At 31.8% G+C, this 144179-nt stretch overlaps 3 protein-coding genes across 6 annotated transcripts; 2 read left to right on the plus strand and 1 right to left on the minus strand.

The window, feature by feature from the left end:
* The first annotated feature begins 12769 nt into the window (after positions 1 to 12769).
* LOC143068479 (transcriptional coactivator YAP1-A-like) lies at positions 12770 to 35320 on the plus strand. Of its 2 annotated transcripts, XM_076242570.1 has the most exons (7): positions 12770 to 14006; positions 30084 to 30316; positions 30884 to 31035; positions 32333 to 32477; positions 33239 to 33328; positions 33707 to 33804; positions 34586 to 35320. In XM_076242570.1, exons 1-7 carry the CDS (start codon positions 13567 to 13569, stop codon positions 34664 to 34666), a joined length of 1239 nt encoding a protein of 412 aa, XP_076098685.1. In that variant the 5' UTR covers positions 12770 to 13566; the 3' UTR covers positions 34667 to 35320. The 2 variants fall into 2 exon arrangements, with proteins under 2 accessions (XP_076098685.1, XP_076098686.1); XM_076242571.1 differs by lacking the exon at positions 33239 to 33328.
* A 7296-nt stretch (positions 35321 to 42616) lies between these two features.
* Positions 42617 to 98254, minus strand: LOC143068480 (UDP-glucose:glycoprotein glucosyltransferase 1-like). 3 transcript variants are annotated; one of them, XM_076242572.1, is made up of 42 exons: positions 98151 to 98254; positions 94855 to 94982; positions 91204 to 91289; positions 90663 to 90793; positions 82119 to 82237; positions 81535 to 81715; positions 80752 to 80848; positions 80410 to 80485; positions 80086 to 80186; positions 79515 to 79614; positions 79096 to 79156; positions 77620 to 77775; positions 77099 to 77185; positions 76558 to 76677; positions 75759 to 75980; positions 75337 to 75465; positions 73756 to 73920; positions 73058 to 73181; positions 72239 to 72337; positions 71018 to 71112; positions 70426 to 70632; positions 66399 to 66530; positions 65862 to 65992; positions 65297 to 65392; positions 61669 to 61771; positions 61241 to 61320; positions 60419 to 60608; positions 60010 to 60061; positions 57496 to 57599; positions 56575 to 56660; positions 55961 to 56045; positions 55398 to 55483; positions 53730 to 53747; positions 52797 to 52892; positions 51180 to 51264; positions 50200 to 50309; positions 48472 to 48544; positions 47890 to 47993; positions 47314 to 47370; positions 46796 to 47027; positions 46002 to 46170; positions 42617 to 45580 (listed from the first exon to the last, which is right to left on the minus strand). In XM_076242572.1, exons 1-42 carry the CDS (start codon positions 98166 to 98168, stop codon positions 45549 to 45551), a joined length of 4623 nt encoding a protein of 1540 aa, XP_076098687.1. In that variant the 5' UTR covers positions 98169 to 98254; the 3' UTR covers positions 42617 to 45548. The 3 variants fall into 3 exon arrangements, with proteins under 3 accessions (XP_076098687.1, XP_076098690.1, XP_076098689.1); XM_076242575.1 differs by having other exon boundaries at positions 98037 to 98163; XM_076242574.1 differs by lacking the exon at positions 53730 to 53747.
* An 8567-nt stretch (positions 98255 to 106821) lies between these two features.
* LOC143068481 (uncharacterized) lies at positions 106822 to 131429 on the plus strand. Its single transcript, XM_076242576.1, has 12 exons — positions 106822 to 106905; positions 111452 to 111857; positions 112850 to 112994; positions 117074 to 117173; positions 117393 to 117512; positions 118089 to 118145; positions 119693 to 119860; positions 124658 to 124955; positions 125873 to 127466; positions 127929 to 128682; positions 129308 to 129463; positions 129940 to 131429. The coding sequence occupies exons 2-12, from the start codon at positions 111497 to 111499 to the stop codon at positions 130120 to 130122; spliced, it is 3936 nt and encodes a 1311-aa protein (XP_076098691.1). The 5' UTR covers positions 106822 to 106905; positions 111452 to 111496; the 3' UTR covers positions 130123 to 131429.
* Positions 131430 to 144179: the final 12750 nt, after the last annotated feature.

The following is a 144179-nucleotide window of genomic DNA, read 5'->3' on the forward strand; positions in this document are numbered from 1 at the left end:
TCGTGTTTAGGGAACGGAATTGTAGTTACGACATAAAGAACATCTACAATATCATCTGTGAAACGGATATTCCATAACGGTCAACCAACTCGTGATGGCGTCCGTAAAATTAACAAAGGAATGATTTCAACTTCACCATTAGGAACTCTTGTTTTAATTGCTTCTTTGTGAGAAGCAACTCTCTATCAAGGAAATTATGATAGGAAATACAGGCCCGGGAGTATCGTATCAATTGGGAAATATTTACTCCGTATGTAGGCGCTTGAATGTTGCTACATAGAAATGGAAAGTTCATAATTGGGAAGCTGAAATCATCTATTTCGTCGTAAAGTTTTGTTTTCAAATTTAGATGTAAGTCAAGATATGAGACAGACTAAACTGTATCTTGTATCCCTTATCTCTAGTTCGATGGGATAGATGCGTTCATCATAGACACATTTTGAATTATTTAGTGAGAAAACATCATCTATATAGCGAAAAGTAAAGGTAAAGGATATTGCTAACTTCTTGTCTTTCTTCTTTAGAAGTCCCTGTATGAATTCAGTCTCATAATAATAAAGGACAAGTCGGAAAGAAAAGGGGCATAATTGGTTCCCATTGGAATGCCGACTTTCTGTTTAAAAAAACATGTCCTCCAAACGTAAAAAAAAATATGTTATCAATCAAGAAATCCAATATCTTGTCAATGTCAGTTATTTTTTTAAACTTTGTAGAATGATGTGACATGGGACTTTGCTAGGAATGGAAAGCAACATAATACCTTTCCAGTTGCTACAGATTGATTTGTAGCCTTTTTTGGGTAGTTTAATACGGATTCCTTTACGCCAGTTATCAGGTATATGTTCGTCATTCAATATTTTGTTAAGTAGTTGTTAAGTTTATCAATACACATGTTATTCATTGCCTTGATAGATTTATGGGGTATGCTGTCAATTCCTCCTGCTTTTCCATTTTTCAGTTGTTTTATTGTTTGGCACTTTTTAAAATGTTCTTTTCATCGTTTTACTAAGGATTTTCTTATCCAAGGCATAGATTACCTTAGCCGTATTTAGCACAGCTTATTGGAATTTAGGGTCTTTAATTATCTTCAACTTTGTACCTGTTTGGCTTAATAACTATTTTGATCAGAGCCGTCACCAATGAGTCTTATGTAGACAAAACGCGCGTCAGGCGTATTAAATTATAATTCTGGTACCTTTGAAAACTATTAATTGTTCTTCAATTTTGGTAATTACGGTGCCCTTTTTTGTTTTTTTAACTGGAGCGTTTGAGTTGGATCTTCTGCCACTAAGTTGTCTAGTTATGTTGTAGAGAGATTTGCCTCCTTTGCTACAGGCAATTTCTGTTTCTTGTGCTAGTTGTTCAACAAAGTCTCTTTTGTCATGTTTGTAAATTTTCTTCACTCCTTTGTCTTTCTCTCTATAAAAGTCTTGTGTTTGTCTTTTCTGTTGTCTTGTTGTAGCATCTAAGACTTTTTCTTTGGCTTTTCTCCTTTCTTCAACCTTAATTCATATCTCATCTGATCTCCAGTTTTTGCGTTTATACTGCAGGTAAATTATTTTTTCCTCGCATGTTTCTAGAATTTCATTTTTGTCTTCTCCCATGCGTCGTTAATATCGTTGTTCTCTATATCCAGGGTTGAGTTCAATATCGTAGCAGCTACGTAGCGGATACGTAGCTGCTATCAATATCTATGAGACAAATAGTGAATAGTCTATAGCTTCACGTTCAATAGTCAAAATCTACGTAGCACTACGTAGCCGCTATGATATTGAACGCAATCCTGGTAACTTATAGCTGAGAATGTATTTTGAATAGATGTTGTCAAATCTTCTCTTATGTTTTGTATTTTTAGGTACTTAAAGTTAAACTTTTTTCTGTTGACATCTATTTTTCGGGGCTAAAAGTTTCAACTTTATTAACCCTATAACTAGATGATGGTCTGATGTTGCACCCGCGGCGTTCTGCGTTTACATCGTGTAATGAAGACCTCCATATCTGAGATATGGCTATGTGGGCTACTAGTCTATATCTATCTACTAGTATTGGGTTTTCTGTATTTCCTGCTGGTGAAACCCAGGTTACCTTATGACAATTCTTGTGTTTGAAAAGTCTTCCTCCTATGAAAAGGTTGTTGGCAGCACAAAGGTCTGCAAATTTTCATTCATTTTCCTATCCAGTGGGAACCAACTTGTCTCTCCCATCCCTGTCTTTCTGATCCAACCTTAGCATTTAGGTCACCAATCAGTGCCAACATTTAGGTCACACATCAGTGCCAATAGTCCCTTTTTACTCTTTTTTAAGGTTGTGTGTAATTATCGGTAGAAGTCTTCTGTTTCACTGTCTTCTGGCTGCACTATTGGTTGGGGCTTATACTTGTATTAGGGTAGTTTTTGGAAACGTGAGTTAAAGCGTGCTGTGATGGTTCTTGGTTAGATGGGATTCCACTCCAGCAGAGTTTTTTTCATCTTTTTATGTTATACGAAATCCAACTCACTTTTCATGCGGGTCATTTTGTTTGATGTTTCCAGAATAAATAATTGTCATGCCTGATGTGTTCCATCTAAGTTCGCTTAGTACTATAATATCAATCTTGTATCTATCCATCTCCTTTGCTACTAGTTCATATTTAACACTCTGGTATAGTGTTTTTACATTCCACGTGCCTATTCTGGTGTCGAGTTTGTTTCTCCATCGGCCTTCGCATCAGCTGCTGTCATCAGTGAATACATGTTCTTCATTCAGACATTTGACGAGAAAGAGTAGTTGCTTTTGTGGTCGTTTCTGCAATCAAGCTGTCCAAGGCATAGTGATTAACCCTACGATTATCCCCCTGTGCCCGGAGGACCGGTAGATTAACTGTAGGGGTTTTTATCCCTTACATGTTTGTTGTTGTTAACGAGTCCCATCTACCCAGATTGTATGTCTGTATTTACTTCCATAGCCTCTGATGCAAATTTCCAATCTCAAGGCAGTGATACTATATGACCAATAGCTAGGACAAAGATGATGAGTGCAAGGGCATGTCCACGCGCTGGTTGCCCTTCACACTGCATCTCTTGGGTCTTTGCTGCTCTGAGATCCTCTTCAGATGACGGCTAGGATAATCTAACCTAGCTAAAAGGTAAAATCACAAAAATACTGAACTCCGAGGGAAATTCAAAAAAGGAAAGCCTTAATCAAATGGCAAAATCAAAAGCTCAAACACATCAAACGAATGGATTACAACTGTCATATTCCTGAAATTGTACAGGTATTTCTTATGTAAAAAATGGATTAAATCTGGTTTTAAAGCTAGATAAACCTCTCACTTGTATGACAGTCGCATATAATAATATTGATAACGACGTGTGAACAAAACAAACATACGTAGTAGGTATAAATGTCAAAAATAGGGGTAAAGCATTCAACATTGTGTTATTATCATATCTCTATAAATTATAAAATCAAACACATATATCAAAAACTTTTACCGTGGCATAATAACACAATAACGAAATGTATAAGTATAGAGCCACGTCAAAGGTAACAAAGGAACACAAATAAGGCATATAGACAAAGCAAAAACATGAAAGATAAGAAATTAAGAATACAAAGTTTTTAATAGAACAATGACGGGACGTATAAGTACAGAGCCACGTCATTGTAACAAAAAAGAAACACTAACAGGCATATAGACAAAGCATGTTAGCAAAAATGAAAGACAAGAATAAAAAAATCATCCTAGAACTATTACACGCTGACGAAACTACAGAGAGACATGCTTGTCATAACATAACATTATAATAACATAATGCTTTTTAGGAACACTCAGATACGTCTAACAAAATGTACCATACTTAGTAATTATCATAAATGTATAAATGAAAATCAATGATGGTTGCAATGAAATATGGAACAATTTCTACATAATTATATATCTGAGAATAATTTAATAACAATATTCTAACTTCGAAAATTTTTAACCATTTTGCTAATCTTAAATAAAACAATTTCACCACTTGAAAATGTCATAGCATAGTAATATTCGGGAATTTTCCTACATTTTTATCAAACGATAACAGAAGGAGACTAAAAAAGATGATGAAATTCGTTTTCAATTGACAACAAGCAAAGATAACATCGGTTTTACATATCTGCGAATTCCAACCCCCCCCCCCCCCCTTCTCGTTATCATTGAATGTTAAGGGTTGCAGCACAGGAGTTTAGTATTTAGTTTTACGATCTCAAAACGAGAAGCTGTCCAAGATAGTTCAGCTACTGTATTCTTAATTGTCAAAACTACGGTTGTGACTTCGAACCCCGCACGTGGCAGGTGCGTTTGACTCCAATCTCAATTGACTAGGATTGCCAGTTTTCCTATCGAGGGTTGGTGGTTCTCTCAGGGCATTCTGGCTTCCTCCATCAATGATCATTAATAAAAACTGACCGCTACGAAATAGCCAATAGTGCTTAAAGTGATGTTAAAACATCAGAATCAATACAACTTGACGATGCGAATATCGTGAATTGGTAAGATGCAAGTGGGCCAAAGAGAAAAGAAATTGTTACAAATTTCAAAGGAAAAGCTTTAAAAGGGGAGGGGACACATGCCGGAGGTTGCAAACAAAACGTGTTAGTGAAACTCATCAAGGAAAAGACTCAGAGAAATATACATAGTAATTGGAGATTTATGTCGTTTTAAAGAGGACCAAACAAAACATGAATAACTTTCAGCGACAGGCTAATGAGTGAACATTTAGAAACATCGAGTCTAGAAATCGATTTTGAAGGTCAAAAGCGCAGCGCTAGCAGGCACCTCTTACATACCATCACAAATGACCTGAACAAAACCAAACTATTATCAATGTTAGGAATGAGGATCAGCGAGATTTAGTGATCGGCAGTGTTTTCAGCACTACTCTATGATTTGGTGGATCAGAAATCAATAAAACCAGTCACTCCGTTTAAGATTTGGACAGATGAGTCCAAGTTCGGGGGCTTTGAGTATCCGGTCTCATTTGGAGCAATTGATATGTTCAAAAAGAAGAATGGAGATGTCAACGTGAAGACAGATGAATAGGAAACTCAACTGAAAGAAACAAGAAAAGTTGATATGGAAATGGGAAATGTGTCAAAGAGACAACAACCCGACCAAAGAACAGATAATAGCCGAAGGCCACCAATGGGTCTTCAACAAAAATCCCGCACCCGGAAGCGTGCTTCAGCTGGCCCCGAAATAAAAAAAAGTATACTAGTTCAATGATGATAGACGTCAAACTCAACTCCCAAATATATAAACGAAACTAAAATTAAAAATCATACAAAACTAACAAAGGCCAGAGGCTCCATACTTGGGACAGGCGCAAACATGCGGCGGGGTTAAACATGGTTTTTGAGACCTCAACCCTCCTCCTATACATCTAGCCAAATGTAGAAAATAGAAACACACAACAAGTACATTCTTGAGAAAATCAAGGAACACAGGTACGAAGCATGACGGACCCATGTCTGTAACGATCACTGAATGTCAGCATTCCTGCCTGGTGTAGACAGTTATTAAAGGTACCTGCCTTATAAGACTCATCAGTGACGCTCATATCAAATTAGTCAGAAAGCCAAAACAAGTACAAAGTTGAGTATTGAGGACCCAAAATTCCAAAAATGTTGTGACAAATACGGCTAAGGTAATCTATACCTTGTCGTAAATATTGAATCTCAAGTTATTGTAAAGTTGTAAGAGACTATTAGCTGATTAGGTCTTTTTTTTTTGTCGTCGGTGTCACTAGACAGGAGATGATTATCTTGAGTATTGGGATCAAAAGAAGTCGTTAAAACATTCAAAGTAGGTCCCGTGTACCATCTACGTGCATGTGCTTTGAAAGATTCGTGAATAACATCGACACATGCCAGTCCGCGCCATCAAAGGCATACACGAATTGCAATATCACCTTACCCATCAATCGGTTCCTGGTATAACTTGAGTACGCACAAAGGGTCTTCATTGCACCGATACTCTACTAAGTATTCAATGTGACTAAGGAATCCGTAAAGCTTATGGATCCGATTATGAGGTATCACCAAGATATACCGAAAAAGAAAGAGATAGCGATGACTTAAGAAGACAGGGAATATTTTGAATCTAGCATATCGCATCTGCGGAAAAGCGCTGGGAAAGGAAAATGTTTGCGATCACGACTACCTCACGGGTTAATATTGTGGAGTCCGAGATTCAACCAACAACTGTAACTTGGATTCAAACTCACGCGGTCTTTTCTCATCGTTATCCACATCTTAAGTGAGTACATATCTTCGTGGTGGAGTTGTCGTTGTTTGACGAAGGTAAGCTCAGCTGTATACTTAAACCCAAAGAAGATGTACATTAGCTTTTCCAGAAAAGTTGAGGATATGGGAATGAAGTTCATCGATTCAATTCTCTTTTTGCGGAACTTGCTGGTCACTTTTGCAAAACAGACGAAGGATCAGTTTGAGACATTGAACATGACTTGCAATGTACGCTACGAGTTGTTGACACTTGAAGGAGTGTACCACTACGATCACAAAAATTGTCACGTTCCGCTTGCCTCCTTTGGTCATCTTGGTAAACTCCTCAATTATCTTGTTTGTACACATTTTCACCCGAACTCTCATTTCTTAACCTCCGAATTACCTTCTTTTTCGTACCAGTCGTGACCCCCGATGGATGTTTGGGTGGGTAGTTGGTGGTATCAAACTTGCTCTTGACGTGAAGAGCGAGGTCCTGGTAAAATTCCTTCGTCAAGCACAAATGCAGTGTTCAGAGCAAAAACAGTCAACGACATTGCAAAATCGTCTTGAGTGATCTATCCTGGTTTGTTCATCATGTTGTCCCCTTCGATGAAAACAAGTTGAAATTGTATAAAATAATCCAAATCAGACTTAACTTAACTGTGGTTTCCGTATGATGGAACAGTGTGATTCCATATCCGTTCTTAAAAGTACACAATTGCGACTATCTGTTAAAATCGATTGGAAAAAAAAAACAAGATGGATCATAGTACCTTTCAATACCGGAAACGAATAAACCAACATTGGAACTGTGTTCAATCACTGTCGATTGAGAAACATTGATATCAGTCTCACATACAACGCTTCCCAGTCGTAGACTTCAACGCTGCTTTCACCAAGTGTGAAGTATTTAGGGTTTACATGCAAGGAAGCAGTAAATTTCATCGAAACGTGTATCATCAAATCAGCAAAATAACATATACTCCGACTTTTCAAACCTATATCCCTTGTACGTCATTATGTGTGTCACCAATCTAAGAAGCTGAACGAGTCTTTAGTTATTATTCCACCTATGGCAGAAATCGAGAACAATGTCCTTACAAACACAGAGGTAATCTCTGGTGTAATCATACAGTTTGTTCTACGGTTAAGGAATAGATCACATTATGCTACAAAGCATCAACAACAATACAGCTCCTACAAAAATGGATTCTCTTTCGTCTTGTCAGGACAACAGGATCGAAACTCAGTTCAATTCAACCCTTCACCTAACAGATAGACAGAGTTACAAAATGGTGTTGGTGGACTTGGAGATTTATTACTCTTCTCGACATTTAATAATCAATTCCTAATATTTTGATTTGTCATTACGTTGTACACTGGCTCTTAAAGTATCGGAGACATTCTAGAGTTTCAGAGACAATTCCTACTAAACAAACACGCGACCAAGATCACCATTGATGAAAATCAAAGAACACTGAGGGGGCACTAGTTTTAGCCAGAAACTATCAAGTTGACTTCAACATGGACAGCAGCAAGAACACAGTAAACCGGTTCGAACACAAAATTTACAGGCATTACACAAAGCGCGGGAAAATTCATCAACAGCGATGTTGTTAGTAGAAGCTGTGTGAATGGATCACAAAAATCAACCATCTTCAGTTTCTCTTCCCATGTGCACATCGAACCAGGCAAGATGATCATTCAAAATTCGACAAAGTTGAAACTTGGTATGTTTACCAGACACGCTCAAGTACGATCAATCGCATGAACACTCATATCCACGACCGAGATGGTAGTTCCGTCGTTTGAGAGGTAAGATTTATAATTATTCACTTTCATCTTAATTCGCAAAGTATAAATATATGAGTTATCACGAACACGATTTGAACTTAATATGAGGTCAGTTCAACAAGTGACCAAAAACGTTTGTTCGAACAACACAGGTTTGTCGCATGTAAATTTGTCGGAAACACAAATTGCTACTCTCCAAGCAACAGTTACAAAGATTGGCAAGCTTTTGAAGAGTGGAATATGGTGTATTTTCTAATGGATAAGTATAGAACAGCCGAAACGAAATATTCATAAGGAAGGTTGAATTTAAACTATATTAGCAGGTTTTACTAGGAAAGTGTTTCCAAATTTAACGAAACCAGTACTACTTAATTTGGGAGTAGGTGCATTGAATGGAGTAAGAATTAAGCGCTACCATCAACAAAGCTATCGAGTTTGGTGTGGAGACCATGTTTGTTCAGTGATTGCTAGCGGTAACGGTCTGTATCTAACCCCTCCTGTTTATGGGATCGGTTTGAACTCGAAACATTGCAGGCAATTCTACGACAGTCGGGGTTAATTCTATGTCCCAAAAGTCAAGAACGTTCCTATTTTAGGTACTAGTATGCTAATCTAGGCTTTACATGAATGAATGAATTATAGTCTGAAAAGCTGTCGTACAGAGATGCTAAAATCCAACAAACAAATCTCAGGCACACGTCATAGAAACAAATGCAAGAGTTACAGATGAATAAATACGAGCGGTCTGGGTATACAAATCTTCTGTATCACAAATTTGTCAACACGGAGGTTGTCGGTTCTTTCCCTGCACCGGCTGCATGTGACATGTGTCAATCTGAATTTACTAGGACTGCCAGTTTTCATGCCGAAGGTCGGTGGTTTTCTCCTTAATATCCGGCTGTTTCCCTCCATAAAAGCTGTCCGCTCCGAAATAGCCAATAGTGCCCGGAAAGTGGCATTAAACGCTATGTAATCAATAAACCATTCAATGTAGGATAAAGTTAGTGTGGTTTTTAATGATGATGACATCAGCAAAACAGAATTTGCCGGCTTCGTCAGGTGCTTACCTTTTACTGCAAGGAGAAACAACAACTATGACAACATCGACTACATTTAGCTAGAACTTTATACGAGCACCAGCGATGTTCTCTATTTGTAACGTATACCATCGAGCCATCATTGAATCCACCATTCTGGATTGATAAGCATTTGTTTTATTTGATTTACATATGCACCTGATCCGATCACTACCAACTTTCTAGTTAGTGTCATATGTAGTATAGTTATCATAATTTTCAAATTGTCATCATCCCATTTCAATTTATTTACAAATGGGGCAAATAAAATGAGTGGATGCATATTTTTGGAAGTCTACATAATACAGTTACATCTCTGTGATAGATTGTGCTTGGTTGGTGTCTGTAGGTTCTGCTTCAAAATTCCTGATGGATGCGTTAATGGAAAAATCGGACTATTTCTATTGTCACGATTTTAATTTATTCTATAGGAGGCTTTGTAAACAAGAGCAATACAAAACGGTACGTGCGAGACATAGAATGAATAAAACTATTGTTTGTAAACACTTAAAGTACTTCAAGTAGCACTTTCGGTTAAGTGCCCACTTTTAAAGAGTTTCCGGAATTGGTGGTTGTGAGATTATTCAAGTGAACTATCCGGCAATTCAGTGATTGAATTTGAAAGACCTTGTAAACCTGATCTCCTGTGTTGTTTTATCAAGTCAAAGGTGGCTAATTTTCCCGACGGATTGTTGATAGCTATATAAGTAAGATTTCACAACTCTGTAAAAACGCACCAACTCATCTAAAGTAGCTGTTTCCAACAAATGCACGATTTCAATATTTTAGTATTGCGAAGCAGCATCCACTAAATTTTAGTAACACCGTCTTCAAGTTATTTACTTAATTTCGTTCGAAGTCCATGTTATCTTTTCGTAATAATGAACGGTTTTATATGTGTGACATGCACAACTTACGTAACACAATGCATACTTATGTAACAGTTTTCAAAGACAGTATAAATTTTAGACGGGTGCGGGTATTTTCTTTTTCAAACTGGTATGCAGTATTCAACATGATACCCTAAGGTAGTGCTCTATTATCATGGCAGGCAAATGCGCGAAACTGAATTGAATTGAAAATATTGCTAGTCATTTATATTTGTGAAGTTTCAGAAACACAGCTCAATGCCGCTTGACACTTATGGCACGTGTCTACCGTGACAATTTTTTTCAGAAACATTTATTTATTAAAAAATAAAGTTGTCAAAACTTTTTAATATTAATCAAATGTCAAGTATTACATTAGACTCTGAAGTATAGGATAGAATGTAATGTATATTATATTCCAACTTAAATAGACACTAAAAACTAACTTTAATTCAGATAATTTCACTTTTTTAACAAATACTAATGAACCTCAACTTGATCCATAACATGACAATAATTTTTATTTATTAGATTTTATTGGTTTTCAGCAAACTGTTCACTTGGTCCTCTTTCGATCGGTAGTAAAACCCTTGCTAAAATGGGGTCCGTTTGGCTGTGTAGAATGTATGATATACGCAGCCACGTCCCGGCACTGCACGTGCGGTTAATATGGGGGCATTGAATGCGATGCCTCTTGTAGAAATAGTGGCAATACGCTAGACATGAACGTTAAGAATCCATTAGGCAACTCTTTGTATGGGTAAGATGGCCTGTTGCAAGGCAATATGTTTGTACCTACCCAATTCACTCTCAAATTTTCCGGGTCAGGTGCTCGTCGAATGCCTTTTACCAATGTCCGTCTGTTACGGCCCGTCATCATTTCACGATAACCCAAATTTGCTATTGAACTAATAGAATAGAATAGAATATCTTTATTTCCCAAAGTACAGGGTCCATAAAGGGCATAAAATCAGATACAATTGATCTACATAATTTGTAACAACAATATGAATAGCGGCATATACATATATATTTGGAATATAAGCATTAGTCAGAATCAAGCCAAAAACCCCATATATATTGTGAATAAAAGAATAATAAAATTACATTATATGCATTTGTACTAATACTAGATAGACGGAAGAAAACTCCCTATTAATTTTGAAAATTTTGGCTATGCTCTTCCAGAGTTACGGGACTTTAACGGCCATTTGATTTAAGACAATTGTTCACATATCGCACACTTACTTACTCCAGTGTGCTTCAGTTTATTACGCATACATTATTGCTTAGATTTATAAATGGAAGCTTCCTTTCGATGTATTTTATTTTATTCCAGGATTTGTCTATCCAAAGAGACGGGACTTGTCAAGTAGAACCATCTAAATTGAAGCAATTTTTCAAATGTCGCATACAAACTCTATGCCTGGATTGATTGCCGGAATTTATTTCCTGAAAAATAGTTTGGATCATTAAATAAAGGCTTCTCATAAACTTAACATTATTGTTTGGATTGATAAAATGAAGATCCCTTTCGATTTTTTTGTTGATTTCATGGTCAGTTTTCCGACGTTCTAAAAGTTTAAAACTGGACTTGGTCCATTTGAAATGAGTATTTTTTTTACATACAGCATTCCGTTGAAACTCCAGTGTGCCTGGATTGATTTACTCAAATATAGTTGCCAGTCAGTTTTCCTTTTTTTTATATATTATTTTGTTTGGTTTTCTAGTGTTATGGACAGAAGGATTTTGAAAATGACTGATAATCATATCCTAGCCTAGTATGAACTGCAAGTCTTTGGAATTATCTTTCTCAAAACAGAGTTGAGGCCCCTCATGGGGGGGGGTCCTAGTAATCACATAATCACCATTTTTTTTGCCAATATAATCACATAATCATTAAATATTTGCTTATCTTTAGTAATCAAATAATCATAAACTAAAAATACAGTCCTAGGTAATCAAATAATCATGAAATATTTGGCTTAATAATCAAATAATCATTAAAAAAACGGCCAAGTAATCACATAATCAAAAACCCCATGAGGGCCCTCAGAGTTGAATGAATAATCGGCAACACAAAATGCAGGAAATCTCTAATGTGCACAAAATTGGAAAATTGGACTCAATATATTAAAAGTCCTAACATTTATAAAAATTAACCGTAAAGTTTTATTGCTTGACATCGGCACATCATCTGAATTTTTTGACAAAGGAAAAAGTTATACACCTTTAAACATATTTGTTTCAGTGCAAGTTCCAAAATATTTGCTTTCGCGTCGTTAAATCAGATTGAAGACGCTTAATTCTGGTTAATAGAACAATTTTTAAATATTCTGACTGTAATGTTATTGGCTCGACGAACTTTTGTTTTGTTTACTTATTTCCAATCTTCTACTCGGTGTTAATGTTTAATCTTTTGAAAGAGGGTCGACTTTTTGTTACTTTTTCAGCGTTCTGCGTTTTTCTTTAAAAAAAAATATGACTCAGATATAACAAATTTGGATAAAGATGCTGATAAGGGAGGACATCAAAAGTTCAATGTAGGATAAAAAACTTAATTCACATAGTTTTTTCGCTGACCCCCCTACCCCCCTTCTTAACTTAATTTGGGAAAAATTGATTTACCTATATGGATATATGTAAAATCGATTTTAGATTAACAAAACTTGCAGCAATGTTGACCTCCCCACCCCCAAACTATTCGATTTAAGTTTTTTATCCTACATCGATCTTTTGATGTCGTCCCTAAGAATAAAAAAAAAAAACCCTGAAGAATATTTCAGATTTTCTGTCAGCTATGAATAATATATGTCTAACGCCTTTCTGTGTTAAAGTTATTGTAAAAAAGTAGTAAAAGTAGTAATTTTAAAGAATGATTCACCATTTGAAGTCCCCACCCACGCAGTAAAATTCAACTGAACTACTTATCAAAACTCGGCCATTGATTGATTGACATATTCACAATAAAACAAGCCCCTTATAAGGATTAATGGGCCTATCAAGGGGGATCTAAGCATGGATTATCAGTTGTAAATAGGGTTAATGTCGTAATTATTCACATACAAATAAAAAATTAGGTTCCATCTTTCTATGTAATACTTTTTTATCACTATGTCAAAAATTGTTTACAAAGTATACTATGTAGTTTGTCACCATTGACATAATTTCCTATGACGTCACAAGGTGCTAAAACATACGCAATTCACATCGGTAGTGTTGTCGTACAACTTAAGATTTAAAATGTCAATATAGAAAAAAACTTTAAAAATATCATCTTTTAAGTATTAAAAACAAAACAAGTATTGAAGATTCATCACCAACTTAAGATTGGTTAAAATAACCCATAGTTTATAATGCACTATTTCGTCCCGCGGATGAGGGGAACCTGTTAAACCTGGTTGTAATAAGTCACAGGGTTAATTTTCGTAAAACTTCAATGGTGTCCGACAAGAAGAAAAGTTCTCAGGAAATCTTCAAGGATATGTAACTAGTTTCGCTTACTCTAGAAATGTTTTTGTCTTAGCTGAGTAGGATAATTTTCGGTTTTTAGTGTTGTGATTTTCATAAATTTCGTCAAAATGTCCCAACAGTCGGATTTATCGCAGCGTAAAGGTAATCAGGTGATACACGTCCGGGACAACAGTGGGAACGAACTCGAAGAATTATTTAATGTTGCTATGAACCCGTCCCGCTCGGGCCAAACTGGACAAGTGCCTATGAAAATGCGTAATTTCCCAGCTTCTTTTTTTACACCACCAAACTCTCAACAATCGGGTCATTCAAAACAAGGTAGTAACGATTCAACAGGTTATGGACCTAACATAATTGCACCTCCAGTGCATACCAGGGCGCATTCATCACCTGCAAGTTTACAGCCATTATCCACTATTCCACAAAATCCTCCACAGCATCAACATGCAAGGCAACATTCATGTGACTCAATGTTAGACAACGAACCCCCTCTGCCTCAAGGTTGGGAAAAGGCAAGAACTCCAGATGGACAACTTTACTATATAAAGTGAGTAAAATTATAAAACTACATGTACGTACAGTGTATGTATGCATTATTCATAAAAGTCACTAGTGTACTGTGTATACTATACAGTCAGTGAATATGTTTTTACTAATTTCTGTTTTGTTTGCATATTTAGAAATGGGTAAGTAGATTACTTTTTCAGGTGTAACCAGATTAAAAGAGTTGAGGCTCAAGAAAGGAATAAAACAGAAAGGGCAAAAGAAAATTACAGAGAATATATATTTATATGTTATTGTGTTTCTTATGAACTTAAAAATTCAGGGGCGGATGCAGGAATTATTTGTTGTGGTTTTTTTATATATTAATTTCGCGACTTCAAATGTAAACAAACTAGTTCATCTCTGTAAATGGGTAGCTATATAGTTAATTGCCAATATTGCCTGTAAAATTGCATTATTATTATTATGGCCAGGTCGTGGAGGAGGCAGTAATTGGTGTCACTCCTGTCCCTTGTTAATTGCACATATTCTAAAATTAGTTTTTCATTCACTTACATGTCATGCATGTACTTTATGAAAAAAAGAATATGTGGAATGATTACCAGTGAAGCAACTTATCAGAAGAGATCAAATAACTTTACAACTATAGGTCACTGTATTGCCTTCAACAATGAGCATGCACATACTGCATAGTCAGCTATAAAAGGCCCTCATAAAATGCAACTTAGTTTTCCTCAAAACTAGTACACAATGCTCATAAACACAAAACTCAGATCAAGTGTGAATTTGAGTCAACACTTTTACTGTTCTTGAGTTATGCCCCTTTATAATGTTATATGCAAGCTGGACATCATCTATATCAGACCATGAACTCATTCTGTATTTATTTCCTCTTTGAAATGTCCAGAAAATACTATTTTACATTTGTATAAATTCCGCAAGTGTCCAGAAACAGTATTAATTGCTAGACATGACCCAATCAGAAAGGTCAGTGATCGAAAATTAAATTTAGGTCACAAAATTTTCATTATAACAGAAATAATTTTTATCAGTTAATTGAAACCTGGCTTTTTAAATTTCCATTTTGCCAAAAAAAATAAATTGTCAATACTTTTCCTCTATCTATTTAAATTGTGGCTCCAAAACTGACACACAGACTCGGCCAGTTATACATGTAGTATTGTAATCAGAAGGGCCTTCTTAAATTAATTACCATATAAAGCCCTCCAGATGCAAAATGATTTTATGGCAATTTAAAGGATAATTTTTAAGGATTCAAACCATATTCATTTACTTGTACATTTATATTCAAACACTTTTACAGAAAATAAAATAGAAAATACTAAAATTGCCTCCCATTTGCTAAACATCTATAATGTTATATTACAAATTATGGTCAGATCGTATGTTTTCATGCATGTACATAGGTCATATTATATGATTTTGTACTACAGATGCTTTAAGTTTTTCAATAGAAATTGTGATGTCATAATGCATTCCTACATGTAATGGCACCAAAACGCATATAGGACAAGGATAATCCAGAATCCTTGTAATTTGTGAAAGTAATGCAGAAAATAAAGAGGTCTGGCCTGGATAAGAAATAAAAAGTAATACATGTAAGCTCTGCTAACAACAAACAACAAAATAAAAAAATATTGAAGATTATCTTTCATATACATTTGTTGGTCAAATTTCATACACCAGATCTAGACTGGAAATTTAATTCTCCTGTATCTCATCTACAATGTATATTCTTTAGAACCAGAGACTACATGATATGTACAATGTAACTGCAACTAATAGAGAAGTTGTATCACTGGTACCAGGCCTTAGGATTTGGATTGTGGAATTAAGAGTGCCTTGTCACTAATTTCATGCTTCTGCATGCAGTAAGAAAAACTGCTATTGATCCAGATAGGGACTTCATTGACCAAGTGATCAAGGCTAAGCAGCTTTGACTGTAAGCAGTCCCTACTACTGTGTAACTAGCATGTCGAGTTTGAATCCCGCACATGACAGATGTGCATGACTCCATTTTTGATCAAATTGAATCTTTAAGTTTTTGGTCGAATGTCTGATTCTGTCTAGGCTCTCAGGCTTACTCCACCAATAATGAACCGACCACCACAAAATAGCCGTTAGTGCTGAAAGAGGTGTTTTTCACCATATGCATTATATCAATCAGTATTCATCCAGATCATGATGTACATATATGCATGTTCACCTGAATATGTAAAAAAACAAACTGCAGACAATGATACATTATACAATTGACATGTAGTTCCTTGTATATATATATTTTTTTGTACTTTTAAAAGTCTTATTATTTAGAAGTGGGAGAAAAGTGGGTTTGTTGCACTCTACCAGTAACCTACATGTACATGCATGAACAATACTAGGCATTTGCATCTGACACTTTTGTTGGTTAGATATTACCCAGTGCCACCTTTCTTAAAATATACAGAACCACTATAAAATTTTAAACATTAAAGTAACTTTTTCAATGAAATTTTTTACAGCTTCTATTGTAATACAAATAGCATGGTATGATATGTACAATGTACATTGATTAAACATTTCAATAGAGAAATGAAAGTCATTCTAATCATGTCTTAATTAGTGTTTTAATATCAGTTTTAATTTTTTTTAAAAGAGTTTGTGTCCATCAAATGATGTAATTGATTGTTATTGGATCTGCAGTAATCAATCAACTGATCAAAAACCAAATGGCTGCTGTTTTCATATACATTGACATTTGCAATTTTGCGCATAGATAGTTTACATTGTTCTTTTTTAAACCTTCACTTCTTTAAATGTAAAGGACTGTTAAGTGCATTGAATGACAGAAAATAAACACAGCATAATAAGGCCCAAAAAAAATAATACATGTGTTTCTGCTAACCGATCTTCGCTAGCCAAGCCTTGAAGGGTTATGATCCACTCCCATTCTCTCCACCCTTGGCGGATTGAGATAACATTTCGGAGACATTATAAGGTAAGGATTTTTATTGGTTGCAGTAGAAACTCGATGCATCCAATCAAAAAGCCCCTACATGTATAACATGATCACGTGTAGACGTAAAAAGTGTTTGTAAACAATTGCTACATGTTTATTGTGCAACAAGTCTTTACATCACTAAACATACGACTATATTTAGTGACAACTTGAATGTTTTTAATCAACTAATAGAAGTTCCTGTGTATGTTTCATGCACAAATGCCATAATGTTAACATATATTTTCGTTTCCGGCTTTACCAAGTGTGTAGAATCTAGACTTTACCATGTTTTTACCTCCAAATTGAAGAGTTGAAGTGCTACATATACCATTGGTCATGAAAAATGTATTCGGAATGGGTGTGACTTTAATCTTCAGATAGATGGCGCAACATTGATATCACAAATGGTAGTTCAATCTACCAAGGGTGGAGAGAATGTGAGTGGATCGTAACAAAAACAAAAAAGGAATAATACATTTGAAATAGAAAAGGAATAACTATTAAAACAAGTTACCACCTGGCATCAATTAAATAGTCACAAATGAAGTTTTAACTGGAGAAGCACAGCATATCCATCAGAATCCAAATGATGTGCAGGAGGAAGTAAAAATGTAACCATCTATGTAGGTCACTGTTCTTCCTTCAACAATGAGCACAATACTATATTGAATAATAACAGTGTTGAAATTCAGTTAATTAATGTAATTACATGGTTGGCAAAGTTTAACAGGGTGTACTTGTGGTCTATGTTTAAATCAAACATTGGTTGAAAAAAAATGATGGTGCACAAAGTATAAACAATGTATAAGATAAGAATTTTATTAATCTAATCAAGAACCCATAAAGGGCATCATTTTACATTGTATATGTACAATCTTTTAGAATTAAATTAACTACATATGTACTTGTAGTGCAATGATTATACTATATGATGTGTACATTTCTTCTTAGAACAAACAAGTGGGAAGAAACAAAACAAAGACCTATATAGATGTTAAATGTTTTATCATAATTTTGATATGAGTTGATACACATTTAATGTTTACATTTATTCGTATATTTACTTTAATACAATCCTATAAGTGCAGTGTAAACAAAGGTGGGGTTAGTGTCAAAGAAAACTTTTAAATTGATACAATGTAGTTAACCTCAGACCTAATCATATTAGGGAGGCAATGTTTGTTTATTTTAATTTTGGGCAGTGATGGCATTTATTTTTGTATAGTTGTTTAATTAGGTTACTAGCACATGTAAGGTTATTTTGGGAGGAAATTTGGAAAGTTACTTGACTGAAATATAATACTGCACAAACTGTTTTTATAATCTTCTAATTTCAATCATGGCAAGTTCACCGATTTCCTATTGTAAAAATCTTCCCAATGAAAGCAGATATCAAGAACATGATTGTGGTTAAAATGATGTTTTCGTTTGATGTGAGGTGTTGTCTAGGTGCATATGTTTTGTCTGTCCTGGAGGCCTGGGTGATATTTGTTGTGATCTCCCCTATTGATCTTTAATCCTCATGTGATTTATGGGGGGATTAAGTAGTACAATTTTATCTTTGATCTATGCCATCTACTGACCTTATGTACTGTTGTAAAGAAAAGGAAGTCTTGTCATTCAACTATAAATGTGTCCAACATGGGGGTTATTTTACAATGAGGATCTCTTTTCAGTACAGAGTATAGATATACATTATGTGTATCCATGTCCATAAGCTGTCCAGGGGATCTTTGATTAGAAATAGACAATAAGAAAATGCTCATTTAAAGGTGTATACAATATAAATATATATATATATGTACAATACATGTAATTCAACACTGAAGGCTAGAATTATTCACTCTGTGTTTTAAAATTTCACTTCTTTTTCTAAGTTTAAAAAACTTTAATTGACAAAATTTGAAACTACATGTTTTTTCCCCAAGTCTATTGCAATTTCATGATCAACTACACATTTTCCTTTTGCAGTTTTCAATGTTATGAAATCTTTCACCTGACGTTAGTTCAATTTTATCATAATTTTGACATTTTTTCACAGTATAAATGAAGGTGCACTTTTTTTTTATTACTTAAACGTGCCAAATTGAAAATAACCAAACGAATTTGATGCAGAGGCTTAATTTTCAAGGTAAATTTATAAATCATGTATAGAATTTTCCACAACACAATTTGGTATACCTCATCCCATTAATATGTAATGTATAACATGTAATTTTTGACAGCAGTGACTCAATAGTACATGCAATATCATGTCTTGTAATAATTATAATATTAAATATAAACATATTGTGATCCTCTTAAACCCTAATGAATACACCCTAAAGGGAGTGTAGAGTGGACTTTATTGTCATGAGTATTAAATGACCAATTAATCTGTTAATTATGTACCTATTTTGCTAGTACATGACATTTTGATATTGTTTATATACTGTTGGGTCAAGTTGTGGGTGTATTCTGTTAAGAAATTTACTTAAATTGTGTTTCTTTTTCACCACATAGAATAAAATCTCAGAATTTTACATTTACATTTACAAATGTACATCTGATTTATATGCATTTGTTTTAAAATAAACTCTTATTAAAAAAATAATGTTTGGAGGTTAAATAGGTCACAGTAATTAACATACTGGTAGTTATATTTAGAGGTCATTGTTTACATTAGATGTCTTATGGTTATTTTTGTCTTTGATTCCCTGTGAGGGGTTCAATCATCTTTGTATATAAATTATTATTATTGTTAGTAGTATACATACTATTACAAGTTGGTCACACATATGTTCAATATTGTAACTGTCACTCAAGTTTGCTCGTAATATTATAATTAGGTTCTGATGTTTACCTAAGATTTGCATTGTGTCTGATTTAGATAAAAGCTATGGTGATGTGTAATGTAGTAAATATTTTGTATTTTTTTGCGATCACTTTTTCCTGATATTTTTGGTTTAACATAAAAAAAACTAAGAAAAGTAATATCATGGTTGAATATTCATTGTCTAAGATATTTTATACGACCGCAAAAATTGAAAATTATTTGGTCGTATATTGGTATCACGTTGGCGTCGTCTTCGTCCAAAGACATTTGGTTTTCACACTATAACTTAAGTATAAGTAAATAGAAATCTTTGAAATTTAAACACAAGGTTCATGACCATAAAAGGAAGGTTGGGATTGATTTTGGGAGTTTTGGTCCCAACAGTTTAGTAACTAGGGGCCGAAAAGGGCCCCAATCAGCATTTTCTTGGTTTTCGCACAATAACTTTAGTATAAGTAAACAGAAATCTATGAAATTTTAACATAAGATTTATGACCACAAAAGGAAGGTTAGGATTGATTTTGGGAGTTTTGGTCCCAACAGTTTAGGAATAATAAAATAATAAAAATGATTTCAACAAAAATTGAATTTATGGGGTTCATTAATATGCTGAATCTAACCATGTATTTAGATTTTTAATATTTTGGTCTGGTTATTAAATTGGTCCACATTGAGGTCTGAAGGGTCTAAAATTGAGCATTATTTGATTTCATCAAAAATTGAATTCTTGGGGTTCTATGATATGCTGAATCTAACCATGTATTTAGATTTGGGATATTGGACCATAATAGGTAAATGTAAATGTTCAATTTAAAAATTTTTAAGTTTTTAAGTTTAAGTTCTTAGACCACGTTCATTCTGTGTCAGAAACCTATGTTGTGTCAACTATTTAATCACAATCCAAATTCAGAGCTGTATCAAGCTTAAATGTTGTGCCCATACTTGCCCCAACCGTTCAGGGTTTGACCCCTGTGGAGCATCTGGTTGTATACACTATACATAAAAATGATCAAGATATTTGAATATACTCCTGGTTGTTGTTCTTCTTGTATCTGAAATTCTGAATACATTATACAATATATAAAATTTGAAGGTGCTACAGTTTTGTGGGAACAGTTCTATTCATGTATTTGAAAGTTTTTGGTTACACCATTCCTTTTGCTTTTGGGTTCTGTCTAGTGTGTGTGCGGATTTTACACTATTTTCTCCTAATTGGAAATAAAATATCTGCCTATAGGCTAAATATATTGACCAATTTGTCCAGTAATTTGAATGCACGTTCACTTTCAATTCTTTTTCAACTTTTTGCCTGAAAGCTTTTTCTTTCCCAAAAAAGCAGCATATAAGAAATACAAAAAGATTCATGTATCTTAAAGTTATTATAACAATGCAAAGTTATCTATATACATGTAGTAAATACCTCAGTGTAAATTTGTAAATTACAATATCAGTTGACAGATGTTTGAGTTCTATGAAAGTACATTGTAAGTTAAAAAAAATTATGTTCATATACTTTTTACCATCTTCAGATTTGTTTTACATATATATAGTACTAAGGTCTGATTTAAATGTTTTCTAGATCTGGGTGTGTTAACATTACTGTCTTGCAAGATACATGTACGCATATAGGGTTCCAGTAGTGAACCCCTCTTAGGTTACAAGGTCACATTTAAAATTTGCCTCAGGTCAACAGGCTACTTTTATGCAAACTACTTCGGTATACAGTTCTAAGCAATATGCCATATCATTCTCTGTTATGATCCTTTTTTAAAAGTCACAGGTCCTTTTAATTAGACATCAGGTCACAAGGACATAGGTCTTATTTGACCATGCTAAAGCCACATACAGAAACTAAAATTGAAGCGTTTAAAAAAAAAATGCTCAGTAAGCAGGTTAAAGTGTAAATCACTCTTCTATCACTTCAACTAGGAGCAGTGATTTCCGCAAATTTTGAGAGATAGACAAAAATGATTTGCACCTTAAGTACTTCTAATGACGTAAATGAGAGAAGTGACCAGGGCAATATAGAGAACATACCTTAGGAGAATCAAGGCCTGATTTAATTTGAACAGTTGGTTCTTTTACAATGTTGATGGAATGATCCAAAAAGTATTAAAAAGACTCCAACAACAATTTGTTTCAAAACTAAATGAAAGTATGTTAAGCAAACTCAGTCATTTACTCCCCTATGTTTCCTCTGAGAGAAAATCGTATTGAGCACATGTCAATTAAAGATGATCATTTTATAGTATCTCTGGTTTGAAGTGGAAGATGAGTGGAAAACAATTAAACAGTGTCTATAATTAGTTAGATTGTTATCACAAAGAAAATTAAAAAGATGAAGCATTTGATTTATGACCGAGGATCAGACTGTTTTCTATGATTTTTATTGAGTGAAGTCAATATTATTTTATATCTTTATACCTATTATAAATTAGTTTTCGATGACTTGTCTCATTTATAGGTCTTTTACCTTTAGATTTGATAATGACCTGAATCAAGTGTTTGTGCTTTGAATAATTTAGTGTATATAGAGTGCATGTGAACATTACATGGGCACAGTAACTGTGATATACATATATGGCCATGTTAACAAACATGAAACAATGTATAGAAAAAATATATAGACTAACATTTAAGTCAAATACACTATAAGTACATGTACCTTTCTTGTAATTTGTTATCCATTTTATGTTCTGTCTGTTACAATAATGCCCTGTAAGAAAAATGTGTCTTTCAAGTTTGTCTGTCTGTCTGTTTGTAGACTCTTGACAATATTAAATGGTTAAGTTTTATATTGCTAACATTTTATCAATATGGAAAATTTCACTTTTTAACATTTTTGAATCTCTTTGCTATGTTATTTTAAATGATAGGTAAAACCATTTTGTATTTACATTTTTTGTCGAATTCACACTGCTGACTGCTTTTGAATGACACTTTTGTTGCAAAATCATTGAAAGGATTTTGATTTGTTCTATGAACCACACATGTAGTTTATAATAAATGGTAGTGTTACAAGGTACTCATTAGTCGAGTGCATATTGTTCCTAATTGTTAATTTCTGTCTGCAGTTAAACAATAAACAAAACAGGTTACAAAGCATGTTGGACTGCTTTTTCGCATGTTAGACACCAGTAAATACAGGTCTATAGATTTTGATCCCTACCTTGAAATTGATTGCCAGTTTAAAAAGGTAACTCCTGTATTATCTGATCATTGACCCATTCCTGTAAACTTATAAAATTACCGTGTCAATAATACATGTGAGAAACAAAGCAAATATATTCTCTGTGGGACTTTTAAAAACAAAACAACAAAAGTTCAAAGAAAACTACAAACACTTTTTTACTAAAGAGGAAAATGTAGTTGTTAATATTTAACCGAGTTAATTGAATGTTTATGGTTTGATCTTTTATATAATAAGTGTTTTATTGTTTTTCACTGCAAGTTATTACTTTGTTTATTTGAAAACTAGGAGATTAAGTTTTTTCTTTCATTTGATGGCACTATATAAACTATAGGTTGATCTATATTTTGTCAACTTGTATTGTTTAAAAAATATGCAATGTAGATTTTATGATCATTTCTTATAAGATGTTTATTTCTATGCAATACTAGTACATGTTTTGAAAAGATAAAAGGTAAACAAAAGATGTAGCTATTCACATGTTTGCATGAATGATAGGACACCTAAATCCCCCCTAAAAAAGAATCAAATCAAATAAGATATGTCAGACTTTCAAAGTAAACCAACAGCTTTTTCAGTCTTTTTGGAAATTATCCTGGCGTTGACATAAATATATATATGTCCTTACATTGATAGATAACTGGTTTAATAAATCATTATTTGAGGGAGTGAGACAAAACTTGTTATCATAAATTAATGACTTTTCTATTTTTGTGAATAATTGCAATTTGCATATTGATTCAATTTGGAATTGTATATATCCTTGACAAGGTTGTCAAATATGGCAGATAGCAATACTTTGATAATGAGAATTAAAGGGCAAATAGAAATCTTAAATAAACATATAAATAAAAAATCATATAAAAATAAGGACGACACGATTAAGGACGACATGTAATGGAAAAGATTGCTGTAGATTTCTGAGATATTTAAATTATTGCAAAATATGCAATAGGATACGTTAATTTTGCACAAATCAAGTTCACATTTTAATAACATTTCTGAATTTCCAGTACCTTAAACTAAAACAATACTGTTTGGAAAAAACCTTGTATTACCCAATTTTGGCATTTCCAATTGCCACCACAATATAAATTTCAAAATAGTAGTATATTGTACCAACTTGGTAATAATTATAAATGTGGTTTAAGATGAAAATGTCTTTTGAAACCAATAAAAAAATTAAACGACATTTTATATATTACATGTGTCTGAAGCCCTTTTCTTGATTAACTTTATCAGAGTGCTGAATGAAGGCCAGGAATGTATAAGAACTCCAAAACAGTTGCAGAGATATATTACCAAAAGGGAACCATAAGTATATATAAGTAAATGCCAACATTAATTATTGTTTTAGTCATCAGTAGGTACAGGTTGGGTGATCAATGACATATATGTTATCAAAATGTCACCACATTTATTTCTGGCATTTTATAAATAATAACCTATATTTGGAAAGATCAAAATAGTACAAATTTGTGATGTGAAAATTTTGTTCTTGTGCATACAATATTATAAATATAAAAACTTTATGAGTCATGTTTTTATTTCCATTGAATATTATGGCCAGAATATCTTTATATGCATTAAATATATACAAAAAAAATGAATAAGTATCAATTTTTTTTTTATCAATTATTGACCTAATTTTTTCTTCTGTACATTTTAAAAGTGAAATATTATGGATCATTGTACAAGATGATTAAAGTTTAATAAAGTCGATCACTTTTACTTTGTGAACATTTGAACTAAAGTTGAAAAATCTTGATTAAGAGAATTCTAATGGATACATGTACATGGGGAATATACAAACAGAAAACTGCCACATAGAATTATTAATTTCAGGACAAAAGAGAAATGATACATCCATCTCTTTACAACAAACTATAATGTCTGGTTGGCATAATGCCAAAGCAAACAGCTGTAGAACTATTTCACCTGAGCTTAATAACATGGTGGTGTATTGGGGATCTTAACTTGCACTGATTTTATTGATAAACCATACTTTACAAACAGTTTCTGAAAGAGGTCACATTAAGGGGGAAGATTGATATGTAATGAAAATTTAAAAGCAAAAAAGCAATCATTCACAAAAATCATTGCAATTTTGACAAACATATTTAACTTTTTTTTAGGTTTTGAGTCATTATATATAGGTTGGTTATATCTTGCAATAACCTTAGATTGGAAACTACTCATATAAATGAGTTACTTATTGCTCACAAGGAGAGATAAAAAAGAGATTGTTTCAAATTTGAAAAGGGTGGCAACATTGAAATATTAAGTTACATAAATGTATATAGAAGATGTTTTATTTTCATTAAATGGGCTCACAAGGAGCATAGTACAATATAAGACATTAATCGGACAATAACAAAAAGAAACAACAATAGTCTAGTATACATACAAGATATATAAATGTACATTTATATAAACCTAATAATGCACAATACACTTGAATAACACTGTATTAGACTATGTTATGACTTTTATCTGGAAAGGTGTCCTTTATTTGATATAACTATCATTTGATTTATGAAAAAGTAAATTGAAATTTAAAATTCTAAACACCTTTTCTTCTTATGAGAACTAAAAACACTAATAGTTACTCAGACAGGAGGTTTTGTTATGACACAGTTTACTGTACGTCAATGACCTACAAATTTCAGACCACCATACCAAACTTTAAGGTAAAATAGTAGTTGCTAACAATGAACTATCATTTATGATGGGATCAATTTGTAAAGTCAGTGTCAAGTTTCACAGTCAAGGAGGGCTGATTTTTAAAAGCCTGCTCGGGTCAACAAAAGGGGTTGTAATTACGGTTTTTACCCTTGCATTATAAAGTTTATTGTGCTTGTCTGTCTATATTCATTTGGTTATCTATTCAGATGCTTTTCAGTAATCTTGTTATACTCTGTGACCCTCCAACGAGCAATGAATCAAATCTGATCAAATGTGTTCTTAAATACAGATCCAGTTTAAAACCTAACCTTAAACAGTTATTCGATGCTCAAAGTTTGCATGTGATATACATTTATTGACGTCATTCTATTGTTTTTAGATAAGATATTTAATGGGATAGTGTTGTTGTTTGTTTACTTCTGATTAAAGTGCATGTACATGTAATTAAATTAATTAAATAATATCTTGTTTAGAAAACACCTTTGTTTTGACCAAAATATTTTATAAATTTTGTTATGTTTTTGTTCAAACATATGCTGGTGCATTGTTATTAAATACTGGAAGAAAACAAACTCTTGTCAGTTTAAATTGGATGGATGTGAATAACATCTATAACCAAATAAAAATTATTACTTTAACTGCAATTAGAGGAAAATTCAATTTTGGTTTCAGTGTATACTATAACTTTTTGCTACTAAAAGATATATGCAATGATAAAATGTTTAAGAATGTTTTTTGTTAGGAATTATTCTTCTTTACTTCATATACAGAAAAATTTCCATTTACGGGAAGTCACTTTTTAGATTCTTAGAAATAAAAGTTCAGGGTTTTTTAAAAGACTAAAAATATAATCACATTTTGCAATACATGTACAATATCTCATGTTAATGATATGGTCTATAGCTGATTAATTGTTTTTCATATGAATAAGTGTTTAGTATGCAAAAATGTAAAAGGATTGACCACAAAATAATCTTATTCCTGGACAGTTGACATACTTAGCATTGTTCTGTATAAAAACTTCACATTCCTGATATGCTCTGTGGGTAGGAAGGGAAAACATTGTTCTTTATATATGATCATGCACAACACATTATAAAATGTTTTAATACATAGTAGAAAATGCAAGTCAAGGTTGTCATTTACATATAATTGGTGAATAAATATCTTCACCAATAAAGTATATGTTTTTATCTGTAAAAAAATAATTAATGTGTAAACAGGATCTTCAGTCTGGTTCTCTTGTACATTTTGTAATTTAACAAATGAACAGGATTTGCAGTATGAATCCCTAGATTACTTTCTGGCACATTTACGCTAGCTGTGAACTGAGTTGATGCAAATTGGAAAATGATATTCATATACATACAAGTTCACTAAATCACAATATTGCAATAGAAATTGAGTGTTTGATCTGTCAGCAGCTAAATTTATGTGTCTGTTGTTCTACAAATTTGATGAACAACATCTAAATGAAGTATTAAAGATCCACCCATACTTTAAATACACCTACACTGTCTGTTTATATACACACCCTTTATCAAGTGCATTTCATCAACACAGATGCACTTTAATGGTTATAGGTTATTTATATGTAAACCGCATATGGGTGTCATAAGTGATAAATGTTATTAAATCTTAAATTTCATATTTTTGTTAACATCTTAATGGGTACTTGTGCTTTTTTTACTATCATATTTTGTGAGTTGTCTGTTTTTTTGTGTTGATAAATTAAATTTTGCAGGTGGTACAACAAATTGAATTTTATATCATAATGAGTAGGATGATTTAGCCAAATTAATGTGTAATGGTACCATATTAAATAGGATATTCAATTACTTGCTTTATAATAACTGAATATTTTGCAATGTGTCAAACGAGGCTTTATGTATTTAATGTTTTATCACTTATTTATGTATTTATTCATGTACATGTATAGTTTGAGCTTTAATTTGTTATTTTTGTATGGTGAAAAGATGGTATCAAATATGATTTTTGTGCCTTTAAAAAGATCCCATGAACATATTTGAAGTATCTTAGCACTTCTGTAAACTCGGGTCAGCATGCATTACTCAATAACAACAAAAAATCCAAGCACAAACAATTGTACATTGCATCAAATAATTAATATAGATACATGCATGTAATTATCGATGTTCTTTGAAAACAATCCAATATAAAATCAATTCTGATACCAGCATGGTATCATGGTGCTGTAAGGCCATGGGGAGAACACTGCATAATTAGAAAACGAACTGCATACAAACACATATTTAAGAGAAAGAACGATTCAAAAACTTATTCACAGAAATAAAAAGGTGTCACTTTTACCGTTCTTCAGTTATATCCCTTTATAACTTTATATGATATGAAAGTGGGGGCATCATCTGTGTCCCATGGACACATTCCCCTTTTATTTGTTGTTATTATAAAACAATTTCTGAGAAAATCCACTATTAAGGGTTGTATGGACAGCTAGTAGGGTGTTTTTCATGTACAAATTAATGCAACTAAGTGAACTTTATATGTCTTTCTTCTTGCGTTATAATGTAACTCCTTTTCTTCTTCAGAATTATATAATTTACATTTAACGATGATTAAAGTGTTTGTTTTTGTTTCCTACAGTGGATTTGATCTTTTTAAACTGAAGTTAATCAGAATAAGGTGGCTTTATTTTTGTCTACTGGAAAGTCTCCAAACACCTGATGTAGTTGATTGTGAAACTTAAGAAAAATATTACATCAAAACCTAATCCTGCGATAAAATATACTTGAAATGAGATGTAAAGAAGATTGTTTCGACCTTTTTCTATAAATACATTAAGGCCTGTTCATATTTTCGAATCACCGTGTTTGTGTTGATAAAAGAAGCTTTTTCTGTATCAAACTGGGAAAAATCTGGCAAGAGATGAAAATAAACAGTTTCTAACATGTCAGTTTACAACGGGTTAACCAAATAATAAATAGATAAATTGTGTAAATATTTGGGTCTTTTCCTGTGTTGCTATAATTGAGTTATAAAATATTACAATTGGAGATATGAGGTTGATTATTATGATATTTCAGTTTGAATAGTTAATGACATAAAAAAAGCAGTTTAAGGAAAACAAATTCAACACAATACTGAATAGAATTAACAGTTATGAAACCCAGGGGAATTTTTATTTTATCCAGATTTTAACCCATAGAAATAGACTTTCTTTTCACCATATCCCAAGCAGTGATATTGTTGGCTTTTTTCAAAACTACCTCTACCCTTTTTTATTGGGAAAATATGCGTCATTTTTATCAAATTGGGAAAATTATATCAAAGCATGAATTTGACTGGAACTTCAATTTGCAGACCCCCTTTCAAGAGGTAAACCCTCATTTGAAATAAGACCCCTTATTGTCAGTGATGATACATAAATAGACCCTCAAATCTGCACATATAATCATTTTAGGCATGATATATGTTAAAAAGAGTGTTTTTCAGTTTGTATTCATGCACAATTACGACTTAGACTGCATTGTTTGGGAAAAAAGTTATCTTTTGGGGAATAATTTTAAGCCATTTTATTTTGAAATTGTGATTCTTCTCCAGTGGGAAAAGCCTTTATTCTCCGATAATTTAAGGCAAACAATATCACTGCCAAAGATAGTAAAGCTTTTTACCGTCACCTTTATACTACTGTTTTAAAACTATATATTGATTTGGAAAGGGATTCATAATTTATCCTTTCAAATTCAATGCAAATTATTAAACAGAGGTCTTATGTAGAGTAAGGTGAAGTCTTGACCTGAAAAGGTTTATTTTTGTGTAGTAATGTATTGGTTTTAACATAATATCAATGACGTTTAAATGTACAAGAATAAATTTGACCCATTGGTATAGTTTCACTGTCAATGCATTAGAAGATACATGTTATAATAAATCAATGTTTGTTTGAAGGCTAACATTCATTTTAAATATATTTATAGACGTAATTGTACGTCTACTTAGTTTATACTCTAAATATCAACCAAATAAGTAATATGTTAGTTCAAGGTAAGAGATTAATGGAACGTTACACAATTTCCTTTGTAACACCTGTTGTATAATCGTTAAGTATCTATATAGCACCTGTTTTTATACATATTCATGATAATATATTATGCTATACTTCTTCAGCCTCATAATGAATTAGTTGCAAGGGTTGGCAGGTAAAAGTTCTCTGTCTGTGTTACAATCAGTCATGCAAATATAATGTTTATATACTAGTACTTAAGATTCATTGATATTTTTTAGCTACTTATTTTCATTGATTTTTTGTGTACAGACATTGAATGTATTGGCTGCACACATACATCTATGGTATAAGCAAACCACAAATGTCAGTTCTCTGTAGTATTTGTATTAAAAAAAATCTTTCAAACTCATGCATGACATGAACTTTTTTTTTCTTTTTCAGTCATATTTTACAGACTACAACATGGATAGACCCTAGAAAAACAGTAAATCAGCAGCCAAACCTGAATGGTCTACAGAATGCTCCCCCACCCCCACCACAACACTCCCCTAATGTCTCACTACAGAATATAGGGCCCCTTCCACCAGGATGGGAACAAGCTTTCACACCTGAAGGGGAAATGTATTACATAAACCATATGGAACGGAATACAAGTTGGATGGATCCTAGATTAAGTAACTACATTTTATTTTATTAGAATTATGCTTTGTAGGTAGTACTATGTATGTACTAAAGTTACATATTATAATGATTAAGAAAAAAATGTTTTTTCTTTCATGAACAATGATGAAGTAGTTAATTTCACAGAGTTCCTAAATAATCAAAACCAAATTCTGAAACCTTAAAAAAATCATATTTCTCAGTGATCATTTGACATTAAATTGATAAAATCTTAGTTTTTCTGGTGTAAAGCAATTATAAAAGATCATTAATTTTCAGTATGGTATTATAAAGGCATCTATTAAGAACAAGCATCCTCTTGGTTTTAGGGATCTGACCTTAAAGTCATGCTTAGGGCATGAAGTAATTAATTACATAGTGCAGTGTAGCAATAGGACAATCCATCAAATAGGTCTATTGATTTTCCTGCAAATGAATTGAAACATTTCTTTCTATAAATATAAAGTATACATAAGCAAAACAAAAAAGATTCTTATATAAAGAGCATGATATAAATAGCTTCCATCACACACGATTTTGATGTTAAATAATTGTCATTGTAAGATACCTTTTCTTTGTAGTTCTTACCACAGCTCAGAGAATGCAAGATGTTAGACTACAGCCACCACCACAAATATCAGCACAACCAAAATACAGTCCCACAATACAAATGACACAGTTACAAGCTGAAAAAGAAAAGCTGCGAAAGAGGCAGGAAGAAATAGATCGCCAGGTACAATAAACTCTTAATCTATACTACTAAAGGAAGAGACCAATTTCATTGAGCTGCAACTCCTCTGAAACCATACAAAGTCAGAAATATTTGTAATATGACATAAATGTAGTGTTTGGTACTTCCTTAATTCTTTGAAACAATCTTTTTTTCCACAAAAATCACTTTTCTCAGAAAATAACCCAATTTAGAGACCATTATCAATCTGTGTGCCCTTTAGTGCATGCTAAGTCAATTTACTGCCAGCAAAATTTAAAACTCTTTGTTTCAGCACTTGCCTAATTGTACTGCGATATTTTGGGCATCTTTTAGTTATTATACAATGTTTATATAAATTGCGTCAATGTACTTTGTTTTATTTACTTCAAATGTCTGAAATTCATGTTTTCAGTAATGAAAAAGGCAACTGAATTCATACTGCACTGATTCAAATTAAGTTTCATTCTGATGCAAATATCCGTCCATGCCGCCTTAATTAAATTCACATTTTAGTCATCTTATGACAATTCACATTTTATAATATGTACATTAGCAATATTTACATTAGTCAACACAGATTTGTGAACTATTGTTTAAAACTCAAAGTTACATTATGATCGTAACACCTAGTAAGTGATACCACTAAAAAGGTCTATATGGAAATTAATTTGACATATTTCTGAGTCAGAAATTGTATTTATATTTTGAGATGATTCAGTTATAATCATTGATTGTTTTAAGATGTCAGTGTTGGTCGATTAATAGCAGTTTAAATGCTTTTACTTCACAGTTTGTATTTGTTGCTTGTTGTGAGAAAGAAAGCAGTGTCTATATAGCTGTCATTTTCTACTCAGATTGGAGATTTATAGACATAAGATATATATCTGTCAATTAACTACTCTGTAACTCTCCAAATATTTTGAATTATTTGTTGACTTTACTCATTTAAAGAAAAATAAATTAATAGTCAATATTTCATCATTGCTTTTATCAAAACAAACCGATAAGATTAAGATATTTCTGGAGATTTGTTTTGCACATCTGTCTTTCTTCATTTCTATTTTGCATCAATTATTGTATTGTTATAATAAAAAAAAAAAAGATCACAGACACACAAAGAAGGAAAAAGTGATGATTACAAAAAATGTAGAGATTTTGCAGGCTTTATTTGTTTTAAACTGATATCAAATCAAAAATTTTCAAACATAGCTAGAAAATTGTCATTTTGCCGATATGTTTGTTTATTTTACTATAAAGAGATACTCCTTGGAGCATGTATGCTGCAATTACACTAACATGTGTGTCTATTTTCCTTTAGGAGATGCTCCTTAGAGCACGTATGCAGCAATTACAACAAAGTGGGGACAGCAATCTGAAGCAGGATCCATTACAGTCCGACCCATTCTTAGGTCAAAACCCCTCGTCTGACCACTCAAGACAAGCTAGCACAGACAGTGGTGTTGGTAGGGTCACAGGATTATTTGTTAATTTCTTAATGATGCAAAAAAGCATTTGTTAAAAGACTGAATATTTTCAATTTATACATGGTTAAAAAAATAATATCAAAACTAAAAAAGGTATTGAACTTATTTCAAATTCCTTAAATACACAATAAGTGGATTTTAAAATATTATTTCACTGGTACAAAAACACAGGGCTGCTTGAACAATTTATCTCATTTTAGAATTGAAACTTGGATCAAAATATCATTTTATAACGTGCACATAAATAAGAATTGATACTTTATCTGAAGTAGCTTAATATAGCAATTTAACTGTTTTAAAGGATAATGACATTGTATTGGCTGCTCATCTTTTACTTGGAACTTAAAGTTACATGCATATACAGGAATATGTGTTTAATTAATGTGTAGTAAATCTACATTGGATTGACTCACTGACCAAACAAAACCATGTGGTTTGTAGGAATGAACTGTAGTGATGTAGTTAAATAGCTTTTAAAAAAAATATTTTACTAATTCATGTCTAGATTTAATGCCTATATAGATAAGACAACACATCACATTGAATATTTTTAAAAGGAAATTCGGGGTAAATATCAATTAGACAGCAACCTAACAACAGATATATGGAGGAAATGGTGCTGTCATTTATAACTTAGACAAATTATGCAGTAATTGTGCCCAATGAATCAAATGGATACACACAAAACTTGAAGATGTAAAGAAAATAAGAAATAAAAGTGTTCTATTTTTATATTGAAGGTGGAATGGGCACAGGGACCAGCTATAGTTTACCCAGAACACCTGAAGATTTCCTGAGTAACGTTGATGAAATGGACTCATCAGACTCAAGTACGAGCATTATATTTTTATCAGAAAAATTAGTTTTAATTATTGCTTGTATGATGCTTTTAAATATCTACTGATTGCATTTCTGCCATGATTAAATCAGTATGATCCTGCATGCCTGTCCTTGTGTCCTTCCTATTATTAAATGAACACGCAAAAAAGTTTTGAGATTCGTTAAAATCACAGTATTAAGACGCTTTTAGCAGCTTTTATTCAAATGTTGATTAGTATCCATGATTACACTTATGCAGTACCAATCGGCTAATTACATAAATATAATAACTTGCAAACTTTAAAATGCAATAGCAGATTCACATGAAAATGTGGGAGAAATCAAACTTGGTGTTTAGATATAATATTTTCATTTTAAATTTTAAACAGGCCACAGATTTAATGATTTTGGAGGAATGGACATTGGAAGCTTAAGTACAGATGATACCAGCAACATGGATAGTGATAATTTAGTGCCAAGTTTACAGGTAATATTTACATATTTTTTATCAAGGATGGCAAGAATTACCAAATATATTGGATTGTACAACATACTACAACCGACTCCAAAACTCATATCCTCAAAAACTAACAGGCGCATGGTCCAGACAGGCTTTGTACAGACACAAAATGTAGTGGAGTTAAAAGTTAAATGCTCCCACAGACCTCCCCTTTTACCTTTCTAGATCATATTTCACTAAACACAATAAAAAAAATCTGCTTATCAGCATGAAAAAAAATAGAAATTGAAAACAAACCAACAAACAGAAAATAATGCATCAAAGTACATGTAGAAAACTTTAACATAAACATCGTTGATGGAAAAGACCTTTATAGAGAATTGTTTAATTCCTGAGATAATTCCACAGAGAAAATCATATAGCTGACAGTAATGTTAAAATTTAAAATTAAACTCGTGAGGAGACTGCAACTAGTGCTGATGATAATTTAAATACAGCCATGGACATCACATTGAAATATTCACACTTGTATCAATTTTCATTTTTTATGTTTTTAATCTTGTATTTATCCACTGAACACTTTCTTAGATGTATTTTAAGTACTAGTGTTGTATTAAAGAACTTGATTTCAGAAAAACTTCTGAGAATTTAAAGACATAATTATTTATAGAGGTTTTGAAACAAACAGTAAAGCTGAACATTACATGGTACTGCTGAATGATCTTCCTACACTTGATTGAGTATTGATGAAAAATAGTGAACATAGTTTTATACTGTTATTTTGTAATGTTGTTTTTTTTTATTCCAGGAGGACTTATCAGGGGACTTAAATTTAAATGAAATGGACGTCTTAAATAAAGATGACAATGGCCTGTTAACATGGTTATGAGGTCGAATGCCAAAGATCAAAGTTCATTGACCACATTTCAGCCATCATGTGTAAAGTGTTCTTCTCATTTTACCAATGTAGTTTTATTTCGATCATCAAAATGTTTTCAAAAGAAGAATCTCAGGTCGAACTGAGAAAAAAAAGGAAACATACTGGTAAAGGACATAGAAAAGACGAATTAAAAATGTGATGGATTGCCAAAGAATATGCAGGGAAAATATAAAAAGAAAAACATATCACTCTTTCTATAGTTCCTCATTTCATGGGAATATGGAAAACAGTTTCTTATAGCTCTTATTAATTAGAATCAAATTTTCATTATCATTGTCAGATGAGAGCTCGTAAAATGTAAGGTAAAAGTCATCTTTTCAAAACGCTTTGATGATCCAGGTCATTGTTGACAAAATACTTGATATATTCCATGTTGCAATGGTAAATGTTGTTGTCATATTTTCCCATGTGGGAAGATTTTTGTTTGTTTATAAATATTTAATAAATAATTATTTTTCCAGTAGGATTTTTTTTATAGAATATCAGGGAAAAATTACAAAAAAATTTTGTATTGACATATAGATCATGAAATATACATACACACCATCCATCATGGAGTTATACACATATACATACACACCATCCATCATGGAGTTATACACATATACATACACAAAAAAAGTCATTTACGTTGTATCATTATTTCATAGTCAATCAAAATTTGAGTATTCAGTGAATGGTAGAGTCGCTTTTGATATAATAAGTTGTGCAATGATATCTTCCGTCAAACAGCGGCTTTACCTCCATTTTGTTTTCTATTTTGTTCATGTTTTGTTGATAAGCAGCAAAAACAAGTTATTTGTTGTACTACACATTCAGTTCTAAGTATCTTGTAGACTTTTCTAGACTATTGTGTATTTATTAGTACTTTGGTAATTGCAGTTTATGACTTCTTTTACCTTGTGTGAAAGATAATGAAGTTTTTAGTTATATTATTACAGTTTCCAGCTTTTATCTATCTTTTTTCTTTTTCTTTTAGTACATCTTACTGATTTGAGAAATCTCTTTTTATTTGTTGTGGAAAAAGTTTTGCTGATAGTTGTTTATGTCTGATTAAAACAGGATCTTTCTTTGTCTTAATTAACTCAAATGTGGCATGAATGTTGAAGGGAATCCAATCAAAGGTTAATTTCAATGTCAAGGTGAAATGATCCCAATTATTAGATTACATAGAGGGAAAGAAATTATTAATGTCAACAAGAATGGCATATTTATACATCATAAGGTAAAGTTACCAATGTCCAAAATCAAAGATTTAAAAGTGAATCATTACTGATAATTTACTTGCCTTTCATTTAAGAAATTAAGCTTAACAATTTATTGTTTATGCCTGGAATTTTGTCCATGAAATAAAAAAATCTATTTCAACATTATAAAATTAAGTAGACTGTTCATGCTGCTGTAAAAGGAAGACATTGAAAGTTTGATTTTAATCGGACAGGTTATTTTTTTAACCCCTTTGTGAAAGCTTATCTCTTAACTTACGTCAGTAAAATGTCATTGTGTACATGCATATTAAGTATAATACAAAGTATATATTATTATTTTTCCAATCTATGCAATATACTCCAGTTGTATTTATTTATATGTTCAAAAAGTAGAATGGACAAAAAGTATATAGAAATTGGAGGACCAATTGAAATTAATTTTAAGTTGTTTTACTGATTTAAAAAAAAATGTGTAGCTAAGAAGAAGTTTATAGAGCCTTTTATAGAAATATTCGAACATCGAAATTAAAAAGAGAAAAATTAAGAAATAAAAAGGGAAGAATTTAAGAAATTTTCTTCCAGACAGTATTTGATTGAAATAGTCTGCAGATATGTTAAATTAAAATATGTCTTTAATTTTTACAAGTAAAACGTCTTAAGATTAGATTTTGTTGGTCCACAAAATTGAATAGGTATGTTATTAAAAGTATGTATTAAAGAAAACTTTATATTTCTATCATTTATAATCACAAGTTTTAAATAGATAGAAAATTTAGATATTAATATCTAGTATGAAAATGTAAGAAAAAAATATATTTGAAGGTTGTAAAATATACTATATTTAGAAGGTTTTAATACTGGATTGAATATAGAGTTTCAAATGTTATTGTAATGTGTTTACTAACAGTTTGGGTCATTTAATTTTTAAAACATTTTAAAATCTCTTGTATGTTTTATTTAGATTATTTGAAAATGGCCCAGAATTTTAAGCAATTTTCAGATACAAAACATACTAAAAAATTATTTCAGAGTCTATATTTTTAATTTTCAAAGTTGTTGCTTTTAATAGTTGCCTTAGCAACTTATGTGTGATATTCGTATATTAAACCTGTGATTTTTGTCGGAGATCTTTGCAATTTTTACCTCATGTATTTTAATGCTTGCTGGCAAGAGGCTGAATACAAGATTTTTTTTACTGCAGCTTATGTAAAATATTGAGTTCAACGGTCAGTTTTCAAATAGCAGCTCACTGTTGTTCACAGGAGAACTCATTTAAACTTTTGTTGTATTGTGTGATTCCAAATTTGTTGAATTTGTGTGACAAAATTTATTTTGATACAATCACCATTTTGATAAAAATATTCTTAATTTGGAATTGATATTTTTTTATATTTGATTAAAGGCAGTTATGATATGAGCAAAATTTACATTCCAATGTCCAAGTAAAAAGGGTCTCTTTGGGAAGAAAAAAACCTTAGAGAGGTTTACTGTGGCATTTATATGATAATTCAATAAAGTTTTGAAGAGAATCAGGGAAATTAATTATAAATACCCCACTGAGACCCTCGACACAATTTTTCTCACAAGGTTGAAACAACTGTCATACACAAACAATTTGTTGCTGTTTGTTGACTTGTGGTTGTCATGACTATATTTAAATCTGCCATAAGGCAGATAGTAAATAACTTGCATATATTATTAATAATTGCATTGAGGATGTGTTTCAATAGATATTTTATTTTTTATTAGATAAGATTTATTTTCCCCTCAAATAATGTGCATTATTGTGGTGCTAAAATTTTGTATGTTAATAGTATTTTCAAACTTTTAGTTGCTCATTTATAGAGCTGACTATGTATAATTTGGTCGGGTGTTTTCTTAAATTTTAATGCCACAAAAGTTGATAAATATTTAAAGATGCACAGGTTTTTTTTTTGGTGTTAACTCAACCTTAGACAAGTGCTAGATTTATTTTAGATTTCTATGTGTACAGTTAGTATTGATTTTCATTTGATATTTGTGTAGTATAATTTTATAATTTGTTTCATTTGTATAAGAATCATTTAGTTCAGTTTTTGTTTCAAATTCTAGGATCAACTCTAAAATAGTTATGTCAGATCTTAGACATCAAAATCAAAATCTTTTGACTTTCGAAATTTCTAATATGTGACCAATATAAGTTTGGTAATAAAACCACCATAAAACTAAATATAAAGCAATATTAAAATGTATGAAGAAATATGATGAAGTTTTGGTTTCCTTTCAACATTTCAAAAACTCATAGCTACACCTTCACACACTAAATGTTTGATTTAAAGGTTTGAAAAAGGCTTTTATCATCTCAGAAATTTAGAAAATCATCTTTACACCTTCACACTAAATGTTGGACTTAGTGTATGATAAGGGCTTTAATCGTCTTAGATTTCATAAAATCATATCCACAATTTCCTACAAAATCTTGTATTTATGAGTATAAAAAGGCTGTAAGGGGGGTAATTTTACAGACGAGATATGTGTAGAAAAAAATATGCAAGCAAATTACTCACTGTTGATTTGGACATAATTTAAATAAAGTCTGTCAGACTCTACCCATATCAAATTAAAATTAGATGTGTTATGTGTACAGTATAAGAAATCACACATTTATATAAGAATTAAACTGAAACTGGACTCTGCCAGAAACAGTACACCAGTTCTAGGACATAACTTTCAGTATTTATTAATTCATTTCATTCTGTTTTAGAGTTGATCAATACAAACCGTTTTGTAATGTTCCGTTATTTTTGTAAGTTTATAGACATTTTTATATTTCACTTCCTCATGCATTGAATACCATGAACATTTTTCGATACTTCAACTTATGCATAGCAAGTTTAACATTGTACATATGATCTCAATAAAAAGAAAAGGCATGGAGATTTTAAATTTGTAAAAAAAAGTGAGAAAATTGTTATATATGTACCTTAAGCCTGGGTACTTATATTGTAAATAAAAAATCAAAAAAATCAAATAAAAATAGTAAATAAACTTGAATTGTCTTTGTTTTATTCCTGTAATGAGACTGAACAAAGCCACTTTATATTTTATTGGACAAGATCCTTTGATAATATAAAAGGCATGGAGATTTGCAATTTTTAACTGAATTTATAATTTATTAATAAAATTCAGTCTGTTAATTATTCTCCTTTGTACAAAATATGTACTAAATTACCAAAGTTTGATGGAGCATTCTCATATTGGACCTTTTAAAATGGTTTGTCAAAAAGGTTTTTAAATGGTTTATTGATTTGGAGAAGAACAGGAGGAAAGCATCTATCTGGTTCCATACAATAACTTTAAATTAGCGAAATCCTTTTCAAATCTTATATCGTTACTCTTGACAAACTCAACATCAAGTTTGATAATATATTTTCACTTTTGTAGCTTAGTTGTGATCCTTGATGGATTGAAAAATTGTGTTATGGCGTTAATAAGTAGAGGATTTCCAATAATGTTATTGCCCATAATTGTTTTATCAACTTTAGCCATTACATAAACCGTGTGATAAAGAAATTGAAGGCACTTGAATACTCAACATAAACTCGATACACACTTACCAAGGTGGAAATCTGTTGGACTTCGGAATTTCAAGTAAAAATTAAGAACTGCATTTTTCTTAATTCTACTGGATACGAAAATTGTTGTTACACACAATGTTTAATTGTTGTGACTGCGAAATGCTCCACATAACCCTTTCCAAATTATTAACATCTATTTTATCAACAATCAAAGATCAACTTTAGAGCTACTTTGAAACTACCTGCTCTTAGGGCTGTGTTAATCAGATTTGGATATAAAAAAAATACCCAAGATCTATCAGAACATACATCTTATTTCCATTCCTATGTAATAGTATTATATGTTTAGACTTCTCTTCCCTTTACACTAGCATATATCTCAATCTTAATTCTTTACATCTAAAGAATTAGCCAAATTTTGTTTCATAAAAAATTAATGACCAACCTAGATAAAAAGTTTTTAATGTGCAATCAGCCATTCTATGGGAACTTTCTGTTCTCCTCTTCCTGCAGACTTGTTCCTTTATTCATATAAAAAGAAGCTACCATTATCTTCTGCTAAATAAATAATGTCCTCTTACTGAAAACTGCCTGTTGTCTTGTTGGAGCTCGTTTATAATAGGTGTGGAAGGTTGTGGGTTCAAAATGGAAGACTATAAAATTGATATGTACTGCTTTTTATACGACCACGAAAAAATTTTGGGTTCGTATAATGGTATGATGTCGTCGTCGTCGTCCGAAGACACTTTGGTTTCCGGATAATAACTTTAGTTTAAGTGAATAGATCTTAATGAAGTTTTTTTAGAAGGTTCAATACCACAAAATGAAGGTTGGGATTTATTATAATTTTGGGGATGATGGTCCGAACCGTTTAGGAATTAGGGGCCCAAAAGGGGCCAAAACAAGCATTTTTCTAGTTTCAGGATAATAACTTGTTTACCAGTATTTCAATTGCTCTGAAAGTATACTGCAATGGTTAAAATCACAAGTAGAAGGTTTGGATTCATTTAAGGGGTTATGGGGCCAAAGTTTAGGAATTAAGGGCCAAAAAGGGGCCAAAAGAAGCAATACCTTGTGTGTAATTGCATGGATCTCTCTGAAATTGTACCACTATGTACCATATAACAAATGGGAGGCTGGGATTAAGTTTTTGGTTAATTGCCCAAAATATGTAGGAATTAAGGGCCAAAAAATGGCCAAAAAGAAGCATGTTTCTAGTTTCCAAACAATCATGACAATAACTTGTGTTTAAGTGTATGGATCTCTCTGAAATCGTACTACAAGGTTCAATATTACAAAGGAAAGCATGGGATTGAGTTTAAGGGTTATTGCTCCAAGGGGGGGGGGGGGTTCAATAAATTGAGGGGGGGGAATCTCAGTTTACCATTTTTTTTAGGGATTTTTTTTTTTTTCTCAACATTTTTCAAATTCAAATTTTGAAAAGTTCCAATAAGAAATATTCAATTGCACAGTATTGTGCAATAGATGTATTAGACCTTGAACCACATTAATTTTGTGGCAAAAACCTATACATGTATATATATATATATATATTATGTCAAAAATTTGATCACAATCAAAATTCAGACTGTATCAAGCTTGAATATTGTGACCAAATTTGCCCCAACTGTTCAGGGTTCGACCACTGGGGTCGTATAAAGCTGCGCCCTGCGGAGTACCTGGTCTGCTAAGTATGCAACATTAAGGATTTAATGCAGACTAGTTGGCTCAGATTTAGACAAATGTGTGAGTTGAAAGACATAGTCTTCATGCAGATTATTACCTGGGGAACCAGTATGTTCAAAATCTGGCTAAGGGTGTTGGTTTGGTACAAAGTAGAGTTCATAATATATTCTCTTCCAGGATATGCATTTAATTTACAACTGATCATACAACAGCCATCCACCATTTCATTGGATAGTTCGCTAAATATTTGGTGACTATTGTAAACTCATCTATCCCATCACAATTGAAATGAAGGATACATAAGATACTGTTAGGTCTGCATTATATCTTGACATACATCTAGAAATTGCCAATTGCTATCCAAAGACCGATTCCAGCTTTTCTACTATGAACTTTAAATTTCTATATAGCAAATTTCAAGGAGCAACTGCATATGGAAAAAATAAATTCCAGTTGAAAGAATATTTCAAAGCTTGCCTTCCCTATCATTATTTCCTAGATAGAGGGTTCCTGCTTACATTCGGACTATGGATTCCTATTGGTCTAGTTGAAATCATTCCTATGGAAAGTATTTACAGATGCCATTATCAGGGGTTGATGATTGTGCAATATCTGTGTCACAGATGACATTTTAGGGTCCTACTCTTCTGGATTATGACATTGCTGAATGAAACTTATTAATGAATTTGTACTTACCATGAACAACATGAAGGGTGTCACATATGAAGCAAGATATGCTCCCCCTCATTGAGCACTAGATATCTCCCCTTGTTTTTGGTGGAATTTATGTGGTTTATTCGTTATTTTTTTATGCCCTGCCGTCACGGATGGGCATTAAGTTTTACCCTTGTCTATCTGTATGTCTGTAATCCCAAGATTGGTTTCTCTTCTCTTACTTTAGTTGGCCTCAACCAAATATTATGAAACTAATACATACTGCTTATTACCATAAAAATATAGATCAATTGTGAATTTGAGGGCGTCACTTTTATTGTTATAGAGGAATGCCCCTTTACAATTACTGAATTTTTAGTTTCCATTCTCTAACTTGAATTTGCCTCAACCAAACTTTATGAAATTTATACACAATACTTATTACAAAACTCAGATCAAGTACAAATTTGGGTTTCGTCACTTTACCATTCTTCATTTATTACCCTTTATAAATATATTATATGCAAGTGGGGACATCATGTGTCCATGGACACATTCTCTATTTATTTGGTAGTGGTTTGTAGACTTTTGTTTGTCTTTCCGTTTATTTTGATGGCATAATTTTGTTGGTTTCTCTAGTAATTCTCCCTTATATATTATCCACCTTTATTTCAGTTAAGTTTAAAAAGCAAAAGTATATAAATCTTAATTATGCAAATGTTTCATTCAATGGTCCATCACTGATCGGATGTGGTCAAATAATATGTGATATGAAAAAAAAACACAACATAAACTCATATTTTTATGTTTAATTTGAAAATGATTTAACAATGACTCAGTCTTTCAATACATGTATTTATAATTATCGCTATTTTGTGCATTTTTGCTTTGACCTTTTTTTGTGATAATTTTTCATATCATGCTCCGCGCTTGAGATGGAACATTATCACTAGAAACTAAGGATGCACGTGGCGATGCTATTGAAATTGAAATAAAATAGCGATAAACAGATCTCAACTAAATTGCTTTTCTCGCTTTCACCCTACCGGCCCAAGCAAGAAAATCAATCTCGTTGAGATGATCAACGATAATCTATAATTATACAACATGTACCTGCAAAGATGAAAACAAACTCTCTATGTTCCTGACTGTGATTAAGTTAGATCATACATATACAATTCTCTTTACAGAAGTATGAAACTTTGGAATGGAGATCAATCATAATAATACAATTACTCTTAATATGATTTCTGAAATAACATACAATAATACCAACTCTTTGGTAATCCAGTCAAAACAAGTGGCATTCACTTCACTCTCACATACAAATCACTCAACATTCACCATAAAATTACATACTTTACCATAATTATGAAAATGACAGTACATTTATCAATAAACTTGAAAATATTCAAAACATAGGAAGTACAACCTACGTAAACAAGTGAAATTTTAAGCTTTTCTCTTTTTTTCAATGTAATCTAACAAGAAATGATTTTTTACCCCCTCCCCCCATAAAAGGAAGAAAGATAAATGGAATTCCAATGTCTATTGCACTTTATAACTTTTCTTAACTCATCATTTAAATATCAACATTGTAGCATGAGGTTGTTTAGATTAAAAAAAAGTTAAATACAGTTTTATAAGTAAATTTAAATTGATATATGAGATAACAAAATAAAACAAATACTAAAAAAAAATACAATATCACTGTTTTCTTATCATTCAGAGTGTACACACACTTAACTTTATCGCAAACTGATTACAATACAAAATTAAGAGTGTAAACAAATAAGAATTTAGCATGCCTATTCTAATATTTATTTCAGATATTCTATAAGAGAAGATACTTAAAAATTGTGCACATCAATAAAAATTTTGGAATTTTTTTAAAAGACAACTTCAAACAAGTAGAGTCGAAGTATATTTCTAACACTTGGTTATAGATTGTTTACCTGATGTCTTTGCTTACCTGCATTATGCCAAATTTTTCATAGTATGATGATAAAAACTTAGAGGTGCATACCATTATCAACTGGCACATAAAATTCAGTGAAATTGAAAAATTAAACATAGGTCCCTCTGAAAATTGTCTCATTTTCCAAGAGCTATAACCTGGTCATGTTTGTTATTTCCACAAAATTCTTGTGTGCTTCATCTTTCCTGTCAGTATTAACGTTAACTTACTTCAACAAGTAAATTAATACAATAAGACAATATGTGACATTGTGAGTTTAAGCTACCTACTGGAAGACCTGTTGAAAACATACATAAAATATAACCTTGTGCTGCAAATTGACCAATATAATAACAGCATTTATGTGTGTCCTTTTTTGAAAAATCTCAGTGATCAAACTAATAAGTTATGTTTCAATACCTGATAGGTTTTAAATTGTTACAGAAATTAAGTAGCTAAAATATAATTTGTACATGAATACTTTGAAAGTCAGATGATAAGCAAACATAAACAATGATTCACCTCACATTACAATGTTCATCAAAAGCATTTATACAAAGCTAACATTCTATATATATATATATATATATATATGAGAAAAGGATAACTACCCCACTACCTGTCCATATGTCCATAATATTCTAATGAAAAGTACAACAGAGATCAACCAGTTCCAGTATCCTACATATATCTAGGTTTTAATTATCACATATCACAATATTTTATGATTATTCTTTGAATTGGATGCATATGAATCTTAAACCTGAGTCAGGAAAGTATTGTTCGCTGATAAACACAAATTTCCAATTGACAAATTTTGTAAATATCATCAAGACTACGATTGTCTAATAAATCAGATTCAATTAATGTACTGCATATTGTTATCTTAATGTAAAATTGAAATGTGACTCCTAAATACTAACACTAATTAGCAACCAAATATAAAGTCTTTTGTGAATATTTATGTGATAAAAACTGAGAGGATTTAAGCTGTTAAAACCTATCACGTTGTCACAAACAATTCTTCAAAAATAATAAGAAAATGTTCAGTACTTATTACATGTAACAGTACAACTGACAATCAATTGTTGTATTAAGCGTTATCATAATACTTAAATCAAATGTTTACATAACAAGAATTCAAGAGGTTTTATTTCTCATTTGGAAAAGAAACAAAGATTTGGGGTTTTTGTTTAGATAAATGATTCAGCAAAAATTATCATGAATTACTGAATTTTTCCATGATTTAATTTTCCAGGTGGCAATACACTTGCTCTTATCAGTAGAGATACTACACTCTAAGTTTTCTATCAGTTTAGAGTCTTACTTTTGATACCCAGAGAACTAAACCCAGAAGTTAAATTAAAACCAAATTAAGTAATTCTTAAATGTATTGATGCATATTTTGTTTGAGGAACACCATGATTTGCAAAATAATAATTCTGTTAGCACAGTATTACAATGATAAAAAAAACATCCATTGAACACTAACAATTGTGAAAAGTCCAGCTCATTCATAAAAAGTACTAACAAAGTTATACAGTAACCTCCAATAACAACTTAAACACATGATTTATCTTAAATACTGGACATTTGGTCCCTTGTGGAACTTAACAAATGTTTTACAAATTATTTTTCCTGTTTAGAACAAAGAATAAATGTAAACAATAAAAATTCAGAATGATAAATTAGTATAGATTTACTTATATGTATAACTAAAATCTGAAGATTCATTACTGTCGAATTTAAAACTAGTTATTAAGTAGTCGTTATAACTCGTCATGGAGACCTAATTTGGCACCTGGAAAAGAAAAAGGACAAAAATTAAATAGATCGATAAATAAATAAATAGGATTTGTCAAATTTTCAACAAAAAGATTGACAAAACTGTCAAAAGTATGCCTAACTTCAAACAAATACTTACTCCATACACCACATGAATTAACCTTTTGTTTATAGTTGTAGATTAATGTGTTGCATTGTGTATTGTTCATTGTGATCATAAGTTTAGTTAAGGAGTTATAGATATAAATAGGTCTTCTATGACAACTTTCTATTCAAAACATAATTGTACATCACAAAGATAGCGACCGCACTGCAAAAGGGTACCTAAAATGTTAGCACAATTCTTAACTACAGTATCTGAGAAACAGACTAAAATATGTTACATCCTGATCATTTTCTCATTTTTCCCTCTCCAGTTAACCTTATATTTCACTTACCTATTTCTTTAGTATCTACATTTGGTGCTTCATATTCTAGTTGATTTCTTGTATTTGTACCATATATTTTATCCCATAAAACTTTTATTTCATAATCATAATCTTTCCATTCTGGTGCTATTCTTAAAGCTGCTTTTAATTTTGGCTCTTTTGTTAATGGATTATTGCACTGAAATAGAATCATACCCCTGTTCATTGTACTCATCTTAATATATAAAGAACTGACCAATACTTTGCAGACATAAATTCTTTCTCAATTTGTTACACACCCTCTAATAGTCAACAATAATACCAAGCTTTAAGACATTTCAATGTTACAAGTCAGGCAAGACTAATATTCTGTTATTTTAGGAAATTTGGTGTTGAGGGCAAATAAATTTCTTTGATAGTCTCTGTTGAATTCCTAAATACTACTTTTTTAGACTCATTTAAGATTTATAAGAGGGAAAGGCAAAGATAGATAACTATTGTTTACAATGTATGTGGACCTTTAGATTTTATTTCTCATTTTTTGTGCTGTTCTATTCATGACTCTTTAATATGGTTGTTTGGAAAAACAAGGCATTGGTCTCAGACCCATATGTTATCTAAACTAAAACTAAGGTAAATAGAAAATAAAGTAGAGGACATAATTTCTTGATTAAAACCTCAAGCTTAACCAACAGCCTTATTAACTAAATCCATGGTTATCTGCTTAAGTATTAGATTCATCACTTTACCTACGAACAACACCCATCCTGTGGTAATAATAAACTTTTTTTTACAAAATTTTACAAAGTAATAATACTACTTACCAGATCTATAGTTTTAGCCTTAGCTTTAGATTCATCACTACACCAAGTGGCACACCACAGCCACTCCTGTGGCAATGACTTAATGCTAACTTGATGTATCATATTATTAGGTAAATCTTGATCTAAGTTAGATAAACTGTTAGGATCCTGACTTAATCCTTGATATTGTCCACGCAATCTGTCACCAGCTGCTATCTTGCGGAACTTTTTCAAATCTACTACATATAAGGCACTGAAAATGAAAACTTATATTCTAGTATCTCATTTACAGACAAATTTGCTTGTCAGAACAAATTATTACTCAGTTTATCTTATATGTTAAAATAATATAAAATTTGATATTCAAAAAGACCAACAAATGGCATCTTAATAAAACTCATTTCTGCTTATTTTCTTTTTAATGACTGCGGATTTATTCATTTTGGTGGGTATCAATTTTTATGGACATGTGATTTTATCTAGCCTTTCGAAAATTTCATGCTTTATTGACCCTCAGTAGAATTAATTCTAAAACCTACCTGATATGGTATTTTCTTCCAGCTAAATGACTGGCCCAATAACCTGATTTCCAAAATCTACAATGAAAAAAAAAAATGAATACTTCCATGTAAAACATTCCCAAATCAACTTTGCATGAAATAGCATTAAACAATTGTCTTTTAATGAATAAACGTTAGGTCAAGACTCCATCGGATCAATTAAATACTTAAGTGAGTGCATCAAAATATTTTTCCTAAATGTTGTTGATTTGGACATAGCTGTATGAAATTTATTTTAATGTATTGTATTTAAATTTTGCAAATCAAAAAAGAAATGTTTTTTTTTTTTTTTAATAAATGCTTGTATGAAGCATTTGTTAGAAGTAAGAGTAGCGAATTGATAATAGCATATTTTTCATGCTTTTTATTTAACTTTGCACCGTGTAACATCCTTCTTTATTGTTTTAAAATTCAGTAAAAATATTGAAAAATATAATCAATGACAATCATTTCAACAAATTTACACATTGTTATATATTCTTTAATACATTTTCTGTAATATGTATACAAAAAAATCAAAAAAATCTTGTAAATGTATAAATAAGTGTAACTAACCTGAATCCATCCATTTCTTTTCTATCACTGCAGAAAGGAGTGTACCCATATGGAGCCCCATTCAAATCTAAGTCATGTAATTCTTGTAAATCTGCTCTTACTATCTGAAATTTTGATATACAAAGTGTTTAAACCTGTTAAATGTTTATACAGAATATTCATTATACGCTTGAGTTTTGCTTTTTGTGAGTTTCAAAACATCTTCAAAACAGTGTGAGAACTCTTAGTTGTTATAGACTGACATGCTCAGTCACATATTTTAACATACCAGCTTAGACGGTAAAAGTCTACAGGAACACATGTCATTCTAACCAGACACATCTGTCAGACCTTTCGCCAAACAGTCTTTGCTTTTGTTTTTTAATAACCATTGCTATGCAATGAAACATTAAAAAAAAAAACTGAATTTATGCTTTGAAACCCTCTAATGCATAAATCCATGACCCTAACAGAAGACAACTGAGGTTGCATGGCCAATGAAGTAAACATCAGCAATCAAACCATACATTACTCATTACTTAACAAATAGGTTGTTTTAAGATTGGAGAAACATTTATCATGGTATAAGATGACTATAGTTACCTGATCAGCATCAACAAATATAAATTTCTTTACATCCAATGGGAACAATACATCAAGGAAAAGGATCTTATACCTACAAATTAGAAAGGCAAAATTGAGTACATATACCATGATTCATTTGTGCAACCTTGTTTATAATTGTCCAATAAAAAATGTTATTATGTAGGGCTTCATTGTCAAAATTAATATTAAATACCAGATATATAGGAATTTGGAACAGCTGTAAGAGTAAAACATGTAAAGGGAATCACTATACATTGTCTCATTATGTTAAATTTATTTGTAATAGGTTCAAAAAGGATAGAAATGCTTGGCAAAGCCTCACATTGTACCTGCTTTTAAGGGCATACGATACAGTTACAGAGGAGGTAATGACGTTGCTAACGTAAATTGTTATTTTCGCGACGTCAAACTATGACTTATCGGGAAAAGATTCAGTTTTCAACTGATTTTTATCATTCAAAGTTATTTAACTTGAAAACGAGTTCATGGACCCCTGTTTTTTAAAATGCCATTTGGTTTCATTATGCGAGAAGATTATGTGTGCCAATTTTCAGGAAAACGTAATTAGTGCAATTTATTTAAATATCATAAATATACAGCCAAAAGTGACGTTTTTTTCCTACATTCATGAACATTTGACAAATATGAGTTATTTCTAAATAAAAAATGTATAAATTTTTAGGATACTTATAAAATACAGAAATTACAAATTATTTCACAAAAAATAATTTGTCTTTATCTTTTAAAACAAAAAAGTTATGTCTTTCTTTCAAAAGAGACAATACAGCCACAAATCCAAATTTTGAGCAAATATACAAAATTTCGACCTCATTTTACTCAAAAAGTAGCACATGAAGGTATATTTTTTATTACAAATTTGATTTAATCAGGTAAAAAATAAGACTATATGGAAATTTTTATAGAAATGTAAATACGGGATCAAAACTGTATCGTATGCCCTTAAGCCTCAAACAATTTATATATTTATTTTCATTTTGAGACAATGTATAGTTATTCTTCATGTATTAACTGTGAGACAAGAATGTGTCCCCAGTACACGGATGCCCCACTCGCACTATCATTTTCTATGTTCAGTGGACCTTTTAATTGGGGTAAAAACTCTAATTTGGCATTAAAATTAGAAAAATCATATCATAGGGAACATGTGTACTAAGTTTCAAGTTGATTGGACTGCAACTTCATCAAAAACTACCTTGACCCAAAACTGAAGCGGGACAGACGGACGAACAGATGAACAAAAGAACACACAGACCAGAAAACAAAATGCTCCTCTTCTATGTAGGTGGGGCATAAAAATTGGTAAAATTATTTCTATGTTATTACCTTTAATCAGGATATTCAAAACAAAACGTATCACTGGAAAATGTACTTATAAAATAGAACAAAGAAATTTTGCAAGAACAAAGTGAGAGCAAATATAGTTTTTCATGAATCAAGGACATGAGCTTATAGTTATAGCATTAGTCACTTTTACAGTTAAAGAAGACTACAAAATGACCTGTAAATATGTAGATATTCATAATGACTTGTTGGCAATGACAACACATTTCCGTGTTTTCATATAGTTTGGTAACTTTTTAAGGTTTTATTAAAATTTCTATAATTTAATGAACATTAATGTAGCAAGGTCTTTCTTGAATTATGCATATTTTTCTTTTCCTTTTATTAAAAAAATCTATATAACACATTGTTGACTACATTTACCCCCACATAATTCTTTGTTTTTCTTTCTGCTGATTCAACCATCTCGGCCATTTGTACTGTACTAATTCATATTCAAATCCATAATTTTCTGCCATTTTTGGTATAAAATCCTGTAACACAAGATATTTTTATACTTCTTAAGCTTTATAAAAAATTAGAACTCATAAAATAAGCAGATCCAAACATGAATTGACATGGTATTTGTGGGTGGTTCTATTCTTATGGTGAGGAGTATCCTTTATGTCAAATATTAAAATACTATAATGTGCTTTACTCATATATGTTGAAAATGTACATTGTATTACAATCAACAGATAGTACAATTGTTGCAGCATTAACCAATTGAGTTTATAATTGCTTAAATCATGACATTTCCATGGTCTTTTAAGCAAAAAGGAGGTCAACTATGGTAAGTTTCAAAAGTTCCTTGCTTTGTTTCTTAAAACTAAGATGTCAAACCAATTTGCTCTTTAAGGTGGTACCTAACACTACAGGGAGATAATTCTGTAAAATCAGCTAAACGTTTTAATTACGTTGTGATGTTAAGGGAATATTAAGCTTCTCAATGATCAAAATAAGTGTGAGTCAAACTGCTATATAACCAGTGTAATTTTCCTGATAAAACCATTGGTTCGAATTTTTTGAAATTTTTATATTTTTGTCAAAGTGTCAAAGTAAATACTTTGTCAAAGTTTTATGAAAATTAAACGAGCCAAATTAATTTTAGTGAAGGTGTTGGGTACCACCTTAAATCATTTCTCTTGGAAAAGTTTCAGCAAAATCTAACTATTGCAAATATTATTGTTAATCTATCTCAAAATAAATTGTATGTAAATGTGAAAACTTAGGAAAAAGAAGAGATAGCAAAATATCCCTCAAATTAGAAATCGTTAAAAGTTATAGGACCAATGTTTTCAAATGGCCTTCTACAATAAAACTTTCATTTCTATAAAAGTAGACTTTCTCATTTTATTACTTACCTTAAAAGATGGAGATAAGTAATTTTTCAAAAACCAGAATTTTACTTTTGACTTTGTATGTTTCAAAACACTCATCATCATAATTCTGAAATAAGAAGGAATAGTATCTGGTACAAAATATACATATATTGCAGCTTTCTAATGCAATTCAGAAAATTTTCAAACTTTTTCCTAAGTATCTGTATTTCATAAGACTATTGTCTACTGCTCTTTATTTCCATTTTTTATTCAAATTAAACTAAGAAGCATTACCTAAACATAATTTATTTTTAGAACTTGCATGAAGAGGTAATTCATTGCAATAGCATGAACAGTACAAATTTTATGGCATCAGATTCAACATTTGTTATTCTTACAAAACTGTAAATCCTTTTCTTGTTCAACAGCAAAGAACTGATATGGTGTATCAATAAAATATAATTGAAATTCACATATTTTTCTTATTTCTTAGATCCAAGATGGCCAATCAAATGCACATTGAAAGGACATCTTCATCAATATTAACAATCACATACAATAGAGGGTATACTGTGGATTCATTTATTTTCGTGGGTATCAATTTTCGTGGATTGCATTTTCATGGATATATGATTTTGTGGTTTTGCCAATCTTTGTATACAAAGTCTATTGAAATATGTTATTCATTAAAAATTTGAATTGGTTGTTCATATGTATCCACGAAACCCATGAAAATTAGTATCCAATGAATACAAATGAATCGACAGTATACCTGGTAAATAATGACAATTTTACTACACTTACCTCATCAATCTTTCATACATAAGACCTGATGCTAGGGAGAAGATATTACCCACTTACCTCATCAATCTTTCATACATAAGACCTGATGCTAGATAGAAGATGTTACCCACTTACCTCATTAATCTTTCATACATAAGACCTGATGCTAGGGAGAAGATGTTACCCACTTACCTCATCAATCTTTCATACATAAGACCTGATGCTAGAGAGAAGATGTTACCCACTTACCTCATCAATCTTTCATACATAAGACCTGATGCTAGAGAGAAGATATTACCCACTTACCTCATCAATCTTTCATACATAAGACTTGATGCTAGGGAGAAGATGTTACCCACTTACCTCATCAATATTTCATACATAAGACCTGATGCTAGAGAGAAGATATTACCCACTTACCTCATTAATCTTTCATACATAAGACCTGATGCTAGAGAGAAGATATTACCCACTTACCTCATTAATCTTTCATACATAAGACCTGATGCTAGAGAGAAGATGTTACCCACTTACCTCATCAATCTTTCATACATAAGACCTGATGCTAGGGAGAAGATGTTACCCACTTACCTCATCAATCTTTCATACATAAGACCTGATGCTAGGGAGAAGATGTTACCCACTTATCTCATTAATCTTTCATACATAAGACCTGATGCTAGGGAGAAGATGTTACCCACTTACCTCATCAATCTTTCATACATAAGACCTGATGCTAGAGAGAAGATGTTACCCACTTACCTCATCAATCTTTCATACATAAGACCTGATGCTAGAGAGAAGATATTACCCACTTACCTCATCAATCTTTCATACATAAGACCTGATGCTAGAGAGAAGATGTTACCCACTTACCTCATCAATCTTTCATACATAAGACCTGATGCTAGGGAGAAGATATTTAATGTCTCATCTACATCTTTTGTGCCACCTTTGTCTCCTGTTAGTGTGCTGTAAAAGAAACATAATTTCATTGTGGAAAAAAATAACACATGTAAGTCAAATACTGGTGCTGTTTTCTAAAGAAAAATATGTTATGAATATATATTCATACACTTCAAAGATCTTTCTTGAAACAAAATTTCTGAGAAGAGATCAGTCTGAACTTAGATTTTCTGGCTACTGAAACTAAATTGTTCTTGGGTTAAGCTAGATAACACATGAAAACAATTACATGATAAACATAATATATAAATAACACATAGCTGAGAGGGTGATATAGCAGATTGTTACCCCGAGAAAACATTGTCAACTGAGGCGAAGCCAAGGTTGACAATGTCTTTTCAAGGGGTAACAATCTGCTCTATAACCCTCTCAGATATGTGTTACTTAATTTATTATACTGAATGTTCTGTTATTACTGTCGATTAAATTTCAAATTCATAGTAATAAACTATGATGTCTTGTACATAACAACCATCTGTATTTAATAAAGCGCACACTTGATCAAGTGTCTCTGTGAAGGGTAATAGAGTATTTGCCATAGGATAGAGTTATTTGATATAGGGCAAACTTGGTCAAGCATCTTCGTGAAGGGTAATAGAGTATTTGCCATAGGATAGAGTCGTATTTAATAAAGCGCACACTTGATCAAGCATCTCCATGAAGGGTAATAGAGTAAATTAACACCCTCATATTAGCCAATCAAAATCTGGCATTTTGACATGAAGTATAATAAAACATATTGACCAACCATTGTAATATTTCAGCGAAAAATAAATAAATAAAATATCAACAAATAAATAAAGCCAAATAACTAAACTTCTGTAACACTTGAATACTACTCACATAGCATGCATAGTCTTCCTGTATGAACACAAACATGAGATATATAGACTGTGTTTCTTCACAAAAGTTTGTCTTATGTAAAAAGAAGGTATTAAATGGAACTATTTTGATATCTTGTACTATACCACTAACACCTCAGTTCCTGTATTCCCAAGTGAATGCTGACTGTCAGTTGATAACGGTAAGTTTTCAATAAAAACTAAACACTCTTAAGTTTGTCCTTTTCAGACAACTTTTTGTAACAATGAGAGTGGTTTATTTACAAAGGATGATTTAGTCTTTACTACAACTAAATATTTTACCCCGTATATCTTTGTTGGCCAGTCATTTTATGGGAAAAAAATTCTAATTTCGAAGATTTTTGTTATGTTTCATGAGTAGAAGCCTTTATTTTATTGTACTATGATAGATTAATGTCACACAGAACTTTTATAATCCACATCTAGACTTTCAGGTTAACAGCATGGTTTAGTAAATACCAGGTGTTTCAGATTACAATTTTCATGCTTATGGTTACACACGCCAAATGCAAAATAATATAAATATCAACGAAACTGCTCAAACTATACAACCAACTGCTCATGCAGAAAATGTACGCTTTTAGAGAGAACAGCAATATTATACATCACCCATGTGTGAAGAAAAAGTAAGGACAAATGATTTAAATCAGTATTGATTACGAATTTGAAAAATAACTTTTTAATCAGAGCCAAAATTCTGGACTTCCAATTTTGCTTTTATGCCACCCGACCATTGAGAAGCAATTTGAATATCATAAAAGGTCCAACTATGTACTTGCATCCTTGGTCACTAAAAAAATTCACTTTGGAAATAAAAAGAATTATAAATTTACAGAAAGATCTTGCATTTTACAGAAAGACTGCCATATAATCAAATATGAAGGTATTAGTATACATGTAACTGTGTAAGTTGAAGTATTTTAGTCCAGGTATAAACAGCTTAATATTAGAAAACCTCAGTTATAATAAATGCATAGAATAATATAGCACACTCTTCTGTCAGATTATCATTTACTACCCATTTTTTAACTTACCCGTAAAGTATGCTTCTGAATCTTGATACAAGCTTTCTAGACAAAATTCAGAAACATGGGTTCAACTTTTTTGTTGGACAACAGGAAACCAGACATCAGTAAATGCCAAGAGTTTATGCTTTTAGGGAAAAAAGGGGAAGTTTTCTGAATGACAGAAAAACCTAGTTGGTAAGAGATACTAATGGTTTTGTAAGTTGCATAAAATTTTAAGCAGAGACTGGGAAATTCTTCAGTACCATACTTCATTAACAAGGATATCAGATTTTGTTATACATAACAAAAAAAAGGAAAATTCGATGTTCACCCATTTTTTAAGACATAGATGCACAAGAATCTGTTTGCATTGCAACAATAACTTTTTAGATCAGTTTACTGTATATCTGGCATTTAAAACAAAAGTTGGTGAAAAGGTTGAGTATCCTGTCACTTTGTCATTGATTTATTAATGCGTTTTACACCACACTGGGGATAATTCAATTCAGAGATTTAGGTGTTTCTTCACCTACTTTCTAGACCATCAATGATTGTACAGAGAATGGAACATGACTGACAGTTTTTTCATTCAGAAAATGAATAACTGGTTACTAGTAAAAATGTCCCTTTAGGGATCTCACCTTGAAATTGAATCCCATAAACCTTTTTCTTCATCCTGTGGCTCTTTTAATAAGTCTTCATTTTTCTTATCTTCTTTCTTTTCAACCTGTTATTAAACACAGTACTGTATACTGACATCTCTTTTTTTCCTTAAATGTATAGTGTTGATAAGAATCAACTCCCCCCCCCCCCCCCCTATGCAACTGACTTTTAAAACCGACCTTATCTTTTTTTATTTGCTAAAATATGGAAATCTATAATACTAGGAATGTGTTGACAATGCAATATCAAATTGGAAATTATGTACTTTTCAAAAGGTTTCTTTTTTTTTTGTTTAAATATTATGTGGGGTAGGACCAATTATGATCTTATTTTGAAACCCACTGCATGCAACATAATTTCAAAACTATCCAAACACCAACAATTGTCATCCCCTCCCCTGAACCAAAAAAAAAAATGTCACCTCCTCATCCCCCCTCCCCCCTCAATCAAAAAAAAAAGAAAATGAAAATAGGAATCAACCAATTAAAGTGTGGTAAACTTAACCTTAAATTATTTTTGACATTATATCAGGTATACTTACTTTGATTCTAATAATTTTACTCTTAAAACTATTGACAGAAATGACGACATCATCTGAATCTGAAGGGGTGTCTGTATATTCATGACTGAAAAACAGAAATAAACACTGTTAAGGGTGACTGCGTGATTGTTGGTTGTTAAACTTCATATTCAGTATGAGAAATTGACACACATGCACTACTCATGTGGTAAGTCCAAAGTTTTTAGGTAAAGTCACCAGAAAATTTGATAAAATATAAATTAATCAGACAAGCTGCAAAGAGGGGCATAAAGGGGGTATCTGCACGGAAGAACACGAAATAAAATTGCCATTTTACGATGAACGAACAATTAAAAATGTCTTGCACATTGATCTTTTTACCAATTTCACGAAACAAGGTGAATAACGAACCCTTTTCATGGCTGCAGGTGAAATAAAAATGGCAAAACACGTTGCACGAAAATAACCTTTTACCACCCTCTGCAAAATAACCTGGTTAATACATATAAGGCTTCATTGTAAATAGTTTGAAAACAATACAACTGTCAACTTCTTTTTCTTGATGTCTCCATGTAAACCAAACTTTACATTCTATTCATGATGACTCTATAGTTAGAAAACACTAAAGAATATACCTTGCAATATCATATATTTCTCTGGACCTTCCTTCTCTCAGTCTCAGATGCCAAAGTCCAGGTGTGGCCTTTAGCTGGAAATATCCCTATAAAACAGAACATAAAATTTTATTTTAGGTAAATTCAAAGATATCTGACTATATATAAAATTTACCTTTCTTCTTAATACTGTAAAGATGGATGAAACCAAAGATAGGAAAACATAACTCCCTACTTTCGTAAGAGGGGTTTAAAAATACTCCAAAGAACTTGAAAAGAAAAAAAAACATTATTTGATATATACACAGAAAGAATGTTTTAAATTTAAACCTTTGTAAACTGCTAAAATTACAGATATGTTTCAATTAAATATCAGCATCTGGTATGACTATTTGTATAATTTTCAAAAGGATAGAAGTATGATTAGATCATTGTCCATATGTATAGAGAATATGTATGCAATGTGGAAAGATGGAAAGATTGATACATTTACTGATACATTTTATTGTGAAACTTTAAAAGTCACTTTAAATATCACAAAACCTCTACTTTTAATAGTACAACAATAAGATTATAGGACAATAGTGTTTTTAAAAGCCTTGTATTGTTGGGCTGCTGTTATAGTGACTTAAAACACTTTTCACAAATAATTGATGCACCTGTCCCAAGTCAGGAGCCTCTGTCCTTTGTAAGTTCTGTGTGATATTTAATTTCAGTTTTTTTTATATATTTCGATGTATAGTATGACATCCATTATCACTAAACTAGTACATAATAATTATTTTTCAATAGAGGCCAGCTGGAGCACACCTTTGTGCAGGATTTTCTCGCTGTATTGAAGACCCATTGGTGGCCTTTGACTGTTTTCCGCTCTTTGGTCGGGTCGTTGTCTCTTTGATACATTCCCCATTTTCATTCTCAATTTTATCTTATGATACTTACTAGATTAGCCATAACAATGGTGTCCACCATAGGTGTAGAATTAGACCCAAGAGTAAACTGTAGACCTCGTGGTGGCTGACCTGATGTACCATCTGATCCATGACCTATAGATAATAAATAACATTAAAAGTTCATTCTAACAAGTGAAACTGCGTGCTACTGCTCACTGATGATACCCCCGCCGCAAGTGGATAATTTTAATAGTGTAAAAATATGCAAGTGTTCGGTAAACAGGAAGTTGTTGAGTGATGAATCTGAAAATGCATTACACGGTATAGCTGACTTGTATAAATCCTGAAACCAAATTTCAGAAATCCTTGTATAGTAATTCCTGAGAAAAATGTGACGAAAATTTTCAACTTGGCTATCATATTTAAAATCATGCAAGTGTTCGGTAAACAGGAAGTTGTCGAGTGATGAATCTGAAAACACATCAAACAGTATTGCAGACTTATATAAACCCTGAAACCAAATTTCAGAAATCCTTGTATTGTAGTTCCTGAGAAAAATGTGACAAAAATTTTCAACTTGGTTATCATGTGTAAAATAATACAAGTGTTCGGTAAACAGGAAGTTGTCGAGTGATGAATCTGAAAACGCATCACACGGTATAGCTGACTTATATCAAGTCTGAAACCAAATATCAGAAATCTTGGTAGTGCAGTTCCTGAGAAAATGTGACGAAAAATTTTCAACTTGGCTATCAGGTGTAAAAATGATACAAGTGTTCGGTAAACAGGAAGTTGTCGAGTGATGAATCTGAAAACGCAACACACGGTATAGCTGACTTATATCAAGTCTGAAACCAAATATCAGAAATCTTGGTAGTGCAGTTCCTGAGAAAATGTGACGAAAAATTTTCAACTTGGCTATCAGGTGTAAAAATGATACAAGTGTTCGGTAAACAGGAAGTTGTCGAGTGATGAATCTGAAAACGCATCACACAGTATAGCTGACTTATATCAAGCCTGAAACCAAATTTCAGAAATCCTGGTAGTGTAGTTCCTGAGAAAAATGTGACGAAAAATATTCATGGGACGGACAGACTGACGGACTGGCCGAAGGACAGACAGAGGTAAAACAGTATACCCCCCTTTTTTTCAAAGCGGGGGTATAAAAACAGAAGAGATTAATGTTAGTGTTGCAAGTTTATAAGGGAGAGACATTTAGGTTATTGTGAGACAGGTGTTACCTGTGATAAAGGACAAAATGCTTATTATTTTCTCAATAATTTTCGGTAAAAATGATTATCAAAGGTCAATAACTCCATAGAGAGTTAACTGACATTTTTTAAGTCATGTTGACATATTTATAGATCTTGTCATGCTGATCATTTTTACTTATTACAGTTTCTATCATTTAAAATTTTCAAGAAAATTGGCAAAAACGCAAAAAAATGTTGGTATTCAGGCGAGGGTATTGCACGGATGTTTAATGGACAATAGCTTGGGCCAAGTGAGCTAAAAATGAGTAGAATATTGACATAAAAAGTTGCTACATTTTAGGTTAAGAAACAAAGAGACAATCAAAATTGATTAAAGAACTTAAATGAGCATGCTCACATACCCAACACCTCACATACTACACAGTATTTTCTTATTATCATCAAAGTGGGAAAAAATGTGACAGTGAGATTTTTAAATTAGCTATCAACCTTTATTTCTCAGTAAAAAGGAAAATAGCAGCTACGATGAATGAAATAGAATTTTTTTGTAGATCCTTTTTCTGGGTTTAGTTTGAAAAAAAATGAAACAGAGTGTAGAGAAAATAAAACAGAAATACAGTAACACGACAGCTAGGATTAGTTGAACAAATAAAAGCATAAGGATATTCTATGGCTATAATAGAGAATCTGGCATATTAAATTGTAAAATTAACAAAATGAATAAACTATTTTATTTGTGGAAATACATCCTTTACCTATAATTGGGGGGAAAATTTATAAAAAAAAAAGACATTACTTTTACCATTGTTTGCAAGTATATGTGCAGCTCCTGAGAAATATAGGAAATATACAGAAAGTAAATGTTTGAAATATATTTGAGATGGTTATTGATTAGGTACATGTATAAGAAATACTATGATAATTCCTATTAATCAGGATGATTTTTTGTTATACATGTACAAGGTTATTTCATATCTCAAAATATTTCAGTGTAATATATCCATAATTTGATTTTTGAGAGGGGAATACTGAAACAAGTTTAAAATAAGAGAAAATATTTGAGCCGGATTCAAATTGAACATAAGAAGACGGTCAAATTGTGAAACTAAATTCTTGTGAAGTGACTTGGCTTTTGAAAACTAAAAATTTCAAATCTGCCAAAATAAACCTCTTTACAGGATATTTTGCATCTCCTTTTATTTGTAAAATGATCATGACTAATTTAATATATTTGGATTTTTTATTTTTTTTAAACTTCCAGATGGCTTTATGCCAGAAACAACAACAGCAGAGAAAAATGAAATATTGGTAACTTTTTAAGCACTTTAATTAATCTGATAAGGTCTTACCCTCCAACAGAAGATATTCCAAATCAAACTCTGCATGTACAACACTATCGACCTTAAATATAATAAAAACATTATTTTATAAAATCTATACACTTACTATTTATACAAATTATCAAATTTTAATGCTCAAGAATGACTTTTAAAACATGCATATTAGAAGCAATATCTAAATATAAGAAGAATGTGTCTGTCTAAGGACACAAATGCCCCTGCTCTAGCTTGTTTATAATATGTGAAAATATGAACATTGGTTGAATGATAACTCTCAAAGTCAACAGGTCCAGGAGGAATCATTTAATCACCTAATAGAAAGCAATGATGATTTAGTGCAAAAATATCTGAAATGAAAAATATTTTATAACCAGAGTTTTCAATACTGACAGTAACAAGAAATTACAGGTTAACATACCTCCTCTAACAGTATATTATCCAGATCATATAATGCCTTGACCGATTCTACCATCCAACTTTCTGGACACTTCATTCCTAAGGTCAGTACAGATTTATGTGGAAGTCCTGTAAATACTGCCTTCTGTCCAGACTTAAACATTGCATTTGGCTCAAATTCTACATCTGGGCTCAAAACATACCGGTAATATCTGTGTAAACAAGAATAACATTATGACAAAAAAAGCATTTATCAAATGTGTATAGAAATTTATGTTAATCTAATACTTTTTTGTATTAAAATTGAACTAAGATTCAAATAACATGGAGTTTTCATGGTTGATAAAAATATATAACTAGTTTTTACTGCATAGTCACTCTACCATAATACAAACACATGTTAATTTCAACGTCATAAATATTCTTTCAAAACATAAAAAGAAGCAATTAGTTTAAAATTTCTTCATAATAACTGATGTATTCCCCATACATCTTTTATTCATCTGTAGTTTCATTTGTTCATCTGTCTTTGATTTTTTAGTTGAAGCAATCATATATAGCCTTTTGTATTTTTGAGCTGTCAAATATTCCCTTTTGAAAATCATTCAATGTGTAGCAAGAGGTACCCACAATATGGTTGGACTAAGTGTTGAGGAAAGGTAGGGATACACTTTATTTCAATTATATGATCAGTTTTTATGTTAATGAATTTTAACAATATTAACCAACTTCAATTAGCTTGACATGAATAACCAGTTAAAAACCCTTACACTGTAGTACCTTCAGTATCCTTTCAATATTGAATAGTTGAACTATAAGCTTATACTGCAAAGTTTGAACTTACGTAGTTAATGGCATCTCTGATAATTTATCCCTGCTGTTCATAAAGATTTTTATATCAACATTTACTGCTCTTTTCAAAACCTACAATAAAACACATCAAATTTTACAGGAATATCATTCAAGTCCTATAATGGCAAACAAATAGCAATAAGTTGTATTACTAAGCAATTAATAAGCTAAACAGTTATCCTACTCACTATGTTACACGTCAATAATCAGATTAAATTAAAGCTAAAGATTGCTTAAAATACTCTTGTAACAATCCTAATAAATTCAAACAGCTAAAGGTAGAGATAGATACTAAGATAGATTTTGGAATAATTTAAACAACCCTCAGACAACTGCTTTATTACACACGCTTCCGCAGCATTTTTTACATTCAAATAACCACATGAAACTATGAATTTTAAGTAAATAAAATTTACTAACCAAGAGAATTGGAGCTAATTTTTGTGCTTCACTGGAAACAGGATCTACAATAGCCTCTATCTGGAAGGCAGGCTCATTTGTATCTCCTAGAATCTTCAATACACTAAAACAAAAAGACATATTTCATCATTTCAATAACACATGACAAACTACACATCAATAGATGTGGATAGAGTTTTTTCCCCAAATACTGGTATATCTGCATTCATTCAACTTTGTCTGATGAAGTTAAAAAAACATGCAATTAATCATAATTTGGTAAAAACCAATTTGTCTGAAAATGTGTGGGCAGAGAGATCTTAATCTGATGAACATTTTTACCTTGTCAGATTTGCTCTAAATGATTTGATTTCAGAGATACATACCAAAATCTACATTTTGCCCCTACGTTCTATTTTTAGCCATGGTGGCCATCTTGCTTGACTGGCCAGGTCAGCGGACCCATTTTTTTAAAACTAGATACCCCAATGCTGATTGCGCCCAAGGTTGGTAAAATTTGGCCCAGTAGTTTCAGAGGAGAAGATTTTTGTAAAAGATTACAAAATCATATAAAAATTGACTATAAAGGGCAATAACTCCTTATGGGGCCAACTGACAATTTTTGTCATGTTGACTTATTTGTAGATCTTACTTTGCTGAACATTATATTTGTTTACAGTTTATCTCTATCTATTATAATATTCAAGATAATAACTAAAAACTGCAAAATTTCTTTAAAATTACCAATTTAGGGCAGCAACCCAAGAACCAACTGGTTGTCCGATTCATCTGAAAATTTCATGTCAGATAGATCTTGACTTAATAAACAATTTTACCCCCATCTCAGATTTGCTTTAAATGCTTTGGTTTCAGAGTTAGAAGCCAAAATCTACGTTTTACCCTTATGTTCTATTTTTAGCCATGGCGGCCATCTTTGTTGTTTGGCTGGGTCAACGGACACATTTTTTAAACTAGATACCCCAATGATGATTGTGGCCAAGTTTGGTCAAATTTGGCCCAGCAGTTTCAGAGGCCCCTCACTTATTGAAAAACCCCTAGGGACAAGAACCCCAAAACTCAATTCCAGCCTTTTATTTGTAGTAAGAAACCTTGTAGTATAATTCAGAGAGATCCATACACTTAAACACAAGTGTCTGTAAACTAAAACCAGATGCTCCGCAGGGCGTAGCTTTATACGACCGCAGAGGTTGAACCCTGAACGGTTAGGGCAAGTATGGACACAACATTCAAGCTGGATTCAGCTCTAAATTTGGATTGTGATTAAATAGTTGACACAGCATAGGTTTCTGACACAGAATGAATGTGTTCTAATGAACTTAAAATTTTTGTTTCTCTTAGAGCAATTCACTATGCTGTTGAATATTAATCCTCTCAAAAAAATGTTTGAAGAAATTTTCTTTTTTATTTATGAAATTTCAAATGAGAAAAATTGAACCCAATTTTTTTAATCACATCCCCCTTTCCCTTATTCCAAAACTAATCTCAATTAAAATTTCTAATGGAGTTTGCAACAATAACTACTCATTTAAATACATCATAAAATATTAAGATGTAAAAAAACTGCTTGTTATCACTGAATGGTAAAGATTATTTTAATTTATCAGTTGGTAGTAAAAAGTGAATATACATTGTATATTGTATATAACAAAGATTTAAGTTGATTCTGGACAAAGAAAGATAACTCCAATTAAAAAAAAATCTTGCTATTGCACAATATTTTGCAATTAGATATTTCTTGCTTACTATTCTGGACAAAGAAAGATAACTCTAATTAAAAAAAAATTTGATATTTCACAATATTGTGCAATTAGATATTTCTTGCCATTGCACAATACTGTGCAATTGAAAAGACTTGCTATTGCACAATACTTAATATAATAATTTTAGATCCTGATTTGGACCAACTTGAAAACTGGGCCCATAATAAAAATTCTAAGTACATTTTTGGATTCAGCATATCAAAGAACTTCAAGATTTCAATTTTTGTTAAAATCAGACTAAGTTTAATTTTGGACCCTTTGGACTTTAGTGTAGACCAATTTGAAAACAGGACCAAAAATGAAGAATCTACATACACAGTTAGATTTGGTATATCAAAGAACCCCATTTATTCAATTTTTGATGAAATCAAACAAAGTTTAATTTTGGACCCCGATTTGGACCAACTTGAAAACTGGGCCAATAATCAAGAATCTAAGTACATTTTTAGATTCAGCATATCAAAGAACCTAACTGATTCATTTTTTGTCAAAATCAAACTAAGTTTAATTTTGGACCCTTTGGACCTTAATGTAGACCAATTTGAAAACGGGACCAAAAGTTAAGAATCTACATACACAGTCATGACAGTTAGATTCAGCATATCAAAGAACCCCAATTATTCAATTTTGATGAAATCAAACAAAAGTTTAATTTTGGACCCTTTGGGCCCCTTATTATGTTGGGACCAAAACTCCCAAAATCAAACCCAACCTTTCTTTTATGGTCATAAACCTTGTGTTTAAATTTCATAGATTTCTATTTACTTATACTAACGTTATGGTGCGAAAACCAGGAAAAATGCTTATTTGGGTCCCTTTTTGGCCCCTAATTCCTAAACTGTTGGGACCTAAACTCCCAAAATCAATACCAACCTTCCTTTTGTAGTCATTAACATTGTGTTTAAATTTCATTGATTTCTATTTACTTAAACTAATGTTATTGTGCGAAAACCAAGAATAATGCTTATTTGGGCCCTTTTTTGGCCCCTAATTCCTAAACTGTTGAGACCAAAACTCCCAAAATCAATCCCAACCGTTCTTTTGTGGTCATAAACCTTGTGTCAAAATTTCATAGATTTCTATTAACTTAAACTAAAGTTATAGTGCGAAAACCAAGAAAATGCTTATTTGGGCCCTTTTTGGCCACTAATTCCTAAAATGTTGGGACCAAAACTCCCAAAATCAATACCAACCTTCCTTTTGTGGTCATAAACCTTGTGTTAAAATTTCATAGATTTCCATTCACTTTTACTAAAGTTAGAGTGCGAAAACTAAAAGTATTCGGACGCCGGACGACGCCAACGTGATAGCAATATACGACGAAAATTTTTTCAAAATTTGCGGTCGTATAAAAAACCCTTCTTTTTGGCCCCTTATTCCTATATGTTCAGGGATATTACCCGAAACTTGACACCAAGCCTTCCCTTCATTAAATGGAACTTTGTGGTACAATGTCAGAGAGATCCATACAGTTAAACATAAATTATTGTCCCGAAACTTCAAAAATGCTTGTTTTTCGCCCCTAATTGACCCTTAATTCCTAGACTGTTTGCCCCATAACCCTTAAAATAAATCCCAACCTTCTACTTAATGGTATAGACATTGTGGTACAATTTCAGAGCAATTGAAATACTTATATAGTCCTGAAATTTGGGCCCCTAATTCCTAAACCACGGGACCACAACCCCCATAATCAAACCAAACCTTCCTATTGTGGTTCAAATTTTATTGATTTCTATATACTAATACTAAAGTTATTATCAGGAAACCATCCGTCTTCAGACAATGATGATGACGCAGGCGTGATACCAATATACAACAGCAAAAATTTTTGCAGTGGTATAAAAATATTTATTTGAAGTATTTACCTGTGTTCATCTGCATGGAAATTGATTTCTTTTCTTTCAGAAGTAGAGGTTTTAGATGACAACAAAGCAGAAACTTTCATCACCATATCACTTCCTCTGTAAAAGATTTAAAATTCATAATTAACGGCTTCAGAAAATAAAAATATTGTTATTCCTTGTGTCGAACCAATTTTTAAATTTTATATGAAATTCCTAATTTTTGACAGGCAGCTTACAATCAGGTGGCATCTTGATGTGATATTTTATATCATAGTAGACAGTACTTTGTTGAAGACCGTACTTTGACCTATAATGGTTTACTTTTATAAATTGTGACTTGGATGGACAGTTCTCTCATTGGCACTCTTACCACATCTTCTTATATCTAAAACTCAACATCCATGACTGCACATGATATCCTTGATCCTCTTAAGAAAGGAATAGGAAAATTAAACACAAAATTAACAAAATACTTGTTTTACTTATAACTTCAAGGTAAAGCATTGCAATTTAGTTATAATAATTCAATGCCCTTATTTTTATAGTTAGCAGGGTTGTAAAAGCCTTATAGATAATGTATTTATACCTTTCATCTAAAATTCCCATCTTCATTACTCTTTCTTTGATCTTCTTTGCTCCTTTCTCAAAAACAAATTTTTCTTGCAATGCAATATCCTCTTCTGTAAATTCTTCAGTGTCGTCAAATGCTCCTATAACCTATTATGAAAATGAACACAACACAAGTGAAAGCAGTGATTAATGAGAACGCTATCACCAACGAAGAGAATTTACTTTAAATGTGGATATTTTCAAAGGTTGCTATTCTGCAATTTCAATACCTAAACTTATAGCATTGGGTTAATTATACATTTAACCATAAATTCACCAGAATTGTTACTTTCTACTAACTATTCACACATAGAATATTATTGTGTATTTTAAGTAGCACAACATAAGTGAAATTAACCCCCACACGAAAGTTTCCATGTTAACAGAATACATGAAGTTGTTATATCCATTAATTCATGTAACAAATGAAAATTTATCAAATACATATTTTTATGATGGAAAAATGTATGCAAAAAAATGTATGCTACCTGAATTGACTTTACTCTATAACTACCTTGCCATTAGTGACCAGTCCTCTTGTTTCTGTTCTCCATCCTAGGACAGATCTAACAAACAGTCTATGGACTCTCAGAAAATGGGTTGATAAATTATCAAGCTGAGATAAGAAACTATCCATATCCATTCCCTGTAAATAAAAATATCATATTTAACCTATAAATGCATGCAGTAATAATTATCTTACAACAGAATACATCTGATGTTTGTTATAATATAAATTTCTCCATATTTAAGGTGGTTCTTGGGTCTAAATCAATTTATTTAATTAATATAGGATTTCGCAATATTTTTCTATGAAATGAACTTTATCTTATACTCAATAAAAAAATGGAATAAACAAGAATGTGTCCACAGTACACGGATGCCCCACTCACACTATCATTTTCTATGTTTAAAGGACTGTGAAATTGGAATAAATTCTCTAATTTGGCATTAAAATTAGAATGATCTTATCAAAGGGAACATGTATACTAAGTTTCAAGTTGATTGGACTTGTACTTTATCAAAAACTACCTTGACCAAAAACTTTAACCTGAAATTTGCACTATCATTTTCTATGTTCAGTGAACCGTAAAATTGGGGTCAAAACTCTAATTTGGCATTTAAATTAGAAAGATCATATCATAGGGCACATGTATACTAAGTTTCAAGTTGATTGGACTTCAACTTCATCAAAAACTACCTTGACCAAAAACTTTAACCTGAAGCCAAAAACTTTAACCTGAAATTTGCACTATCATTTTCTATGTTCAGTGAACCGTAAAATTGGGGTCAAAACTCTAATTTGGCATTTAAATTAGAAAGATCATATCATAGGGCACATGTATACTAAGTTTCAAGTTGATTGGACTTCAACTTCATCAAAAACTACCTTGACCAAAAACTTTAACCTGAAGCCAAAAACTTTAACCTGAAATTTGCACTATCATTTTCTATGTTCAGTGAACCGTAAAATTGGGGTCAAAACTCTAATTTGGCATTTAAATTAGAAAGATCATATCATAGGGCACATGTATACTAAGTTTCAAGTTGATTGGACTTCAACTTCATCAAAAACTACCTTGACCAAAAACTTTAACCTGAAGCCAAAAACTTTAACCTGAAGCCAAAAACTTTAACCTGAAATTTGCACTATCATTTTCTATCAGTGAACCGTAAAATTGGGGTCAAAACTCTAATTTGGCATTTAAATTAGAAAGATCATATCATAGGGCACATGTATACTAAGTTTCAAGTTGATTGGACTTCAACTTCATCAAAAACTACCTTGACCAAAAACTTTAACCTGAAGCCAAAAACTTTAACCTGAAATTTGCACTATCATTTTCTATCAGTGAACCGTAAAACTGGGGTCAAAACTCTAATTTGGCATTTAAATTAGAAAGATCATATCATAGGGCACATGTATACTAAGTTTCAAGTTGATTGGACTTCAACTTCATCAAAAACAACCTTGACCAAAAACTTTAACCTGAAGCGGGACAGACGGACGAACGAACGGACGAACGAACGGACGAACGAACGGACGAACGGACGCACAGACCAGAAAACATAATGCCCATAAATGGGGCATAAAAATAGGGTCGCTGTTCATTTAGGCTCACAGTCTGCCTTCGAAAGAAGCATACGTTTTTGTAAAGGTACCTTTCTTCTGTTGAACTTATAGGAGAAATAGAGGCAATATTGAAATTAAAACAAGAATGTGTCCAAAGTACACGGATGCCCCACTCGCACTATCCTTTTCCATGTTCCATGGACCGTGAAATTGGGTATAATCTAATTTGGTATTAAAATTAGAAAGATTATACTATAGGGAACATATGTACTAAGTTTCAAGTTGATTGGACTTCAATTTTATCAAAAACTACCTTGACCAAAAACTTTAACCTGAAACTCCCACTTTCATTTTCTATGTTTAGTGGACCGTGAAATTGGGGTCAAAAGTCTAATTTGGCTTCAAAATTAAAAAGATCATATCATAAGCAACAAGTTTACTAAGTTTCAAGTTGATTGTACTTCAGCTTCATCAAAAACTACCTTGACCAAAAACTTTAACCTGAACGGACGGACGCACGGACGAACGGAGCCGCAGACCAGAAAACATAATGCCCCTCTACTATCGTAGGTGGGGCATAAAAATAACTTTATTACAGAAATAGCTCAAATTTTACAATAGTTTAGTTTAAATACAGCTTATTTGAAAATTATAATTAAAACAAGAATGTGTCCACAGTACACGGATGCCCCACTCACACTATCATTTTCTATGTTTAAAGGACTGTGAAATTGGAATAAATTCTCTAATTTGGCATTAAAATTAGAATGATCTTATCAAAGGGAACATGTATACTAAGTTTCAAGTTGATTGGACTTCTACTTTATCAAAAACTACCTTGACCAAAAACTTTAACCTGAAATTTGCACTATCATTTTCTATGTTCAGTGAACCGTAAAATTGGGGTCAAAACTCTAATTTGGCATTTAAATTAGAAAGATCATATCATAGGGCACATGTATACTAAGTTTCAAGTTGATTGGACTTCAACTTCATCAAAAACTACCTTGACCAAAAACTTTAACCTGAAGCCAAAAACTTTAACCTGAAATTTGCACTATCATTTTCTATGTTCAGTGAACCGTAAAATTGGGGTCAAAACTCTAATTTGGCATTTAAATTAGAAAGATCATATCATAGGGCACATGTATACTAAGTTTCAAGTTGATTGGACTTCAACTTCATCAAAAACTACCTTGACCAAAAACTTTAACCTGAAGCCAAAAACTTTAACCTGAAATTTGCACTATCATTTTCTATGTTCAGTGAACCGTAAAATTGGGGTCAAAACTCTAATTTGGCATTTAAATTAGAAAGATCATATCATAGGGCACATGTATACTAAGTTTCAAGTTGATTGGACTTCAACTTCATCAAAAACTACCTTGACCAAAAACTTTAACCTGAAGCCAAAAACTTTAACCTGAAATTTGCACTATCATTTTCTATCAGTGAACCGTAAAATTGGGGTCAAAACTCTAATTTGGCATTTAAATTAGAAAGATCATATCATAAGGAACATGTGTACTAAGTTTCAAGTTGATTGGACTTCAACTTCATCAAAAACTACCTCGACCAAAAACTTTAACCTGAAGCGGGACAGACGGACGAACGGACGAACGAACAGACGGACGAACGGACGCACAGACCAGAAAACATAATGCCCATAAATGGGGCATAAATATAGGTCACTGATGAGCTATTTCAATTTAAATGCCAAAAAAATGGCATTTTTGCATCAAAGGGAGATAATTTGGAGCTTTTTCAATGATATCTTCATTTCAAAAGTCATCTGGGGCCAACACAAATTGATTTATTTGAATGATGTTTGTACCATATGATGTCATACAACCACTTAAGGTAATAAATAATATTTGTAGTGAAAAATAATTGTTTAATTTTTTTCTGAATTTTTTATACCCGAGCCTCCTTAAAGTTCAGATTTGCTTTGCGTTATTGCTTTGATTCCAAAAGTTAAGCATATCATTTAATTAAAACTTAAATTACAAACAAGGCAACACAATTATCCTAAGATTGACAGGTAAAAATCTTTCTGCACAATTGGACAGACTCAGGTTTATATTTTTATGTTTGTGCATGGTTTTTTCTTAAACCTGGTATAATGTTTATCAGGGTAACCTTACATAATTCCATAGAGATTTCTAATTTCATAAAACTTGTAACAAGTAAACATTTCTCCAAAATACCACACATTTGTGGTAAAATCTCCAAAAATACTCCCATACAAGTGAGAGGTTTAGCTAGCTATAAAACCAGGTATAATCCACCATTTTCTACATTAGGAAATGCCTGTACCAAGTCCGGAGTATGACAGTTATTTTGAGCCTTTGATTTTACCATTTGATAATGGACTTTAAGTACTGAATTTTCATAGGAGTTTGGTATTTTCGTAATTTTACTTTTTACTTCTTATAAATGTTTCTATATAACAGACTGTCATACTTACACTGACTTCAAAATCTCTGAGTGTTTTCTTAGCTTCAACCAAATCTTTGACATTTTCTTCCTTCACCAGCTTGGTGATGAAATTCTTGGCTTCTGATGTGTCTAATGTTTTGAGAGCTAAGAAAATAGCCTTACTGATCATATAATCTTTGCCTTCTTCTACTTCAGTATTAAATACCACACCAACCCTCAAATCATGGGAATGTTTCTATAAACAACAAAATAACAACAACTCATAACTTGGTTTTTTTTCAATCAAATGCTTTAAAAAACGTATACATGTATTTGAATCATGCAAACCAAAATGATAATCTTTACTCTTAATTTACTTCAGTCATTATATACAATTGCAGATGGACAGATTAGCATTTAACAAAAATTAAACTTAAATTTTATACAATGATAAATAAATATCTTAACAGAAATCAAGATATACTAAATATTATAATATTAAAATATATTATATAATTATCAAAATAAAATCTTATATCAAGTCTATATCTTGTAAATTAAAGCTGGGATTCTTTTGTTTTTTGTATGAATTTGATACGTTGTATACAAAAATAAAAGATATTGACTAGATATAAACCTACCAGTTGCTTAATAGCATTATATAGGAGTTGTCTCCCTTCTGTTGTTTCTACATCACAAACCACCCACATGGTCACTGCTCTTAATACAATGTTATCTGAAATTAGAGAAATTAGAGATTACTTTCAATGTTATCTTTAACTGAGAGTTATTTAAATGACAGTCAGACAATGTGAATGCAATATAGCCCCACGCCTAGAATGAGGTATAATTTATGTTTGCTATCATTTGAAGCTGATTATCAGGATAAATAAATATAGCACCATTTCATTTTTTTTTAAGTTGAAACAAAAATTGTAGGATCATTTAGAGATCACAAAAACATACCCATCTCAAGTTATACTATCAAAATTATAATCCTTAGATATGTATCATCTTGCATTGTACTTCCACTGTGTATATTTAAAAAAAATCAGTCCAGTCATGTGGAAGGAATTGTGCTTTCAAGACCATATAAACATTCAAAACTTCATTGGGTACATAAAAATAGTGTTTCACCTCTTCTCTTTATTAAGAACTGTAAATTCAGAAATTGTTGCGAGATTTTTATTATTGCGAATAATGCAACAGAGTTGTAAACGCAATAATTAAAACTCGCATTTTGTATTTATTTTATTTGAATTAAGCAGGACTTTTCTCAAAATCGTAAAAATTAAAATCGCATTTAAGTTTAAAATGACAAAATCGCTATAATAAATGCACGCAATAATTTCTGAATTTACAGTACATAACAAGAATGTGTCCATAGTACACGAATGCCCCACTCGCACTATTATTTTCTATGTTCAGTGGACCGTGAAATTGGGGTCAAAACTTTAATTTGGAATTAAAATTAGAAAGATCATATCATAGGGAACATGTGTACTAAGTTTCAAGTTGATGTAACTTTAACTTCATCAAAAACTACCTTGACCAAAAACTTTAACCTGAACTTCGCACTATCATTTTCTATGTTCAGTGGACCATGAAATTGGGGTCAAAACTATAATTTGGCATTAAAATTAGAAAGATCATATCATGGGGAACAAGTGTAGTAAGTTTCAAGTTGATTGGACTTCAACTTCTTCAAAAACTGCCTTGACCAAAAACTTTAACCTGAAGCGGACGGACGAATGGAAGGCACAGACGGATGGACGAACGGACGGACGGACGAACGGAGGCACAGACCAGAAAACATAATGCCCCTCTACTATTGTAGGTGGGGCATAAAAATAAAGTTTTACCTCTTCTCTGCATGTATTTCATATTTTCTGCCATAACAGCTGTCATGTCATCTGAAGTAAGTAATCCAAATGTATCCACATCATCAAAGGAGCCACCATCTGAAATATTAGATGTATAAAATAACCTCAGAAATTCTCAAAACATTTTGTCACTTATCTGAACATATTTGTAATAGTTTACCCTGCCAATTTTTTTTATTTACTATCATTTATTATAATATATATATATATAACAGCAAGCAGAAGTATAAAAACTAAGCTGTACATCATAATAATGCATGTGGATAGAATACTTAAATATATCTGCATGGTAAGACAATGTTGTGGCCATTTTTAGAATTCTCCTCTTATTCTTCTAGGAGCCTCGTTTGCCAGATGGACTGAGAAGTTCATCTGTAGTGATCCCTAGCCTGTTAACACCAAGGTTGTTAGTCACTAGTGTGAACTCCACTAGTAGCAGGAGCCCTGGTGTCCAATCTTAATCCACTAAGATTGCCAGTCTTCCTGCTGAGGGTCATTGACTTCCGTGGGTTCTTTGGTTTCCTCCACCACTGGCCTTTATGATAATGCAAAAGATCCTGAAGGTGGTTTTAAACACTAACAATCAATCAGTCTCATTTATCTGTTACCTGTAGTCACATTGATTGATCTATTCATTTATCTGTTACCTGTAGTCACATTGATTGATCTATTCATTTATCTGTTACCTGTAGTCACATTGATCGATCTATTCTTCTGGACGCCTCTAAACATTATTGAACAAAGAGGTTTTTTTATAATTTTCTCTTTTAACAAATATTCCAATTAGAAGTGCCTTACCAATATTAACCGTCAGGTCTAGTGTTTTGACTGGTGGAGACAGAACTCGAGAGTTTAATCTGGGTAGCACATTACTTTTCTGCATCAACCATTCATGTATATTGTTGCCATCATGTAGGTTACCCTATAGAATATATTAAGTTTATAAAAAACTAAATAATTGATTATAAAATCATTTATTCTTTTCTTGATTTTTCATGTCAAAAAGACCATTGATCAACTTATCTTTCATAAGGTTAAAAAATATTTGGAAAATACAGATGTTTATACTAATCTTTTTAAAATACAGATGTTTATACTAATCTTTTTAATATACAGATGTTTATACTAATCTTTTTAAAATACAGATGTTTATACTAATCTTTTTAAATACAGATGTTTATACTAATCTTTTTTAAACCTTTTATCATTGCTTTTTTTTATTTTATCAAATATTTTTAATGTTGTTTATTCTTTACAAAAAAACTGCAACTTTCTGAGGAATTAAAAAGTATAATACAATATAACTAACCTAAAGTTAATATAAATAAACCTTTGCAACTGCACTCTATATATCACAATGCAATATAAACATTCTTAGCAATTTACTTAAAAAACCTTTCTAATCTACACAAAATATGCTTAACATCTTCACAAAATATTCAGTTTAAAAGGACACTGACATAACCATGTTTCACTAAATGGAATTGATATCTTACATTATAAACAGCTTTCTGTATATCTGGTGTCTGTGCCATGATCTCTGATACAACTCCCTCTTCAAATGTATTCTCTGTTAAATATTTATCCTTCAGTGGAACACCATTCAACAATACCTGGGGGAAATCCTTTAGTCCTGCTCTTTTTATATAATCTAAAGCTGCCTAAAAAAGAAATTCAGAATTTCATTTAAAAAATTATTACAAAAGCAAGACTGATTTTCATGCATGCAGTTTCTTTTGTCATTTTCACTTCTACAGTCATATTTATAATCATATCAAGAATCTTGAAATTTCTGGACCTTTATCCATACTTTTTTGAAAAAATTTAAAGGACCAAAAAGCAAAGTTGATATTCTGTAGAGTACTGACAAACAGTCATTTTATAATTTATTAACATCAATAGAATGGTAAAAGGTCTGCGGTAGTTATTTTTAAACTTAATCCTATATTTTCCCATAAATATTTATAACAAGAGTGGACACGATGAAATGTCTCGCCTTCTATATTAATCATTGATATTATGTTGATAATCCTTAGTATAAAGCTAAGCTTTATTACAACTGTCACATAAACTTAACATTAACCAAGATAACTAAACAAAGACCAATGAACCTTGAAAATGAAGTCAAGGTCAGATGAACCATGCCAGGCAGACATGTACAGCTAACAATGCTTCTATACAACATATATAGTTGACCTATTACTTATAGTTTAAGAAAAATAGACCAAAACACAAAAACTTAACACTGTGCAATGAACCATGAAAATGAGGTCACGGTCAAATAAAAGCTGCGTGACTGACATAAAGATCATAAAATATTTTCATACACCAAATAAAGTTGACCTATGGCATATAGTATTAGATAAAAAGACCAAAACTCAAAAACTTAATTTTGACCACTAAACCAAGAAAATGAGGTCAAGGTCACATGACATCTGCCGCTAGACATGTACACCTTACAATCATTCCATACAACAAATATAGTAGACCTATTGCATATAGTATGAGAAAAACAGACCAAAACACAAAAATTTAACTATAACCACTGAACCATGAAAATGAGGTCAAGGTCAGATGACACCTGCCAGTTGGACATGTAAACCTTACAGTCCTTCCATACACCAAATATACTAGCCCTATTGCTTATAGTATCTGAGTTATGGACTTGACCACCAAAACTTAACCTTGATCACTGATCCATGAAATGAGGTCGAGGTCAAGTGAAAACTGTCTGACAGACATGAGGACCTTGCAAGGTACGCACATATCAAATATAGTTATCCTATTACTTATAATAAGAGAGAATTCAACATTACAAATAATCTGAACTTTTTTTTTAAGTGGTCACTGAACCATGAAAATGAGGTCAAGGACATTGGACATGTGACTGACGGAAACTTCGTAACATGAGGCATCTATATACAAAGTATGAAGCATCCAGGTCTTCTACCTTCTAAAATATAAAGCTTTTAAGAAGTGAGCTAACGCCGCCGCCGCTGCCGTAGCCGCCGCCACCGGATCACTATCCCTATGTCGAGCTTTCTGCAACAAAAGTTGCAGGCTCGACAAAAACTTACCTTTCTGCTTGTATCATATTCATCATCAGAACCAAATATCATTTCAAAGTCATGATCTTTATACTTCTTTTGAAACTCTTCAACAACTTGTTCTGGTGCAATGGTTCCTGACTTCACTTTTTCATACACCTGCATTTGATTAAAAAAAAAAGTATAATATTATAAATAATCAATGATTTTAAAGTGCAAAACATCTTTTTATTGGCAATTTCTTTAAAAGAACATTAAAGCTGAACCTTACAATTTTAAAAGTCAACCACCCTTATCAATAGTTTGCATGTTAACCAAATGTACAATTGCTACCAGACAACTGTAAAATGTCCTCTAAGTATCTTCCATTGATACAGGCAACTAAAATGTACTTTTAATGCTAATATCTTCATATACTTTGATCAAATCAATACTATTACGATTTTACTTACATCAGTGACAAATGATAAAGCCTTCCCATGATTCTCTTCTTGACTAAGTATATCATATGCCCTAGACAGGGCCACACCTGCATCATCATGTCCTGTAACCTTCATATCATCATTGGTTACGAATACAACAGCTACTCTGATTGGTGCACTGTGAACAATGAATGCTTCAGCCATTTTAACCAGTTCTCTACTCTCTTTATCCAATGGATCAACAATGAAAACCTACAGAGAAAAAAATGTAATATACTTTTATAAAACCAGAAATAAGAACTGTATCTGATGTTATCATTTCAATATCTAAATACAATATGAATAAGAGAAAAGAAATGAACTGAACTGACAAATAAAGATTAGGAATAGACCTCCTTTTTAGTGAAGTTCCTGCTAATACACTTATTAAGAAAAAGAAAAAGAAAGGGGAAGATTTCAAGTTCAGCATTTACAAAATAAGTTTAACATTCTCAAATGCTCAGGTGCCAAACCATGAACCAAGTTTGTAGTTGCTTGTGCTTTTTTTCTTAATTTCAATATCCATTTAGATTTTTTGAGATTATCAAAGTTGTTTGCAAGTCTCTAAGAAAACTTTTTAATAAAAGACTTAGACTATGTTAAGATAGAGCTTGAAAACGGGTTAAGATGGTTGTCTATTGTTTAAAACTACAGGTAGATCTCTAGATGTCTCAACTTGTCTTCTTGTGTTGCTTGTTGCATATCCAATTTGAACCTAAAAGAAAATAATCAAGTTTCTGATATCTGTAAATAATATAAGTAAACTAACTTGTATCTGCCTTTTACTTACCAAATGAAATATATTTCTAGCAACATGTCGTAACATCCCTGGAAATGTAGGTCTCAGTAAATCTTGTACACTGCTTGGCCAGTTACTATACTTTTTGTCTTTTTCTAAATCATTTATGTACTGAAAAAGAAATAGAAATTATATACTAAGTTCACCTGAATTAAATTATAAAGCTATCCGACAATACCATGTAAAATCATAGTACTTGCAAGCACTAAGGAGGTAAAGATTGCTCTCATTAAGCATTACATCTTCAACTACTTTCAGTATCTACAGTATTTTTTTATTCAAATGATGTTCTTGACCTTGACATATACTTTCTATACCTGAGTATACACTTATGCTATAAATAAATTGATAAACATGGGTAAGGATAGGATCTTTAGAATGTTCACCTCAATGCACTCACTATGTTGTGAAATCACCAGGTGTTGGTCTAATGTTAATTCATGTTGGAATTCAGAACCTTTTTAAAAGGGGAAGTAGTTCAAATTCTTAGTTACAGTTCAAATTATAGTTGATTACCACTTTTTCTACTTACTTTAATGGCAGTATGCCTAATATCTAGTGCAAAATTTTCTGTTTCTCCTGACAGATCTAACTTCATCAACTGGGATAAATCATTTCCCTGAAAACAATGTAAAATACATACATTAAAAGACTATAGGCTAATAGTATCTAAAATCATTAATAATATTTTCAGGCATAATAAGAACCTTTAGGAAACAAATAAATTTGTCATCTATTGGACAATCCATTGCAGATGTTATCACATCAAGAAAGCATATTTCAGTTAATTTCAAGGAAAGCACATAATTTTCTGAACTAGTGTGCTGTGTGAAAAATCATATTAAACTGATTTCTATAGCTGCTTCACATGAAATTTAATTATCACTTCTTAATTCTATAATAATAAATTTATACAAATTAATAGTATGACTATCATGAGTAGAGTAATCTAAGTTTTATATATAATGTATATCATAATTACAAAATCAGTACATCTAATTTCAACAGTTTATAATATTTTCTAAGTAATAAATCATTAAAGAAACTCCATACCTTAAAACCTAAAGAAAATAATCCTTGCATCAGTTTAGCCTCTGATCTCATTACATCTAAGAATGTAAACATATCATATACATCTATATCTATTGGTAAACCATTAACATACAGGGCAGCGTCTCCTGGTGATATACCATGGTAATTCTCAAAATACTGAAAATAAACAATAACTCATTTTTTAAATTTTGATGCAGGAATGCAGTTATCTTATGTAAACTTTCATTTGAAAGATCCAATTTATAAGAACATAACTTATAAATATTTATATTTTTACAAGTGTTGATTATTTTTGGTTGTTTTTAAATGTTTTTGAATTTGCATTTTAAGGGAAGGTAACTCTTAAACAGTGCATTTTCTGAAGGATTCTACATGAAATTTTCCTATTTTTTATTTTAGCCGGAAAAAATGTACGGTGATCCTATCTTTTCTTTTGGTATTCTTAAAGCATTGTCTGAAAGCTATCTTTTCCTAATTTATTTTACAATTCTATCATTTTTTATAGTTTTTAATCACAAAATGGTGTTTTTTCCTGTATAATCCATACAAAATGTGTAATTTGAGAAAATGCGCGGTGACCTATTATTTTTATTATATTTTTAAACATGTATCAATAGATACTATGTTTTGGCAAAGTATGAACAAATTCTATCATTTTTATTTTAGACTCCCATACCACCTTAACCAACTTCTTTACATCTTTTTTTTTAAACAAATCAATGTGTATCACAATTTTTTTTTCTTTCTTTTAACCCACAAATAGAGTTAAATCATCTATTGTCCTTTTCACAAAAAATCTTACATGTCTTGATTAACATTGATTGTAAGTGACACTAGATTTGATTTTTTGATTTTTGTTTTTTTGAAGTAACTTTTAGCATAGATTTTAGGTTATTTCGTGGTATCCAGTTTTTATTGATGGAGGAAGCCAGAGTGCCCAGAGAAAACCACCAACCTTTCGATAGGAAAACTGACAATCCTAGTCAATTAAAATTGGAGTCGAGTGCACCCGCACAAGTGGGGTTCAACTCACAACCTTAGTGTTGACTAGCTAGTGATTACAGTAGTAATTACTTAGACCAGTTGGACACCAAGGCCCCTAAGTGACAATAGAATGTTCATATAAAATAACAAGTATTTTCAAATTGTACAATTGTTTGTGAAATTGATCGCTGGTATTCAAATTCCACTAACAACAGTTGATGATGAAGTAATATCTGGAGAACAAAACTTTTGATAATAAAATGGCACAGCTCTCCAAAAAACAACTCAGATCTGCCAAATTCAAACCAAACTTGCATCTACCTGTCTATGAATTTAAGCAATAATTTAAGATTTTTTCAAGCAGTTCCTAAAAAATAATTTCATACAACTAATACTCTACATATAAATATTTTCATTTTTTTAAATGAATACTAGTATTTATCTGAAATCATCATGAGCAGAATTTTTTTATGATCTTTTTATAACATATACCTGTTGATTTTTCTCTATTTCTTTTTTCATTTCTTTCTTGACTGGTACTTTTACTAAAGTCCTGAAATATAATCCAGTAAGTTTCATGGAAGGCAAGATTGATATAGAAAATAAGTACACTAAAATAATTGTATAAAATATGTTTTCACTGATGAACCAGAATAAAATCACTTGCATACAAAACATGTGCATTCTGTAAATACTTTTGAAAGGCAGAAACTATGAATCTTTTATTTTATGCTAAATTCTTTCATTATTATTTCAAAATTTTATATTCAATCAAGGCAATGAAAATTTCTTGACACAATTGACAATAATTTTTATATCATGGTAACAAAACTATTCATAAAGCAATGATTTTCAAGACACATGGTTAGATTAATACCAAACAAGTTGTAACAATACCAATCGACATTTACCTGGCAACAGAAGGAAAGTTTTGACTGATATCCTGTAACTTTTTAAGAGCTTCTGGACCTTCAGATAACAATACAGTTTGTGCAGCCTGCAAACTCAAATCTGTTAAATAAAAAGAAAAAAAATTGTTAATATTTGTTACAAATTACATAAACACACGCAGTCTCATTTATATTTATCAAAGTGATCTTTGAGATATTATTAGGTTTACCACTGATATTGAAAAATATCAATTGTAAGTCAGAAATGACAGATGATTTATTGAATATATACACTGAAGACCCAATATTCTATCTATTTTACTATTTCTAGTCTCTCCAAACAATAGTAAGCTGGTTAAGATCTACTTTAACTGATGAGTTTTGCTCATGTCTCATAGCCATGATATGGGAACTATCAAGAAACTACTGAGGCTGATATAGGCAGGTGAGTGTAATAAATAACAAAATAAGTACTACTTTTGTGAAATATATGATCATTATTTAGATTGAAAAATAACTATATAATTAAATTTCTCAAATGCTATAAATCCCAATATAGTTTTATAAATCCCAATTTAGTTTTCAATCATACCTTGTAACTGCCATACTTTCAATGCTGTCAGTTCTGTAGAAGATTCTCTGAGATGCTTTCTAAATTGTTTCAAATCATCCTGTTTTTCTGGGTATAAATCTCTAAAAATGTATAAATAAAATTTATGCTTAAATCTGTGAATAAGCTTGCATTCTTTGATACAGAATTTTTATCGATTAAAATATTGTACATATATTTTTATTTTTGTTATATGACATTATAGAGTTCAGTTCTTTTTCAATGAAAAATCTTATTTATGTTCATGTGTGCAATTTTGTTATTCAACTAATGGAAAAGAATACTTTTATTTTTGATAAAACTTACTTAAGTTTTGAGAAAATAAATCCTTGAATTTCATCTTCTCCTTCTATCACTTCATCTTCTTCTTTCGTTCCATCACCTGGTTTTTAAAAAGTTAAACCATAAGTATTTATTTACAATCTGCTATTAAAAGATTCAGGTATTTTCTTAAAAATTAAAAACAATGCAAAATGCCAAAAAATACATATTTCATATACTTTACATATCTATACATCATGCAATTTGATTTATTAAAGGACTAACATGATAAAACCAAATATTTTTGAACACTTAAAAAAGACAAAATATATAAATAAATAACATACATATATTTGTTTATATGCATTGCTCTGCTGAAAATTATACCTTCAATCTTTGTATCGTCTTTAGCTTTATATTCCTGACTTTTAATTGCCAGTTCTACCCCATAACCTGATAATCTAGTCTTCTGTTCAGAAGGATTCTGTAAAAAGAAAAATCAATTTTATAAAGAAATATCTTACCATATATAGTTTATTTTCATTGCTAAATATGTTTTGTGATCAGTAAAACACCACAAAATCAAGAATGTGTCCATAGTACACGGATGCCCCACTCACACTATCATTTTCTATGTTCAATGGATCATGAAATTATGGTAAAACTCTAGCATATCATAGCGAACAGGTGTAATAAGTTTCAAGTTGATTGGACTTATACTTCATGAAAAACTACCTTGACCAAAAACTTTAACCTGAAGAGGGACAGACAGATGGACAAACAAAAAGACATGCATACCAGAAAACATAACACCCATAAATGAGACCTAATAAGTTGATTCACATGTGAATTTAAATAATATGATTGCTTGAATATTTTTTCTAATACATGTATCAATAAATAAGACACTGGGATTTAAATTCCAATTTTTTTTTTTTATTATTATCTTTATAAAAAATATTTCCCTACTTTAAGTCTGTCATTTAATAAATACATAACCATGTGAATTAAGAATTAATGTTCATATTTGAAAAAAGGCTCTGGATCTTTCATGTGAACTTGGAATTTGGAAATAACAAGAATTTCATTATATCTTACCAAACATGCATTTTTAATAGAATATAGAGACATAAAGAGGCTGCTGAGTAAAAATTGTCAATAAATTCCTACCTTAACAAAGTGCCGTAGTAAATAAGTAACTTCATGACTCATAGCCAAATTTCTAAGTTCAACATGGAAGTCCCTGAATTTTGGCTTTCCAAGTTCTCCATACAAAACAGCCACTACTGGTACATCAGAATCATCTGATCCTGGGTAAACATGGTCAAACTTGTATATAGCAGACTTTTTCCTGAAGATTATAAAGTGTAAAAGTCAAATATTTGCCTTCATTTCAAGTAAACTTACTTTTCAATACAAAACAGCAATACTATGAACTACTGACTGTCCAAACAAAATTAAGAAAAGAAAGGAATAAATAGCTGTCATTTGTTGAAAATGTGTAGTATTGCTATTATTTTGTTGCTTTTTGGCAAAACTGATACAAATGAATTAAGCGCTTTTTCTGGTTTGCTATTAACGTGTTTACATCTACCCTATATCTTCTCTACTTCACATACATATTTTCTCTTTACAAAATAGTTACTTAAAAATCCATGCAAAGTAAAGAACTAGTCTTTAATTTCTGAAGACACAAATATGTCAACAATCTGGAAACAAAATTCAACTTGTTACTAGTATAAAACAAAAATCACCTTTTCTTGGCTTCTTCCAGTTTTTTTTCAATTTTTTTTGGACTGCAGACCTGAAGTCCATTCAAGCTAACAAATACGTCACAGTTTTTCTTTTCGGGGGGAGGCTCATGCAGCGCCATCTACAATGGATATTTCTGACTATGTAAAAATCTAGTCAAAATAATTGCAACATATATCTGACAGTTTCTATATGATAAAATTGAAAATTGAAAATATAACCTATAAGAGCATTCATAAATACGTCTTATTTCACATTCGGCACCTTCAACATCTATGGTTCATCTATTACATTTTATTTGAAAACCAGGTGATCCGCAGGGCGCAGCTTTATACGACCGCAGAGGTCGAACCCTGAACAGTTGGGGCAAGTATGGACAAAACATTCAAGCGTGATACAGCTCTGAATTTGGATTGTGATCAAATTTTTGACATTATATGGGTTTTTTACACAAAACAAATGTCAAGATTTTACAAATCAATTAAAGATTTCTTCTTCAAACTTATTTAAATCTAAAATTAAATAGTTGACACAGCAGAGGTTTCTGACACAGAATGAATGTGGTCTAATGAACTTAAAATTTTGTTTTTTGCCTTTGAGCAATTCACTATGCTGTTGAATATTAATCCTCTCAAAAAAATGTTTGAAGAAATTTTCTTTTTATTTATGAAATCTGAAATGAGAAAAATTTAACCCCCCCCCCCTCCATTTTTTTTCACATCCCCCTTTCCCTTCTTCCAAAACTGATATCATTTCAAATTTCTAATGGAGTTTGCAACAATAACTACTCTTAAATACATCATAAACAAGAAGTAATTGTAACAGGATGCTGTTACGAAGTCTCCCAAACAAAGCTCCCATAACTCCCCATTCATATGGTCCCATGTTCATTTGATTTGATTTGATTTTGTCCCATACAAGAATATATATGGCTTACGAGTAGGGATCTCCACCATTTACAAGTTTTCAAACAGGAGGGGGTGGTGGTGACTCCCAGGGACTTAACCTACATTTCATTTGATTTGTTTTATTGTCCCCTACAAGAAAATATATGGTTTAGAGGTGGGGATCTGGACCGTTTACAAGATAATAGTACATTCTCAACTTGAACAGAGAGGGGGTGACCCCCAGCAACTTCTATCTAATTTCATGTGATTTGTTTTATTGTCCCATACAAGAATATATATGGTTTAGGGGTGGGGATCTGGACCGTTTACAAGTTTTCAAACAAGAGGGGGTGGGGTGACCCCCTAGGGACTTTCCTTTTATTTCATATGATTTGTTTTATTGTCCCCTACAAGAATATATATGGTTTAGGGGTGGGGATCTGGACCGTTTAGAAGATAATAGCACATTCTCAAATTGAACGGGGTGGGGACGACCCCCGGGGACCTCCCTTGAATTCATTTGATTTGTTTTATGGTCCCATTCAAGAATATCTATGGTTTATGGGTGGGGATCTGGACCCTTTACAAGATAAAAGCATATTCTCAAATTGAAGGGGGTGGGGATGACCCCCCCAGGGACTCCCCTATATTTCATGTGTTTTGTATTATTGTCCTATATTCATTTCTGAAGACTGCATGTATCTATCACTTACAGTTTTTAAGTTATATTCATTTGAAAAGTTTTGAAAATAAAATCCCATAGGGTTCTATAGTAAACCCCTCCCTTCTTTCAACCCCCCAAAATACCCCTTAAGAGACCCCAATGCACAAACGAAAGATTGATGGCTCACCTAGACATATTAGTCTACCATTTTATGAAATCCGAAGTCAATCTGACAAGTGGTTTTGGAGAAACGCTGCGGACAAGTTCATTTTTTAAAGTGGCGGAAGAAGAAGAAGAAGAAGAAGAATAACTAGAATTGCCATTGCAAGCAATAGTGGATGTCACCCTTCCCCCCATTGACACTAAGCGACAGCCATTTCAAAAAAATTTAACAGTGAATGCACATATTTGCATGGCTATACATTTTTCTGTAAATTTTCAGGACATTTAAATCATTTTTAAAAATATGACATTTTTGCTGTTTCCATGGCAATGGCAGCCATTTTGAAAGTTTCAAAGTCAAAAGTCTCATCTATACATGCCAGTTTACAATATTATTAAGTTTCATTAAGTTTGGAGCATTTTAAAAATATTTGACATTTTTCCAGTTTCTATGGCAACGGTAGCCATTTTGGAAATTCCAACTTCAAAAGTTTCATGCAGACTTGACAGTCAACAATCCTATTAAGTTTCATAACTTTTGGAGCATTTTGAAATTTTTGAAATTTTTGACATTTTGGCTGGTTTCTATGGTTACACAGACCATTCCAAATTTCTAATGGCAGATACCACATTGGTACATGGGAGGGAACATACCATCAGAGTTTCAATGGATTTGACCTACCCTTTTAAGAAAGTAAATGCCACTTTTAGGTGTTTTTGGACCATTTTGACCATTTTTGCATTGTTTCCATGGAAACAGCAGACATTTTGGAAATTCCAACGCCAAATTCCACATCTACCAAAGTTGCTCATCGTTACTGTGAAGTTTCATTAAATTTGGAGCATTTCCATATTTTGGAAATTTTTGGTGTAGTATCCATGGCAACATAGCAGTTCCAATGATTGCCAAAATCATCCCAAAACCAGTGTATAGTGGGCACCTACATTGTATCAAAATCTAAAGATTTTAAGCATAACCATTCTCAAATAATTGGCCGAACTCTAAAATAATATTTTTTCACCATTTTCCCGTTTCCATGGTGATGGAAGCCATTTTTTAGTTCCAAAGTTGCACTGCAACTGGAAAGTCAGGGTTCCTTGTTATAGTGCACCATCATTCAGATTGGTTCCTTGGGCTCCAAAAAAACTGCCGGACAAAATTAGGTGGAAGAAAAATAATAATAATAACTAGAATTGCCATTGCAAGCAATAGCGGATGTCACCCTTCCCCCCATTGCCACTAAGCGGCAGCCATTTCAAAAACTTTTAACAGTGAATGCACATATTTGCATGGCTATACATTTTTCTGTAAATTTTCAGTACATTTAGATCCTTTTTAAAAATATGACATTTTTGCTGTTTCCATGGCAACGGCAGCCATTTTGAAAGTTTCAAAGTCAAAAGTCTCATCTATACATGCCAGTTTACAATATTATTAAGTTTCATTAAGTTTGGAGCATTTTGAAAATATTTGACATTTTTCCAGTTTCCATGGCAACGGTAGCCATTTTGGAAATTCCAACTTCAAAAGTTTCATGCAGACTTGAGAGTCAACAATCATAGTAAGTTTCATTACTTTTTGAGCATTTTAAAATTTTTGAAATTTTTGACATTTTGGCTGGTTTCTATGGTTACACAGACCATTCCAAATTTCTAATGGCAGATACCACATTGGTACATGGGAGGGAACATATCATCAGAGTTTCAATGGATTTGACCTGTCCTTTTAAGAAAGTAAATGCCACTTTTAGGTGTTTTTGGACCATTTTGACCATTTTTGCATTGTTTCCATGGAAACAGCAGACATTTTGGAAATTCCAACGCCAAATTCCACCTCTATCAATGTTGCTCATCGTTACTGTGAAGTTTTATAAAATTTGGAGCATTTCCATATTTTGGAAATTTTTGGTGTAGTATCCATGGCAACATAGCAGTTCCAATGATTGCCAAAATCATCCCAAAACCAGTGTATAGTGGGCACCTACATTGTATCAAAATCTAAAGATTTTAAGCATAACCATTCTCAAATAATTGGCCGAACTCTAAAATAATATTTTTTCACCATTTTCCCGTTTCCATGGTGATGGCAGCCATTTTTTAGTTCCAAAGTTGCTCTGCAACTGGAAAGTCAGGGTTCCTTGTTATAGTGCACCATCATTCAGATTGGTTCCTTTGGGTCTGAGAAAACTGCCGGACAAAATTAGGTGGAAGAAAAATAATAATAACTAGAATTGCCATTGCAAGCAATAGCGGATGTCACCCTTCCCCCCAATTGCCACTAAGCGGCAGCCATTTCAAAAACTTTTAACAGTGAATGCACATATTTGCATGGCTATGCATTTTTCTGTAAATTTTCAGTACATTTAGATCATTTTTAAAAACATGACATTTTTGCTGTTTCCATGGCAACGGCAGCCATTTTGAAATTTTTAAAGTCAAAAGTCTCATCTATACATGCCATTTTACAATAATATTAAGTTTCATTAAGTTTGGAGCATTTTGAAAATATTTGACAAATTTTCCAGTTTCCATGGCAACGGTAGCCATCTTAGAAATTCCAACTTCAAAAGTCTCATCCAGACTTGCCAGTCTATCAAAGTTTCGATCCATTTGACCTACCATATTAAGAAAGTTAATGCCACTTTAAGGTTTTTGGACCATTTTGACCTGTTTTGCATTGTTTCCATGGTAACGGCAGACATTTTCAAAATTCCAACGCCAAATTCCTCAATTTACAATGTTGCTCATCGTTACTGTGAAGTTTCATAAAATTTGGAGCATTTCCATATTTTGGAAATTTTTGGTGTAGTATCCATGGCAACATAGCAGTTCCAATGATTGCCAAAATCATCCCAAAGCAGTATATAGTGGGCACCTACATTGTATTAAAATCTAAAGATTTTAAGGTTAAGCATTCTCAAACAATTCACCTGACTCTAAAATTATATTTTTTCACCATTTTTCAGTTTCCATGGTGATGGCAGCCATTTTTTCAGTGCCAATATTAAAAAGCAACAGGAAAGTCAGGGTTCCTTGTTATAGTGCACCATCATTCAGATTGGTTCCTTTGGCTCTGAGAAAGCGGGCGGACAAAATTAGGTGGAAGAAAAATAATAATAATAACTAGAATTGCCATTGCAAGCAATAGCGGATGTCACCCTTCCCCCTATTGCCACTAAGCGGCAGCCATTTCAAACTTGTTTAACAGTAAATGCACAAATATGCATGGCTATTCATCTTTTTGTAAATGTTCAGTATATTCAGAGCATTTTAAAGTATTTCACATTTATACCGTTTCCATGGCAACGGCAGCCATTTTGAAAATTTCAAAGTCAAAAGTCTCATCTTAACTTGTCAGTTACCAATAATATCAAATTTCATTAAGTTAAAACCATTTTGAGAATTTTTGACATTTTTGCAGTTTCCATGGCAACCGTGGCCATTTTGGAAATTCCAACTTCAAAAGTCATATCTAGACTTGACAGTTAACAATCATATCAAGTTTCATCAATTTTGAAGCATTCTGAAATTTTTGCTCCTGTATCCATGGTAACATAGTAGTTCCAATGATTATCAAAATCATTCAAAACCTGTATATAGTGGACAACTATATTGCATAAAAATTTGATGATTTTAAGTTCAAGCATACCAAAGTTATTCACCAAACCCGGAAGTTTTTGGAGCATTTTGACCTTTTTGCATTGTTTCCATGGAAACGGCAGACATTTTGGAAATTCCAACGCCAAATTCCACATCTACCAAAGTTGCTCATCGTTATGCTAAAGTTTCAAAAAAATTGGAGCATTTCCATATTTTTGAAATTTTTGGTGTAGTTTCCATGGCAACATAGCAGTTCCAAAATGTGCCAAAATCATCCAAAACCTGTATATAGTGGGCACCTACATTGTATTAAAATCTAAAGATTTTAAGCTTAAGCATTCTCAAATAATTCAAGGAACTCCAAAATTTTATTTTTTCACCATTTTTCCGTTTCCATGGTGATGGCAGCCATTTTTTAGTTCCAATTTTGCACAGACTCTGGGGAGTCAGGGTTCCTTGTTATAGTGCACCATCATTCGGATTGGTACTTTTGGCTCTGAGAAAGCGGGCGGACAAAATTAGGTGGAAGTATAATAATAATAATAATACAGAAAAAGAAACAGAGGAAAAGCAATATGTCACCCGACATTGTCGATCGGGTGACATAATAATAATACGGAAAAAGAAACAGAGGAAAAGCAATATGTCACCCGACATTGTCGATCGGGTGACATAACTAGATTTGCCATTGCGAGTAATAGCGGATGGCACCCTTCCCCCATTGCCAGGCCAGCGGCAGCCATTTAGAAAATTTTTGCTGCTTCCATGGCAACGGCGGCCATTTTGAAAATTCCAAACTCAAAAGTCAAGTCTACATAAGCTAGGCAACATTTGTTATAAGTTTCATTTAATTTAAAGCATTTTGAAAATTTGAAGTTTTTCATATTTTTGCTGTTTCCATGGTAACGGCGGCCATTTTGAATATTCCAAAGTCAAACCCCCGCTGCAATTTTTTCCCTCCATAATCATATACCATTTAATGTCTCTAGAATAAATTCAACATTGATGTTGTGGAATGTTCTGTGAAAATTCAAAGTTTTAACCTTTTTGCATTGTTTCCATGGTAACAACAGATATTTTGAAAATTCCAACGTCAAATTCCACATCTTCCAATGTTGCTCATCGTTACTGTGAAGTTTCATTAGGTTTGGAGCATTTTGATATTTTTGAAATTTTTGGTGCAGTTTCCATGGCAACATAGTAGTTCCAATGAGTACCAAACTCATCCAACACCTGTATATAGTGGGCATCTACATTGTATTAAAATATGATGATTCTGAGTTAAAGCATATCCAAACAGTTCACCAAAACAAAAAACTAGATTTTTTCACATTTGTTTCGTTTCCATGGCAACGGCAGCCATCATGCACATGCCAAAGTCCACTGCACAACTTATCATGGTGGTCCTTATTATAGTAGAGTTTAACCAACATTGGTCCATTGGATTCCGAGAAATAAGCTGGACAAAATCGGTGGAAGAAAAATAATAAGAAAAAAAAGAAACGTAGAATAACAATACGTCACCCCAACTCCGTTGAGGGTGCCATAATAATACTGAAAAAGAAACAGAGGAATAGCAATATGTCACCCGACATTGTCGATCGGGTGACATAATAATAATAGGGAAAAAGAAACAGAGGAAAAGCAATATGTCACCCGACTTTGTCGATCGGGTGACATAATAAAAATAATAAGAACTGAGCAAAAACAATAAGTCTCCAAACTTTGTTTGGGAGACTTAAATATTAAAATGTAAAATAAAGTGCCTGTTATCACTGAATGGTAAAGATTGGTTGGTAGTAAAAGTGAATATACATTGTATATTGTATAAAACAATGATTTAAGTTGATTCAACTACTATTCTGAACAAAGAAAGATAACTCCAATTGAAAATTTCTTGCTATTGCACAATATTGTGCAATTAGATATTTCTTGCTATTGTGCAATACTGTGCAATTGAAAATATTTGCTATTGCACAATACTGTGCAATTGAAGATTTCTTGCTATTGCGCAATACTGTGCAATTGAAAATTTCTTGCTATTACACAATACTGTGCAATTGAAGATTTCTTGCTATTGCTGAATACTGTGCAATTGAAAATTTCTTGCTATTGCACAATACTTAATATAATAATTTTGGATCCTGATTTGAACCAACTTGAAAACTGGGTCCATAATCAAAAATCTAAGTACATGTTTAGATTCAGCATATCAAAGAACCCCAAGGATTCAATTTTTGTTAAAATGAAACTAAGTTTAATTTTGGACCCTTTGGACCTTAATGTAGACCAATTTGAAAACGGGACCAAAACTTAAGAATCTACATACACAGTTAGATTCAGTATATCAAAGAACCCCAATTACTCAATTTTTGATGAAATCAAACAAAGTTCAATTTTGGACCCTTTGGGCCCCTTATTCCTAAACTGTTGGGACCAAAACTCCCAAAATCAAACCCAACCTTCCTTTTATGGTCATAAACCTTGTGTTTAAATTTCATAGATTTCTATTTACTTATACTAAAGTTATGGTGCGAAAACCAAGAATAATGCTTATTTGGGCCCCTTTTTGGCCCCTAATTCCTAAACTGTTGGGACCTCAACTCCCAAAATCAATCCCAACCTTCCTTTTGTGGTCATAAACCTTGTGTTTAAATTTCATTGATTTCTATTTACTTATACTAAAGTTATTGTGCGAAAAACAAGAATAATGCTTATTTAGGCCCTTTTTTGGCCCCTTATTCCTAAACTGTTGGAACCAAACATCCCAAAATCAATCCCAACCTTCCTTTTGTGGTCATAAACCTTGTGTTAAAATTTCATAGATTTCTATTTACTTAAAGTTATAGTACGAAAACCAAGAAAATGCTTATTTGGGCCCTTTTTGGCCCCTAATTCCTAAAATATTGGGACCAAAACTCCCAAAATCAATCCCAACCTTCCTTTTGTGGTCATAAACCTTGTGTTAAAATTTCATAGATTTCTATTCACTTTTACTAAAGTTAGAGTGCGAAAACTAAAAGTATTCGGACGACGACAACGCCGCCGACGACGACGCAGACGACGACGCCAACATCATACCAATATAAGACCAAAAAATTTTCAATTTTTGCGGTCTTATAACAACATCTTTAAAAAAAATTATGATTTATACAGGCAAACTTTAAGATTAGTTTTCTTAACAAAACAGACTTTATAAATCCTGACGCACATCATAAGCAAATAAATCATACCTGATTAAAACTTTCGATAGCAGGAGAATATATTCTTAGAGACATTGACAACTTCAGTAAACTCATCTGTAATTTAGATAGTGACTTCTCTGCATACTGAAGTATCATGGAATAGTAGGGTAAATCTTTCACTGTAAAATAATTAATCAGTTTATTGACCGGCATATGTTCAATATTCAGTTTAAGTAAATTGAAATAAATCAATAATAAATTGATCAAGAACCAACCTGTACTTCCCTTTTTACAGCTTATTTCCAGGTAAACTTTGAGCACACTACAATTACATTTAAGATCTAATGTTTGTTAGATGAAAAATAAATTCCACAAAATATATTATACAGTCTTCAATATTTCCTGGTTCACAACACGAATTATCTATACCATTACATGGCAGTGGTGTTTAATGAAATTAAATCTGCAATGGTATTCAAAATAGATAAAAACCTTGTTCATAAAAAATGAAACATTGAAGGATTACTTTTAAGATTCATCTCAATGAATTTTTATGTTTTCATAGAGACTAAATTCAGTACATTCTTACCACTTTCCATTTCCTCTGGTTTTAGCAGTGAAACGTCACTAATATATCTCCAAAAATATTCAATATTTTCTTTTGCAAGGTATTCACTGTAATAGAAGATAATTTACTTGTAACATTATGACATTGATATTAGATGTTGTTATCTGGCAGCTTGGGATACTGTAATCCAATTTTTTTCCTGATACTTTTTTTTTTTTTTAAAGTTTCACCCATTTCAACCGCTTTTGGGACTATTTATTTTCTTAATTTTCTTACTTTGTTGAAGTTTTCATTTAAGAGAAGATCCTAGTCTGACATATTCACGAAATCTTTATTCATGTTATGTTTCTATTCACAAAAGTAACAAAAATAAACTGCCCACAAAATCAGTTGGTTTTATACAGTAAAATCTCATATTCTAAAACATTTTTGTTAACCTTTTTTTTTTTTATATATTGCTATAGTTGAACATCATATGTTGTGCTCAATACATTATTTTTGTGTGTCAATGGGTTGTTTGTTGTCTCATTGATATCCCAACTTCTTCTTCACATGATATGCATTGTCAGTTTTCTTTACTGCACTGATTTTTATGTTTAAATTCATTTTTTTTTAAATCATGAAAATAGAAAGATAACAATGTAAACCAGGTGCTCTGCAGGGCGCAGCTTTATACGACCGCAGAGGTCGAACCCTGAACAGTTGGGGCAAGTATGGACAAAACATTCAAGCGTGATACAGCTCTGAATTTGGATTGTGATCAAATTTTTGACATTACATGGGTTTTTTTTACACAAAACAAATGTCAAGATTTTACAAATCAATTAAAGATTTCTTCTTCAAACTTTTTAAATCTAAAATTAAATAGTTGATCATGACACAGCATAGGTTTCTGACACAGAACGAATGTGGTCTAATGAACTTAAAAGTTTTTTTTTGCCTTTGAGCAATTCACTATGCTGTTGAATATTAATCCTCTCAAAAAAATGTTTGAAGAAATTTTCTTTTTATTTATGAAATCTGAAATGAGAAAAATTTAAACCCCCCCTTTTTTTCACATCCCCGTTTCCCTTTTTCCAAAACTGATATCAATTCAAATTTTTAATGGAGTTTGCAACAATAACTACTCTTTTAAATACATCATAAAATATTAAAATGTAAAATAAAGTGATCACTGAATGGTAAAGATTGGTTGGTAGTAAAAGTGAATATACATTGTTTATTGTATAAAACAATAAAAAAAACTTCATCAGCAACATTTTATATTGGCAAATTTCCAATGAAGTTATTTACATAAAGTTATTGGCAAATAAAAATAGAAAATGACATCATAGTCATGTCTGGCAAATGTCCAACATACATTATCTAAAAACATTTTAGATAAGATAAGGAAAAAAAGCTTCATCAGCAACATTTTATATTGGCAAATTTCCAATGAAGTTATTTACATAAAGTTATTGGCAAATAAAAATAGAAAATGACATCATAGTCATGCCTGGCAAATTTCCAACATATATTATCAACTACTATTCTATACAAAGAAAGATAACTCCAATTGAAAATTAATTGCTATTGCACAATATTGTGCAATTAGATATTTCTTGCTATTGTGCAATACTGTGCAATTGAAAATTTCTTGCTATTGCACAATACTTGATATGGAATCCTGATTTGGACCAACTTGAAAACTGGGCCCATAATCAAAAATCAAAGTACATATTTAGATAAAGCATATTAAATAAGCCCAAGAATTTAATTTTTGTTAAAATCAAACTTAGTTTAATTTTGGACCCTTTGGACCTTAATGTAAACCAATTTGAAAACTGGACCAAAAATTAAGAATCTACATACACAGTTAGATTTGGCATATCAAAGAACCCATTTATTCAATTTTTGATGAAATCAAACAAAGTTTAATTTTGGACCCCCATTTGGACCAACTTGAAAACTAGGCCAATAATTAAAAATCTAAGTACATTTTTAAATTCAGCATATCAAAGAACCCCAAGGATTCAATTTTTGTTAAAATGAAACTAAGTTTAATTTTGGACCCTTTGGACCTTAATGTAGACCAATTTGAAAACGGGACCAAAAATTAAGAATCTACATACATAGTTAGATTCGGCATATCAAAGAACCCCAATTATTCAATTTTTGATGAAATCACACAAAGTTCAATTTTGGACCCTTTGGGCCCCTTATTCCTAAACTGTTGGGACCAAAACTCCCAAAATCAAACCCAACCTTCCTTTTATGGTCATAAACCTTGTGTTTAAATTTCATAGATTTCTATTTACTTATACTAAAGTTATTGTGCGAAAACCAAGAATAATACTTATTTGGGCCCTTTTTTGGCCCTTATTTCCTAAACTGTTGGAACCAAAACTCCCAAAATCAATCCCAACCTTCCTTTTGTGGTCATAAACCTTGTGTCAAAATTTCATAGATTTCTATTCACTTAAACTAAAGTTATAGTGCGAAAACCAAGAAAATGCTTATTTGGGCCCTTTTTGGCCCCTAATTCCTAAAATGTTGGGACCAAAACTCCCAAAATCAATCCCAACCTTCCTTTTGTGGTCATAAACCTTGTGTTAAAATTTCATTGATTTTTATTTACTTTTACTAAAGTTATTGTGCGAAAACCAAGAATAATGCTTATTTGGGCCCTTTTTTGGCCCTTATTTCCTAAACTGTTGGAACCAAAACTCCCAAAATCAATCCCAACCTTCCTTTTGTGGTCATAAACCTTGTGTCAAAATTTCATAGATTTCTATTCACTTAAACTAAAGTTATAGTGCGAAAACCAAGAAAATGCTTATTTGGGCCCTTTTTGGCCCCTAATTCCTAAAATGTTGGGACCAAAACTCCCAAAATCAATCCCAACCTTCCTTTTGTGGTCATAAACCTTGTGTTAAAATTTCATTGATTTCTATTCACTTTTACTAAAGTTAGAGTGCGAAAAATAAAAGTATTCGGACGACGACGACGACGCCAACGTGATAGCAATATACGACCAAAAAATTAAAATTTTTGCGGTCGTATAAAAATTAGTATTCTTCATCAAACAGTTTAAGGTTCATCATAACCATAACCTTTTGGCTAATGTGGCCGTATTTACACCACAAATTTTACTCTGAGTACAGACAATCCTATGCATCTGCAAAAGTTTTAAGGGATGGCAGTTACTAGATATATAAATTTTAAATGCATTTCATATTTCAGAAAATTATAAACTTTACTATATTTTGCTTTTCAGTTTTTTTTGTTCCTGCAGAAGGTGCCAAAATAAACTAAGTTTGGGAAAGAGGTTTGAGAATCTTCCCTCATTTAATACATGCTGTGAGTAGTATTGATTTAAATGGACAATAGAAGGACAATAGACATCTGCAACAATAGGTGATTTAAACTGTGTAACTGAGTGGACCGTATCAAATGAAACTCCAGTGTTTGTTTATTTTGCTATCTTCTGCAGACTGGAAAAAACTGCACATCAAAATCCAGGTAAGTTTTTAATTTTCTGAAAGGTATACTACATATAAATTTTATATATTTAGTTCCTGCCATGCCTTAAAACTTTCAGAGATATATCAGTTTGTCTGTAAATTTTGAGGTGTAAACACGGCCAATATTTTTCAATTTTTCATGATGAACCTTAAAAAATATATAATATACCTAGCTTCTAACAATAAAGGTGTTGAACCCCATTTAGCATCAAGTGACACAGATACAGATTTGGCTTTTCCCTGTACTGTAGAAGTAACACAAAATAATAACAATCCTATGGTCAACATCTTCACCATCTGAAAATAGGAACAAGATAAAATTATAAACATGAACATGTATTGTCTGTTTCTGATGCACCAACATATAGTCATCAATGTGCTGATGGATCGTCATAGATGTAGATGATGCATACATAGGGCTATATTCATCTTTAGGAAAAATACATGAAATGGGGGAGGTAGGATGGGTCCTGATCCCGAAAGAACATGAAGTCCCGAGATTAACCCGAAATTCGAAAAAAGAATTCCCGGATCCCGAAAGGGTCAATCCCGAAATCCCGAGCTTAAAAAACACCCGTTCTCGGGGTCCTGATAAAGGTCCTATCCCCCCTGCCAACTTTCACGATTTAGGCGTGTATTACACGATTTTGACCCTTTGTCACGATTGCACGATCGTGATCGTGACAAACCCTCTAAAACATGATTTTGTGAAAATCTACACGAAAAATATGATGGTTCCCGATTTTGAACTGTGTCCAAGGAAGACATTCGTGTTCAGCCAATCAAATTCTATGTTTCTCATAATCAAATTAATCAGCCAATCAAAAACGTTTTCTCTCAAGATAATTCTAACATCCTAGATTTTGGACTTGTGTTGATTTCCTCTGTTTTTTAAAATCGTGAACATGGCAAATGGTTTTTCACCTGCAAGGAGGTTCTTACACAGAATAAGAATAAAAGCATGGCTGATTGACAAACTTCAATGATGCAGTACTACCATAAAGATAATAAATAGTAGTTTATTCACTAATTTATTGATATTTCACTTGCTGTAACAAATGATATGTATTTAATTAAAATACCAAATCATTTAATGTACTATTCTTTATTTTTCACATGGGCAAAACAAAAAAACCCACATGAGGAATCCCTTAAATCAGGGACTTCCCTTAGTCAAATGCAAGGGGTCATTTTACTTCTCAAGTTCTGTGAAAAATAAAAATGAAAAAATGTAGATTTTTATTTAACTTAAAAATGGGAAATTCAACATTATATTTAGAACTACTTTTCTAAATGTAGGGTCCAATTATTTTGAAAAATAAAGAAGATATACATGATATATTAGGCCATGAACATACCATAATACTTGGACATGTGTTGACCATATTATACCAGATAGATCATAAGATGTATAATTCTTTGGGAAAAGTTCAAATAATATGAATATCACTCAGAAAATGAGCTCATTTTTACTTAAAAAGTGGTTTTTAATGTCCTTACATTGAGGGGATACCCCTAGGTGTTGTTCCCAACCTGATAAAGGTCTTTCTTTGTGCATAATTTTAAATTGAAAAAGTCAGCAATTATCTAATATCCTTACACATGAAATTAATTCCTGGTCTTGCAGCTACATGTTCATCTTTTCTACTGATATATAATAACTATAATCATGCAAATAAACTTTAGAAAAAGGCATGTAAGCTCATCTTACAAATATGACACTTTTTCTAGACCACAAAACAGCACATGCAAAATAGTCGTCGCAAAGAATTGTAACCTTTGAAATTGTTGTCGCGCACTAAAACCCCCATGGGCACTTTCTAAACTTGGCAGGTAGAGTGGGGTGCTCATTTTCGCCATATCTTTCCATATTTTCTTCAGTTTATGTCAGGTCCTTATGTTTTTGAAGTATACTGATATTTCTATATGAAGATAACTTCAAATGCAAAATATTCTTAGCTTTAAAACGTGTTTGTTTTGAGAAAAATCATTTGAAATGTTGGATTAAAGGGTGTTTGAAATTTCCTGATGTTTTGTCAACGGGGACACATATTCGCCGTTGTTACACATCTATTTAAAACCAAATAACTGCAGCTTTAAACAATATGTATCAAATAAATTTCATTGTAGATGAATAGCAGACATTTGAAAAGTGTAAAAAAAACTGAAATTTAGGGCAATCAGTCAAAGAATTACTAAAGAAATACTTCTTTGAAATCGTTTTTTTCTTCAGGAAATTGGCTGAAAATCGTTGTCCGTTTTTCGGTCCTTTGCGGTAAATGCCGAAATTTGGTCTCATGTTCAAAAATTATCATATTTGTTATAAAAATATAATTTACCGGCATATTTCTTCAATTTCAACCATCCTTTGAAGTTTTGACACCTCAAAATCATAAAACGGCGAAATTGTGTCCACGGCGAATATGAGCGCCCCACTCTATGCCCCTCTGATATTATATACAATTCAATTCAATTCAATATTTTATTGGAAAGAGCACAATAGAGGCGAGATCAAAATACAGACAATTATAATTTTAAAACAACATATAAATGAAATATAGTTGCATGTAACAACAAGTCATAAGTAAATTGTATGAATACCATTACATAATTCAAAACTGATATTGATACCATAAACTTATACATCAGTATTATTCTAAATTTTCAAAAAATTTACTTAAAACACAATCATCTATGTAAGATATATGTGTATATATAAGCACAGGTGGTCGTGTGGTCTAGCGGGATGGCTACAGTGCAGGCAATTTGATGTCATGATATCTCAGAAGCATGGGTTCGAATCCCGGCGAGGGAAGAACAAAAAATTTGCAAAAGCAAATTTACAGATCTAACATTGTTGGGTTGATGTTTAGACGAGTTGAATATATATGTGTATATGCATGAACTACTGTTAAAGATTATTATCCTATGAAACAGTATGGTGGTCTCTTAAGCTTCTTCAAGGGAAAAAAAGCACTTCATAAAAGGGTTAAGTTTTTTAGCACTACAAAATGATTACTCTAATGAGGGATTGTTACTTATTTGAGGAATAGTTATTCATTTGTCAGGTTGTTCCCAACCTGATAAAGACCAACATTCAGTATTAAATTATTATTTCAATATTTGAATGAATTTCATCCTAATTTCAGGTAACACCTGCCTCATATTTTCATGTGCTGGATTTAATGTAAAAACCTGAACGTTTTAGATCTAAGTGTCGGGTTCCAGCAGATGAACCATGACAGTGTATTGACAATACACAAAATAGAGAAGGGGAAACCGGCTTATAATTATAAAAAGTTAGGGTATACTTTCTAATAATTATTTGCCTTTGTCATCGGTTTTGCTTACTTGTACTTAATGGACAATAATGTTCAAAATAACATGGTGTTCAATTTCTTTAAATTTTTTCTTTTGAATGGATTTCTGTGGACAAAGAACAGAATAATTTTTCGTTTACGTTACCTTGATGGACAGCGCCATGTTACAGGTTCGGGTACGATGTGGATCATTTTCATTTGCCAAAAATATTTATTTTGAAAAACAATTATTTTTTCTTTTCGTACATATTATACTTATAATATGTCTTAGTACTATGGCAATAAATTTAATCGACAATATGCATTTTTGCTAAATATAGTCAATTGACTGCTCAACTGTGTATGGGGAAAATCTCAAACCAATCAATCAATTGATATGAAAAAGCATTAGCTCTTCGAAAAAGCTTGCACAATATTTGAAAAAGAGATTTTTTTTTCGAATAGTGATAGAAGTGGCATTAGCTACGAAATATAGACAACAAATAGTTTGTTCAATTTTTGTTCAATTTTTAATAAAAGTGAAATATGGAAATGATAAATCGCCTTTATCAGCCAGTTTGGTTCAATTGTGTCGAAATAATGTAAGAAATATCGTCGATGAATTATTCACTTGCAAGGGATTAATTCGACCTAATTTAATTCGTATTCATGTGACCTTCAATTTAACCCCTAGCTAGAGATGGGTTACATAAACTCGACGTGTTCAGCTTTCAAAATATCAACATTGGAAGTGAAACAAAGGTAAACCATTAGGTTGACTGATTCAATCTACTAAAACACAATCTGGAACAGGTTAAAACTATGATAAAAGATATTCTGTTAACCTATGATATGCAATCAAACCGTAAATAGTAGCTATATATCAAGTTCATCTGCATATGGGATATACATGTGATAGCCTTTTTTGTTTGTATTGTAATTGTAAAATAAAGATGACATTTTGACAATGTGTAAGCTGTTACGAAGATATCACTGTGCGATATACTAGTATGTATATTTGAATTGGTTTGTTCCATAATAGCAACTACCTTGCTCCACAAGTTGGGTGTTTACGTTACTGAATAATAAATATCCTGAACCCTTATATGATTCGAAAAGTCAAAAGTCAGCTATTACATTTGACGCCCACGTATATAGGGCGTTCTTCTTCTTTGGGTTCTAGCGATCCTTCAATTATTGAAGATTATTCGCCGGGCGTCGACTATAAAATTTATAATTTACACTTTAGCAACAAAAATCAAAAAAGATCAACATAACGTATGTACATTTGAAAAAAATAAATTGTGATAAAACTATATACATTTGATAACTTTGTGTTATTAGTAACTGCAAAAGGAAGTTTGAAAATTTCTCTCCATTCCAAGTCATTAAGTTCCAAAATTTCATTCCACTTTTTCTCCCCATTAGGAACCACTTTAGGTATTAACATCCAATATATATCTTTAGTTCCCTTTTTTCTTTTTAAAATGGTTTGAACAAAAGAGGGAATAAAAGGTTCTGTGAGCTTATTATCTCCCCTTGAATACAGCTTCTTAGTCTTATTTAATGCTGAAATGATACTATTATACATCATTATATTCCCAGAAATATCAAATTTGTCTTTTATTTCCCCATAGGAGAGAAACTTTCCACTATTACTAATCACATCATTTACAAAAACAATACCTTTATTATACCAACTTCTATAAAATACATGTTTGTTGTTGATATTTATATTCTTATTCATCCATAATGGACTAGCAAGAAAATATTCCCATGTAGAATTTATATCTTTATCTACAAAATATTGCCATGCTTTAAATACATCAACCCAAAATTTGTTTTTGACATTTGAAATAGTATTTGTTGTGTAACTATTTCCTAGTTTGAACAATTTTTCTTTATCTATATTTGTAAATAAAATATTTAACCATTTACAGTTAGAACTAAACAATTTTCTTATCCATGTACATTTTAAAGGTATCATAAATAGATGAATATTTATCATCTTTAAACCACCATTCTTATAATCCATGTGTAACACTTCTTTTTTAACTCTATGAACTGGTGAGTTCCATAAAAAATAATAAATAGCATCATTACAATGGTTACAGTTTAGAGTAAATCATAGAATATTAGCTACAAACAAATTTTTGTGTAAAATTAATGTCATAAATAGTCAGCTATGTAATTTTTGTAAGGAAGAAATAGAAACTATAGAACATGTACTATGGAATTGTGAAAATGTCCAGAATTTATTAGAAGAAATAGATATATGGTTTTTATCTAATGGTATAAGTATTTCATTCACCAAAAAGAATTTTTTGTTTGGTGATGTCTCACATGTATAAAAGGGTGAAATTTCAAACCTGATTTTTCTGTGTCTTAAACAATATATTTATAATACAAGATATTTCCAGAAAGTTTTATCAATTGATGCTGTGAAGAAAGTTCTAAAAGATCTTTATAATTTAGAGAAGTGTATAGCAGTAAGAAACAATAAGCTTGAGAGTTTCAATAAATTGTGGATTCAATTTACTCATTTGTTCGATTGTAATTAAAGTCCTATTATAATTCATATGTGAAAAACATGATAGAATGTTAATTTGTGAACTAACAAAAAAGTTACATCAAAAATATTCATCAGAACATTATATTTATATTTATTTTCTTTTTTTTTTTCTCTGTGTTAATTTTTTCTTTTTTTATTATTTTAAATTTTATTTAACTTATTATTCCTCAAAATTTCCATTCTTAAAAAAACTATAAAAACTTAGAATATCTGTACGTTTGTTAAATAATTATTCTAATATGATGAATACATTTATTTGTGGTCCTTATTTTTGAACTTTTATTATGTTATTTTTTAATGCAAATAAAAAATGCGATATTATATTGTAACTACAGCTGATATATTTTTTTGTAAAATGAATTAACAAATACTAACACATATATATTTGCATGATCTATTACTAACATTAACGAGGCCGGTATAAGGTACCGGTATTCGATGTTTTCATTACTAACAAATGTACAGATTTCAATAAAAAATGAAAATTAAAAAAAAAAATATATACATTTGATAACAGAATAGTTAGGGATAGAATATGGGCATGAGAGCAGATTCTGAGATCATACTCTTGAATCCCTGTACTGTACTGCATAATACTATTTGTTGTGGCAGATGATTCCAATTTATAACAGTTCGTGGATAAAATGAATATTTATAACTGTCTTTAGATGTTTGTATTTGCCTAAATGAGTGTGGATTGCTATGTCTGGTTCTATTGTCTAGTGGGATCAAAAGGTTATGTGTAGGGACTGCAACAATTTCATGTATAATTTTGTAAAAGAAAACAAGTCTGTATCGTAAACGCCTAATTTCGAGTGGGTACCAATTTAGGTCTGTCATCATTTCAGTAACTGAGCTGGTGTTATGGAAGCGGTTGCATGAGAAGCGTGCTGCTCTTCTTTGAACTTTTTCGATTTGTGAAATTTGCTGTTTTTGATGTGGGTCCCAAATTGTTGAGCAGTACTCTAATTTTGGTCTGACAAAAGCTTTATATGCGTGAGCTTTAACTTTCGTTGATGCTATTTTTAGGTTTCTACCAATAAATCCAAGGGACTGGTTTGCTTTTGATGTCATGTTATCGATATGTTTGTCCCATTTTAAATTTGATTGAAGAGTTAGGCCTAAATATTTTGTAGAGTCGACTTTTTCTAGAGAGTGATTGTGTAATTTATATGTGAAGTCTAAAGGTTTGCGTTTTTGAGTTACACCGAGAATTTTGCACTTATCAGGGTGAAAATGCATGAGCCAGTCCTGCTCCCACCTGCCGGCCGCTTCTAAGTCAGACTGTCATTTAAATGTGTCATCTGGTTTTTTAATTTCCCTATAAATAATGCTATCATCTGCAAACAATCTTAATGTACTATGTTCAATATATTCTGCCAAATCATTAATAAAGATTAAAAATAGAATTGGACCAAGCACTGTGCCTTGAGGTACCCCAGATGTTACAGAAATTTTATTTGATGTTTCACAATTTATACCGTAGAAACCAATTTTATACATGAGGTAGTGGTGTGAAACTTTATCGAATGCTTTTGCAAAATCCATTATTATGATGTCTATTTGGATGTTTTTATTATTTGAATTTGCAAGATCTTGAATAAATGATATTAGAGGGGGACAAGGGGTTTAACTGTTATGCTGTTATGGGGCAATTCAATTCTTTGTTATCTGTTATTCTGAAAATATATTTGCTGTTAGCTGTTATTGTCTTATTCTTTGTTAGCTGTTATTGGGCTTTTAGTTTTTTTGTTATCTGTTATTGTGATAATGTATTTGCTGTTAACTGTTATTGAAAATTGGAATGTCAGTAGATTTTTTTTTACAGCAAATTTTCGGTAGAAATTGAAGATCATTGGACATTGGGGTCTACCACTACTAATAAGTTGGTCCCGTATTCGGAGAAGGATTCCATTAACATATACCCATCACAGAAGTGAGGTCCAGGACAATTCCAGTATATCTTAAGATTATCCTTTGTAATAAATTCCATTTTTTGGAACATGTATTTAGAATTATCTTAATTTTTTGTATGAGGATAATGTTCCTTGTTTCCCGTACCAACATATTAAATCAGAACAATTCTTAATATGACAAAAAGGAAAACATATGGCCAGGAATATCTGACAAGAATCTCAATTAAGGACTAGGTCCTTACAAATAGTTAACCTTTTATTTAATATGGTACATTGACTCAGCTCTGTGATTTTTTCTAAGCAGAACAAAACACATTGTACAATGAAAGTTCCAACCATGTACTGGGTTCCGAAGCTGCACATAGCTCATTACAAACAAAGATTTATTTTGTCTTCAAACCGTTGTTCCCCTACTAAACTATGTATTCTTACTAGTACACTTGGTGCAATCAAAAGCCGGATAAAAAATTGTTCAAATTGAGCCTATGAAAATAGTGGAATAAATTACTTTTGGAGTGTCAAAAATTGGTTCGAGGTATGTACTTGATAAATTGCATGCTTATAATTGGTGCTTTTGATTTTTCTACCCATATATACCACTTTGCCTCGTAGTCTTATTAAGAAAAATTCACACGCCTCATTAAATGGCATGCATATAAAAAAAGTCAGAATGCGAATATATACATGTATTTTCAAACTCTTTTAGGTCATTTTTTAGTAGCAACAAACACAAGAACTATATATGTCAATTGGACCTGTTTTGATACCATAACTGCCCTTGAATTTTTACTAGATATCATTTTTTTCTCTTTGACATATTCCTCATTTCCATTCTCAATTTTATTACACACTATTTAAATTATAAGCATATGTGAGTTTCTATAACTGTTTAAAAATAAATGCTGAAAAAAGTATTCTATAACAAATAAACAGCTACGCCATTAGCGCATGATACGCCCGTCGCCCTTTTTGAAATATTCGATAACTTCCTTATGTCATGAAATATTTATAAAAATTTAAAGAGAGCTTCAGTCAATATATATAAACAACACACCAAAGTTTCATGAGAACTGCTGAAAACATTTTTGAGTTATTGTCCGAAAACTGGAAAATACCCCCTTTTTTTAATGAATTGAACCCCTCAACTCAATAACATAAAATCTAAAATTAATGAAAATAGAAAGGGCGCTTACAACAATAGCTATAACGTAAAATCTAAAATTCTAAAATTTATAAAAATTGAAAGGGAGCTCATGTCAATAGATATAAACAATTCACCTAAATTCCGTGCAAATTTGTGAAAGGATTTTTGAGATATTATCACAAAACTGAAAAGAAACCAACCATTTTTATTAAATAAAACCCCATTTCTCAAAAACTTTAAATCTGAATTTTATATAAAAAAAAAACGAAGGGTAGCTCACGTCAATAGATATAAACATTTTTCCAAAGTTTTATGCAAATTGGTTAAAGAGTGTTGGAGTTAATGTTTGACATGTTGACGACAGACGGACAACAGTATTCCATAATACGTCCCGTAAACGAGCGTATAAAAATATACTGAGTAGTAAACACAGTCATTCTAGATACATAATTTTAAGAACAATCATGTTCATAGAAAATGGAATTCATTACAAAGGATTATACCCGTAATAAGAAATACTGGATCCGTCGACTTATTTTAATATTTCATTTACTGTTATCTGTTTTTGTCCATTTTAATGCCTTGTTATCTGTTATAAGCCAGATCAATTTGCTGTTTTGCTGTTATTGGGACCCCCTTGCCCCCTTATATTAGCTGAGTTTCACAGGAGCGCCGGATCGAAAACCATGTTGCAAGTCGTGAAGATTTTATTTTTTTCCAGATGTTTCATTATGCTACTAGCTACAACATGTTCTAATAGTAGATGCAAGTCAATGATATTGGGCGATAGTTTATGGGATCGTGAGCCCTCTTTTCGGAGTGGTGGTATGTTAGAGCTTTCATACTTTTGCGTTTTTATATAACTGAACAGATTTTTTGGGAAGCTCTTTGATATAGTAGTAGGGTTGTCATCAACTGGTATACCACATATCATATTTTCAATATAATGCCAATAAGATGTTCTTTGTTGTTTTTGTATATCATGTTTTAATTTTTTAAGTTGATCTAAGTTTCCCTTTGCCTTGCAATTTGTACTTTTGATATTTTTTCTTGTACTTTTTCATTTGCCGTCTTATACTGTCTGTTATCCAAGGTAAATTTTTGCTGTTTCTCATGATTTTCTGTGGTATGTTCTCGGTGATAGAGTTTTGTAATGAGTTTTAAATATTAACCAAAGTGTGTTTGTATCTTCACTATCTTTTTATGTATGATCTTTTGATATATTTTATCTATATCCTCGTTTATTTTTTGCCAGTTTGCATTTTTATATTTATGTATTTTTCGTGGCTCGGTTTAGCATCTTTTTAGTGAAAGTAAACATTCTGTATATACAATATCATGGTCTGCCTCCCCTAATGGTGGCATGGTTTCAGTTTTTTCGATGATGGCTGGCGTAGTTTAGTAGCAATTATACCAACATCATCTGCATATGGTGATATACATTTCCCAACTCATTCATTATTCAAAAGCTAGCAGCTACTACTCAGACGTTATAAAACGTCACCAATTTCTGAGAAGAAGGTTGACAAACCTGTTGTTTATTTCAAAGAATGTCTCGTACTTTTTCTAAAAAAATATCGTCTTAATATACCACGAGTTAGACCTTGAGATCTTGTTTTAATAAATATTACCAATACAACTTCACAAAATTAATAATACATAATGGTCTTGAAGTATACATTCTGGAAACTAATGTTGTTTATTATCTTAATAACGTGTTATAGTGTTCTCGTTTTATTCATCGTTGTAAATAATTAACCCTTACGTCCGTTTTTTGGAATATCCTTTCGGAGTGGCTCGGTACTTATGCTTCCCGCCAATGTGTTTTGTGTACTCTGATCACTTTGTTGACATATTTGTTTGTTTTTATAGTGATGAAGATTATAACACAATGTTAAATGCTTTATCTTTATTTTTGACATTTTTACCTAATAAAAAATAAGATATAGGAAGATGTGCTATGAGTGCCAATGAGTTAACTCTCCATTCAAGTCACAATCTATACAAGTAAACCATCATAGGTCACGGTACGGTCTTCAACACGGAGGCCCCGAGCATTGGTTCACACCGAACAGCAAGCTATAAAGCCCCCTCCCCCCCCCAAAGAAAAAATAAAAATAAATAAATCGTGACTGGTCACGGTAAAACCATTCACACGGTAAAACCAACGGTCTAACATATATATATATTAAAAACAAGAAACGAGAATAACTCATGAACCACATCAACAAACGACAACGACTGAACATCAGATTCCTGACATAGGACAGGTGCAAACAATTGCAGCGGGTTTAACCGTTTTAATGGTACCACACCTTCAACCGAAGGCTTATCTGAACCAATAGTGTAACATCACAACGTAGAAAGACACACTATAAAATGTCTGTTAGTTTTGCTCACACTCTGTTGTCAATATAAATTTATGCGACTGTCATACAACCAGGTTTAATCCACCATTCTCTACATAAGGAATGCCTGTACCAAGTCAGTAATATGACAGTTGTTTTCCATTCGTTTGATGTGTATGAGCTTTTTATTTAGCCATTTGATAAGGGACTTGAGTTTCCTCTTTGAACTTCATTGGAATTCGGTATTTTTGCTAATTGACCTTTTTTATCTACATTTATGTAGGGTAGAGAATAGCTATATCAATACATGATAGCCCTAACCCTGAAAGCTAGCCATAACCTTAAACATCCCCTAACCTAACCATAACCATTAATGAACCTAAACTCTAAAGTAAAGGGAAAAGAAGGCCAAAAATTCTTCGTTTCTTTCAAAATTATGTCGGAAAATTTACTCGAAATTGATATCCACTTGATGTGAAAGTTAAAAAAAATATCTTAATTTGTTATACAATCTTTATGTACCGATTTTTTAACTTATGACAAGGACGTATAACCAGAGACATATAATACAATATTATAATATGTCTCTCAGTGGTATACCTAACATACGTCCTTGCTCAAGTTATAACCAGTTGGTGTGGCTCAGTTTTCACGGCTATTTAGTATTTTTCAGACCTGTTGTAGGTATTTTAGACGGGTTTTGTTTAGCAGTTTCATTCCTCTAGACTTATAATTTCAAGACCGATTGTTGCTTGTTGATGCGTAGGCTAAATTCTATAACTTTAAATTCATCTATATCTTTATATCAATGAGGAAAGCACATCTTGAAACAGTCCCCAGGTTTTTGCCCGGAAGTAATTTTTTTCTCCATTCATGCGCACATCTAGTTGACTTGACAATGTTGACAGTGAGAAGGGGCTCATTTTCAAGCATAATTTCTAGTAATACATAAACTTAACATTTTGTTACAATATAACACAAATAGATAATAGTATTCCCTCCAAAAATATGTTAATTCAAAGTGGTATAATATGTATGTCACTCTGCTGTTGATCATTTCAGGTGAAAATAAAACTAAAAATCATCAGATAATAAATATGAATAATTTCTGAAGTTGTCCCAGCACCACTATGCAGTATGATCATTCAAATAAGAGCGTCTGAAGTGTCTTTTAATAAATACATAGACATTCTGATATGCTAACACAGTATAAATTTGTTCACATTATCGTGACATTTTAATGCATAAAGTTATTTGTCATGAGGGTGCCACCAATCTGTATCCTTTGCACCCAATACACTTTTGCACCCTACACGTTTGCATGGAATGTTCGTTCGTACCCTTCACATTCGCACCCAATTTTAAAGCAAATTCTTATTGAATAATTAGAAGACTAAGAAAATCATGACTTGTTTTAAATTGCTTTGATGTAAATACTGCATGTATTAAGATCTTTTAAGCTTGGTATGAGTAAAAAATTAAAGATTTTTTAAAAATGAAAAAAAACAGATAATTGTTTTTCACAGCTTGGAAACAATGAATCAAAAAATTATAGAAATACTCTAACCAAATAAGATTAGAATGGAAATAGGGAATGTGTCAAAGAGACAACAACCTGACCACAGAACAGACAACAACAGAAGGTTACCAATAGGTCTTCAATGCAGCAAGAAATTGTCGCACCTGCTGGAGGCGTCCTTCAGCTGGTCCCTAAACAAATATATATAATAGTTCAGTGATAATGGATGTCATACTCAACTCCAAATTATACATGATAAAACATGATTAAAATGTATTAAACACAACAACAAAAATTGGTGTCAGAATCTCCGACTTTATTTTGAAACAATGAAATAAAGTTATAGCAATACACTTAACAAAACATGATTAAGATTTATTCAACACAACAAAAAGAAAACGATGACAGAATCTCACTGTACTTAGAAACTGATTATTTTTATTTTTTTCAACAATACAATATCCAAAACATGATTAAGATTTATTCAACACAAAAAAAAACGTCTTACTTTGTTTTGAGACAATGACAACAAATTATACCTATAGAAATTTATTTTCCAAAACTTGTTACAAAGTCATTAATCATGAAACCAATAAAAAATTGGATACGAACGAGTAGGATGCGAAAGTGAAAGGTGGGAACATGGTTGGACGCGAACATGAATGGGGGCGAACGGACCCGGTTTCTTCCCATTCATTCCTCATTTATGTAGCATTTCAATAATTATACTGATCCATTAATCATGTTTATAATGTTACAGAAGCAAAATCAAAATATTGATCTAATTAAGGATTATTGCCAGGCTTTGTCAAAGTCAAAAAGGCAAGACTTAGTTATGCTATTCCTCGAGGCTTTAGAAAAGTCAGCATCATCAATGTTTAATACACCTTATCACTAATCCCGGCTGACCCCAGAATATTTCCTGCTTGAACTATTGACAGCAAGCAACAATCACTTTTTAATTGTGGCGTCAGATATTTTGTATTATGACGTCAAAATTTTACAGGAACCTGTGTGACCTTCAGTAATGGCGGACAAATAGCAATAAGGTGTATCGGTGATTAGGTCAGTTTACGGGAACCATTAGTGGTATATCAATGATATTTGGTATGTAGTTGTGTAAGCATTGACACACATATCACTTTCTTTTAGATTATTGGTCCCTACTCTCTCAGTTGTGGTTTATTTACTTTGTTTAGTTTAAATATGAGTTCGTTTGTGATCAGGTCATTTTAAGGGGATGCACTAGTGGTACATGTGGCCATGATGTAGGTCAATGATATTTCATATGCAAATGTATAAGCACTGGCACATCTCATTTCTGTTGAGATTATATTACTGTGTCCCATAAGTCAATGTCTATTGAAAATAGATATTCTGAAACCCTAAGTACAATGGTATTAAGACAATATAGGTAGCGCTGATTTAGACCTCACTTGCATTCTTTAAGGCTTTAAATTGAAAATGTTTGTTTTCCCTAACCCTATATATGCAGAAAATAGCTGCCTTCTGAAAATCTTTTATTAAGATTAATTGATAGATTTTCATCCCCGCACCTCTGAAATCGTCTTGCCCAATTTTTTTATTTTGAAAAATTTACGATTTTGGATTTTGTTCATTTCTATCACCGGTAACTGTCGAAAATTTCTTTTCATTAAAAACTTCCTGTTTCAAATTTTGGTTTTTGTATTTCTTTGAGTAATTTAAAATGAGCAAGTTGATATATTCTGCTGCTCTATGATGACAACATCATCTACCGAGAATCGAGATTGATTACACGAAAAGGGCATGAAATATCCGGGTTACGAATAACACGTGTCCAAGAACACACATCACGGTATGTCACAAATTTCTGCAAATTTCGAAAGCCATGGATTTTTTTTTTTATTTAAACAATGATTTTGTGTCAGGCAATTAGGACTGTGAATGATATCCAAAACAAAAAAATGGTGGACCACATTGGTACAAAAACATGACTGGATTAAAGAAATTGACACGATTTTGTTCAATTTATGACCGTATATGGAGTTCAAAAAGTTGGCAAACATTCACGTTGTGTTAATATATAGCAAGCATGATTTATCCATGGCTGTCGTTTTTTGTTGACAAACAGCAAACACCCTCTGTCCGAATACCCTCAAAAGAGTCATTAAACAAATGAGTTTTCATTTTATCAAGTACTCCAAATACTTGTGTTGCATATCAATGCATTTGCTTCATTTTAATGCAACTACAAACCATCCATTAGAAAGCAAAATAAATTTAGTTTAGGTAGTCCAACCGAAGAGCATTTCTCCAAATTTTTTGCTGTATACTGAAAATAGGTTTGTAAAGCCGCAATTACATGTAGAACAGTGGTTTCCAATCAGAGATATATGTATTTAAGAATTTGAAAAATTATGTTTGATTCATTATACATGTATATATATGTGATATAAGCTTTTTATTACACTTGCATATATGAGGAACACGTCACAAGAGCGTTTCATATATAATAAAAAATAAAATCCTCCCCTCCGACCCTTTTTTTTCAAAAATTTGGATGAAAATCTACTAATAAAATTTAGTTGGTTTTATGTGAATTTTTTTTTATCAGATAGTATGAAGACTTAAAAAACCTCTGACACTTTAATTTCTCTCTGCCGAAAAAAAAGAAAATACCTACCTACTACCCATGGTTTCTACCCTTGGGTACAGTTTGGGCAAACCAAAACATTTTTAAGTGTGGCCTTACTGGTATAATTCTAATTTTCATCTCTTCTTGACAAAAGTTGCATATGTTTTTTTGTGTTGTTTGGTGGTAGTCTGATAGATGGTTAATTATAATTTTTTCCTTGAATTAAACCATGGAAGTAATATTTAGATATTACTTCCATGATTAAACCAAGCACATTTTATGCAAAAAGAAATGTACACAGTGCATATTTAATTAGTGTTTGATGTTCAAAATTCATGTATTTTTCAAATAATTCACCAGATCTTGTGTGACAGGATGTGACAGGATTCACTGCTCTGTTATGATAATGGAGGGATGAATAAATGAACATGTTAACTTACAGTTTAAAGTCTTAAAAAATTATTTCTGATTGATTAATTGGTGTTTAACCCTACTTTCAACACTATTGTGCTATTACGTGGTGGTCTGTTTTTATTGCTAGACCAAGCTGGAGTACTTGAGAGAACTACCCACCTTTGGTAGGAAAACTGGCAATTAAGTCAATTAAGATTGATTGTATTTGAGTACACAGGCCCAATGATGGATTCAGAATCACAAACTTTATTTAGAAAGAAAATGTATGATTGTAATGTGGCTTAGTTTGACATGCTAGGTTTCAAAGTAATACAAATCATGAATGTAATAGTTTTCAGAATGATATTTTTTTATTTTCATCCTTATCTATTAAATTGTTTATAATTTGAAGTGACTCTCTTATTTCATGAACATTGATTGTAAGCAGTTGCTTGCTGAACAGATGTTAAGTTACAAAAAAATACATATAAATCATTTAAATAGATTTTTGATAGACAATTAAAAACCAATAAAAAAAGCATTTGTCCTACTAGCCTTTATACTTTGTTGGTTAGAGGAAGGTATCTTTTTATAAATAGAGTATAATTAGAATTAGTTATAAATAGTAACAAGTAATTACAAATACCATATATGTATTACTAAAATGGTACATTAATGATCAATTGTGGAAAAAGTATGGAATTGGTTTCCTATAGATAATATAAAATCAATACTGAACAAAAAGACATATAACATCCATTATAAATAATTATAGGCGATAATAGCCATTAATGAAAGGAAAGGAAATGGTGTTCTAAAAATATATTAAACAAAATTTACAAACTGATACATCATGAAGTATTTAATGTTAAGGTATTGGACGTGAAAATTCACATTATTAACCTGTACTCTAAAAAAGTTTTTTTTTTTAAACAATGTATCTTTTTGTTTTTTTTAGGTCGTGAATGCTTAAATGGAGTTTACATTGTAAGAAGTTAACACAATGAATGATGATGCTTTTGACGCATTACGTCTGCCCTGTCACTTACCAACATGGCATGTCATACGAGATGGATTGGAAAACTTGAAAAACTGTGTTCAGGATCCAACATGCAGTTTACGAGAATGGGCCACAAAGCATCAGGAAATCGTCAATCTTTGTAAAGAAGAATCAGAATCTTCATCTAGAATACATTTTAAAAGTTGTGTTTTCTATGGTTTAGTGGAGTTTTTACAGAAGACAGCATCTCAGGTTGAGAAGCGAACATTTCTGCGTTCTACATTCCCAGCTATAGTTGATTTTGCGTTAGAACTTCCAAATGTTGTTCCTCTGAGTGGTGTACTGTATAGTAGACAACAAATAGGTAAATATTCCATTTTTAACCGGATTTTTGTGACAAAAATGTCGGTTATTGATTTGGGGATGTACGGCGGGTGGGCGGGCGGCAATCAAATGTTGTCCATGCATTAACTCATGAATCGTTCAACCAAAGCTTTTAAAATTTAAATATGTTGTTACTGACAACTAAATGAAGGTCAAGTTCAATAATGGCGATTTTGACTTATACTGTTCAGGAGTTATGGGTCTTGAAAGATTGAAAAATGGAGTTTCCAGTCGTGTCCGTGCATTTACGCATGAACTGTTCTACCAAAGCTTCCCAAATTTTAATATATTGTTACTGATGACAAAATGGAGGTCAAGTTCAATAATGACTATTTTGACTTTTACCGTTCAGGAGTTATGGTTCTTGAAAGATTGAAAAATGGTGTTTCCAGTCGTGTCCGTGCATTTTCTCATAAACCATTCAACCAAAGCTTTTGAAATTTTTATATGTTGTTACTGATGACAAAATAGAGGTCAAGTTCAATAATGACGATTTTGACTTTTACCGTTCAGGAGTTGTGGTTCTTGAAAGATCGTAAAATGGCGTTTCCATTCACGTTGTTGCATTTACTAATGAACCATTCAATCTAAGCTTTTCAAATTTTTTAGTTGATACTGACTACAAAATGGAGGTCAAATTTGATATTGACGATTTTCACTTTCAGCATTCATCAGTTATGGTTCTTGTGATATTGCCTGGACACAAATAAATGTTAATAAATCCGGTTTGCTGTCGTTGTGACAGCCTCTTGTTATTATTTTAAGACGGAAATAATTATACATATAATATTTGAAAATGTTAATAAAAGTTGCGATTTATCATCATTAATTGATATTCACCAAAGGAATTGAATCTTATGTATATTCTCATACAGCTTTCCTACGAAACCTAAGATTCACACCATACTATTGCCTCATGATCATAGAATTTATCTAAATCATTAATACTCATTTAACATCGTCTATTTTCAGGTAGTGAAACTGTACTTAATAAGCAGTGCATTGCCAGTATACTAGCCAGTGGATTTCTATGCTTATTTCCAAGACAGTGTAGAGGCCCTAGGAGAAAGCTGAAAGATATAAACTTTACCAATTTTTTCAAGTATCTTCCAGAATTGTATGTTTTTCAAGTAGTAATTGTTACTTTTGATCTAAGTTCACAAGTATTTCATCTTCTTTATTTGTTGATGATGTTCTGAAGGAAAAAAGATAAGTACTGGGTTGATTGGCTATAGGTAGAATACAGACCTAATTAAAAAGACTGATATTACATGTTTCCATGATGCAATTATAAGCAATATTGAGATAAAACTTGGCATTACCTATGTTAGTAGAATTTATTTTTTATACGCCCGTCTTTTAGATGGGACTTATGGTATACCGTTGTCCGTCCGTCCGTCATCCACACTTGGGACAATAACTCAAAAACACTTTCACCAATTTCCACGAAACTTAAGTGAATTGTTTATATCTATTGACGTAAGCTCCCTTTCGTTTTTTTTTAATTTCAGATTTTAAGTTTTGGATTTATGGGGCTTTATTCATATAAAAGGGGGGATTTTCAACACTTCGGACAATAACTCAAAAAGGCTTTCACCAATGTCCATGAAACTTTGGTGAATTGTTTATATCTATTGATGTAAGCTCCCTTTCAATTTTTATAAATTTCAGATGTTAAGTTGTGGATTAATGGGGCTTTATTCATAAAACTAGAGGCTCTAAAGAGCCTGTGTCGCTCACCTTGGTCTATGTGAATATTAAACAATGGACACAGATGGATTCATGACAAAATTGTGTTTTGGTGATGGTGATGTGTTTGTAGATCTTACTTTATTAAACATTCTTGCTGCTTATAATTATCTCTATCTATAACAGTACTTTCTGTGGAAAATGTTATTGAAAATCTTCAAATTTTAAGAAAATTGTTAAAAATTGACTATGAAGGGCAATAACTCCTTAGGGGGTCAATTGACTATTTTGCTCATACTGACTTATTTTTAGTTCTTACTTTGCTGTACATTATTGCTGTTCACAGTTTATCTCTATCTATAATAATATTCAAGATAATAACAAAAAAACAGCAAAATTTCCTCAAAATTACCAATTCAGGGGCAGCAACCCAACAACCGATTATCCGATTCATCTGAAAATTCCAGGGCAGATAGATCGTGACCATTTTGGTCATGTTGACTTATTTGTAGTTCTTACTTTGCTGAACATTATTGCTGTTTACAGTTTATCTCTATCTATAATAATATTCAAGATAATACCCAAAACAGCAAAATTTCCTTAAAATTACCATTTCAGGGGCAGCAACCCAACAACGGAATGTCCGATTCATCTGAAAATTTCAGGGCAGATAGATCTTGACCTGATGAACAATATTACCCCAGTCAGATTTGCTCTAAATGCTTTGGTTTTTGAGTTATAAGCCAAAAACTGCATTTTACCCCTATGTTCTATTTTTAGCCATGGCGGCCATCTTGGTTGGTTTGGCGGGGCACCGAACACATTTTTAAAACTAGATACCCCAATGATGATTGTGGCCAAGTTTGGTTAAATTTGGCCCAGTAGTTTCAGAGGAGAAGATTTTTGTAAAAGTTAACGCAGGACGACGACGGACGACGACGACGGACGACGACGACGGACGACGACGACGGACGCCGGACGCCAAGTGATGAGAAAAGCTCACTTGGCCTTTCGGCCAGGTGAGCTAAAAAGGGGTATTTTTAACACTTCGGACAATAACTCAAAAAGGCTTTCACCAATGTCCATGAAACTTTGGTGAATTGTTTATATCTATTGATGTAAGCTCCCTTTCAATTTTTATAAATTTCAGATTTTAAGTTTTGGATTTATGGGGCTTTATTCATAAAAAAAGGGGGATTTTTAACACTTCGGACAATAACTCAAAAAGGCTTTCACTAATGTCCATGAAACTTTGGTGAATTGTTTATATCTATTGATGTAACAAATAATACTTAATAAAATCTGATGAAAACATAAAATTTGTAAAATCTTTAGTTCAATTTAAAACATAAAATTTGTAAAATCTTTAGTTCAATTTAAAACATTAAATTTCTTGTAAAAAATAGGTTCCATGAATGTCATACGTTTGTACTATTATTGAATGGTTGCAAGGATGAAAGCACATTAGCAGTCCCTGAGATACTAACTGTTCCCTGAGGCATATATCATTTTATGATAACATTTTTACTATCTAAGCTATGGATAAAAATCAAATACTGTTTTTTGCATATAGGATGATTTACTCTTGTTAAAATTGGTTGCAATTGAAATCACAAATGATACCTTAGCATTGCAGCTTTTTTTATAGAGTTCGGTTTCGGTGGAAGGGTTGAGTGCAATAAAAAATGTTATAAAACATAACTAGTCTACAATAGCACATAATAAGTGAACAAGTGACAACATGAAAATCCTAACATGTGACCAAATATTCCTTAAATGTTAAAGGGTGTCATTTTATGAAAAAAATAAGCAAATCAAGTCTCCTAAACATTTATCAATATGATCATCTTGTGAATATTCTAAACAATAAAAAGGTAATAAACATTATCCACCATATTAAGCACCATTTGAACAACTTTTGCATACATCTTTGTATAATTTAGTATGGATTCCTTACTGTGTTCAACAGAATCTAACTATGAGCAATATACCCCAAGAAAATTACCTTCTTTCAAACTACTATAAAATTTGGAAAGCAGCCATAGAATTACTAAAACCCATAATCATATATCACTTTCCTTATATTGCATTGAAGACTTCTATGTTATATGCCAATGTTAATGATATTTGATTTTTATGCTAAATATTGAAAAGCTGAACTAGGTTTAATCATCAGTGTCTTCTTCACTGTAATCACTGTCCTCATTATCAGAAAAATCCTCATTTTCATTCTCAGAAGAGGCCTCCTCATCATCAATGAAATCTTTATCTTCATCATCAATGAAATCCTTATTTTCATCACCTACTTCCTCATATAGATCATAACTTTCAGTAGAGTCACTTTCACCATCTTCACTTTCCCTGTTATCTTCTTGCTGCTCCTTATTGTCATTGTAGTCTTTTTTTGCCATTTTTATACGCCCGTCGTCAATGAAATCCTTACTTTCATCACCTACTTCCTCATTTAGATCATAACTTTCAGTAGAGTCACTTTCACCATCTTCACTTTCCCTGTTAACTTCTTGCTGTTCCTCATTGTCATTGTAGTCTTTTTTGCCATTTTTATACACCCGTTGTCTTTCTAACAACGGGCGTATCATGGGCTAAAGCCCATCCCTTTATTTACAATGTATTGTTCACAAAAATAATTAAAAATGAAAGTTTTGATATTGTATTTTTAAGTCTTATAAGTTACTTTTAAATGCACTCTATTACATATACAATTTGCAAGGAGTTAATTACAAGAGTTTGAATGTGATATCACTTTCCTTATATTGCATTGAAGACTTCTATGTTATATGCCAATGTTAATGATATTTGATTTTTATGCTAAATATTGAAAAGCTGAACTAGGTTTAATCATCAGTGTCTTCTTCACTGTAATCACTGTCCTCATTATCAGAAAAATCCTCATTTTCATTCTCAGAAGAGGCCTCCTCATCATCAATGAAATCTTTATCTTCATCATCAATGAAATCCTTATTTTCATCACCTACTTCCTCATATAGATCATAACTTTCAGTAGAGTCACTTTCACCATCTTCACTTTCCCTGTTATCTTCTTGCTGCTCCTTATTGTCATTGTAGTCTTTTTTTGCCATTTTTATACGCCCGTCGTCAATGAAATCCTTACTTTCATCACCTACTTCCTCATTTAGATCATAACTTTCAGTAGAGTCACTTTCACCATCTTCACTTTCCCTGTTAACTTCTTGCTGTTCCTCATTGTCATTGTAGTCTTTTTTGCCATTTTTATACACCCGTTGTCTTTCTAACAACGGGCGTATCATGGGCTAAAGCCCATCCCTTTATTTACAATGTATTGTTCACAAAAATAATTAAAAATGAAAGTTTTGATATTGTATTTTTAAGTCTTATAAGTTACTTTTAAATGCACTCTATTACATATACAATTTGCAAGGAGTTAATTACAAGAGTTTGAATGTGATTTGCCTTGCAATGGTAGTAAATGTATATGTATTCGATATTGTAAATTTTTATTTTCAGATCATCCCAGCTAGCAAAGTTGAGATGTGTTTTGAATTACTTTGAGAAGGTAGCTGACAGGAGATTTGAAATTCAGGGCAGTGTTACATTTGTTAGACAGGTAAATAATTATTTCCATTTGTACATGAAGAGAACTTTGTATTTTCAGTATGTGATGATAATATCTTAAAAATGGTTTAATTACTACAATAATGTAATATGTTATAGTAGTTTTTCTTAAGCTAAAGAAATTTGATGATTTGTCAAACTTTGTAATGTTGTCATGTAATGCTCTGCTAAATAAGTTATACTTATGACTATCTTCGACAATTTTATCAAGGTAATTCCATGGGATGAGCTACCTTGTATGGACACATGGTTGAACTGTGATGTAGAGTTATGTCCCCTTATAGTTCATCAGGATGGTGTTATAGAAGATGCTGGGTGTAGTGCAATAGAGGTGAGGACAATTTCATACAGTTTTAGATAAAACAATATTATAGAGATGAATTGAACTGATGTTATATAAAAATGGTAAACAACAGTTCATGTAATTTTGAAGTATATTCAATATATTACCACCAAGAGAGATTCTTTCAAATTTGGTGTTGGTTCAAACAAGTCCACAAAATACATGTACTACATAGAAAACCAAATACAAACCCTGACAAAAAAAATAAACTGAGGATGAACTCAGGGGCTCTTAAAGCTCCCTTGTGCCAAATGTATTACTAGTTGCTCTGATCTTGCAAGAATAAATCTGAAGTCTCATTCAGTGATGTCACAATGAAGGAAAAGAGGATGGGACTGTAGATTGGGGTCATCTGTGGCATTGATTACAATCAACCACCTTCAACTTTAACTTTAATAATACCACTTGGAACTTTTAATTGAATAGCAGCAACCATTTATCAAAGAAATTATGATAAATGGAATTTCATGAATATTGTATCAACTGTGAGATAGAAACTCCTTATGCATTCTTCATGAATTGTTTTTTTTCTTCTGTACAATAATATATTTTATTATGTGGCAGGTTGACTTTGCAAACCAGTATATTGGTGGAGGAGTATTATCTAAAGGCCGTGTACAGGTAAACCTATCTTTTAATTGTAGTGTTATATTTTACAAACACTATTTCATATTATTAAAAGAGTAGCATGTGTTTAGTATGGACATCATTTTAATTGTAATAATATAACTCAATATGAAGACAGACAAGGTTCAAATCCATTACTGTTGCATGTAATAGAAACAATCTAGTTATGCATATAAAAGATAAGAGCAATTACTAAAGATATTGGACATTACAAGTTAATACAACTGACCACACCAACCACTAATATCTGTCTCTTTAAAAAAAAAAATAGAGGAACAAGACAGTCAAGTATATATGCACAAACTATGGTGGTACTAAATTAGTTAAAAATGATCACTCAGACACTAGCTTTCACCATTGTCTACCTAGACCATAAGTCATAAAAGTTTAAAAGAAAATAAAAACACTAAAAATCTCCACAGTCAAGCTATAAATAGGATGACCCCTAACTTGAATATGGAAACAATGATGGCATATAGTTTAATAAGTAGAGTGTATGTTTGCTTTTCTTTTCAAGGTCTTTGACATGAGTACCACCTTTAATCAATATTTCTATTATAAATTTTGCTTTTATGTGAACTGTTTGTAAAAGCAACAATTTTTATTCTGACAGAAAATGAAGATATTTTTAGTTTTTGCTAATTTGTAAAAATTTGTGAGCTTTAGTCATTTGTACTTTATAAGATATAGATAAGATATTTTTATTTTCCAAATTAAAGGGCCCATTAAGAGCATAACATTAGTTACAACATGACATAAACATTACAGAGTGATTAAAGAAACATAAAATAATAATTCAAATGCATGAGGAAAGAATCAGTGGTCAAGGGGAGATAATTTTGATATCTTTTAGAGTATTTAAGTTAACTAATTTTCTGATTTTCTAAGTTGCAGGCCTTTATCAAGGTATGCACATAAAATAGATAAAAATCTGCTATCTTCATTAATCATGATCCATGAAAAAAGATCTTTTCTGTTTGAATTATCTAAACTGAGGTATTTTTTGATATAATCAGTCACATCTCTTCTGAGGTTATTGTAAAGAGGGCATTCCAGAAGAAAGTGCATTTCATTTTCAATACAATTTGAATTACAATATAAACATAACTTCTCATGTCGAGGTAATATTTCATATTTACCACATACATTGGTAATTCGTTCATGTCTGCCAGTTTCTATTCTTAAACAGTGATTGCTGAGTCTGTATTTTGTTAACAAATGTTTTTGTGGGTACTTTAAATCTAAATAATTTTCGTAGTCAAATGACCTTTCAAATGAAAAATAAGTCTCCAATTTGCCTTGATTCTGTAAATAAAAATCTCGCATTTTCTCCCAATCATTTTGAAAATTTAATTTGAGCTGTTTTTCTCAGTAAATTTTTATTTAAATTTATTTTTGCCTAAATTTTTACATATATATTTAGGTCAATACCCAATTTTTCACTGTAGAAAATGATATTAGAGAGCCATGAATTATATGTACTTTATAGGAATATTTTTATTATACATTTTGTTTTTATGTGAACTGTTTGTACATTTTAGGAAGAAATACGGTTTTCTGTTTGTCCTGAGTTGTTAACTTCAATGCTATTTATGGAAGTTATGGAGGACAATGAAGCCATTATTTTACAAGGTTATGAACAGTTTTCAAGGACAAGTGGATATGCTAGTAGTTTAGAATATGAAGGAGATTTTACAGAGGCAACAATGGTAATTACTTGTTAAGTACTTGAATGCTTTATATACTGTTGTAAAATTTGTTTTTGTGGCTGACTGGAGAAAATCAGTTGATTTATAACATGTTAATTCAGTCATCACAACTATTTTGACACATGACAAATCAAAAGCATATATATACAGATTAATTTGATTTTTGTGGTTTTACAGAATCTCAACAGTATATGAACAATAGTGTGCCGCAGTTATGATTATATTATATAATGATATGATATAAGTGATTTGAATTGCTTGGGAAATACATTATTAACATTTACTCATCCATGAAGTTCTGGAAGGTATTATATAGCAATTAATTAAGTCTGCTGCAGGGGTGACCACACCAGGCAAAGTGAGCGACTTTGTCGCTCTAGGTCTCCCCTCTTCGCTCTAAAGAAGCTCCAGGGAGAAGTTTATGTCGCCCTCGATTTTCAGTAAAATTCCCCAATGTCGCCTCTTGATTTTTGAGAAATTCTCGATCCAAAAGTAAGCGACTGATAAGTATTGAAATTCAAAACATATTTTCCCCGAATTCAGAACCGATTTCTTCGCCATAGTATACTCCCACATAAAAATTGCTTGCCCAGGTGTACTATAAGCAATAAACAAGAAAAATCTCGATTTTGTTTTGTTTATTGTCCGCCATCCTTGTTATTGAAAATTGTAGATGGCGCCCTTTTATCTTTTCAACTTTCATCATTTACCTAATCCATATTGATTTACACTATTAATTTTGATTTTCTTATATTTACTGACAAAATGTGATGCTCCATAAAAAATTTCAGATTTCTTTTCAAAAACGGAATATTATCAACTGGTATCCACTTGTATTTTATTACGTTCAAAGTTTGTACACTGCCGGGAACCAGCACAATGATTATAAACTACAAAATACAGTCGGTTTTTATTTGTTCAGGATTTGGTTTTACAGACTGCTACATGTGCTTTGTTTCAGCTAAAGGTCCTTTAAATAGTATTTTAATGACTATTTGCTCATTAATTTGATAAGGAACGGCACTATTTACTTGCAAAGTCGTATTTTAGGAAAATATAAAGTACAAATTTTTTATGCAGATCGCACCATATTTGTTTTTGATTTACAAGTACCTATTCAATTCTGGTTATGAAAAATAACTTTTACTATGTTTATTCTTTTTGTGATTTAGTCATATTGAAACACACTAGTGTTTTTAAATCAACGAAATACATTTCCAACGGCAATTTGATTTTGGAAATGGGCATTTTCCGTGATAATACTGCAAACAATTGCAGATGATTTGAAATAACAGAGTTTTACTTTACGTTTTCAACACATGACAAACAGTTTTCTTTCTGAATTCCTATTAAATATTATTTTAAGAACAAATATATTTTTTAATCTTAACCTTAGCAATGAAAGACAGTGAAACCGTACTTTGACTTTTAATTGATTATTATTTTTGTTTTAAAAGGTTCTTGGACTTGGTTTAATTTTAAAATCTTTGAAATGCAGCATAATTTGATCCATGTCAAATCTTCAATTCATTCAGACTTACCAGAACAACCATAGCTCTTATGCCATTAACTTATGGTCCTTATGTCATGATATTTTTTGACAATTTGCATATGTACACAAGTAAATAAAAAAAAAATTCAGACTACATGCATGGCAAGACAAGGACTCACTACCCTAGCAATTGTCAGGCAAAAATTATTAGAAAAATAACAAAAAGGTCTAGATTCTTAGAAAATTTTATTCTTAAAAAGTATAAATGCGATCTGTCGATTTTCCCAGAAGTCTCCCTGTTGGGTCTTCACTTCTCCCTGTTTGATTTGTACATGTACAGGACTGACTGCTCTGTGAACATAAATGAAAACCGCTAGCCATGATAAAAAGTCTGCTCAAATTTGGCTATAAAAGCTTTCAATTAATTGCATGACAGGTGGGTTTTTTTTTAGAACAAACAGTATTTTGTTTAGACTTTATGGTTATATTATTGTTCAGTAAAAAAAAAAACAGGAGTAAATAGTTTATTAATGACAATGACATAATAACATGTCTTTGTTACTAAAGTAGTTAAATAATTACAATGACTTTGTTACTACTGTAGTTAAATAATTACAATGACATTGTTACTTTAGAAGTTAAATAATTACAATGACATTGTTACTATAGAAGTTCAATAATTACAATGACTTTGTTACATTAAAAGTTAAATAATGACAATGAATTTTCTACTATAGTAATAACATAATTTCATTGACTTTCTTACTAAAGAAATTAAATAATTACAATGACAGTTACTATGGTTGATACCTAAATAATTTCAATGACTATGTTGCTATAGAAAATAAGCAATTACAATGCCTATTGTTATAGTAGGTAATTACAATGACTTTGTTGTTAGTATATTTTCCAGCATTGAATGATTGTTTTAACAGATTGCCATTTTGATTGTTTCTTATTTCAGGAATTTTATATGCAAAAGAACCAGACTGCCTTAAATTAATGAAGCATTCCTAAAAACATGATAAATAATAGTGCAAATAAACATTGAATTGAATATGATGTATGCAATAATGCAAACCGCTCAATTTGTAACTGGAGACAATCCAAGTCATAAATACTGCTATGAAATATTCTGAACATCAACAAATAAGGGGACATTTGAAGTAGTAATAAATCTAGACCATTATCCCATTAAACAATTATATAAAGGTAACCAAAAACACTATGAATTTTGGTTGCTAACATGTTTCTCTTGACATTGTCACATAATTGTTTATATCTACTGATTCTTTTTATACGACCGCAAAAATTTTAATTTTTCGTCGTATATTGCTATCACGTTGGCGTCGTCGTCTTGCGTCGTCGTCCGAATACTTTTAGTTTTCGCACTCTAACTTTAGTAAAAGTGAATAGAAATCTATGAAATTTTAACACAAGGTTTATAACCACAAAAGGAAGGATGGGATTGATTTTGGGAGTTTTGGTCCCAAAATTTTAGGAATTAGGGGCCAAAAAGGGCCCAAATAAGCATTTTCTTGGTTTTCGCACTATAACTTTAGTTTGAGTAAATAGAAATCTATGAAATTTTGACACAAGGTTTATGACCACAAAAGAAAGGTTGGGATTGATTTTGGGAGTTTTAGTTCAAACAGTTTAGGAATTAGGGGCCAAAAAAGGGTCCAAATAAGCATTATTCTTGGTTTTCGCACAATAACTTTAGTATAAGTAAATAGAAATCAATGAAATTTAAACACAAGGTTTATGACCACAAAAGGAAGGTTGGGATTGATTTTGTGAGTTGAGGTCTGAACAGTTTAGGAATTAGGGGCCAAAAAGGGGCCCAAGTAAGCATTATTCTTGGTTTTCGCACCATAACTTTAGTATAAGTAAATAGAAATCTTTGAAATTTAAACACAAGGTTTATGACCATAAAAGGAAGGTTGGGTTTGATTTTGGGAGTTTTGGTCCCAACAGGTTTTTAGGAATAAGGGGCCCAAAGGGTCCAAAATTGAACTTTGTTTGATTTCATCAAAAATTGAATAATTGGGGTTCTTTGATATGCCGGATCTAACTGTGTATGTAGATTCTTAATTTTTGGTCCCGTTTTCCAATTGGTCTACATTAAGGTCCAAAGGGTCCAAAATTAAACTTAGTTTGATTTTAACAAAAATTGAATCCTTGGGGTTCTTTGATATGCTGAATCTAAAAATGTACTTAGATTTTTTATCATTGGCCCAGTTTTCAAGTTGGTCCAAATCGGGGTCCAAAATTAAACTTTGTTTGATTTCATCAAAAATTGAATAATTGGGGTTCTTTGATATGCCAAATCTAACTGTGTATGTAGATTCTTAATTTTTAGTCCCGTTTTCAAATTGGTCTACATTAAATACCAAAGGGTCCAAAATTAAACTAAGTTTGATTTTAATAAAAATTGAATTCTTTGGCTTTTTTGATATGCTGAATTTAATCATGTACTTAGATTTTTGATTATGGGCCCAGTTTTCAAGTTGGTTCAAATCAGGATCCAAAATTATTATATTAAGTATTGTGCAATAGCAAGAAATTTTCAATTGCACAGTATTCAGCAATAGCAAGAAATCTTCAATTGCACAGTATTGTGCAATAGCAAAAAATGTTCAATTGCACAGTATTGTGCAATAGCAAGAAATCTTCAATTGCACAGTATTGTGCAATAGCAAATATTTTCAATTGCACAGTATTGGACAATAGCAAGAAATATCTAATTGCACAATATTGTGCAATAGCAAGAAATTTTCAATTGATTGGAGTTATCTTTCTTTGTCCAGAATAGTAGTTGAATCAACTTAAATCATTGTTTTATACAATGCACAATGTATATTCACTTTTACTACCAACTGATAAATTAAAACACTCTTTACCATTCAGTGATAACAAGCACTTTTTGTTACATTTTAATATTTTATGATGTATTTAAATGAGTAGTTATTGTTGCAAACTCCATTAGAAATTTGAATTGAGATCAGTTTTGAAAAAAGGGAAAGGGGGATGTGAAAAAAAAATGGTGGGGGGGGGGGTTAATTTTTCTCATTTCAGATTTCATAAATAAAAAGAAAATTTCTTCAAACATTTTTTTGAGAGGATTAATATTCAACAGCATAGTGATTGCTCAAAGACAAAAAAAATATTTTAAGTTCATTAGACCACATTCATTCTGTGTCCAAAACCTATGCTGTGTCAACTATTTATTAAAATTACTCTTTATATTTATAGTATATACATGGCTCATGTAATTTAAAGAAGTGATTCTATTTTATTTTCAGGTGGATGAACATGGCAATTTAATGACTACTTTATGTGCAATAGATGCTGTTAGATTTAGAAACAATGCTAAGTGTCAATACTCAGAACAGTATTATCTTAGAGACCTTAACAAGGCATTTGTGGGATTCTCAGCTAAAGTAGATAGGGGAACAACTGTATATCCTTGTGAACAGTTGGCTAAGAGAATGTTATCACATGACCGATCAGAAAGTAGGAAGGAGTCAGCAAGTGAAGAGGAATACATGACAGCTGCTGAGGAGGAATTAGAACAACAGGATGAAACCAATACTGGCAATGGTAATAATAAAAGATGTGGCAAAAGAATATAGTATTTTTAGAATGCAATGTACAATGTACTTGTATGAGAAAAGTATATTTTGTTGGTTTGTTAAATTTTAGAATTTTATACAATATATTTGAGGATGAACTAGTTTAATAAATCTTTTTTTATTGCAATAATGAAAAGGTATAGGCAGTGAAAGATAAAAAGATAAAATGATAAAATGCACAAATGAATCTTGATGAACTCTAAGAAAGTAAGCTGGTATATAAAAAAATATACATCTTCTGCCTACCATTTCAATTGAAGTGTATATAAACTTTCAGAATTTATGTCAAAGTGAGGAGATATGGTAAAATTAGCAATGGGACACTTATCCATTGAAGACTAAAAGGATTACAGCTTGAATAGTTTCACATCTCCAACCTATAGTTGTTTACAGTCTGATCCTAGTGTCTCTGGTGGTTAATTGTCTCTCTGGAAATCATGCTAGCCCCTCCATTACTTAAATATTCAACACAAGGCAGACCATGCAGTTGCTTTGTTAATATAGACAGGTTTTCATATAAATCTGATATAATTTTGTGATTTCTGTAAAATAAACATTGATAGTGGTTTCAATGCACCGTACTGGAATATATATGCCACTGAGCAAAAGTTCTATCCATTTGTGAAGTTAGCCCAAAACCATGACATTGGAGTAAAGTGAAATATCATGTGTAAATCTTTTCCTTTATGTTTACTTGTATAACTTTAAATGTTATGATACAAAAAAATAGAGAGTATATTAATTATGGTATTAGGAAATTTAAGGGAGAAATACACTTAAGGAATTTATTCTTAGATGTGATGTCTACAGCAATTTTGTACATCATTTTAATGTTGAATGTTAATGAAATGTATTTTAAAAAACAATAGAATATTTATGTTTCAGTTCCATCATCTTTGTTGAACTATGCAGATGGTTTATTGGTAGAAATAATGTCCTCTGCTTTGTTAGAAGCAGGTTCTGAAATGTCAGGGAAAGGCCAAACACAGCAAGTTCATATAGATACTAAATATTTAGAGGAATCATCATCATCAACTTTGACCAATGAAAAGCCACCACCAGACGATGGCATGGACCATTTAGATGTTGATTTAAAGGATTGGTACTTGCGTCTGAGACGTAGAAGTTCAAATCTAAGTGATGTAGGCTCTAGACGAAGTAGTTGTAGCACTAGATATAGTTCAGATTTCAGTTCAGAATTCGAAGAATATTACGAGAATTTTCAGAAACGTGAACAATTATTAGGGAAGCAACACACAATTAAAGAAGAAACATTTCATCCTTTAGTCGGAGAGTTTGCTGCAAGTTTAGTGTCGTCCATATTGTTTGAGGGTACAACTACTGCTGCCAATGTTTTACAGTCAATGTCCCCTATCATGACTGAATTTCATAACAATGCACCTTTATCTGTGATAAATAAACCTAAAGCAAGAAAACTTTCAGAAGAGGAATCTTCCGAGAACCCTGAAGAGGGTTCTCAAATTTCCATGGTGGCAGCTAGAAAGTTTGCCCATGATTTTATGGATAGAATATTTTGTGATGACTTTTTCAGAGATGAAATAAGACAAGAATTTCATAATTTTTTTTCAGAATCAAACATTCCAGTATCAACTAGTCAAAATATTTCCAGTATTTCTGGTGCTAAGCATCAATCATGTACCGCTGACTTAGAACGAGAAGAAGCAGAAAGGCGCTGCCATGAAATGGCAACAAACATAGTGTATGATGTTATGAGTGAGGCAGTATTGAAATATTTAACTGAGGACGATGATAGATTTGACATGAATGAGGATGACACATTGAACAGATCAGTATCAGAATGTTCTTCATCTCCTTTTGATAGCTATTCCAACCATTCAGAATCTCCTAGTGTTAAACACTTTGGTGATTCAGATTTTTTGCAACCCATAAGTAGTATTCATTTGTATGGAGATGAGTCTGTTGAATTGACAGATGATAATTCTGATTCTACTCTGGGTAGTATTCCATTATTAACAGTTTCTGCAGATAAAGTTAGCAATAGCATTCTTGTGAAAAATAACATAGAAAGAGTTAAAAGTCCAACTATAGATATAAAAGGCAGGAGAAAGCACAATACTGATGGCTTTAGTAATAATCAAAGACCCGCTGAAGTCAAAATTGACCAGTATGTGGGCAAAAATCAAAGAAAAGTTAGCTTTTATGCAAGTTCTCTTTCGAGAGACCTTTTGACAACTGCTTTTGTAGAAGTTCAAAGAAACACAAACGGTGGAAGCTACATTAGACGTAGCAGTGAACCTCTGCAAATGTCAAATAAAGCAGCTAGACAGTTAAAAGATTCAATAAATGGTAGCGATGGACCAAAGAAAAAGATCAGTAGAACGGATGAAGATATTGCCATTTTAAAAGCAGAGATTTGTGAAGATGGTCGTAACTCTGTTGATTTCACCAGAAAGTATCGAAGAGAGTCATGTGGTTTCCATGATGAAACTTTATCTAAGTGAGTGAATATACTTATATGAGAAATTGGTTATACTATTGAATCATGTAGTGATTTTTATATCTTATTTATAAGTTGATTAACAAATATGAGTGAACAAGCCTGCTGGTTCTTGATCCTGACTTGTTTAATTATAGGTCTAATGGAAATATGAATAGTTTGTCCCAAGTTTATTTAGGATTTGCAATTGATGTAAGGTTAAAGGACTTTTGTTTGAATGGAGGCCTATTTTTTTCTTCTTCTTTAAAATGATGAAGTGACTGCACTGTTTTGAACTGTTACTGCTTTCCACTTGAATGAACTTTTTTTTTAAATTGGAATTTGGAAAACTAATAAAATGATGTTTTTTATAAACAAAAAAGTTTCTTTCTGCTAAATTTTTATAATTTTTATTTTTTATATTTCATGAAAGTAGAATTAAATTTGACAGCTTTAAACTTATTGGAATTACTTATCTTGCAGATTTGCTGAGGAGCTAATGAAGACAGAATGTAAAATTCCAGAACTTTACCTATTTGATTCTTCAAACAGAAGTACAAGTGGTTCATCTAGTCATTCATGGCGTAGCAGTATAAGTGGTTTTAAAGATGAGACTTTAGCCAAATTTGAAGAACAGCTACTCTTAGCTCGTAGACCAAAATCAAGGGGAAGTCTAAAAAGAAGGCGATCAGCAAAATCTTCTAAACATTCTAAAAGTAAATCATCAGAGAGACTTACTGAAAAAAGAGGTAGTAAAAGTTCATTGTACAGCCAACAAGGTCAATCAATAGGTAGTGAAACTTCATTGTATTCCTTATGTTCATCCACACCAAGTCCACCCTTGGAAGAGTTATCTAACTTTGCTGAACAATTATCACATAATATAATTGCCGATAGTTTTAAGGTTATGTTTGGTGGAGCAGTGCCAACTTGTCAAACTTCCACTTCTAATAAAAATTATAACGTTGACAGCTACGCTGAAAAAATTGCTGCTGAGATATTGTGCCAAGCTTTTTCTGATTTAAAAGATAATAATGATTGGATACAAAGACATCAAATCCACGAGAAGGAAAGTGAGGTCCAAGGTGAAGATGACTCACATAGCCAATCAGATGAGTATGCTGATGCATTAGATGTTCCATATAGACGACTAGAAGAATTTGCTGATGTACTGGCACTTAATGTATTACAGAGATCTATTAATGTATTTAGACGAGAAAAGGAAAGCACAAAAAGGGTAAGTCTATGATAAGTGACATAAGTAAAACATCTGTAAAGCAGCAAATAAAACCAAAAACACCCATGTAAAGGTTAATTTACAGTCTTTAGTTAAATACAAACATACATATCAATATTGAGAAGACTTGCAATGTGCTCAGTGGTGTGAAAATATAAAAATACAATGACAATAGGTTAATGTGATAACGAACTACAGACTTGATAATGGCATAAACTTTTATTCTTTTAACATGTTTATGTAGTCAATTCTGCATAGATTATACAGAAATTATAAAAAAAAACTGTCATCCATTTATTAATAGTGAAATCACCTTTTTATACGCTGGTTTACGTGACATATTGTTGATATATATCAGATTGATACAGATTTGGTGTAGATGGGATTTTTTTTTTTCAATTTTTTTTTTTACGTCTTATATCATGTATATTGAAATCAACATTTGTTAGTTGAGAAACATGAAGCAACGACAAGAAGATCATGGCAACATTGGCAAGTAAAAGTAATATTGCTATTGATAGTATTATATAAAATAAAATATTCTGAAAATCCAGTGATTGACTAACAATATCTTATTAAAATACTAATAAACAGAAAAAGCCGACCTTGTGAATTTGTTTTGCAGAGAAATATTGGTAGACCTATTGCTACAGGTAATTGGGGTTGTGGAGCATTTGGTGGTGACCCTCAGTTGAAAGCTATGCTTCAGTGGATGGCTGCATCGTATGCTGGAGTACCATATGTCATGTATTATACCTTTCATCACGACAAACTCATCAAGGTATGTTGGGATATATTTAAATTTTGGGGATAATGATTTAGGATTCATTGATATGGAACTGCGTTGTGTAATCATAACTTCTTGAATTGCTATTTGAATGATGGTTATGATTGTAATTTATTTAATTGCAGTTAAAAAAATAAAAACTATTTAGTCCATTTCTTCATTCAAGTGGTGTGTGGAATTATTTTAAAAAGGTGTAGATGTTCGTTTGGCAGGGTTCATTTGACCTTGATTTCATTTTATGAATCAATATGATAATACATGTATAAAGTTTATGTGATACCTTTATCTTTTGCTCTTTCAACATAAATTCAATCATAATCAGTAAAGGAGACAAGATATTTTAGCATGTGCAATCTTGTTAAAGTACTCTACATGATATGACATTAATGATAATACAAAACATTTGGGGTATTTATGTTCATTCAGCCTCTTTCTTCATATGCATTACAATTTTTGAATTCCTTTTGTAGTTACAAGAAACTGTTGATTCCATTTTATCAAGAGGATGGACAGTTTGTAATCTGATGCAGGCTATTAGAAATTACTGTTTAACCACCTACGATATGATGGAACAGTCCAACACAGACCCACCAGATTTATTGAAAGCTTTGTTATTTCAGGACTTTTTTTCCAAAGATGTGTCATATAACTAACACTAAAATTGTGATACAAATTCTTTTTATATTTATACTTCAATGTTTTAAATATTTTTACATGGCTGCAGTAAATAGTAAGCTTTACATATTATTGTCAGTACTTCAGGAAGTTAAATTTACTTCCTGCTTATTCTGTTTAATTAAATTTAATTTAAAAGAGATTTGCATAATGTTCAGTGTCAAATATTTCATACATATTTAGGTCAAACAACTAAATTACCATTATATGATTACATTTGTGTCAAAAATTGACAAAGGAATCATAAGTCTTTAAAACATTCTAAGGCAAAGTGCAATTTTATATATGTAAAGCCATATGCAATGAGTTTGTTATATGTATTTTGTTTATACAATTACTGAATACATGCTCCATAGGTTATTTTTAAAACTGCACAACATTTGTATTTTAACTATGAAAGATAGTGAAATCATAATAATAAGGGATGCATCTGATTGACATCTCTTAATGTTATAATATTTATGTCCAAGAGATGTAGAGATGAAAAAATGCTGAAAAATATTCAAAAATGGTCAATTAAACTCAATTTTTTAAGATATAACATACTGGATATGATCAACAGTTGCATATGGGGGTACATAAACAGACATATTTGTCAGTTGGGACCTTTATTTGAACACTGATGTTTCAAATACACATTTTGACCAACATGCTAGTTTATTATGAATAAAATTTGGTTGTTTAGTAAAACCTGTAACATAATAACATTGTTTATACAAAATTCTCAGAAATGATCCTGAATATGTTTAATTGTCATTTGTTCCATGTTTGCATTGTGTTCTGATTCTTTGTAAATATTTTTCGGGTAAATCTATTTCTGTTTGATGTGATGCTGTTCTAATCTTATTTTAATTGTCTGTTATTTATACTGTATCTTTTCTTTGGTAATCTGTTATGTAATAGGGAAATGTGTGTTAACACCTGAGCAAACATCCAACCTCATATCTTTTGCAAATTATTTGACCTGACAATTAAACCATCCTGATGCAACTTTCTGCCCTATATTTCAATTTCGCTAATAAATGTGTCAGTGAACAAAATCCTCAAAGTCACACATAATGAGTTCATAGTAATTTCATAGTAATTTAAATAATTTAATTACCCCTGATTTCTTTCAGAACTCACCATTTGAACTCATGATATGTAAAGTTAAGGATTTAGTGCTCACATTATTATCGACCTAATTTTTCCTGCTATAACCTATCTTGTAAATAAACTCCTGGGAAATACTGTGTAGCAATGCCATTGGTATCCATGTTTGAATTAAACATAAATCATAATTTAATTACAACTTTTATTTTATATATATACATCACAATTATAATTTGGCCCTTGGGGAAACTACTCAGCTAAAAAATTTAATTTTTTGCTCCATGCCTAAACCAAGAGCCTAGCTATGTGCATACTGAAAGTAGCAAAGTATAGACCCCTGGCTTGACATCACACCAATCCAATTGGAACGATGGTTCAAAATAAATGCATGAGGCTATCAGGAAGCCTATGAGGCTATCATTCCTAGAGGCTATCATGCCTATGAGGCTATGAGGAAGCCTATAATGAGACAATGAGGAAGCTTATAAGGAGGCTATGAGGAAGCCTAGTAGTGTTGATGTTGAATTGGTGTTGGAATGAATTTGTATGAAATTTGACAGTTTATCCCCAGAAATTCTTGGGGGATGAGTGAAATTTTTGAAACAACCAGTGATAAAATTTCATAAATGAAATCTATAAACCGTGCTGAGATTGATTCCCCTGTCATGGCAATATTGAAGGCGAAAGGAGGGGTCGGTCGGAGGCAAGTTTTTAGCTAAAACACTATTAGAGCCAATATTATTCTTATAACTGCTTAATCTGCATTTAAATAAATGAATACTCAAGGCAGCATACACAGGTTTTTAATACACAACTTCTTAATGGGATACTCCTAAGTGGGAGGAGTTAAAACTGCACCCAGATTAATGTATCAAGAAACAAAGGACAAAGGAAGCCAAATGCCACAAGTGGTCACTAATTAACAAGACATGTATATTTGTATTGGAACTGATGTAATTAGACCTCCTGCTAAGAACATGTGATAAACTTCACATCTAACTGATTGACATATGATAATAAATCTGTTTCATTTCAACAGCAAAGAAAATACACATCCTGGGAAAATCCTAAAATAATGACTACTGAGTAATTAAAATCAAACTATGTATAAACCTAACTTATATAACATATAAGTACCTATTACTTCAGATTTCCTGTATAAAATATGGTTAACTCCATTTAGTTTGGCCAAAAGGTTTATTAGACTTGCAAGATTTCTGAGGTCATTTTTATAGAAATAAAAAGATAAAAGAAAACGCTTTTTCTAAAGGAGAAGTTTTTGAAATGTCTATATCTTTATTTAAGTTTGTGTGTCTGAAAAGGATGATTACTTGGCACATTAAGGTGGTACCAAACATTACAGGGAGATAACTCTAAAAATCAGCTGAATGTTTTAAGCATGTTCTATTGTTATTGAAATAATAAGCATCTCAATGAACCAAACCAGTGTTTGTCAAACTGCTGTATTTCCAAAATGAAATTTTTCAAATAAAGAGTGGTTCGAAGTTTTTTTTAACTATTTTTTGTATTTTTGTCAAAGGTCTAATAAAATATTTTGTCCAAATTTTATGAAAATTGATCAAGCCAAATTAATTTAATTCAAGGTGTTTGGTACCACCTTAAGTCTCTGAACTGTAAAAATCTGACATACATGTACATTTCATAAATAGTTTTACAACTCCTATTAGATTGTTTAAACTGCTACTACTGGCAGTTGATAAATCAAACTGTTATAAATAGCTTGCTGCTTTACATAGAGGGTTTGCAGCTGCTTGGGTTAATAATTTTTGTCATACAAATTTTAAACACATGCTGTGCATGTCATTTTAACTGTTTTACAATTGTATTCTTCCTCTTAGTATCTGTTATGCACAGATTTGTCAATAGAAATATCAGTACACACATATGTTGGTAAAAGAATATATATGATATATATACATACTTTCTAGTCTTAGAAGTATTATCAATTATTGTCTCATTTACAATTAAATGTCCTAAAGGCTATAGATATTCTAAATGACGGTTTCTGCAGTATTACAAGTTTTTATGCTAGCTTGATACTCGATAAGGAAAATAAACTAGACAATCTATTTTGTACATAGATTTTATATAGATATAAGATGCTATATGTGCTAAAGATGGGCCTGTACTATACCTCAATTTATTATATACTCATACTTCTCTATAGATCTTTTTATTTTATATTAATATATAAACATAAGATGTGGTATGATGCATGGTAATGGGACAACTCTCCACCAGAGATAAAATGACATAGAAGTTTACAACTATAGGTCACTGTATGGACTTCAACAATGAGTAAAATCCATAGTTAGCTATAAAAATTGGCCTGAACACCTTACATATTGTTCAGTAATTCACTGTAAGTGATGAGGTTTGGCAAGTTATTATTACATGTTGTTCAAGCATGAGTACATATAAATTGTTTTGTCCAATAGGTAATTACATTCTGGTAGCATATCTTTGATAATCTTTATTCAGCTTGTTTAGACTAGAAGTGTGGTAATGAGATTAAGATTCTATAAATTCAGAAATTAATGCATGTATTAATTATTGCGATTTCGTCATATTAGACTAAACTGCAATTTAAATTTTGCGATAGTGAGAAAAATCCTGATTTATTTATTTGAAAAATTTCTTAATGCAAGTTTAAATTATTGTAATTATAACCCTGTAGCATTTTTCGCAATAATAAAAACTTTGCAATAACGACTGAATTTACAGTATTGTGTAGACTCCTGTCTATAATTAAAATTAACATGTTGACCTCTAGATGTTTGTTAAAAGTTTCAAACTGTTATTGGTTTATCTATTTCTGTGATTTATACTCCACCTTTTTTTTTATGGTAAGATGTGAATGCTGATCTATCTTATTTAAATGAATTGACATTACATGTTTTGGTGATTATGGTAGTCTATTATAATTATTACTATACTTAAAAATAGGATAAATTTTTTTAAAAGTAAGTTATAAAGTAAAAATGCTTGTCCGACAGATCACTAGACTTTAACCTCATTTTATTTGTTCAGTGATCTGGCATTTTACATTGTAATCATGTAATTTTCTACTGTATGAGTTCAAGGTCAGTTTTTATAAAGCTAATAGTCCATTTGCCATTTGATTCTGTTATTACACACTTTTTATACGACCGTATGGTCGTATATTGGTATCACGTTGGCATCGTCGTCTTCCGAAGACATTTGGTTTTCCCACTCTTACTTTAGTAAAAGTAAATAAAAATCTATGAAATTTAAACACAAGGTTTATGACCATTCTGTATCAAGCTTAAATGTTGTGTCCTTACTTGCCCCAACTGTTCAGTGTTTGACCTCTGCAGTCGTATAAAGCTGCACCCTGCAGAGCATCTGGATAAACAAATTACTAACCTTTGTCAATGGCAGACTGATTCTACAATGAACAAAATTGGTTTTTGTTAATGCAAAGGTTGATAAGTCAAAAGTGTTGTACCAGCGGTTAAACTAATTTTTGATAAATAACTTCTGGTGACAAAAGTGTTTAGTTAAACAACAAATTAATGTAATTAAAAGATTTGAAAACCTTACAGATTACTCACATTACGCAAAGATAAATTTGCACTTTCCCCTCGCTCTCCATTGTCAATAAAAATGTATGTCTCTCATAAGGAAGACAACAAAAAAAGGGATCTCTAATTACAGAGTTAATTACAGTTATTGACAAGTACACTATTGGATGTGGATATTTATTACCCTTACAGACTTGATCATGATTATGCAACTGCTAAGACATTTCTGTATGTCAAATCTAGATAGGGGAAAAGTTGTATAACATGTAATTGAAGACTTGTGTGATCCTTAAGCCATAGTTTTAAACACTGACAGTATTAAATTAATAACAAAGTCACATTAGAATCAAAACTGCACAGCTTATTTACTTTTAAAATTTGTGTTACTTTAGTGAAAAAAGTGCTTTTAGTATTTAGAGTTTGAAATCTTGATACCATGTTTAATAAAAGCAAGAAATATTTATCGTATCTTCTTGGAGAAAAAAAAAACACTTTTAACTTAGCAGATTTTTTTCTCATAAATTAGTAAATCAAAATGTTGTAAAGGGTGGTTGCAATGCACATTAAATCAGAAAACGCTTCAAAGAGTACCAAATATGTATTTCCTTTAATTGATTAGAAGTGACATGCTTCCATGTTCAGGGAAACAAAAGCTGTGATGCTGGCAATAAATGTAAAACAATGTATTAATTTCACAGGTTCTCTTTCCAATATGATTAAAAGAGCTGTTAATAAACTAATTCTTAGTATCTGAATAGTTATGTATATTTACTGGTAAAAACATTTTGTCAATAAATGAAATTAGTATTTTTACAAAAGATTTTTGTTAGATCTATGATTTATTTTATACTCTTTATTGATGTCTTTTTTTTTCTTGAACAATATTTATATAAATTATTTTTATTTATATGCTATTTTTTTCATTAAATAGTAGCTGAAAATAATCACATATACAGGGTGGCTTGACACTGATTGAAAATATATTGTTTGAAAATGAAATCAATGCACTTATGATCAAATAAAATTTTAAAACACCATTGTTATTTTTTTTGGGGGGGAAAATGTACTGCACATAAAAATAAGGAAATGTAGTATAATTGCCAATTAGACAACTGTCAAGTAAAGACCAAACAACACAGATGTGAAAAATCACTTGTCATTGATGGGGTCAACAATGAGATTAACAAATTCTATATACTAGTAAATAATTTAGAAAAAGGAAACCAAAACACCTGCTTTAAGTTACAACAATGAAATGAAAACCAATTATGGCAACACCAACAAATGACTTCTAATGGAAGCTATACAATCCGTCTTGGGACAGGCACATAAAGGAAGCAGTGATGTTAAATATGTTTGTAAGCTCTCAACCCTTCTCATAACCTGAGGCAGTGGTATTACAACACAGCATGAAAGCGAGCTGGAAAAGGCTCGACTAATATGCACAAATAAAGAGAAAATTACAACTCTAAGAGATCTTGCAGGTACTGGAGCCGTTTCAAAGCCTAATTCCCACTATTATGCAAACCATGTTCTATTAGACTCCATATCCTTAAGTGCACCAACAGAGAAATTAGTATAAAGACATAAGTAGTATTGAGAAGTCTGTTTATAAGTATGGGCTGATACAAAGATTTTTTGACTTTTTAGCCTGATACCACATCTTCTTATATCTATGTACACCTTACAATCAATCTATGCATTTAATATAGTTAACCTGTTGCTTATAGTATCTAAGAAACAACTTAACATTAACCAATGAACCATGAAAATGAGGTCAAGCCTGAGGTCAGATGATACCTGCCAGAAATACATATGCAATCTCTATACAACAAAACTAGTTAACAAAATTCTTGATAGTTTAAGAAAAACAGACCAAAACACAAAAACTTGATACTGAGCAATTAGCATTAAAAATGTAGTCAAGGTCAAATAAAACCTGACACTGATATGAACATCATAAAATATTTCCATACACCAAATATAGTAGACATATTTTGCTTATAGTATCTGAGATGTCAGTGGCGGATCCAAAAATTTTCATATGTGGGGGCCCACTGACTGACCTAAGAGGGGGCCCGCTCAAGTCACGCTTCAATGATTCCCTATATAAGCAACCAAATTTTTTCCCAAAAAGGGGGGGGGGGCCTGGCCCCCCCTCCCCCCCTTATATCCGCCTCTGGATGTGGACTTTACCACGAAAACTTAACCTTTTTACTGATCCTTGAAATGAGGTCGAGGTCAAATGAAAACGGTCTGACAGGCATGAGAACCTTGCATGGTATGCACATGCTAAATATAGTTATCATACTACTCATAATAAGAAAGATTACAAAAAATCTGAAACTTTTTTCAAGTAGTAACTAAACCATGAAAATGAGGTCAAGGACATTAGACATGTGACTGACAGAAACTTCGTATCATTATCCAGGACTTCCACTCTCTAAAAAATAAAGCTTTAAAGAAGTTAGCTAACACCACCGCTGCTGTAGCCGCCGTCAGATTACTATCCCTATGTCGAGCTTTTTGCGATAAAATTCGCAGGCTAGACAAAAACCACTGATATAAGCATTGTATGAAGGTGGTGTGTACCTTGAAATGAATCTTTATACCAAATATAGTTGTCCATATAGCACTTACAAACTGTCAATTTATGTAATAATAAACCCTTAAACATGAGGTAAAATGGCAGCTGAAAAACCATAAGGCACTTTCATACAGATATGTTTGATAATAAAGCCCCATCGCTAGATTAGTATTCCTATGTTTTGCAGATGACACAGACAAGCCAATAAATGATTTCATTTTAGCAGTCTTGATCTATTAACAGCATTGGCAGCTAAGCAAATAATCAGCAAGTACAATGATCAATTCTGTAAGGTAATACTTAAATATAAAAGAGAAGATGTGGTATGATTGCCAATGAGATAACTCTTCACAAGGCTGAGATCAAATGACACAGAAACTAACTACTATGGGACACTGTATGGCCTTCAACAATGAGCAAGGCCCAAACTGCAGAGTCAGCTAGTGGTGGGTTTAAACATATCGCAGGTGCCCAATTGTGTCCTAACCTGGGAAGATGGTGTAACAGTACAACATATGATTGAAAAGCATATTTATCTTAGGTCTTATTAAAACCAGCAAAGAAGTTTCACCAAAAAATATAAATGGGCTGCGTCAGATAGAAATCGACCCCATGCAAATAAAAATCAATACATCTGTTAACCTATTCCCGAATCCGGATTGAATAATCGCAACAGAAAGTGTGTAACTATCTGAAAAGTGAGTTCTTATACGAACCCTACTAAATAGACCAACACTCAGTTTTCATTTCTCATTTGAATGTTCAAATACCAACCAAATAATACTTTTTGTACATTTATAAGTGCATTTGCATAAGGTCAATTTCTATCCGACGAAGCTCAAATGATAAATGATGATGATAGACACAAGTTGATGGAAATAGAAATTATCTGCATGTGTCATACACTCCACACAAAAACCTCTTCCTCCTTTTACTTGTCATCCAGATTTCATTCAAATAAGACGGCTTTCTAAATAAATTTTATTTACCAATTAATCATCATGATCTTACATCACGATACAAAATAATCAGATGAAACCAAACACAATCTGCTTCATTCCGTTTGTATAAATATTAAACAAATTGTTACTACGGTATTGATATGCTTTTGGTCACATTTGTAAATAATTTATCTTTTACAATTAAAAAGAGGAAAAGGATCTGCATCATGGGTTTGGCATCATTAGCAAAATATTACAATAGAATAAATGACAGTTCTGAGGATTCTTTTCAATTTCCTGGTTGTTTTTATGATAGTGGTTTGAATACTAATTAGGGGGAGATAATCCTATTGTAATTTCCAATTACTTCAGTTTTATGATTTAAAATAAAATCATGTCTATTTTTTATAATCATTAAGTAACTAACAAACTCATAAATAAATAATAGAATTCGATAAAAAAAAATCCTCAATTTGTCTCAACTTTTAAAAAGGACATTCAAAAACATTACAGTTCTTATACAAAGGAAAATTATGGTTAAAGCTACAATATAAAAAAATACATGAATCACATTTTTTGTTTGCACTTCTCAACTTCTTACCTGGGTAATTGACGAAAAACTCCATGTCTTGATCAGCGCAAAAATGACTAAATCACCAAGGAAATAGCTAACATTTCATTCCACATTTTAACCCAAAGCTGTTTTAATATAAAGTTTCAACTCCCACCAAATTTCCTAGCATTTTTTTTTTTTTAAATTGAGAAGTACATTTCCATTCTTATTTTAGGGAACCTAGGGGTTTGGGGGTTAAGTAGCATTTTATTTAATACTTGGATTATTCCATTAGGGAATGATATGTAGGCTCATCCATCCACAATTATAAGATTAAATGGACTTTCCCAAAACTTTCAAATAAACTTCAGTCTCTGCCGACATTTTGTATGATTTTTTTTTCACTTCTAAAAGGTTCTCCAATCAAAGAATGGACTTTTTCATTTCTTACATCTTATTACTCATATTGAAGGATAGGTCGGTTCCGGTGATATGAACATAGATTTGGTTAGAGCAGATTCTGTGAATTTGCAACCACAAATCTTGTAATTTGGTCAATCTTCAATGACTGCATCAATCGTTAAAGGGTAAAAAAGAAAATTTATGAATTTAAGAAAGAGTTAAAAGAATTAAATTGTCAGAACTCATTACGAAAGTAGATATTTTCCATGTTAAAGCAAACTCTATTTAGTTCTCGGCAAGCTCTAACATATTAAGGCCTCGTATAACAAAATTTGACAATAAAAACAAATAAAATCATATAAAAACCACTAAAATTATATAAAAACAGATCAAACACAAATCTTGTTATAACAAAACCTTATATTTACTTGAATACTACAAATGTCCAGTGGCAAATATTTCATGCAGAATGAAATTCAGGATGAGAAGAAATTAACAGTAGGTCCTTAAGATAAGGGAGACGGATTAATATTAGGGAAATACTGTTCCCGAATCCCTTAGTATTATTGTATCACTGTATTTATATGTGTATGTCATGTACATGATCTTTTTTAAATAAAATATGTTTAAAGTAATAAGCCATCTTCCGATCCCTGTATCATTTGCAAATCTTGTAAAACTTAGACATGACTAGGTTATTTTGAATATTTTATACATCTCTAATAAATAAATCAACATGAAGAAATGGTAAATAGTTCTCTTTGTGTTTCACATCCAGCCTTACTCTTTATGAAAAAATTGTGAAATCTTTCAATTTTTCAAAAATAATTTTCTGAAATCCAAAACATATCACATTAAATTGAATAATTAATACTAAATAAAATACTTTAAACTCCTCCAGACACTTTTATATATGTGTTGTCTCCAAAAAAATCTCAGGAAAAAAAATGCAAGTCTTTGTACAAACTAATTTGAATCTAATTAAACATTCTTACCTGTAGATCACAAGATCATAGAGGTAATATATTTTTCACTTGAAATCTACTCACTTCACACAGATTTTTTTTTTCAGATATTAAAGCATTCCCCGAAAGGGAAAAGTTAATTTATGAACAATAAAACCTAAAAACATGAGGCCCCAAGAACCTGCATAGATTTTATAAACTTTGCATAATATTGTCTAAAGCATGATTGTATGTATAACTACTGATATTTGGTACCACCATTGATTTTCCCCTTAGGATATTATTAGTCTTTGTTAAATTTGTACTTTTCAAAAAAATGTGGAGAATTTATCTTTGGTTGAACTTTCAAATAAAGAAATACTTGGCATGAGTAAAGTTGTGTCCTATAGATAAACAAGAGTGCACACGCTGAAATGTCTCACCTTCTATACTAATCATTGATATTATGTTGATAGTCCTAAGTATAAAGCTAAACTTTAATACAACTGTCACAAAAACTTAACATTAACCAAGATAATTAAACAAAGACCAATGAACCTTGAAAATGAGGTCAAGGTCAGATGAACCATGCCAGACAGACATGTACAGCTAACAATGCTTCTATACAACATATATAGTTGACCTATTACTTATAATTTAAGAAAAATAGACCAAAACACAAAAACTTAACACTGTGCAATGAACTGTAAAAATGAGGTCACAGTCAAATAAAACCTGCGCGACTGACATAAAGATCATAAAATATTTCCATACACCAAATATAGATGACCTATGGCATATAGTATTAGATAAAAAGACCAAAACTCAAAAACGTAACTTTGACCACTGAACCATGAAAATGAGGTCAAGGTCACATGACATCTGCCCGCTAGACAGGTACACCTTACAATCATTCCATACAACAAATATAGTAGACCTATTGCATATAGTATGAGAAAAACAGACCAAAACACAAAAATTTAACTATATATAACCACTGAACCATGAAAATGAGGTCAAGGTCAGATGACACCTGCCAGTTGGACATGTACACCTTACAGTCCTTCCATACACCGAATATACTAGCCCTATTGCTTATAGTATCTGAGATATGGACTTGACCACCAAAACTTAACCTTGTTCACAGATCCATGAAATGAAGTCGAGGTCAAGTGAAAACTGTCTGACAGACATGAGGACCTTGCAAGGTACGCACATATCAAATATAGTTATCCTATTACTTATAATAACAGAGAATTCAACATTACAAAAAATCTGAACTTTTTTTTCAAGTGGTCACTGAACCATGAAAATGAGGTCAAGGACATTGGACATGTGACTGACGGAAACTTGGTAACATGAGGCATCTATATACAAAGTATGAAGCATCCAGGTCTTCCACCTTCTAAAATATAAAGCTTTTAAGAAGTTAGCTAACGCCGCCGCCGCCGGATCACTATCCCTATGTCGAGCTTTCTGCAACAAAAGTTGAAGGCTCGACAAAAATCGCATAATGTTTTATCGAATTTAAGAATAAAATGCTCTGCATGGCAAAGCTTGATATGACTGCAGAGGTCGATACCTGAACAGTTGGGGCAAATATGGACACAACATTCAAGCTTGATACAGCTCTGAATTTGGATTTCGGTTTCAAACCTTGTGTTCAAATTTCATAGAGACCCATTCACTTAGACTCAAGTTATTGTCCGGAAATTAAGTGTTTTCGGATGAGAACGACGACGTGATACCAATATTACGACGATCAAAATAACAAGCACTAAGGCTAAGTTTGATTAACCCATCACATTTTAAGTTCACTTTTGTTTTCTTCCTGTGTACAAGCTTTAGTAACCATGACAGTAGCGGATACGGAAATTTTCATAAGTGGGTGCCCTCTGACTGACCTAAGAGGGAGCCCTCTCCAGTCACGCTTCAGTGATTTCCTATATAAGCATCCAAATTTTTTCCCAAAAGGGAGGGGGGCCGGGCCCCCTGGCCCCCCCCCCTAAATCAGCCTCTGCATGACTGGCGGCATGTAACCACGAGTTTTCAAAATATTCTATGGAAACACTATGAAAAAAATAATGGTGCTTTGAAATATGTCTATGACACAAACAAAATCCATGCAACGAAATTTAAGATACATTTCCTACTACTGTTAAATTCGAGGGAATATTTTTCTGTGACCCTTTTTGTTATGCAACCGGATCTGACGTAGTAAGAGGTGGTGTTTACACCTTACGCCTTACGAAATGAATAACATACAATAAAAACAAAATTTAATTTTAGACTCTTTGGACCTTAATGTGGACCACTTCAAAAATGTGTCATAAAATCAAATATCTGTATACACAGTTAAATTCAGCATATGAAAGAACTTCAATGATTCAATATTTTAGAAAATCAAACAAATTTTAGTTTTGGACCTTTTAGTAATAGACCCTTAATTTGGACCATTTCAAAAACGGGACCAAAATCCAAAATCTAAATGCACGATTAGTTTCAGCATTTTAAAGAACCCTCAGTCTTTCAGACTTTGAATTAAACCCCACTGATATGATTTGATTTTTGGTGTTTAACGCCACTTTAAAGGGCCGCATTTAGGCCGCTATTTCATGGCGGCCAGTTTTTATTGGTGGAGGAAGCCGGAGTGACTTGAAAAAACAACCGACCTTCGATAGGAAAACTGACAATCCTAGCCAATTAAGATTGTAGTCGAGTGCACCCGCACGAGCGGGTTTCGAACTCACAACTTCAGGGTTGACTGGTAGTAGCCCCCTAATCCAAATTAAAATTTGGCCCCTAATTTCTAAACAGTTACGGTTAATATTACCCCAAAAAATCAATCCCAACATTTCTTTTTGGTATGGAATCTGATGGTACACAATCATAAAGACTCAGATCCAGACTTAGGCAGCAACCATTTAATTTTCTGGGGTGGGGGGGGGGGGGGGGGGGGGGGGCTATGGATTTTTTTTCTGGATAAACTTTTTTTTTCGCCTGCGGCGAAAAACAATCTATTTTTTTCGCGACAAGTCGAAAACAATTTTTTTCTTTCAATTCTAGCATTACATATAGTGGCAGCTGAGGGGGAAACAAACAATTTTTTTTTCTCAGAATCAAAAACAAATTATTTTTTTCTCCAAAAACTGGAAACAAACTTTTTTTTCCAAAAAAATCCATAGCCCCCCCCCCAGAAAATCAAATGGTTGCTGCCTTATACCAAAGTTATTGTCTGGAAACCAGAACACTGCCACGCAAATCGTCTTTGCTTTTGTTACATGTAATTTCTATGTAAGTCCATCTGATGAGTTAAACATTTTCCAATTATTTTTTACTCATCTGGGTAACTTTCCAAGTGAGATTTTCTCATCACTCATCCGTCGTCTTCGTTAACTTTTAGAAAAATCTTCTCCTCTGCAACTACCATGTGAGACAACTTTTACCATACTTGACCATAATCATAAGGGTATCTAGTTTAAAAAAAATGTATCGGCCTGGAATTTTCAGACGAATGAGACAACCCCATCCCGTTGTTAGGTTGCTGCCCCGGCTGAAATTGGTTATGTCTTAGGAAATTTGCATTTTTTTGTTTTTATCTTAAAAATTATCAAAAATAGTGGTAAAATGATAACAGCAAGTACGACTTGCTAGTATATTACAAATAAGTTAATATGACTAAAATTTCCAATTGTAGCCCTAAGGAGAAAGAAACAAAAATGATGAAAAGAACCACATTCTGTTTCTGCCTGTCCCAAGTCAGGAGCCTGTTATTCAGTGATCTTCAGTGGTTGCCGTTTGTTGCTGTGTTACATATTTGTTTTACGTTCATTGTTTTGTACATAAACTGGGACGTTAGTTTTTCGTTTGATATTTTTTACATTTGTCATTTCGAAACCTTTTATAGCGGACTATGCAGTACGGGCTTTTCTCATTGTTGAAGGGCATAC

The sequence above is a fragment of the Mytilus galloprovincialis genome, chromosome 3, assembly GCF_965363235.1.
Source record: "Mytilus galloprovincialis chromosome 3, xbMytGall1.hap1.1, whole genome shotgun sequence".
In the NCBI taxonomy this organism is placed as follows: Eukaryota; Metazoa; Mollusca; class Bivalvia; order Mytilida; family Mytilidae; genus Mytilus; species Mytilus galloprovincialis.

What these genes read in the sequence shown, in the direction of transcription:
- LOC143068480 (XM_076242572.1), bottom strand. An exon ending in AGACCTGACGGTTAATATTG is followed by an intron (nt 72,338 to 73,057) that starts GTAAGGCACTTC and finishes CTAATATTTCAG; the next exon opens with ATGGTGGCTCCTTTGATGAT. An exon ending in GGAAGAAAATACCATATCAG is followed by an intron (nt 47,028 to 47,313) that starts GTAGGTTTTAGA and finishes TTTCATTTTCAG; the next exon opens with TGCCTTATATGTAGTAGATT.
- LOC143068479 (XM_076242570.1), top strand. Translation starts at nt 13,567, where the DNA reads ATGTCCCAACAGTCGGATTTATCGCAGCGTAAAGGTAATCAGGTGATA. An exon ending in AGGAAGAAATAGATCGCCAG is followed by an intron (nt 31,036 to 32,332) that starts GTACAATAAACT and finishes ATTTTCCTTTAG; the next exon opens with GAGATGCTCCTTAGAGCACG. An exon ending in TAGCACAGACAGTGGTGTTG is followed by an intron (nt 32,478 to 33,238) that starts GTAGGGTCACAG and finishes TTTATATTGAAG; the next exon opens with GTGGAATGGGCACAGGGACC.
- LOC143068481 (XM_076242576.1), top strand. Translation starts at nt 111,497, where the DNA reads ATGAATGATGATGCTTTTGACGCATTACGTCTGCCCTGTCACTTACCA. An exon ending in GTATAGTAGACAACAAATAG is followed by an intron (nt 111,858 to 112,849) that starts GTAAATATTCCA and finishes GTCTATTTTCAG; the next exon opens with GTAGTGAAACTGTACTTAAT. An exon ending in TGAAACCAATACTGGCAATG is followed by an intron (nt 124,956 to 125,872) that starts GTAATAATAAAA and finishes TTTATGTTTCAG; the next exon opens with TTCCATCATCTTTGTTGAAC.